Source organism: Babylonia areolata, chromosome 11, assembly GCF_041734735.1.
Source record: "Babylonia areolata isolate BAREFJ2019XMU chromosome 11, ASM4173473v1, whole genome shotgun sequence".
NCBI lineage: Eukaryota > Metazoa > Mollusca > Gastropoda > Neogastropoda > Buccinidae > Babylonia > Babylonia areolata.
Window position 1 is genome coordinate 50,001 of NC_134886.1, and position 115,000 is coordinate 165,000.

Below are 115,000 nucleotides of genomic sequence, written 5' to 3' on the forward strand. Positions count from 1 at the left end.
AGGACTATGCCGAGCTCTAGACACTGGGTAGGACTGCACTGCAACGGTGGGCGAACAGGCCCATGGGACCTTTAATCTTTGACCTAAGCTTTATTTGGTCAAACGATTGAGTTGGTTGCAGTATCTTTGACCTACGTTTATGTGGTCAAACGATTGAGTTGGCTGCAGTATCTTTGACCTAAGATTTATGTGGTCAAACGATTGAGTTGGTTGCAGTATCTTTGACCTAAGATTTATGTGGTCAAGCGATTGAGTTGGTTGCAGTATCTTAACTCTCTCCATACGAACGGCGAAAGAGAGGACGTTAACAGCGTTTCTCCCCATTTACCACCATCAAAATATTACATGCGGAAGGCTCTTATACTGAAGAGATGAATGTTGACGAAGAATACCACAATTCTGACGACGGAAGCTAAAGGTTGGGTCATTCAGACACCCACTGGACATCCGAGGTGTCTGTGTAGAGGAGAAGAGAGGACTGGCCGTACTGAGTGAGTTAATAATAATAATAATAATAATGGATACTTATATAGCACACTATCCAGAAATCTGCTCTAGGTGCTTTACAAAAACGCTTTTGATAACATAAAACATTATATCTATGTTACATACACACACCAAAATGTGACCACACACACACACACACACACGCACGCACGCACGCACGCGCACACACACACGCACGCACGCACACACACACACACACTGCATACATACATTTTAACATACACGTGTATCTAACAGCTACCCTAACAAATACGCACACATAGGCAGGCACAAACTTACATAAACACACGCACACACAATACACATTCATATACATGCATGTAGTTGTGGACCTGCCACAATTGAACTTATTGCTGAGGGAAAAGGTGAGTTTTGAGACGAGATTTAAAAGATGCGAGGGAATCAGAATGACGGAGGTTATCAGGGAGCTTGTTCCACGTCTTTGGCGATTGAAAAGAAAACGATCTGTGTCCATAGGTCTTACTTCTGACGTGAGGTATCCTGAGAAGTCGAGTATCAGAGGAAGAACGGAGCTGGCGAGACGGGGTATAGATATGGATGAGTTCAGAAAGATACTTGGGGCCAGATCCGTTGACTGCAGAAAAGGTCAGAGTGGATAGCTATAGTCTATTCGATCAGAAACAGGCAACCAGTGGAGAGACTGAAGGAGAGGAGAAACATGGTCAAATTTAGAAGCTCTGCAAATGAGTCTGGCAGCGTTATTCTGAATTCGTTGGAGTCTGTCTAACAGGTATTTGGGAAGGCCGGCCAAAAGAGAGTTGCAGTAATCCAATCTTGAGAGAACCAGAGAGCATACAAGTGTCTTTGTTGCATCGGTTGAGAGATAGTGGCGGATAGAGCTGATTCTACGCAGTTCCAAATAGGCAACTTTACAGATATTCGAAATGTGCTGTTGGAAGGAAAGAGACTGGTCCAGGATTACACCAAGACTGCGAACAGAGGGAGAAAGTGAAACAGGTGTGCTATTGATCAGAACAGAGTCAGGAAAGGAAGGATGTTGACGAAACTTCTTTGTACAGGTTATCATCAATTCAGTCTTATCATCATTTAATTGCAGCTTGTTGAGAGTCATCCAGTCCTTTAGGCCAGCAATGCACTCCTGTGTTTGAGTCACCAGTGCATCAAATTCAGCTATGGAAGCCGACTGATAAAGTTGTGTGTCATCAGCAAAGCTCTCATGCGACATCGCATGATGACTGATGACATCCGACACAGGAGCCGCATACAGCACGAAAAGAACAGGACCTAGGACGGACCCTTGTGGGACACCATATTTCAAGGCAGATACTCTAGAGTATGTACCATTTACACACACTTTCTGTGTACGATCTGACAGGTAAGACGTGATCCATGCTAGTGCAGTGTCACGAATACCAAAGGAAGTTTTAAGTCTGTTCAAGAGGATAGAGTGGTCGATAGTGTCAAAAGCTGCTGACAAATCTAAGAGAGCGAGAACAGATATCTTATCCTCATCAAATCCCGAAAGCAAATCATTCACTATTCTAAGAAGGGCTGTTTCGCAACTATGACCACGTCTATAAGCTGACTGGTGGGAATTAAGTAAGCCATTCTGCTCCAGATGAGCTAAGAGCTGAGACAATATGATCTTTTCTAGCAGTTTTGATAAAAATGACAGATTAGAGACAGGTCGATAATTTTTCAAGCAATTATGATCCAAAGATGGTTTCTTGATGAGTGGACGTACAATAGCAGACTTGAAGCTTTCAGGGAAACAACCAGACAGCAAGGAAGAATTGATGACATGAGTAATATGTGGCAGTAGAACATCAATACATTCAACCAACAAAGAAGACGGGACAGGGTCAAGCTCACAGGATTTCGGACAAGCGCTCAGACACACTTTCTTCACAAAATCTTCAGTAACCGGTTGGAAACAATGTAAAACAGGACCACTGTACACGCGTTCTTGAACGGGTGAAGAAGGAGACACAACAGAGTCAAGCTTCTCACGAATGCATGATATTTTGCCGGTGAAGAAGTCAGAAAACTTTTGAGGGAGTTCCTGCGCTTTGACCTAAGATTTATGTGGTCAAACGATTGAGTTGGTTGCAGTATCTTTGACCTAAGATTTATGTGGTCAAGCGATTGAGTTGGTTGCAGTATCTTTGACCTAAGATTTATGTGGTCAAACGATTGAGTTGGTTGCAGTATCTTTGACCGAAGATTTATGTGGTCAAACGATTGAGTTGGTTGCAGTATCTTTGACCTAAGATTTATGTGGTCATGATCTCTTTTAGGCCCAGTTCTCTTCACACTGTACACTGCTCCTCTCTGAAATTATCAAGCACCACAATGTTAGTCATCATTCCTATGCTGATGACACTCAACTTCAGAAGAGTGATACCCCTGAAAAATTGTCCTCGCTCTTGCAAGAAACAGCTGAATGCTTCCTGGACATTCAAAACTGGATGACTCTAAATAAGTTACAACTGAAAGCAGACAAAACCGAAGCAATGATCATAGGAACTAAACAAAAACTCTCTTCCATCACAACTGACAAAATCAAACTTGGAAGTACATCCATCCCTCTTTCCAGCTCAGTCAGGAACCTCGGCGTTGTCTTTGACAACACACTGTCCATACAAAAATTTATCAGTCAGATATGTCAATCCTGCTGCTGTCAGTTGCGACGCATCAGTTCCATTCGGAAATATCTGTCCATTGACGTAACATCTAGACCTTGTTTCTCTCATTCTCTTTCGCCTTGACTACTGTAACTCTCTATTGTCTGGTTTGCCTGCTTTATCCATTCAGTCACTTCAGTGCATACAAAACTCTGCTGCCCGACTCGTCCTCAGAAACAAAAGATCTAAGCACATCACTCCTCTTTTGCAACATCTCCATTGGATCCCTGTCTCACACAGAATAAAGTACAAGATCAGCACTCTATGTTATCAATGTATTCGCAAATCTGCCCCTTCCTATCTTTGTGGCTGCCTTCACCTCTACACTCCATCTCGCTCTCTACGATCGGCTTCGGATCCACTCTGTTTACGCATACCCAGATTCAAACACTCCACTGTCGGACGCTGTTCTTTCACTGTCTCTGGACTTTGCATTTGGAATGAACTTTCTCTTTCGCTTTGTCAGGTCTCCACACTCAGCTCTTTCAAGTCTGGCATTAAAACCCACCTCTTCCCAAGATAGCCTCCCTTCCCTGCCTCTTCCTTGTCTTCAGTTTTAGAGTTATGCATGTGTGTGAATGACTGGTGTGAAAGCGCTTAGATTTGTCTCAGCACAAGATTCAGCGCTATATAACTACTGTAAAACGACTGAGTTTGTTGCAGTATCTTTGACCTAAGCGTTATTTGGTCAAACGATTGAGTTGATTGCACTATCTTTGACCTAAGCATTATTTGGTCAAACAATTAAGTTGATTGCAGTATCTTTGACCTAAGCTATATTTCATCAAACGATTGAGTTGATTGCATTATCTTTGTCCTAAGCTACATTTGGTCAAACGATTGAATTGACTGCATTATCTTTTACCTTACCTTTATTTTGTCAAACGATTGAGTTGATTGCATTATCTTTGACCTAAGTTATATTTGATCAAACGATTGAATTGATTGCATTATCTTACAAGGCATTATTTAGTCAAGCGATTGCGTTGATTGCATTATCTTTAAACTAAGCTTTATTTGGTCAGATGATTTGAGTTGATTGCATTATCTTACCAGGCTTCATTTGGTCAAGGGATTGAATTGATTGCAGTATCTTTAAACCAATCTTTATTCGGTCAAACGATTGAGTTGATTTCATCACGCGGATGAGGGTCAGGGTGAACGCAATGATAATAAATTTTCTGGACCCTATTATGCGTTTGGATTTTCTAGTTAAGTGAAAACAACAGAGAGAGGAAGCAGATAGCTGTACACCGTTCATAACCTCTTCTATCTACCCCCTGTACCCCGTTCATAGCATCTTCTACACCCTGTACCCCGTTCATAGCATCTTGTACACCCTGTACCCCGTTTGTAGCATCCTGTACACCCTGTACCCCGTTTGTAGCATCCTGTACACCCTGTACCCCGTTTGTAGCCTCTTCTGTCCCCTGTACCCCGTTCATAGCCTCTTCTACACCCTGTTCCCCGTTCGTAGCATCTTCTACCCCCTGTACCCCGTTCAAAGCCTCTTCTACACCCTGTACCCCGTTCATAGCCTCTTCTACACCCTGTTCCCCGTTCATAGCCTCTTCTACACTCTGTACACCGTTCAGTCTTGTATCTCCCCCTGTACCCCGTTCATAGCCTCTTCTATCTACCCCCTGTTCCCCGTTCATAGCCTCTTCTGTCCCCTGTACCTCGTTCATAGCCTCTTCTATCTCCCCCTGTACCCCGTTCATAGCCTCTTCTATCTCCTCCTGTACCCCGTTCATAGCCTCTTCTATCTCCCCCTGTACCCCGTTCATAGCCTCTTCTATCCCCTGTACCCCGTTCATAGCCTCTTCTATCCCCTGTACCCCGTTCATAGCCTCTTCTATCTCCCCCTGTACCCCGTTCATAGCCTCTTCTATCTCCCCCTGTACCCCGTTCATAGCCTCTTCTATCTCCCCCTGTACCCCGTTCATAGCCTCTTCTGTCCCCTGTACCCCGTTCATAGCCTCTTCTGTCCCCTGTACCCCGTTCAAAGCCTCTTCTATCTCCCTCTGTACCCCGTTCATAGCCTCTTCTATCTCCCCCTGTACCCCGTTCATAGCCTCTTCTATCCCCTGTACCCCGTTCATAGCCTCTTCTATCCCCTGTACCCCGTTCATAGCCTCTTCTATCTCCCCCTGTACCCCGTTCAAAGCCTCTTCTATCTCCTCCTGTACCCCGTTCATAGCCTCTTCTGTCCCCTGTACCCCGTTCATAGCCTCTTCTACCCCCTGTACCCCGTTCATAGCCTCTTCTATCTCCCCCTGTACCCCGTTCATAGCCTCTTCTGTCCCCTGTACCCCGTTCATAGGCTCTTCTATCTCCCTCTGTACCCCGTTCATAGTCTTTTTTTTTATTTCATGTACCCCGTTCATAGCCTCTTCTATCTCTCCCAACCATATCACCTACCCACCACCCCCACCATCACACTCTCTGTCTCTGCACGCGTGCACGCACACACACACACACACACATTCACACACACACACACACACACACACACATTCACACACACACACACACACACACACACACACACATTCACACACACACACACACACACACACACACACATTCACACACACCACGCGTCCCAGGCCGCTTTTCCTTTGTCTCTCCCTCTCTCTCAACACGCAACAGTCAGACAGACAGACCTTCAGTAATAAAAAGGTGCTGTTTGTTCTGATTTACCCACCGACCCTACTCCCACTCTCTCACCACCTTCACCCACCCTCTCTCCCTCCCATCCCGCTGGCTAAAAATCCCTCCACGACTGTGGGTAGCACCACCCCTACTAACATCACACCACCACCATCATTCAGCCACAAACACTGCCCCCCACACCACACCGCACCGCACCACACCGTTCAAGCGGTAGGAGCAGTAGGGAGCAAGCAGAGGAACACTAATGAAAAAAGGTGAGAAATCTGGCGCCTCGTGGTATAAATTCACTGGTGCTGCCGGCGCCAGGACCAGCGGGCATCCAGCAACAAGCGGCGAGTATCGGACACAGATCGTTCGACGACCACGAGCCGGGAAGCAAGAAGTGAGGTCTAGGTTTCGGTGCTTCGTCGTCTGATACCACAGAGCGTTCACACTCCACAGCGGCTCTTCGCTAGCGACGTGAGAAGGTTTGATGCGTCTGTTGAGTTGTGTGTGTGATAGAGCTGTGTGTGTGTGACAGAGTTGTGTGTGTGTGTGTGTGTGTGTGTGTGTGTGTGATAGAGTTGTGTGTGTGTGTGTGTGTGTGTGATAGAGGTGTCTGTGTATGTGATTTAGTTGTGTCTGTGATAGTTATAGAGTTGTGTGATTGATAGAGATGTGTCTGATACTGTTGTATGTATGAGTTATATGGTTGTGTGTCTGATAGAGTTATAGAATTGTATGAATGGTAGAGTTGTGTGTGTGTGTGTGATAAAGTTATAGAGTTGTGTGTGATAGAATTATAATGTTGTGTGTGTGATAGAGTTATAGAGCTGTGTGTGATAGAATTATAATGTTGTGTGTGTGATAGAGTTATAGAGCTGTGTGTGTGATTGATGCCTGTTAGCAGAGCGGATTAGGGGGACTTCTGATCCAGTGTTCACCAGTCATCAGGGTGGACTATCCAGTGTTCACCAGTCATCAGGGTGGACTATCCAGTGTTCACCAGTCATCAGGGTGGACTATCCAGTGTTCACCAGTCATCAGGGTGGACTATCCAGTGTTCACCAGTCATCAGGGTGGACTATCCAGTGTTCACCAGTCATCAGGGTGGACTATCCAGTGTTCACCAGTGATCAGGGTGGACTATCCAGTGTTCACCAGTCATCAGGGTGGACTATCCAGTGTTCACCAGTGATCAGGGTGGACTATCCAGTTGTCACCAGTGATCAGGGTGGACTATCCAGTGTTCACCAGTGATCAGGGTGGACTATCCAGTGTTCACCAGTGATCAGGGTGGACTATCCAGTGTTCACCAGTGATCAGGGTGGACTATCCAGTGTTCACCAGTCATCAGGGTGGACTATCCAGTGTTCACCAGTGATCAGGGTGGACTATCCAGTGTTCACCAGTGATCAGGGTGGACTATCCAGTGTTCACCAGTGATCAGGGTGGACTATCCAGTTGTCACCAGTGTTCAGGGTGGACTATCCAGTGTTCACCAGTGATCAGGGTGGACTATCCAGTGTTCACCAGTGATCAGGGTGGACTATCCAGTTGTCACCAGCGATCAGGGTGGACTATCCAGTGTTCACCAGTCATCAGGGTGGACTATCCAGTGTTCACCAGTGATCAGGGTGGACTATCCAGTTGTCACCAGTGATCAGGGTGGACTATCCAGTGTTCACCAGTCATCAGGGTGGACTATCCAGTGTTCACCAGTCATCAGGGTTCGAAGCCCAGTTTCAGCGAGGCGTTCTGTCCTGGGGAAAGGCATGTCACTCCGATTTCCCTCACTCGACCCATGTGTGAACGGGTACCTGACTTCGGTTGGTGAAATTCAAAACGGCAGGAGAGGACTGGGCCCCGCATTCCTGTGCCAAGCCCTGGACACAATGGATATGAATACACTGCCTCCCTTTGCCAAGCCCTGCACACAGTGGATATGGATACACTGCCTTCCTATGCCGAGCCCTGCACACAGTGGATATGAATACACTGCCTTCCTATACCGAGCCCTGGACACAGTGGATATGAATACACTGCCTTCCTGTACTGAGCCCATGACACAGTGGATATGAATACACTGCCTTCCTATGCCGATCTCTGGGCACAGTGGATATGAATACACTGCCTTCCTATACCGAGCCCATGACACAGTGGATATGAATACACTGCCTTCCTATGCCGAGCCCTGCACACAGTGGATATGAATACACTGCCTTCCTATGCAGAGCTCTGGACACAGTGGAAGTGAATTCACTGCCTTCCTATGCCGAGCCCTGCACAGAGTGGATATGAATACACTGTCTTCCTATGCCGAGCCCTGCACACAGTGGATATGAATACACTGCCTTCCTATGCTGAGCCCTGCACACAGTGGATATGAATACACTGCCTTCCTATGCTGAGCCCTGAACACAGTGGATATGAATACACTGCCTTCCTATACTGAGCCCTGAACACAGTGGATATAAATACACTGCCTTCCTATGTTGAGCCCTGAACACAGTGGATATGAATACACTGCCTTCCTATGCTGAGCCCTGCACACAGTGGATATGAATACACTGCCTTCCTATACCGAGCCCTGCACACAGTGGATATGAATACACTGCCTTCCTATGCTGAGCCCTGGACATAGTGGATATGAATACACAGCCTTCCTATGCTGAGCCCTGCACACAGTTGATATGAATACACTGCCTTCCTATGCTGAGCCCTGCACACAGTGGATATGAATACACTGCCTTCCTATGCTGAGCCCTGGACACAGTGGATATGAATACACTGCCTTCCTATGCTGAGCCCTGCACACAGTGGATATGAATACACTGCCTTCCTATGCTGAGCCCTGAACACAGTGGATATGAATACACTGCCTTCCTATGCCGAGCCCTGGACACAGTGGATATGAATACACTGCCTTCCTATGCTGAGCACTAAACACAGTGGATATGAATACACTGCCTTCCTATGCTGAGCCCTGAACACAGTGGATATGAATACACTGCCTTCCTATGCTGAGCCCTGAACACAGTGGATATGAATACACTGCCTTCCTGTGCTGAGCCCTGCACACAGTGGATATGAATACACTGCCTTCCTATGCTGAGCCCTGAACACAGTGGATATGAATACACTGCCACAATGGCAGGCTATGGGACCTTTAACCTTTTTATTTGTTAAGTAAAAAAAAAAATTAAGATACTTATATCGATACGTGATTTTGGCTCCTTTTTTATATTTGTGATGTGTTGTCTTAATGCGAAGAGGATGCACTTTATTTATGTGCATTGAAAAGGTGCATTGTCTCTTTCTCTCTCCACTTTCAGAATAAATAATCTATTTCTACACATTCATAAAACAATATTTTTGTAAGGTTTACTCTGAGAACATCAGTGGATGATTGTTTAGCAGATTCACACGCATTCTATCCTTCACTTGAGTTCTGTGGTTCTTCATACCCATTCTACCCACCACTGTCCTACCTGACGAGTTCTGTGGTTCTACACACCCATTCTATCCACCACTGTCCTACCCAGAAGTTCTGTGGTTCTACATACCCATTCTACCCACCACTGTCCTACCCGAGTTCTGTGGTTCTACACACCCATTCTACCCACCACTGTCCTACCCGAGGAGTTCTGTGGTTCTACACACCCATTCTATCCACCACTGTCCTACCCGAGTTCTGTGGTTCTTCATACCCATTCTATCCACCACTGTCCTACCCGAGGAGTTCTGTGGTTCTACACACCCATTCTACCCACCACTGTCCTACCTGAAGAGTTCTGTGGTTCTACACACCCATTCTATCCACCACTGTCCTACCCAGAAGTTCTGTGGTTCTACATACCCATTCTATCCACCACTGTCCTACCCAGAAGTTCTGTGGTTCTACATACCCATTCTATCCACCACTGTCCTACCTGAAGAGTTCTGTGGTTCTACACACCCATTCTATCCACCACTGTCCTACCTGAAGAGTTCTGTGGTTCTACATACCCATTCTATCCACCACTGTCCTACCCGAGTTCTGTGGTTCTTCATACCCATTCTACCCACCACTGTCCTACCTGAAGAGTTCTGTGGTTCTACACACCCATTCTATCCACCACTGTCCTACCCGAGGAGTTCTGTGGTTCTACATACCCATTCTATCCACCACTGTCCTACCCAGAAGTTCTGTGGTTCTACACACCCATTCTACCCACCACTGTCCTACCCGAGGAGTTCTGTGGTTCTACATACCCATTCTACCCACCACTGTCCTACCTGAAGAGTTCTGTGGTTCTACACACCCATTCTATCCACCACTGTCCTACCCAGAAGTTCTGTGGTTCTACACACCCATTCTACCCACCACTGTCCTACCTGACGAGTTCTGTGGTTCTACACACCCATTCTATCCACCACTGTCCTACCCGAGTTCTGTGGTTCTACATACCCATTCTATCCACCACTGTCCTACCTGAAGAGTTCTGTGGTTCTACACACCCATTCTACCCACCACTGTCCTACCTGACGAGTTCTGTGGTTCTACACACCCATTCTATCCACCACTGTCCTACCTGACGAGTTCTGTGGTTCTACACACCCATTCTACCCACCACTGTCCTACCCGAGTTCTGTGGTTCTACACACCCATTCTACCCACCACTGTCCTACCTGACGAGTTCTGTGGTTCTACATACCCATTCTACCCATCACTGTCCTACCCGAGGAGTTCTGTGGTTCTACACACCCATTCTACCCATCACTGTCCTGCCCGAGTTCTGTGGTTCTACACACCCATTCTACCCATCACTGTCCTACCTGACGAGTTCTGTGGTTCTACACACCCATTCTATCCACCACTGTCCTACCTGACGAGTTCTGTGGTTCTACACACCCATTCTACCCATCACTGTCCTACCTGACGAGTTCTGTGGTTCTACACACCCATTCTATCCACCACTGTCCTACCCGAGTTCTGTCGTTCTAGACACCCATTCTATCCACCACTGTCCTACCCGAGGAGTTCTGTCGTTCTAGACACCCATTCTATCCATCACTGTCCTGCCCGAGTTCTGTGGCTCTGCACACCCATTCTACCCATCACTGTCCTACCTGAGTTCTGTGGCTCTGCACACCCATTCTATCCATCACTGTTCTGCCCGAGGAGTTCTGTGGTTCTACACACCCATTCTACCCACCACTGTCCTACCTGAGTTCTGTGGCTCTGCACACCCATTCTACCCATCACTGTTCTGCCCGAGGAGTTATGTAGTTCTACACACCCATTCTATCCACCACTGTCCTATCTGAGTTCAGTGGTTCTATATACCCATTCTACTCATCACTGTCCAACCTGACGAGTTCTGTGGTTCTAGACACGGCATTCTATCCACCACACTTCTACCTGACGAGTTCTGTGGTTCTATACACCCATTCTATCCACCACTGTCCTACCTGACGAGTTCTGTGGTTCTAGACACGGCATTCTATCCACCACACTTCTACCTGACGAGTTCTGTGGTTCTATACACCCATTCTACCCATCACTGTCCTACCTGAGTTCTGTGGTTCTAGACACGGCATTCTATCCACCACACTTCTACCTGACGAGTTCTGTGGTTCTAGACACGGCATTCTATCCACCACACTTCTACCTGACGAGTTCTGTGGTTCTAGACACGGCATTCTATCCACCACACTTCTACCTGACGAGTTATGTGGTTCTAGACACCCATTCTACCCATCACTGTCCTACCTGAGTTCTGTGGTTCTACACACCCATTTTTCCAATCACTGTCCTACCTAAGGAGTTCTGTGGTTGCAGACACCCATTCTATCTACCAATGTCCTACCTGAGGAGTTCTGTGGTTGCAGACACCCATTCTATCCATCACTGTCCTACCTGAGGAGTTTTGTGGTTGCAGACACCCATTCTATCCATCACTGTCCTACCTAAGGAGTTCTGTGGTTGCAGACACCCATTCTATCCATCACTGTCCTACCTGAGGAGTTTTGTGGTTCTAGACACCCATTCTATCCATCACTGTCCTACCTAAGGAGTTTTGTGGTTCTAGACAACCATTCTATCCATCACTGCCCTACCTGAGTTCTGTGGTTCTAGACACGGCATCGTGAATTCATTTGTCAGTTGCAGCGCTCCCATACGGGTACCCAAATCATCAGCTGTGAGATCGTCGGTGATTGGAGCAGCTGTCACCAGCTGTGAGAACTGTCAGTGGCTGAAGCAGCTGGAAACACTAGCAGACCAGCGAATGATCAGGAAAGGTCTGGGACCTGGCACGGGAGACTCAATACACAGTTGCGGAAAAAAGAAAAAGCGTAATAAGTAAGGAGCGCCGAGATATAGGATAGCTTCACACAGAACAGAATGAAGAAATCAGCCAACAGCCAGCGTGGCGAGGTGTGCATTCCCCAGGCCAGAAAGACCTGAGCTCATTCCGCTGGTCAAAGTCTCTGTATCCAAAACTGTGTTATGTGTGTGTGGTTTGACAACAAACAAACACAACCAAATAGAATTTACACATCCAACAACGCCACGACGCCAGCGATGACGAGAAGGTATGACGTCACAGTTGGAGTGACGCTATTGGTGGTGGTGGTGTTGGTGGGCAACGTGACGTCATACCGTGATGACTTCCTGCCGTCCCAAGACGAGGACGTCATGGAAAATCTCAGCACCAACCAAGAGGTGGGTCGTTTCTGGGTTATGTCTGTTTATTTGCCTGTCTCTGTCTGTCTACCTGAACACAGTGGATATGAATACACTGCCTTCCTATGCTGTTGAACTCCCTTCCTTTGCACATACAAACGGGCGGTTCTCTATTTTCAAATCAAGTCTGCATAAATATCTTCGCCCCTTCCAACAGTAAACAACTCTGATCTTTGAATTACTGTAGGCAGTAACAAAGAGGTCAGTTATGTATCATTTATTGTATCAGTTATTGTTGCTAGTGTTGTTGTTTCTTTCTCATTTTATCTTGTTTTGTTTTGCTTCTTTCGTTCTTATTTTTATTTTCTTCTTTTCTTTTTTTTTCGTTCTATTTTTTATGCATGTATAAATCTATTCATTTCGTTCTATCATAATCGTGATGGTGGTAGTCTATGTAGTATGTTGCACTATAGTAATGACATCTCTCTCTCTCTCTCTCGCTCGCTCGCTCTCTCTTTCTGACTCACTTTCCTATCCATCTGTCATCCATGTGTGTGTGTGTGTGTGTGTGTGTGTCAGTGTGTGTGCGCGCGCGTGTGTGTATGTGGGTGCGCGCGCTCGCGCGCGCGCGTGTATGTATGCATGTGTGTGGGGGCCGGGGGGTGGGGAGGGTTGTTTTCTTTATCATGTATGTCCTTCTGCATGAATACCTTTTACTTCATATATGTGTGTGCTGTTTGTAATAGATGTAGATTACCAAGGCCAGATTGGAAGAATAGGCTATGCCTAAAATCTTCCTTGAATAAAAACGTTTTTGAGTTCTGAGTTCTCTCTCTCTCCGTCTCTCTGTCTGTCTCTCTCTCTCTCTCCCTCTCCCTCCCTCCCCCTCTCTCTGTCACTCACTCTCTCTGTCTGTCTGTCTGTCTGTCTCCCTCGCTCCTTTCCTTTCTTCCTTCATTCCTTTTCTTTTTGTTTTCTTACTTGCCATGTGCACACGTGCTTGTACTTAACGTTACTTGTACGGTTTTGAATATAATTTAAAAAAATCTTTTTCTCTCTCCATCTCTCTCTCTCTCGTGTGTGTGTCTTTGTATTTGTCTCTGTCTCCTGTGTCCGTGTCTCTGTCTGTGTCTCTGTGTCAGCCAAGATTTTATTTCATGATGGTAAATTGAATAAGCAACAATTGCTGTTTTACATCAAGCCATCAATGAAAATAAAAGGGAAAAAAGAGAAAAAGTATAGGAGAGAGAGAGAGACAGAGAGAGAGAGAGAAGAAACAAGCAGATGAAAAGCAACAATAACAACAAAATGCATATATATATATATATACATATACATATATATATATATATATATATATATATATATATATATACATTGTGATAAAGATATACACAATTGCATTTCCGTTTCACACACACACACACACACACACACCACTTAACACAAATTCTCAGACACAATGACACCATGCTCATCCCACCCACATGCACATGTTCCCTCATATAGTGCAAAATCCTTGCCAATACAAGCATTTCACAATTAATGGTAGGAATATTAGAATATCTGATCAAAATTTGTATTACTGTTGATTATTTTCAATGAGGTGATTCTTCAGATTTTTCTTAAACATGATTTTATTCACGATACTTTTCAGAGTGGGAGATTATTCCATAAATTTCCACCAGAATTCAGAAAGCTGGATTTGAAAAGGTTGTTTCTTGGTCTGGTTATGCAGAGCATGTGGTTGTGTCTGTGTTCATTAGTTTTAAAAGTGTCTGCAATCTTTTTTGGAGCATTTCCATTCTTAACATTATGCATGCAAACAGCGTTGTTGAAGTACAGATAATATATCAAGTTGCTAATAGTCCATTAGGGTCAAGGAATTCGATTTTAACAATACTATTTTCGGTGCTCTTTTATACATATGGTGAATAAGCTTCATGTTTGAGAGGCTACAGCTGTCCCATAAAGTTGACGCATAGTCGATTTCTGGCAGAATATGTGCACAGAAGAAGAGCTTTCGTGAATGGACATTGAAGATCTTTTTGATTTTTGCTAGTTGAAGTATTCTATTAGAGAGACGTTTACTTAAGTACTTCGTATGATCAGTCCAAGATAGATCTTTATCAATAATGACACCCAGAATTTTATGTGAATCTACCTCTTCAATTTTATTGACGCCAAAGAATATTGGTTTGAAGTTATGTTTCATTTTTTGTCTTTTTTGTCGTGCACTTATATATGTACATGGTGTGTGTGTGTGTGTGTGTGTGTGTGTGTGTGTGTGTGTGTGTGTGTGTGTGTGCAGCACATGTAATCATATGAATACAGGTCTGTGACCCTACATTGTAGTTCCAAGTCTCTCTCTCTGTCTCTTACTGTCTGTCGGTGTGTGTGTGAGAGAGTGTGTGTGTGTGTGTGTGTGGGTGTGTCTGACTGTCTGTCTGTCTCTGTCTATCTCTCTGTCTCTCTGTCTGTCTCTCTGTCTGTCTGTCTGTCTGTCTCTCTCTCTCTCTCTCTCTCTCTCTCTCTCTCTCTCTCTGTACTCCTAAACGCATCATCATCCCTGTTGCTCTTCAGCATCAGATGTTATCTCCCCTGGATTACCACATGGCCTATTCAAAGATAGAGAAAGGAATGGGCAGATAATGAGGTTTCCTGTTCTCGTCGGCTGAGCAACAACAGTGCACGCGTTCTGACAGGGTGTTGTGTGGCAACAACAGTGTCCACAGGGTGTTGTGTGGCAACAACATTGTCCACATTCTGACAGGGTGTTGTGTGGCAACAACAGTGTCCACATTCTGACAGGGTGTTGTGTAGCAACAACAGTGTCCACATTCTGACAGGGTGTTGTGTGGCAACAACAGTGTCCACATTCTGACAGGGTGTTGTGTGGCAACAACAGTGTCCACAGGGTGTTGTGTGGCAACAACATTGTCCACATTCTGACAGGGTGTTGTGTAGCAACAACAGTGTCCACATTCTGACAGGGTGTTGTGTGGCAACAACAGTGTCCACAGGGTGTAGCAACAACAGTGTCCACATTCTGACAGGGTGTTGTGTAGCAACAACAGAGTCCACATTCTGACAGGGTGATGTGTGGCAACAACAGTGTCCACATTCTGACAGGGTGTTGTGTGGCAACAACAGTGTCCACATTCTGACAGGGTGTTGTGTAGCAACAACAGAGTCCACATTCTGACAGGGTGATGTGTGGCAACAACAGTGTCCACATTCTGACAGGGTGTTGTGTGGCAACAACAGAGTCCACATTCTGACAGGGTATTGTGTGGCAACAACAGTGTCCACATTCTGACAGGGTGTTGTGTGGCAACAACAGAGTCCACATTCTGACAGGGTGTTGTGTGGCAACAACAGTGTCCACATTCTGACAGGGTGTTGTGTGGCAACAACAGTGTCCACATTCTGACAGGGTGTTGTGCAGCAACAACAGTGTCCACGTTCAGACAGGGTGATGTGTGGCAACAACAGTGTCCACAGGGTGTAGCAACAACAGTGTCCACAGGGTGTAGCAACAACAGTGTCCACAGGGTGTAGCAACAACTGTGTGCACATTCTGACAGGGTGTTGTGTGGCAACAACAGTGTCCACAGGGTGTTGTGTGGCAACAACAGTGTCCACATTCTGACAGGGTGTTGTGTGGCAACAACAGTGTCCACAGGGTGTTGTGTGGCAACAACAGTGCCCACAGGGTGTTGTGTGGCAACAACAGTGTCCACATTCTGACAGGGTGTTGTGTGGCAACAACAGTGTCCACAGGGTGTTGTGTGGCAACAACAGTGTCCACATTCTGACAGGGTGTTGTGCAGCAACAACAGTGTCCACATTCTGACAGGGTGTTGTGTGGCAACAACAGTGTCCACATTCTGACAGGGTGTTGTGTGGCAACAACAGAGTCCACAGGGTGTAGCAACAACTGTGTGCACATTCTGACAGGGTGTTGTGTGGCAACAACAGTGTCCACATTCTGACAGGGTGTTGTGTGGCAACAACAGAGTCCACATTCTGACAGGGTGTTGTGCAGCAACAACAGTGCACACGTTCTGACAGGGTGTTGTGTAGTAACAACAGTGCCCACAGGGTGTAGCAACAACAGTGCCCACAGGGTGTAGCAACAACAGTGCCCACGTTCAGACAGGGTGTTGTGTAGCAACAACAGTGTCCTTAGGGTGTTATGTAGTACCAACAGTGCCCAAAGGGTGGTGTGTAGCAACAACAGTGCCCACGTTCTGACAGGGTGTTGTGTAGCTACAACAGTGTCTGCAGGGTGTTGTGTAGCAACAACAGTGCCCACAAGGTGCTGTATAGCAACAACAGTGCCCACGTTCTGACAGGGTGTTGTGTAGCAACAACAGTGCCCACAGGATGTTGTGTAGCAACAACAGTGCCCAAAGGGTGCTGTGTAGCACCAACAGTGCCCTTAGGGTGTTATGTAGTAACAACAGTGCCCAAAGGGTGCTGTGTAGCAACAACAGTGCCCATGTTCTGACAGGGTGTTGTGTAGCAACAATAGTGCCCACAGGATGTTGTGTAGCAACAACAGTGCCGACAGGATGTTGTGTAGCAACAACAGTGCCCACAGGGTGCTGTGTAGCAACAACAGTGCCCACAGGATGTTGTGTAGTAACAACAGTGCCGACAGGGTGTTGTGTAGCAACAACAGTGCCCACATGGTGCTGTGTAGCAACAACAGTGCCCACAGGATGTTGTGTAGCAACAACAGTGCCGACAGGGTGTTGTGTAGCAACAACAGTGCCCACATGGTGCTGTGTAGCAACAACAGTGCCCACAGGATGTTGTGTAGCAACAACAGTGCCCACAGGGTGCTGTGTAGCAACAACAGTGCCCACAGGATGTTGTGTAGTAACAACAGTGCCCAAAGGGTGCTGTGTAGCAACAACAGTGCCCACAGGATGCTGTGTAGCAACAACAGTGCCCACAGGGTGCTGTGTAGCAACAACAGTGCCCACAAGGTGCTGTGTAGCAACAACAGTGCCCACGTTCTGACAGGGTGTTGTGTAGCAACAACAGTGCCCACAGGATGTTGTGTAGCAACAACAGTGCCCAAAGGGTGCTGTGTAGCACCAACAGTGCCCTTAGGGTGTTATGTAGTAACAACAGTGCCCACAAGGTGCTGTGTAGCAGCAACAGTGCCCACGTTCTGACAGGGTGTTGTGTAGCAACAACAGTGTCCTTAGGGTGTTATGTAGTAACAACAGTGCCCAAAGGGTGCTGTGTAGCAACAACAGTGCCCACGTTCTGACAGGGTGTTGTGTAGCAACAACAGTGCCCACAGGGTGTTGTGTAGCAACAACAGTGCCCACAGGGTGCTGTGTAGCAACAACAGTGCCCACAGGGTGTTGTGTAGCAACAACAGTGCCCACAGGGTGCTGTGTAGCAACAACAGTGCCCACAAGGTGCTGTGTAGCAACAACAGTGCCCACGTTCTGACAGGGTGTTGTGTAGCAACAACAGTGCCCACAGATGTTGTGTAGCAACAACAGTGCCCAAAGGGTGCTGTGTAGCACCAACAGTGCCCTTAGGGTGTTATGTAGTAACAACAGTGCCCAAAGGGTGCTGTGTAGCAACAACAGTGCCCACGTTCTGACAGGATGTTGTGTGGCAACAACAGTGCCCACAGGGTGTTGTGTAGCAACAACAGTGCCCACAGGGTGTTGTGTAGCAACAATAGTGCCCACAGGGTGCTGTGTAGCAACAACAGTGCCCACAGGGTGCTGTGTAGCAACAACAGTGCCCACAGGGTGTTGTGTAGCAACAACAGTGCCCACAGGGTGCTGTGTAGCAACAACAGTGCCCAAAGGGTGCTGTGTAGCAACAACAGTGCTCACGTTCTGACAGGATGTTGTGTAGCAACAACAGTGCCCACAGGGTGTTGTGTAGCAACAACAGTGCCCACAGGGTGCTGTGTAGCAACAACAGTGTCCACATGGTGTTGTGTAGCATCACCAGTGTCCACGTTCTGACAGGGTGATGCGCCTGTATAAGTTGTTGCAGGATTGTGCTTCTGTCTTAACAACAGCAACAGCACCTTAACAAGTGAATTGAACAAACAGCAAATTAACTTTTTTTAAAGAAGAAAGAAACGCATACAAGACTTAAAGTTGCTGAAATCAACTTTCCCTAACAGCTGTGTTAAGTTTAAAGGTGAATGTAAAGGTCGCATTACCTTTTACGGCTATTGGGGTAGTAAAATCATACCCACCGTGGTTAGGGCTCGGTATTTCATTCTGTTCTCTATTCTGTCCTGTTCTGTTGTTCTGTCCTGTTCTGTTCTATCCTGCCCTGTTCTGTCCTGTCTTGTTCTGTCCTGTTCTATCCTGTCCTGTTCTGTTGGTATGCCCTGTCCTGTCATCTCTGTTGTCCTGTCCTGTCATCTCTGTTATCCTGTCCTGTCATCTCCTGTTGTCCTGTGCTGTCCTGCCCTGCCCTGCCCTGCCCTGCCCTGTTGTTCTTTTCTGTCCTCTGTTGTTCTGTCCTATCCTGTTGTGTCCTGTTCTGTCCTGTTCTGTTGTTTTGTTTTGTTCTGTTGTTCAGTTCTGTTCTGTTCTGTTCTGTTGTTCTGTCCTGTTCTGTTATGTTATGTTCTGTTGTTCTGTTCTGTTATGTTGTGGTGTTCTGTCCTGTCCTGTTATGTTATGTTCTGTTGTTCTGTTCTGTTATGTTATGTTCTGTTGTTCTGTTCTGTTCTGTTGTTCTGTCCTGTTCTGTTATGTTCTGTTGTTCTGTTCTGTTCTGTTGTGGTGTTCTGTTGCGGTGTTCTGCCCTGTCCTGTTGGTCTGTTCTGTTGTGTCGTTCTGTTCTGTTGTTCTGTCCTGTCCTAATCTTCTGTACTGTTATGTCTTGTCCCGTTCTGTTGTCCTCTTGTTCTGTCCTGTTCTGTTCTGTTCTGTCCTGTCCTGTTGTTCTGTTCTGTCCTGTCCTGTTCTTTACTGTTCTGTCTTGTCCTGTTCTGTTGTCCTGTTTTGTTGTCCTGTTCTGCTCTGTTGTTCTGTTCTGTTCTGTTCTGTCCTGTCCTGTTGTTCTGTTCTGTTCTGTCCTGTTCTTCTTTACTGTTCTGTCTTGTCCTGTTCTGTTGTCCTGTTTTGTTGTCCTGTTCTGCTCTGTTGTTCTGTTCTGTCCTGTTGTTCTGTTCTGTCCTGTCCTGTTCTTCTTTACTGTTCTGTCTTGTCCTGTTCTGTTGTCCTGTTCTGCTCTGTTGTTTTGTTCTGTTATGTTATTCTGTTCTGTTCTGTCCTGTTGGTCTGGTCTGTTCTGTCCTGTCCTGTTTTGTTCTGTCCTGTTCTATCCTGTCCTGTTGATCTGTCCTGTCGTGCTGTTCTGTCCTGTTGTTCTGTTGTCCTGTTCTGTCCTGTTGTTCTGTTCTGTCCTGTCCTGTCATGTCCTTTACTGTTGTTCTGTCCTGTTCTGTTGTTCCGTCCTGTTGTTCTGTTCTGTCCTGTTCTCTTCTGTCATATCCTGTTCTGTTGTTCCGTCCTTTTCTGTTGTTCTGTCCTGTACTGTTGTTCTGTCCTGTTCTGTTGTTCCGTCCTGTTGTTCTGTCCTGTCCTGTTCTCTTCTGTCATATCCTGTGCTGTTGTTCTGTAAATGTTGTTCTGTCCTGTACTGTTGTTCTGTTCTGTCATGTCCTGTTCTGTTGTTCTGTTCTGTTGTTTTTGTTGTTCTGTTCTGTCATGTTCTGTTGTTCTGTTCTGTTCCTCTGTTGTGTTATGTAATGTTATGTCGTGTTGTTCTGTTGTGCCCTGTCCTGAGGTCGGGGTTCCAGGCCCCATTTCGTCATGGTGTCATGCCCTTAGGAAAGACGCTTTACTCCTATTTTCCCACCAAAGTGTCAACGAGTACGTGACCTCGGCCAGGGAAAGTGAAAACGGCGGAAGCAGTGACCGTGCCCCGCCTTCCTGTGCCCAGCTGTAGGCACAGTGGATGTGGGTTCAGTCTTCCTGTGCCATCCTGTGTCTTCCTGTGCCATCCTGTGTCTTCCTGTGCCCAGCTGTCGACACAGTGGTTGTGGGTTCACTGTCTTCCTGTGCCATCCTTTGTCTTCATGTGCCGTCCCTGCCCAACTGTAGACACAGAGAGTGGGTTCAGTCTTCCTGTGCCATCCTGTGTCTTCCTGTGCCATCCTGTGTCTTCCTGTGCCCAGCTGTAGACACAGTGTTTGTGGGTTCACTGTCTTCCTATGCCATCATGTGTCTTCCTGTGCCATCCTGTGTCTTCCTATATCTCCATGTGCCATCCTGTGCCTTCCTGTATCTCCCTGTGCCATCCTGTGTCTTCCTGTGCCATCCAGTGTCTTCCTGTGCCCAGCTGTAGACACAGTGGATGTGGGTTCACTGTCTTCCTGTGTCTTTTTGTATCCCCCAGTGCTATCCTGTGTCTTCCTGTGCCATCCTATGTCTTCCTGTGCCATCCTGTGTCTTGCTGTGCCATCCTGTGTCTTCCTGTGCCATCCTGTGTCTTTTTGTCCCTCCCTGTGTCTTCCTGTGCTCAGCTGTAGACACAGTGGATGTGGATTCACTGTCCCGGTGCCTTATATGTAACTATGTCTGTCTGTCTTTGTTCTTCGTACATAATAACTTCAAAGATCTAGGCGACTTGCTGAAACATTTACAGCCAGCAATACGAATAACCTGGTTTACATGTCACGTGGATCGAGCGAGACATAAACATTTTGCAGCCAGCAATACGAATAACCTGGTTTACATGTCACGTGGACCGAGCGAGACGTAAACATTTTACAGCCAGCAATACGGATAACCTGGTTTACATGTCACGTGGATCGAGCGAGACATAAACATTTTACAGCCAGCAATACGAATAACCTGGTTTACATGTCACGTGGACCGAGCGAGACATAAACATTTTACAGCTAGCAATACGAATAACCTGGTTTACATGTCACGTGGACCGAGCGAGACATAAACATTTTACAGCCAGCAATACGAATAACCTGGTTTACATGCCGCGTGGACTGAGCGACACGAATATCTTTAACGTTTTTGTATTTTACGTGGAATAAGCGAAATGTGGCTGATTTGGGCTTTAAAACGTATGTTAATTGTACATTAAAATTGCTTTAAATTGACCACCCATATTTGATTGGCCATTTAACCTTGGCTATGTTACCTTACTTTAATTGACCATTAACATTATTCTAAATTGACCATTTACTAATCATTATTTGATTGACCATTTAACCTTATTTTAATAGAACAATAAAATTGGTTTGAATAGAACATTTACCATTGATTCGACTGACAATTCAACAGTTTTGATTGACCATTAATTTTTCACTGTCACAACCCGTAAGGGGTTGCCCTTGTACCCCCACCCTTCCCAGACTATCTAACGTCCCGACAACACAAACACAGACAGAAACGTTCAGCTCGGTTCTTTACTGACACATGATAAATCAAAGCACACCAAAAATTACCCCCAACCCTCCCCCACCATACTACAGCGCAATGCTCTGCTTCAGTCTCAACCTTCCATACTATACAGTCAAAATGTTTTGTAAGCTGCGGCACCAGTCCAGTTCAACACTTCTGAATTCACCTGATTCGAACCACCCGGCAACTGAAGACAGATGTCACTCACTCGCAGACTTAGGGTTTCAGGTTAGGGTTAGGGTTAGAAGATCGTCTGGAATCCGCCTCTCTGGACAACCAGAATGTGGAGTCTGACTGGAGGACACTGCGTGAGCTGATCTATAGCACCGCTTCAGAGACTCTGGGACCCATGACCAGAAAGCACAAAGACTGGTTTGATGAAAACTGTGATGAAATCAAGCAGCTTCTGGATGAGAAACGCCGTCTGCATCAAGCCTACCTGAGCAACCCAAAGTCCACATCAAAAAAGGATGCGTACAATGCCATCCGCAGGACTGTTCAGCAAAAGTAAGTGGCTGAGTGACAAAGCTGATGAGATCCAGGGATATGCTGACAGGCACGATATGAAGAGGTTCTGTGATGCCTTAAAAGAAGTCTACGGCCCCACATCCTCAGGATCATCCCCCCTCCTCAGTGCAGACCGGAATACCTTGATCACCGAGAAGGAGAAAATTCTCGAACGCTGGGCTGAGCACTTCAACAGTGTCTTAAATCGCCCTTCCTCCATAAATGATGAAGCCATAGACCGTCTCCCACAAGTCCCCATCAACGAAGCACTGGACGATCCGCCAACACTTCTTGAGACCCAGAAAGCAATCCGTCTGCTATCCAGTGGCAAAGCACCTGGCTCAGACTCCATACCAGCAGAGGTCTACAAGGATGGAGGCACTGTGCTGACTGAGAAGCTCCATCAGCTGTACTCACTCATGTGGAAAGAAGAGACGATTCCCCAGGATTTCAAAGATGCATCTATCATTCACTTGTACAAGCGAAAGGGGAACCGGCAAGCCTGTGATAACCATCGGGGCATTTCCTTGCTCTCCATTGCAGGCAAGATACTTGCCAGGGTCCTACTAAACCGCCTCACAGCACATCTTGACCAAGGTCATTTGCCTGAGAGCCAATGTGGATTCCGGAAAGAGCGAGGAACCACCAACATGGTGTTTGCTGCAAGGCAGCTGCAAGAGAAATGTCAGGAGCAAAATGCTGATCTGTTCGCCACCTATGTCGACCTCACTAAGGCCTTCGACACCGTGAGTAGAGAGGGACTGTGGAAGATCATGGCCAAGTACGGATGCCCTCGGAAATTTATTTCCTTGGTCAGCCAATTCCATGAAGGCATGCAGGCTCGAGTCCAGGACAGTGGCGAAACATCTGCTCCTTTTGCTGTCACAAATGGTGTCAAACAAGGCTGCGTCCTGGCTCCAACGCTGTTCAGCCTCATGTTCTCTGCAATGCTTACTGATGCCTTCAGAGATGGCGATGTTGGAATCAGCCTAAAGTACCGAACAGATGGTAAGTTGTTTAACCTCAGAAGGCTTCAAGCAAAAACGGTCATGACAGACATCATCAGAGACTTTTTGTTTGCTGATGATTGTGCCCTCAACGCTGGATCTGAAGCTGACATGCAACTCAGCGCCGACAAGTTTGCCACTGCCAGCAGGAACTTCGGCCTTACCATCAGCACGAGGAAAACTGAAGTTCTCCATCAGCCAGCCCCAGGGAAACCCTACGTTGAGCCCAACATCACAGTCAACGGTCAGAGACTCAGTGCGGTGGAGCGGTTCACATACCTTGGCAGCACACTGTCACGAAATGCGACCATCGACGATGAAGTGAACGTCAGGATTGCAAGAGCAAGCGCAAGTTTTGGTAGACTCAATGCAAATGTCTGGAACAGAAGAGGCATTAGTCTTGAGACCAAGCTAAAGGTCTACAGAGCAGTAGTTCTCCCCACACTACTGTACGCCTGCGAAACTTGGACAGTGTACCAACGACATGCTAAGAAGCTGAATCACTTCCACACAACATGCCTCAGGAAGCTACTGAACATCAAGTGGCAAGACAGGACCCCAGACACAGAGGTGCTCGCAAAAGCCACCCTTCCCAGCATCTTCATCATCCTGATGCAGTCCCAGCTTCGCTGGGCTGGACACGTGGCGCGCATGCCAGACCATTGGCTGCCCAAAAGGCTCTTCTATGGCGAGCTGCAACAAGGGAAGAAATCACACGGAGGTCAGAAGAAGCGCTTCAGAGATACTCTGAAAGTCTCTCTGAAAGCGTTTGATATCAACCCTGACTCCTGGGAGGAATCTGCAGTGGACCGTGACAAATGGCGCGCTGCTGTGCACAAAGGCGCCAAGTTGTGTGAGGCCAACAGGACTGCTGCAGCTGTTCAGAAGAGGCAGGCCAGAAAGTCACGGGCAAACAAGCTCCCTGACAATGGTATGCCTGTCTTTGTCTGCCCCAACTGTCAGCGAACATTTCGTGCGCAGATTGGACTATTCAGCCATCTGCGCATTCACAGATAGATTCATGAGCATCCTCCCCCCAACCCCACCACCACCCTCCCCCCATCCCCCAGCTGGATGACAACGATGGTCATCATCGATCTCGATGGACACACCACCACCAGGATGATATCAGTCAGCTCTTATCTCAGATGATCTCAGGATGATGCCAGTCAGCTGTTATCTCAGGATGATGTCAGTCAGCTCTTATCTCAGGATGATGTCAGTCAGCTATTATCTGAGGATAATGCTTTTCATTTCTTATCTCAGGATAATGCCAGTCAGCTCTGATCTCAAGATGATGTCAGTCAGCTCTTATCTCAGGATGATGTCAGTCAGCTATTATCTGAGGATAATGCTTTTCATTTCTTATCTCAGGATAATGCCAGTCAGCTCTGATCTCAAGATGATGTCAGTCAGCTCTTATCTCAGGATGATATCAGCCAGTTGTTATCTCAGGATGATATGAGTCAGCTGTTATCTCAGAATGATGTCAGTCAGCGATTATCTCAGGATGATGTCAGTCAGCTTTTATCTCAGGATGATGCCAGTCAGCTCTTATCTCAGGATGATGCCAGTCAGTTCTTATCTCAGGATGATGTCAGTCAGTTCTTATCTCAGGATGATGCCAGTCAGCTCTTATCTCAGGATGATGCCAGTCAGTTCTTATCTCAGGATGATGTCAGTCAGCTGTTATCTCAGGATGATGCCAGTCAGCTGTTATCTCAGGATGATGCCAGTCAGCTGTTATCTCAGGATGATGCCAGTCAGTTCTTATCTCAGGATGATGCCAGTCAGTTCTTATCTCAGGATGATGTCAGTCAGCTGTTATCTCAGGATGATGTCAGTCAGCTGTTATCTCAGGATGATGCCAGTCAGTTCTTATCTCAGGATGATGCCAGTCAGTTCTTATCTCAGGATGATGCCAGTCAGCTGTTATCTCAGGATGATGTCAGTCAGCTGTTATCTCAAGATGATGCCAGTCAGCTGTTATCTCAGGATGATGTCAGTCAGCTGTTATCTCAGGATGATGCTAGTCAGTTCTTATCTCAGGATGATGCCAGTCAGTTCTTATCTCAGGATGATGCCAGTCAGCTGTTATCTCAGGATGATGCCAGTCAGTTCTTATCTCAGGATGATGCCAGTCAGCTGTTATCTCAGGATGATGCCAGTCAGCTGTTATCTCAGGATGATGCCAGTCAGTTCTTATCTCAGGATGATATCAGTCAGCTGTTATCTCAGGATGATGCTAGTCAGTTCTTATCTCAGGATGATGCCAGTCAGCTGTTATCTCAGGATGATGCCAGTCAGCTGTTATCTCAGGATGATGCCAGTCAGTTCTTATCTCAGGATGATGTCAGTCAGCTGTTATCTCAGGATGATGCCAGTCAGTTCTTATCCCCCTGCTGGCGCCTGGTACTGTTCCGGCTGTTCTCCTCATAGAAGGTTAAATCCTTCTGTGGACAGGGTGTGTGTGTGGGAGGGGTGTTCCGGCTGTTCTCCTCATAGAAGGTTAAATCTTTCTGTGGACAGGGTGTGTGTGTGGGAGGGGTGTTCCGGCTGTTCTCCTCATAGAAGGTTAAATCTTTCTGTGGACAGGCTGTGTGTGTGGGAGGGGTGTTCCGGCTGTTCTCCTCATAGAAGGTTAAATCTTTCTGTGGACAGGGTGTGTGTGTGGGAGGGGTGTTCCGGCTGTTCTCCTCATAGAAGGTTAAATCTTTCTGTGGACAGGGTGTGTGTGTGGGAGGGGTGTTCCGGCTGTCCTCCTCCTCATAGAAGGTTAAATCCTTCTGTGGACAGGGTGTGTGTGTGGGAGGGGTGTTCCGGCTGTTCTCCTCCTCATAGAAGGTTAAATCTTTCTGTGGACAGGGTGTGTGTGTGGGAGGGGTGTTCCGGCTGTCCTCCTCCTCATAGAAGGTTAAATCTTTCTGTGGACAGGGTGTGTGTGTGGGAGGGGTGTTCCGGCTGTCCTCCTCATAGAAGGTTAAATCTTTCTGTGGACAGGGTGTGTGTGTGGGAGGGGTGTTCCGGCTGTTCTCCTCCTCATAGAAGGTTAAATCTTTCTGTGGACAGGGTGTGTGTGTGGGAGGGGTGTTCCGGCTGTTCTCATAGAAGGTTAAATCTTTCTGTGGACAGGGTGTGTGTGTGGGAGGGGTGTTCCGGCTGTTCTCCTCCTCATAGAAGGTTAAATATTTCTGTGGACAGGGTGTGTGTGTGGGAGGGGTGTTCCGGCTGTTCTCCTCCTCATAGAAGGTTAAATCCTTCTGTGGACAGGGTGTGTGTGTGGGAGGGGTGTTCCGGCTGTTCTCCTCATAGAAGGTTAAATATTTCTGTGGACAGGGTGTGTGTGTGGGAGGGGTGTTCCGGCTGTTCTCCTCCTCATAGAAGGTTAATTCTTTCTGTGGACAGGGTGTGTGTGTGGGAGGGGTGTTCCGGCTGTCCTTCTCCTCATAGAAGGTTAAATCCTTCTGTGGACAGGGTGTGTGTGTGGGAGGGGTGTTCCGGCTGTTCTCCTCATAGAAGGTTAAATCCTTCTGTGGACAGGGTGTGTGTGTGGGAGGGGTGTTCCGGCTGTTCTCCTCATAGAAGGTTAAATATTTCTGTGGACAGGGTGTGTGTGTGGGAGGGGTGTTCCGGCTGTTCTCCTCCTCATAGAAGGTTAAATCCTTCTGTGGACAGGGTGTGTGTGTGGGAGGGGTGTTCCGGCTGTTCTCCTCCTCATAGAAGGTTAAATCTTTCTGTGGACAGGCTGTGTGTGTGGGAGGGGTGGGGGGGGGCTGTGAGGGGAGAGTGGTGGTGTATGGGTTAAGACTGGGGTAGTTGTGGTGGTAGTGATTGTCATTCTTGTTCTTTTTTCTGTATTCTTTTCAATTCAATCTTTGGGTAAGAATATTTTGCCATAGCATTACGAGAAATCACTCCCTTATTGATTCCATACCACATTCCGCTTGTGATTCCATGACACGTTATCACATAATCATATTAAAGTAATGTACAAGAACAGGTTTAGATGTTTCTTTTAATATCAGACGTGTACACAGATAAGCTAAATCAAGACATACGTATACATACATCACTTACACACTTGTTCCTGTTCTTGTTCTCCCTTTTTCTTGTTCTTCTTCATTGCCATTTATGTAAAGATTTAACAGTCTATTGATACATGGAAATGTTTTACAATAGCTTGTGGATAATCGTCATAGTTTGTGGATATGATGCAGATGACAAAACAGGAAGCCCTTAAATCTAGATAAAAAAAATACGACGATCATTATGCAATATGTTTATACCTCAGCTCATCATATATTAAGGATAGATCACGAAATATATTTTGCTCTTTCTTTCTTTCTTTCTTTTTTTTTCGCGTTTCAACACAATTGCAGTTCTTAGTTTGTGCAATACGGAAACAGGAATGCAAGAACCGGATGTGTCCAGATTAATTGAATGTTATCTGTGACTGGTTTGCTTTTTGGTTAATCCGTTGATGTTCTAAATCTGCTGTCTTCAAAATAAAATATGAAGCCAATCGTTAATTAAATCCCTGAAATGATTTTGAGCAAGAGATTTACGAAACCAAATTTCTCATTTCATTCTTTTCTTGACATTTTTTTTTCAACCCAGTGTGTGCGAATGTATATATATAATAAGACATTGTTGTTTGATGTAATTCCGAGGTTGAGGTTGATGCATTGCAATGTGTGTATATATAATAGAATGTTGTTTGATGTAATTCCGAGGTTGAGGTTGATGCATTGCAATGTGTGTATATATAATAGAACGTTGTTTGATGTAATTCCAAGGTTGAGGTTGATGCATTGCAATGTGTGTATATATAATAGAACGTTCATTCATTCATTTTGCCCATCGCTCCTGGTGGAACATAGGCCATCGACGACCCCTCGCCATCATACTCTGTTCTGGGCTGTTCTGGCCATTCCAGTCCAGTTGGTCCCTTGCTGCTTCAGCTCTGCCTCGGTATCTCGCCTCCAGCTGTTTGCCCTGTGGGTTGGGCACTGATAGAATAGACCCACTGCCCTGCTATGCATGTCGTAAGAGGCGACTAAGGCAGGATCACCTCGCCCTGATAAAGGGGTTTGCGTAGGGCTAACTACCCTGCCTGTAAAAAAGACCAGTTACAGAAGCATCGACGACAAAGAACCATAATAGAACGTTGTTTGATGTAATTCCAAGGTTGAGGTTGATGCATTGCAATGTGTGCATATATAATAGAACGTTGTTTGATGTAATTCCAAGGTTGAGGTTGATGCATTGCGATGATGCCTCTTGTGTCATGTGCTTTTTCACTCTGGCCGCGCTTTCTGGCAACGGTACGCTTGCAGCACGCTTTCTGGCAACAGTACGCTTTCTGGCAACAGTACGCTTGCAGTACGCTTTCTGGCAACGGTACGCTTGCAGCACGCTTTCTGGCAAAAGTACGCTTGCAGTACGCTTTCTGGCAACAGTACGCTTGCAGTACGCTTTCTGGCAAAGTGCGAAAAGGAGAACCTCAGAAAGTGTGGAATTCCCTCCCTCCCAATGCCCGGGACCTGCAGCGTCCACCGACATCAGGAAAGGAACGAACTGAGCTACGAACCGATCTGCACCCCCTCCCTCCACACACACACACACACACACACACACACTCTATCCACCACCTTCCCCATCCACCATCTCCTCGGCAAGGGTTGGCAGGGGAGCACTGTTTGGTGAGACATTCCAACCAATCGGATTTCCACGGGACAGCCAGGCTAGGGGAGAGAACCTCTGTTTGCGTACAATCCACATGCTGCTTCTCGCCTTCATCCGCCGCCAAATCGAACAATTTCCGACCAGTGGATTCTTCTCGCTTCAATCCCCCACCCCACCCCCGCCATGCCCCCTCCACTCCCCTCTCCCACCCCTTCCCCAACCAGTAGTGAGGAGTGTTTTCATAAAGGAAATGGCTAGCCAGGTCAGGCACTGCTGTACTGTTTCCTCCCGTCAGCTCAGCGTCATTACACAACAGTGGTCGGTCGGTCGTCGGTCGTGGCGTAGGAATGGTTTTCCCGACCGCTTGAAGTGTCATTACCAAAACAACGCCAGGAGTAGAGAAAGAAAAGACTTCTCCGCTACCGTTCAAGTCATCTAGTGACGGTAATGACCTGGCGCTCTTTACTTGGGGGTGGGGGGGAAATAGAGGTGTTGATGAGTAAGAAATGTTCACATTCCGATTCGAAGAGGGAGAGGTTTGAGCCTTGGGAGGGGATGGGTGGGTGGGGAGGAGGGTGAAGGACAATTGGCGTCCCAGCAGGGAAGGTAGGTAGGCAAACAGACAGAGCCTCGGTCAGCGCTGTGTCCAAACAGGGTTGGGGGCCACTCATTTTCCGCTTCATTGACAACGTATTGCTTGCACACTGTGTTTGCTCCCTTGCGGGGCCGGCCCACACTGGTCCATGTCAATGGACAGCATTTCACCTGACAATGAAGACAGGTAGGAGTCAAATGTTTTTACAATATTCCACCCGTCAGTTAAGAGAGGGAGTAAGGAGTGGGTTTTTACAGCATTCCACCTGACGGTGAAGACAGGGAGTAGTAAAGTGTTTTTACGGTATTCCACCCGTCAGTTAAGAGAGGGAGGAAGGGGGTGGCTTTTTTAACACCTGTCAATGAAGGAAGGGAGTAGTAAAGTGTTTTTACGGTATTCCACCCGTCAGTTAAGAGAGGGAGGAAGGGGGTGGCTTTTTTAACACGTGTCAATGAAGGAAGGGAGTAGTAAAGTGTTTTTACGGTATTCCACCCGTCAGTTAAGAGAGGGAGGAAGGGGGTGGCTTTTTTAACACCTGTCAATGAAGGAAGGGAGTAGTAAAGTGTTTTTACGGTATTCCACCCGTCAGTTAAGAGAGGGAGGAAGGGGGTGGCTTTTTTAACACCTGTCAATGAAGGAAGGGAGTAGTAAAGTGTTTTTACGGTATTCCACCCGTCAATTAAGAGAGAGAGGAAAGAGGTGGGTTTTTTCAGCATTCCACCCATCAGTGAAGACAAGGAGGAAGGGGGTGGCTTTTTTAACACCCGTCAATGAAGGAAGGGAGGAGTAAAGTGTTTTTACGGTAATAATAATAATAATGATAATGGGTATTTATGGCGTTTAATCTTACCAAAGCCCTAAGCGCTTACAAAAACAAGAATATATATAGGACAAGTATACTGGGACGAAACAGCACAGGCATCAAGGGACAGTCACCACGTGCACCACGATTTTGCCATTCTCTTATCACGCACACAACAGACACACACACAGAAGGGACACACAAACTGGAGAGGAATGAAATAGAGATGCCAATCAGGATGTGAAAAGAATAGTTTTAAGAGAAGATTTGAAGTTGACAGAGAAACCGAACTGCAGAGGGAAATGGGGATCTTATTCCACGAGGACGGGGCCTGGAAAGAGAATGAACGTTGGCCCGCGGTCTTGGTATTAAAGCGCAGGATACAGAGAGGGTGAGTGTCAGATGAGGAGCGCAACTGTCGCCATGGAGTGTACAGATGTAGAAGATCTGTAAGATAGGAAGGAGTGAGACTGTTCAGAAATTTAAAGCACAGCAGAGACCGTTTATATTCAATTCGTTTCTCGACAGGGAGCCAATGAAGAGAACAAAGGGAGTGATATGGGTAGATTTAGAGCGTCTCATGACTAGACGAGCAGCATTGTTCTGCACCTTTTGAAGTCGAAAGAGAAGATTCTAAGGACAGCCAGCAAGGAGAGAATTACAATAATCCAGTCTTGAGAGAACAAAAGCAGAAACAAGAGTTTCGGTGGCCTCTTCAGAAAGAAGATGACGAACAGAACCAATGCAGCGGAGCTCCAAGCAGCACGCACGACATACAGAGGAAACATGATGGTGAAACGACAGTGTCTGATCAAGTGTGACACCCAGGTTGTGCACGGTCGTAGACGTCTGAATGAGGCAGTTATCCAATTTAACCAAAGTGGGAACAGAATCAATGGACAGAAGTCTTTTGGGCGCAGTGAAAATCATTTCCGTTTTGTCATTGTTCAGCTTAAGTTTGTTGTTTGCCATCCATGTTTAATGTCTGAAATATATAGTTGTGTATGATGGATAACAGCAGGAAGCTGAGAAATGTCAGAGACAGGATGTGTATAAAAGACAAAGAGAATGGGGCTCAACACGGATCCTTGAAGGACACGATATTGTAGGGCACCTGGATGAGAAGAGAAACCATTGACAGAAACAACTTGTGTGCAACCGGAGAGATAAGATTGAAACCATGACAGCGTTTTGCCAGATATGCCAAAAGTAAAGTGAAGACGAGACAGAAGAGAACAGTGATCCATGGTGTCAAAAGCGGCAGACAAGTCCAGGAGAGACAGTTGGGAAATTCGACCGTCGTCAAGGGCAGTGAGAAGATCGTTAACTATCTTAAAAAGAGCAGTTTCAGGACTGTGAGTAGTACGGTATGCAGACTGCAGAGAGTAGAGTATGTTGTAGCGGTTTAGGTGGTCGCGGAATTGGAGGGGAATAATTTTTTCGATAATCTTAGAAAGAAAGGATAAGTTTGAAACAGGTCTGTAGTTTTTCAAGTTTTCAGCATCCAGGGAGGGTTTCTTCAGCAGGGGCCTGACAATTGCAGTTTGAACAGCAAAGGGAAAGAACCTGAGATCAGGAATTCATTTACAACTGATGTCATGTATGGCAACATATCATCAATGACGGCAGACAGCAAAGAGGATGGTAGTGTGTCCAGTTCGCATGTCTTTATAGCGATTTTTTTTAATGACTTCTTTCACAACACTGTCTGTCACAGGCTCAAAGCCAGAGAAAGGAATACCAGAGAAAGATTCATGGTGGACATCCGGCAAAGGTACTGACTGTGAATCTAGATTGTCACGGATGGTTCTAATTTTGCCGATGAAAAAGTCACTAAATTTCTGTGGTAGGTCAGGTGGGTGGACAGCTGATGGAAGTGGAGATGACTTCATTCTTCCCATTACAGTGTCTGTAACACTGAATAGCTGTTTTGAACTGGAGCATGCTAGAATTTTGGCATTGAAAAATACAGATTTTGCTTGCTGCACGATTGTATTTACAGACTTATTAGCAGACTGCAAAATTTGCTTGTGGATATGTAGACCAGTCTTCAGCCACTGTCTCTCCTCTCTCCTCATCTCCCGCTTGACCTCAAGAAGCCAGGAACCAACTGCTGGGAACCAGGGTGAGGGTGGGCGACTGGATATCTTGCATGAGTCGCAGGGACGTGGTGGTTGAGCGTTTCCAGGAGAACTTGATGGAAGTGTTCAGCAGAAGGAGAGGCTGATGACAGAAGACCAGACAGCAGATCAGCTTTGAAGCTTTGTGTGTTGATGAAGGCAATGTTCCTTCACAACATATCGAGGAGTAGGCGGAGCGCAGATGTTCAATTTGGTCAGAACAGAGTAGTGGTCAGAGGTGAGTCGGTCGAGGCAGAAAACATGAAAGGAAGACTGGGGCAAGGACATGGCAAGGTGTGTCAGTTCAAACGAGGAATGAGGAAAGGAAAAATCAAAGGTTGTTGAGATCGACGGGGAGAGAGTGTTGGAGACCACAAATGCAATGCCGCCACCACGTGATGACCTTAACTTGGGAAGCTGAGGGTTTTATACCCGGGTGCAGCCAGATCACTACACTTGGCCTCCTCACCACTGGGCTGAAGCCACGTCTCGGTGAGAGAGGGAGGAAGGAGCTGGGTTTTTACAGCGTTCCACCCGTCAGTGAAGACAGGGAGGAAAGGGGTGGCTTTTTTAATACCTGTCAGTAAAGGAAGGGAGGAAAGGGGTGGCTTTTTTAATACCTGTCAGTGAAGGAAGGGGGGAAAGGGGTGGCTTTACAATACCTGTCAGTGAAGACAGGGAGGAAAGGGGTGGCTTTTTTAATACCTGTCAGTGAAGGAAGGGAGGAAAGGGGTGGCTTTTTTAATACCTGTCAGTGAAGACAGGGAGGAAAGGGGTGGCTTTTTTTTAATACCTGTCAGTGAAGACAGGGAGGAAAGGGGTGGCTTTTTTTAATACCTGTCAGTGAAGACAGGGAGGAAAGGGGTGGCTTTTTTTAATACCTGTCAGTGAAGACAGGGAGGAAAGGGGTGGCTTTTTTAATACCTGTCAGTGAAGACAGGGAGGAAAGGGGTGGCTTTTTTTAATACCTGTCAGTGAAGACAGGGAGGAAAGGGGTGGCTTTTTTAATACCTGTCAGTGAAGACAGGGAGGAAAGGGGTGGCTTTTTTTAATACCTGTCAGTGAAGGAAGGGGGGAAAGGGGTGGCTTTTTTAATACCTGTCAGTGAAGACAGGGAGGAAAGGGGTGGCTTTTTTTAATACCTGTCAGTGAAGGAAGGGGGGAAAGGGGTGGCTTTTTTAATACCTGTCAGTGAAGACAGGGAGGAAAGGGGTGGCTTTTTTAATACCTGTCAGTGAAGGAAGGGGGGGAGTGAACTGTTTTTTACAGCATTCCACCCGTCAGTGAAGGAACACAGGGGGGTAGGTTGTTTTGTTGTTGTTTTTCATTATTCCACCCGTGAGTGAAGGAACACAGGGGGGTAGGTTGTTTTGTTGTTTTTCATTATTCCACCCGTCAGTGAAGGAACACAGGGGGGTAGGTTGTTTTGTTGTTTTTCATTATTCCACCCGTCAGTGAAGGAACACAGGGGGGTAGGTTGTTTTGTTGTTGTTATTCATTATTCCACCCGTCAGTGAAGGAACACAGGGGGGTAGGTTGTTTTGTTGTTTTTCATTATTCCACCCGTCAGTGAAGGAACACAGGGGGGTAGGTTGTTTTGTTGTTTTTCATTATTCCACCCGTCAGTGAAGGAATAGAGGGGGGTAGGTTGTTTTGTTGTTGTTTTTCATTATTCCACCCGTCAGTGAAGGAAGAGAGGGGAGTAGGTTGTTTTGTTGTTGTTTTTCATTATTCTACCCGTCAATGAAGGAATAGAGTGGAGTAGGTTGTTTAGTTGTTGTTTTTCATTATTCCACCCGTCAGTGAAGGAAGAGAGGGGGGTAGGCAGTTTTGTTGTTGTTTTTCATTATTCCACTGTCAGTGAAGGAAGAGAGGGGGGTAGGCTGTTTTGTTGTTGTTTTTCATTATTCCACTGTCAGTGAAGGAAGAGAGGGGGGTAGGCAGTTTTGTTGTTGTTTTTCATTATTCCACTGTCAGTGAAGGAAGAGAGGGGGGTAGGCAGTTTTGTTGTTGTTTTTCATTATTCCACCCGTCAGTGAAGGAATAGAGGGGGGTAGGTTGTTTTGTTGTTGTTTTTCATTATTCCACCCGTCAGTGAAGGAATAGAGGGGGGTAGGTTGTTTTGTTGTTGTTCTTCATTATTCCACCCGTCAGTGAAGGAATAGAGGGGGGTAGGTTGTTTTGTTGTTGTTTTTCATTATTCTACCCGTCAATGGAGGAATCGAGGGGGGTAGGTTGTTTTGTTGTTGTTTTTCATTATTCCACCCGTCAGTGAAGGAATAGAGGGGGGTAGGTTGTTTTGTTGTTGTTTTTCATTATTCCACCCGTCAGTGAATAGATGGGGGGAGAAGTGATAGTGAAGTGAGTTCTAATGGTATGTCGTTGGTGGTTAAAGAAAAAAAACACAGGACTACAGGCATCTCCTTGTTTCATACAGTTTATGTGATCAATTTAGCACCACATCTGACTCATGCTTTGACACACGTGCTATGAATGCACCCATAAGCTTACCTTTGACACCATTCTTCCAGAGTACAGGCACAGTCATTTTCTATCTACAGAATTGAAAGCCTTTTCCAAATTAATCAATGCAACATAAAATTTATGATTCAGACAAAACTGCTTCTGCTAGCAGTGTGAACATGATAACAGCAGATAGCCCTTTTACACCCTGCCTGGTGCCCACCTGTCAAATTGAATTATTTTCCCCATTCTAGAAGCCTGTTGATTATAACTGTACTGTATATATGTTATTTGTCACGAACAACAGTCACACCAACTATTTTGCTAAGTACCCTTGTAAAAAAGAAAAAACCGCATTGAAACCTTTTTTTTAAATCATCCACTTTGTCCTTTGCCTATTTTGCCATTTCCCCAATGACGTCACCGGGAGTGGCAGCTTTACCATTCTCTATCCCTCTTACAGCAAGCAACACTTCTTTTGATATCGGACTGTTCTTGGGACTATTCTCCTCTAGACCAGCGTCATTGTTATATATAACATTATCATCGTCGGCTGTACTATTTACTTGTGTTGTTGCTCCTGATTCAAGCAGACCTTTAAAATACTTAAACCAGTTATCAACTAGTTGTTCATCTCTTTTAAACTTGCCTTCTTTTAAAGAATACCAGATTGATAGTTTTCCAGAATTCTCTTTGATTATTTACTGAAGGGGTAAGTTTTTTTACAACAACATATCATTACAAGGTTTTTCTTTTCTTTGTAACATTTTTTAACATATTCTCTCCTTGCTACACAATAAGTATCACTGTCATCATTTACCCTTTTTTTCTCTGAAAGTAATCTTTTTGCCGTTGCCTTACCTAATTTGCATTCTTTTTCATACCAGTAAATTTCATCATGTTTGATCAAATATATTATCTTTTTCCATACAATCAGCATGTTTTCAAAGACATTAAATAATGTTCAAAGCACCATTGCAATCATAATCAATGAAACAAATAGCACGGTCACGTGATGATAATGTTTCTTCAGAGTGTAGTGCATGAATATATTCATGCTGAAATCCATCACGCACGGGCAGAAACATACCGTGAATATAATTATGCTGAAAACCATCACGCACGGGCAGAAACATACCGTGAATATAATCATACTGAAATCCATCACGCACGGGCAGAAACACACCGTGATTATAATTATGCTGAAATCCATCACGCACGGGCAGAAACACACCGTGAAGACACACTCAGCTTGTGTGTGTGTGTTTGTATGTTTGTGAAAAATTGAGTGATAACTCTATTATGAAAAATGGACGTATCACATTTCTGACACCTGTTTGAAAAGTTGTAAGCTGCTGTATTCCTTGTTCACCATGGATTGATCGGTCAGAGGGAAAGGTGCCATTGATGGTCAGAGGGAAAGATACCATGGATGGTCAGAGGGAAAGATGCAATTGATGGTCAGAGGGAAACATGCCATGGATGGTCAGAGGGAAAGGTGCCATTGATGGTCAGAGGGAAAGATACCATGGATGGTCAGAGGGAAAGGTGCCATTGATGGTCAGAGGGAAAGGTGCCATGGATGGTCAGAGGGAAAGATACCATGGATGGTCAGAGGAAAAGATGTCATTGATGGTCAGAGGGAAAGATGCCATTGATGGTCAGAGGGAAAGATACCATGGATGGTCAGAAGGAAAGATGCAATTGATGGTCAGAGGGAAAGATGCCATGGATGGTCAGAAGGAAAGATACCATGGATGGTCAGAGGGAAAGATGCCATGGATGGTCAGAGGGAAAGATGCCATGGATGGTCAGAGGGAAAGATGCCATTGGTGGTCAGAGGAAAAGATGCCATTGATGGTCAGAGGAAAAGATGTCATGGATGGTCAGAGGGAAACATGCCATGGATGGTCAGAGGAAAATATGTCATTGATGGTCAGAGGAAAAGATGTCATGGATGGTCTGAGGGAAAGATGTCATGGATGGTCAGAGGGAAAGGTGCCATTGATGGTCAGAGGGAAAGATACCATGGATGGTCAGAGGGAAAGATGCAATTGATGGTCAGAGGGAAACATGCCATGGATGGTCAGAGGGAAAGGTGCCATTGATGGTCAGAGGGAAAGATACCATGGATGGTCAGAGGGAAAGGTGCCATTGATGGTCAGAGGGAAAGGTGCCATGGATGGTCAGAGGGAAAGATACCATGGATGGTCAGAGGAAAAGATGTCATTGATGGTCAGAGGGAAAGATGCCATTGATGGTCAGAGGGAAAGATACCATGGATGGTCAGAAGGAAAGATGCAATTGATGGTCAGAGGGAAAGATGCCATGGATGGTCAGAAGGAAAGATACCATGGATGGTCAGAGGGAAAGATGCCATGGATGGTCAGAGGGAAAGATGCCATTGGTGGTCAGAGGAAAAGATGCCATTGATGGTCAGAGGGAAAGATGTCATGGATGGTCAGAGGGAAACATGCCATGGATGGTCAGAGGAAAATATGTCATTGATGGTCAGAGGAAAAGATGTCATGGATGGTCTGAGGGAAAGATGTCATGGATGGTCAGAGGGAAAGGTGCCATTGATGGTCAGAGGGAAAGATGCCATGGATGGTCAGAGGGAAAGATGTCATGGATGGTCAGAGGGAAAGGTGGCATTGATGGTCAGAGGGAAAGATGCCATTGATGGTCAGAGGGAAAGATGCCATGGATGGTCAGAGGAAAAGATGTCATGGATGGTCAGAGGGAAAGATGTCATGGATGGTCAGAGGGAGAGGTGCCATTGATGGTCAGAGGGAAAGATGTCATTGATGGTCAGAGGGAAAGGTGCCATTGATAGTCAGAGGGGAATGCAGGGTGAAGGAGGTCTGGGAAACACAGACATGAAGGACAGAGGTACACAGTGTGGAGAATGCAGGGTGAAGGAGGTCTGGGAAACACAGACATGAAGGACAGAGGTACACAGTGTGGAGAATGCAGGGTGAAGGAGGTCTGGGAAACAGACAGTGACATGAAGGACAGAGGTACACAGTGTGGAGAATGCAGGGTGAAGGAGGTCTGGGAAACAGACAGTGACATGAAGGACAGAGGTACACAGTGTGGAGAATGCAGGGTGAAGGAGGTCTAGGAAACACAGACATTAAGGACAGAGGTACACAGTGTGGAGAATGCAGGGTGAAGGAGGTCTAGGAAACACAGACATTAAGGACAGAGGTACACAGTGTGGAGAATGCAGGGTGAAGGAGGTCTAGGAAACACAGACATGAAGGACAGAGGTACACAGTGTGGAGAATGCAGGATGAAGGAGGTCTGGGAAACAGAGACATTAAGGACAGAGGTACACAGTGTGGAGAATGCAGGGTGAAGGAGGTCTGGGAAACACAGACATTAAGGACAGAGGTACACAGTGTGGAGAATGCAGGATGAAGGAGGTCTGGGAAACAGACAGTGACATGAAGGACAGAGGTACACAGTGTGGAGAATGCAGGGTGAAGGAGGTCTGGGAAACAGACAGTGACATGAAGGACAGAGGTACACAGTGTGGGGAATGCAGGGTGAAGGAGGTCTGGGAAACACAGACATTAAGGACAGAGGTACACAGTGTGGAGAATGCAGGATGAAGGAGGTCTGGGAAACAGAGACATTAAGGACAGAGGTACACAGTGTACGGAATGCAGGATGAAGGAGGTCTAGGAAACACAGACATTAAGGACAGAGGTACACAGTGTGGGGAATGCAGGGTGAAGGAGGTCTGGGAAACAGACAGTGACATGAAGGACAGAGGTACACAGTGTGGAGAATGCAGGATGAAGGAGGTCTAGGAAACACAGACATTAAGGACAGAGGTACACAGTGTACGGAATGCAGGGTGAAGGAGGTCTGGGAAACAGACAGTGACATGAAGGACAGAGGTACACAGTGTACGGAATGCAGGGTGAAGGAGGTCTGGGAAACAGACAGTGACATGAAGGACAGAGGTACACAGTGTACGGAATGCAGGGTGAAGGAGGTCTGGGAAACACAGACATGAAGGACAGAGGTACACAGTGTGGGGAATGCAGGATGAAGGAGGTCTGGGAAACAGACAGTGACATGAAGGACAGAGGTACACAGTGTACGGAATGCAGGATGAAGGAGGTCTGGGAAACACAGACATTAAGGACAGAGGTACACAGTGTGGGGAATGCAGGGTGAAGGAGGTCTGGGAAACACAGACATTAAGGACAGAGGTACACAGTGTACGGAATGCAGGGTGAAGGAGGTCTGGGAAACAGACAGTGACATGAAGGACAGAGGTACACAGTGTACGGAATGCAGGGTGAAGGAGGTCTAGGAAACACAGACATGAAGGACAGAGGTACACAGTGTACGGAATGCAGGGTGAAGGAGGTCTGTGAAACACAGACATTAAGGACAGAGGTACACAGTGTACGGAATGCAGGATGAAGGAGGTCTGTGAAACACAGACATTAAGGACAGAGGTACACAGTGTACGGAATGCAGGGTGAAGGAGGTCTGTGAAACACAGACATTAAGGACAGAGGTACACAGTGTACGGAATGCAGGGTGAAGGAGGTCTGTGAAACACAGACATTAAGGACAGAGGTACACAGTGTGGAGAATGCAGGGTGAAGGAGGTCTGTGAAACACAGACATTAAGGACAGAGGTACACAGTGTGGAGAATGCAGGATGAAGGAGGTCTAGGAAACACAGACATTAAGGACAGAGGTACACAGTGTGGAGAATGCAGGGTGAAGGAGGTCTGGGAAACAGACAGTGACATGAAGGACAGAGGTACACAGTGTGGGGAATGCAGGGTGAAGGAGGTCTGGGAAACAGACAGTGACATGAAGGACAGAGGTACACAGTGTGGGGAATGCAGGGTGAAGGAGGTCTGGGAAACAGACAGTGACATGAAGGACAGAGGTACACAGTGTGGAGAATGCAGGATGAAGGAGGTCTGGGAAACAGACAGTGACATGAAGGACAGAGGTACACAGTGTGGAGAATGCAGGATGAAGGAGGTCTGGGAAACAGACAGTGACATGAAGGACAGAGGTACACAGTGTGGAGAATGCAGGATGAAGGAGGTCTGGGAAACACAGACATTAAGGACAGAGGTACACAGTGTACGGAATGCAGGGTGAAGGAGGTCTGGGAAACAGACAGTGACATGAAGGACAGAGGTACACAGTGTACGGAATGCAGGGTGAAGGAGGTCTGGGAAACAGACAGTGACATGAAGGACAGAGGTACACAGTGTACGGAATGCAGGGTGAAGGAGGTCTGGGAAACAGACAGTGACATGAAGGACAGAGGTACACAGTGTACGGAATGCAGGGTGAAGGAGGTCTAGGACTTGTTCTCGCCAAAAAGAAATCTGATCATGTTGCACCTCTGCTGAACCGATTGAGTCCCGCATTCACTATAAGTTAGCAACACTCGCCTTCAAACATTTTGACAAGTCTCTTCCATTGTATCTCTCCTCTGTATTGGAAACATATGAACCGCACAGAACATTAAGATCCAGTTCTGAAAAGCTGCTTAAAGTTCCAAGGACCAATCTGAAATGTACTGGAAATAGGTCTTTCAGAGCTCAGGTTCCCCAAGTAATAATAATAATAATAATAATACTGTACATTTATATAGCGCCCTTTCTCACTAAGAGCTCAGGGCACTTTACATGAAAGAAAAATATTACCAGTAACATAAAACATTCATGGCCACTCTTTCTCAAAAAACCTCAACCCACTCACACTCTCCCTTTCCCACTCTGCATACATCCAAAGTGAGCTGACATGGGTGGTGTTGGAGAAAAGGAGGCTGAGGTTACTTATAGATAGGTTTTTAAAAAATGAGTCTTTAGTGATGAGCGAAAAGCAGAAATAGAATCAGATGCACGGATATGATAAGAAATGTTATTCCAGATGTGAGGAGCAGCAAAGAAGAAAGAATGTTCACCATAGGTTCTTGTATTGACGCGAGGAAGTTTCAAAAGGTAACCGTCAGAGGAAGAGCGGAGATTTCTTGTGGGAGTGTAAACACCGATAAGGTCAGAAAGATAAGTAGGTCCTGCGAAGTGGAAAGCAGAATAGCAGAGACACGCAACTTTGTATTTAATTCTTGCCTCAATGGGGAGCCAATGTAGAGTGCGGAGGTGAGGAAAAATGTGATCAGTACGTGGGACTCTGAGAGTCAGACGGGCAGCATTGTTTTGAAGTTTTTGAATTCGCTGAAGAATATTTTGTGAAAAGCCTATGAGAAGAGAATTACAGTAGTCAATTCGTGACAGCACAAAAGCAGAAATAAGAGTTTCAGTAGTTTCAACAGAAAGATACTGACGGATAGAGTTGATGCGACGAAGTTCACAATTGACTATGCGTATCAGATTTACTACCTGAGCATGTATGCTGAGGTTTGAGTCAAGAATGACTCCAAGGTTCCTTGCTGAACTGTGGTATCACCAACCACAATAGAGGCAGGAAAAGAAGTAGATGTGGAAATTCTTGCAGAGGAAATAATCATAGCTTCAGTTTTGTCATCATTCAACTTTAGTTTGTTGAATGTCATCCAGGATTTAACATCGAAAATACAACCCTGCATTGACAGAATCAGACTGTGTACTTGGTTTGGTTCTGCAGACTTTTGTAGCTGAGTATCATCAGCAAAAGAGTGATGAAGAACAGAATGGCCAGAAATGACATCAGAAAGAGGAGCAGTGTACAGAGCGAACAGAACGGGGCCCAGGACAGAGCCTTTGTGCACACCATAGATCAGGGCTGGATCAGACTTAAAGTTACTAGCAAAGACAATCTGGAAGCGGTTGGATAGGTATGAAGAAAACCAACTCAGAACTGTTGAGTGAATCCGAAAAACATGTGTGGAACTCTCTACCTTCATCTCTTCGAAATGCCTCTGATCTACATTCTTTCAGATCTGAAGACTTACCTTTTCCGTAAGCATTTTTGTTCAGGGCGGAACGGTTAAACCAAGGTATGCATGTTAATAAGTATCGATGTACTAGTATTTTTGTAGTCCTGTTTTAATGCATTGTGTATTTTGTGTAGTTTTGGTCTTAGATGTGATGGCATTTTTTCTATCTGGTTATTTTTAATGGGCGTGTGTGGGTGTGAGTGTGTGTGTGTGTGCGTGCGTGCGCACGTGCGTGCATGTGATTGTGAGGGTACAGTGCTCTGGTACGCGTGTGTAAGTGTGTAGGCATGTTAGTATGTCCGAACAGAATTCTATGTTAGAAAATAAGAAATATCTTTATGCTTATGCAATTTTGTTTTTAGTGCAGTTGATATTTAATGTCAGCGTGTGTGTGTCTGTGTGTCTGTGTATGAGTGTGTGTATATGTGTGTGTGTGTGTGTGTGTGTGTGTGTGTGTAATGGAGGGACATATATATATATATATATATATATATATATATATATATATATGTGTGTGTGTGTGTGTGTGTGTGTGTGCGTGTGCGTGTGAGAGAGAGACAGAGAGTGTGTGTGTGTGTGTTCTATGAAATGCATTTTGTTTTAATCTAAGCCTTATTTACTTCATAGCTTTTCTAATCTGATTCATCTCTTAAGTGTGCTTTTTCATTCATATGAACACACTGAATGTTTTCCATTGTCAGATGGCGGTTGATGTGTTTTTTAAGGCATGTTTATAGTCAACTGGATGATGTAAGGTGCTTTGAGCTGCATTGGTGCTGGGTATCACGCCATAGAAAAATTATGAATCATTATTATTAGGAAACAGACAGTGACATGAAGGACAGAGGTACACAGTGTGGGGAATGCAGGATGAAGGAGGTCTGGGAAACAGAGACATTAAGGACAATCAAGGAAACAGAGACATTAAGGACAATCAAGGAAACAGAGACATTAAGGACAGAGGTACACAGTGTGGGGAATGCAGAGTGAAGGAGGTCTAGGAAACAGAGACATTAAGGACAATCAAGGAAACAGAGACATTAAGGACAGAGGTACACAGTGTGGGGAATGCAGAGTGAAGGAGGTCTGGGAAACAGAGACATTAAGGACAATCAAGGAAACAGAGACATTAAGGACAGAGGTACACAGTGTGGGGAATGCAGAGTGAAGGAGGTCTAGGAAACAGAGACATTAAGGACAGAGGTACACAGTGTGGGGAATGCAGAGTGAAGGAGGTCTAGGAAACAGAGACATGAAGGACAAAGTACAGACAGTGTAGGGGTGGGGGATGGGGGGAGGGGCTGTGAGGGGGAGGGCGCAGGGTGAAGGGAGACAGGGCCCTGAAGGAACACATTCACCTTCCCCAATTGGGTGGGCTGGCGTCCCGGGTCCAATTGGACAATCACTGCCACCTGCCTTCCCAGCCCTCACCCTAATTCAAGGCACACCACTCTGCCAGCAGCTGGCCTCCAGCCCTCGGATTTCTCTCCCATGTAAACGGCGTGAACGGAAACAGTTTACACGTTTGTTGACGAAGCCGTTCGGAACGCCCTTCCCTCTCCATCACTTCCACCCCCACTCCCGTCTGTCTGTATGCCTGCATGTCTGTGTCTCTGTCGGTCCGTCAGCGGCTCTCTCTCTCTCTCTCTCTCTCTCTCTCTCTCTCTCTCTCGGGCTGGATGTAAAGAAGCAGCTATGCTTACTCCACTACCCTGGTGAAATAAAAATTCGTTTCGTCTCGTCTCGTCTCGTCTCTCTCTCTCTCTCTGTTTGTCTCGGTCTGTCTGTCTGTCCGTCTCTCTCGCTCGCTTTCTCTGTCGCTCTTTCTCTCTGTATTTAACTTTCTCTCTCTTTCTCTATGTCTATCCCACACTCTCTATCTCTCCCCCTCTCTCTCGATCTATCACTATATCTCTGTCTCTCTTTCTCCATCTCTCTCACATTCTGTCTCTGTCTGTCTGTCTCTCTCTCCTTCTCTTTCAGCCTTCTTTCTATCTCCATATCTCCCCCCTCCCTCTCTCTCTCTCCTGCTGTTGATTTTGAGCTTCTCTCTTTGCCTTCATCCAAACTCCACATTATGAACTTCCTTCACCCACAAATGCGCGTGTCATGGAAACGCATATGTGTGTTTTAGGGATGATGAGACAAAGAACTGAAATGAATTGAATGAATTTTATTTTCTGGGTGTAATAGAGTAAGCAAGACAATGCTTAGTTTTTCATCTAGCCTCCGAAGGGGAATGAGTAAATAGAACAAAGGGGGGAATCTTGACATCCATACAGCATGCACACTATAATCACGCTGACATAATCGCAATTCGGCATTCACAAGGCTACACAGGTAGAGGAGAAAGAGAGCAGAAAATTTAAGAGGGGAAGGGGGGGGGGAGGGGGTAGAGCGTGAGAGAGTGTGTGAAAATGAGAGAGAGAGAGAGAGATTACTAGACATGAAATTTGATTTATGTTGAGGTAACGATCAAGCAATAAAAAATTAAACAGGAATAGGCATGCACATGTAACAAAGACAGTGGTAAAAAAACAACAACAAAAACACCAATTAAACCATAGTAGGAGCAGTAAAGAGTTTGAGAGAGATGGAGAGAAACAGAGAGAGAGAGAGAGATAGAGAGACAAAGACAGAGATGGCGTTATATAACATTGAAACAGAGAGAAGGGTGAGAAGTGTGTGTGTGTGTGTGTGTTCTCAACAACAAAAATAAAATAAACACTTATTGTAGTGTTGTCAGTGTACATATAGTCACATACCCCATCCCTCCATCCCTATCTCCTTGGAGGTTTGTGGTGTTGTCAGTGTACATATAGAGTCAGATATGTGTAGAGGTCAGAAAGAGAGCGAGGGAGAGAAAGAATGTGTGTAGAGGTCAGAAAGAGAGAGAGGGAGAGAAAGAATGTGTGTATAGGTCAGAAAGAGAGAGAGGGAGAGAAAGAAGTGTGTGTGTAGAGGTCAGAAAGAGAGAGAGGGAGAGAAAGAAGTGTGTGTGTAGAGGTCAGAAAGAGAGAGAGGGACAGAAAGAAGTGTGTGTGTAGAGGTCAGAAAGAGAGAGAGGGAGAGAAAGAAGTGTGTGTGTAGAGGTCAGAAAGAGAGAGAGAAAGAAGTGTGTGTGTGGAAGTCAGAAAGAGAGAGGGAGAGAAAGAAGTGTGTGTGTAGAGGTCAGAAAGAGAGAGAGGGAGAGAAAGAAGTGTGTGTGTAGAGGTCAGAAAGAGAGAGAGGGACAGAAAGAAGTGTGTGTGTAGAGGTCAGAAAGAGAGAGAGAAAGAAGTGTGTGTGTAGAGGTCAGAAAGAGAGAGAGAAAGAATGTGTGTGTGTGGAAGTCAGAAAGAGAGAGGGAGAGAAAGAAGTGTGTGTAGAGGTCAGAAAGAGAGAGGGAAAGAAGTGTGTGTGTAGAGGTCGGAAAGAGAGAGAGAAAGAATGTGTGTGTGTAGAGGTCAGAAAGAGAGAGAGAAAGAAGTGTGTGTGTAGAGGTCAGAAAGAGAGAGGGAGAGAAAGAAGTGTGTGTGTAGAGGTCAGAAAGAGAGAGAGAAAGAATGTGTGTGTGTAGAGGTCAGAAAGAGAGAGGGAGAGAAAGAAGTGTGTGTAGAGGTCAGAAAGAGAGAGGGAGAGAAAGAAGTGTGTGTGTAGAGGTCGGAAAGAGAGAGGGAAAGAAGTGTGTGTGTAGAGGTCAGAAAGAGAGAGGGAAAGAATGTGTGTGTGTGGAAGTCAGAAAGAGAGAGGGAGAGAAAGAAGTGTGTGTGTAGAGGTCAGAAAGAGAGAGGGAAAGAAGTGTGTGTGTAGAGGTCAGAAAGAGAGAGGGAAAGAATGTGTGTGTGTGGAAGTCAGAAAGAGAGAGGGAGAGAAAGAAGTGTGTGTGTAGAGGTCAGAAAGAGAGAGGGAAAGAATGTGTGTGTGTGGAAGTCAGAAAGAGAGAGGGAGAGAAAGAAGTGTGTGTGTAGAGGTCGGAAAGAGAGAGGGAAAGAAGTGTGTGTAGAGGTCAGAAATAGAGAGAGGGAGAGAAAGAAGTGTGTGTGTAGAGGTCAGAAAGAGAGAGAGAAAGAAGTGTGTGTAGAGGTCAGAAAGAGAGAGGGAAAGAAGTGTGTGTAGAGGTCAGAAAGAGAGAGAGAAAGAAGTGTGTGTAGAGGTCAGAAAGAGAGAGAGAAAGAATGTGTGTGTGTGGAAGTCAGAAAGAGAGAGGGAGAGAAAGAAGTGTGTGTAGAGGTCGGAAAGAGAGAGGGAAAGAAGTGTGTGTAGAGGTCGGAAAGAGAGAGGGAAAGAAGTGTGTGTGTAGAGGTCAGAAAGAGAGAGAGAAAGAATGTGTGTGTGTGGAAGTCAGAAAGAGAGAGGGAGAGAAAGAAGTGTGTGTAGAGGTCGGAAAGAGAGAGGGAAAGAAGTGTGTGTAGAGGTCGGAAAGAGAGAGGGAGAGAAAGAAGTGTGTGTAGAGGTCAGAAAGAGAGAGGGAAAGAAGTGTGTGTAGAGGTCAGAAAGAGAGAGGGAAAGAAGTGTGTGTAGAGGTCGGAAAGAGAGAGAGAAAGAAGTGTGTGTAGAGGTCAGAAAGAGAGAGGGAGAGAAAGAAGTGTGTGTAGAGGTCAGAAAGAGAGAGGGAAAGAAGTGTGTGTAGAGGTCGGAAAGAGAGAGAGAAAGAAGTGTGTGTAGAGGTCAGAAAGAGAGAGGGAGAGAAAGAAGTGTGTGTAGAGGTCAGAAAGAGAGAGGGAAAGAAGTGTGTGTAGAGGTCAGAAAGAGAGAGGGAAAGAAGTGTGTGTAGAGGTCGGAAAGAGAGAGAGAGGGGGGGGGGGGTGAGAAAGAAGTGTGTGTGTGTTGGGGGTACAGAGAGAGGGGGGTCAAAGGGAGGGGTCAGAAAGAGAGAGCAGTAAACGAGAGAAGAAAAAAAGACAGGAATAAAAGAAATGAAGATACGTTGTGTGTGTGCGTGTGTCTATGTCTGTGTCTGTGTGATAGACATACAGAAAAGCAGGCAGGCAGACAGACAGATAAACAGTGGGACCTGAAGCAGAGAGTGATTACCTTCAACACTTTATTATCTTTCAACACGCCCGTTGAGTGTTCATATTTCATCTGGTTAATCTGGCAGCCTCTGCCTTCCACACACGTAATGCGTTCTGATACGGAGAGTGTACATCTGTGATTTTTCTTTCAGCCAACATCATGTGTGTGTGTGTGTGTGTGTGTGTGTGTGAGAGAGAGAGAGAGAGAGAGAGTCTGTCGGCGTGTATCTCTGTGTGTGTGTGTGTGTGTGTGTGTGTGTGTGTGTGTTTGCAAGGGGAATTAATCAACTAACCGTCCCCCGTTCAGAACGTGAAGAAAGCAGATGTACTGACAAGCAGAAAGCTGTCTTTATTCTGTGCTGATAGAGGATCCTTGACCAAACAGCCAAAGTAGTTGGCGGTCACTTTAAGTCATACAGTTGAGCTAAGTTATACAGTTGAGCTAAGTTCACTGGGTAATAGCCGAATGGTTAAAGCGTTGGACTTCCAATCTGAGGGTCCCGGGTTCGAATCTCGGTGACGGTGCCTGGTGGGTAAACGGTGGAGATTTTTTCGATCTCCTAGGTCAACATATGTGGAGACCTGCCAGTGCCTAAACCCCCTTCGTGTGTATATGCAAGCAGAATATCAAATACGCACGTTAAAGATCCTGTAATCCATGTCGGCGTTCGGTGGATTATGGAAACAAGAACATACCCACCATACACACCCCTGAAAACGGAGTATGGCTGCCTACATGGTGGGGTAAATCAACAAAACGGTCATACACGTAAAATGTTACATGTTTGAGTGTGTATGTCTTAAATCTGATTGAACGACACAGGAAACGAATGATGAGTGCCCAATGGCAGCCGTCAGTCGGCTCTACCCGGGTAGGCAGCCTGTTGTGCAAATGAGCCCGCGTTTGCTAAGCGCTTAGAGCTTGGTCTTCAACCGAGGATAGGCGCTATATAAGTATTTGTATCAATCAATCAATCAGTCAATCAATCAGTTAATGTCAGTCATAGCGGTAGAGCTATGTTCATTGGGTATTGTGTAAGTCATAGCGGTAGAGCTATGTTCATTGGGTATTGTGTAAGTCATAGCGGTAGAGCTATGTCCCTGTAGGTATTGTGTAAGTCATAGCGGTAGAGCTATGTTCATTGGGTATTGTGTAAGTCATAGCGGTAGAGCTATGTTCATTGGGTATTGTGTAAGTCATAGCGGTAGAGCTATGTTCAATGGGTAATGTCCAAGTCATAGCGGTACAGCTATGTTCACTGGGTATTGTCTAAGTCATAGCGGTAGAGCTATGTTCATTGGGTAATGTCTAAGAGCGGTAGAACTACCTTGTCTCTGTCTCTCTCGCTTTCTCTCCCATTCTCTGTCTCTCTCTGAGAAAGAGATGGCGCGGAAATTGGGGTGATGATGGGAGAGGAGAGAGGTTGAACTGAGTGATACACGTCTTTTCGTTAAGTTTTTAACTTTTTTGCTTGTGTTTACAAATTGCTTCTTTGTATAAAACTTTTTTTTTTGCCCAGCCGAATTCTTGTGTGTGTGTGTGTGTGTGTGTGTGTGTGTGAAGTGATGTTCTGATCAGAAAGTAACACTGTTTGTGTGGTGCTTGATGACACAGAACAGTGTTTCACCCAACAGGAGAGGCCGGCACGGCTGTCCATTGACCCCAAAGGGAGCTGGCTCAGCTTTGTGGAACACTCAGAGCGGACCAACACCAGAAGACAGCCCAAGAGAAAGAAGAAGAGGAGGAATAAAGAGGCCATGCTGGTAAGACTTGAACACCCCTTTTCTGTCTTTCTGTCTGTCTCTGTCTCTCTCTCTCTCTGTCTATCTGTCTGTTTCTCTCTGTCTTTGTATGTCTACGTCTCATTCTATTCATGTCTCTATCTCTCTATTTGTATCTATCTTTGTTTCTCTTTGTTCATGTGAAAAAGTGGAAAAGAGAAAAGAGGGAGAAGGGTAGAAAAATATCAGGACTACAATCTCTCTTCATACTGTTAGCAGGGCCACGTGGAGTGGTTTACATAAAGCGTTTAATAGAGCCCTACAATAGCAGCACTACGCAGACTTCAGCAGAACTAAGCTGCACGCACTACACTAAGCAGTTCTATCTTCAAGCAACACACAGCACACACTACATTAAGCAGTTCTATCTTCAAGCAACACACAGCACGCACTACACTGAGCAGTTCCATCTTCAAGCAACACACAGCACAGTTCCATCTTCAAGCAACACACAGCACACACTACACTGAACAGTTCCATCTTCAAGCAACACACAGCACACACTACACTGAGCAGTTCCATCTTCAAGTAACACACAGCACACACTGCATTAAGCAGTTCCATCTTCAAGCAACACACAGCACACACTACATTAAGCAGTTCCATCTTCAAGCAACACACAGCACACACTGCATTAAGCAGTTCCATCTTCAAGCAACACACAGCACGCACTACACTGAGCAGTTCCATCTTCAAGCAACACACAGCACACACTGCATTAAGCAGTTCCATCTTCAAGCAACACACAGCACACACTGCATTAAGCAGTTCCATCTTCAAGCAACACACAGCACACACAACAATGGGCAGTTCCATCTTCAAGCAACACACAGCACACACTACGTTAAGCAGTTCCATCTTCAAGCAACACACAGCACACACTACACTGAGCAGTTCCATCTTCAAGCAACACACAGCACAGTTCCATCTTCAAGCAACATACAGCACACACTACACTGAGCAGTTCCATCATCAAGCAACACACAGCACAGTTCCATCTTCAAGCAACATACAGCACACACTACACTGAGCAGTTCCATCTTCAAGCAACATACAGCACACACTACACTGAGCAGTTCCATCTTCAAGCAACACACAGCACACACTACACTGAGCAGTTCCATCTTCAAGCAACACACAGCACACACTACACTAAGCAGTTCCATCTTCAAGCAACACACAGCACACACTACACTGAGCAGTTCCATCTTCAAGCAACACACAGCACGCACTACACTAAGCAGTTCTATCTTCAAGCAACACACAGCACACACTGCATTAAGCAGTTCCATCTTCAAGCAACACACAGCACACACTACACTAAGCAGTTCTATCTTCAAGCAACACACAGCACACACTACACTAAGCAGTTCCATCTTCAAGCAACACACAGCACGCACTACTCTAAGCAGTTCTATCTTCAAGTAACACACAGCACACACTGCATTAAGCAGTTCCATCTTCAAGCAACACACAGCACACACTGCATTAAGCAGTTCCATCTTCAAGCAACACACAGCACGCACTACACTGAGCAGTTCCATCTTCAAGCAACACACAGCACGCACTACACTGAGCAGTTCCATCTTCAAGCAACACAAAGCACACACTACACTGAGCAGTTCTATCTTCAAGCAACACACAGCACACACTGCATTAAGCAGTTCCATCTTCAAGCAACACACAGCACGCACTACACTGAGCAGTTCCATCTTCAAGCAACACACAGCACACACTACACTGAGCAGTTCCATCTTCAAGCAACACACAGCACAGTTCCATCTTCAAGCAACACACAGCACGCACTACACTGAGCAGTTCCATCTTCAAGCAACACACAGCACAGTTCCATCTTCAAGCAACACACAGCACACACTACACTGAGCAGTTCTATCTTCAAGCAACATACAGCACACACTACACTGAGCAGTTCCATCATCAAGCAACACACAGCACAGTTCCATCTTCAAGCAACACACAGCACACACTACACTGAGCAGTTCCATCTTCAAGCAACACACAGCACAGTTCCATCTTCAAGCAACACACAGCACACACTATACTGAGCAGTTCTATCTTCAAGCAACATACAGCACACACTACACTGAGCAGTTCCATCATCAAGCAACACACAGCACAGTTCCATCATCAAGCAACATACAGCACACACTACACTGAGCAGTTCCATCATCAAGCAACACACAGCACAGTTCCATCATCAAGCAACACACAGCACACACTACACTAAGCAGTTCTATCTTCAAGCAACACACAGCACACACTACACTAAGCAGTTCCATCTTCAAGCAACACACAGCACGCACTACACTGAGCAGTTCCATCTTCAAGCAACACACAGCACACACTACACTGAGCAGTTCCATCTTCAAGCAACATACAGCACACACTACACTGAGCAGTTCCATCATCAAGCAACACACAGCACACACTACACTAAGCAGTTCTATCTTCAAGCAACACACAGCACACACTACACTAAGCAGTTCCATCTTCAAGCAACACACAGCACAGTTCCATCTTCAAGCAACACACAGCACAGTTCCATCTTCAAGCAACACACAGCACACACTACACTGGGCAGTTCCATCTTCAAGCAACACACAGCACACACTACACTGAGCAGTTCCATCTTCAAGCAACACACAGCACACACTACATTAAGCAGTTCCATCTTCAAGCAACACACAGCACACACTGCATTAAGCAGTTCCATCTTCAAGCAACACACAGCACGCACTACACTGAGCAGTTCCATCTTCAAGCAACACACAGCACACACTACACTAAGCAGTTCTATCTTCAAGCAACACACAGCACAGTTCCATCCTCAAGCAACACACAGCACGCACTACACTGAGCAGTTCCATCTTCAAGCAACACACACCACACACTACACTGGGCAGTTCCATCTTCAAGCAACACACAGCACACATACACTGAGCAGTTCTATCTTCAAGTAACACACAGCACACACTACACTGAGCAGTTCTATCTTCAAGTAACACACAGCACACACTGCATTAAGCAGTTCCATCTTCAAGCAACACACAGCACACACTGCATTAAGCAGTTCCATCTTCAAGCAACACACAGGACACACTACACTAAGCAGTTCTATCTTCAAGCAACACACAGCACACACTGCATTAAGGAGTTCCATCTTCAAGCAACACACAGCACACACTACACTGAGCAGTTCCATCTTCAAGCAACACACAGCACACACTACACTAAGCAGTTCCATCTTCAAGCAACACACAGCACACACTGCATTAAGCAGTTCTATCTTCAAGCAACACACAGCACACACTGCATTAAGCAGTTCCATCTTCAAGCAACACACAGCACGCACTACACTGAGCAGTTCCATCTTCAAGCAACACACAGCACAGTTCCATCTTCAAGCAACACACAGCACACACTACACTGAGCAGTTCCATCTTCAAGCAACACACAGCACAGTTCCATCTTCAAGCAACATACAGCACACACTACACTGAGCAGTTCCATCTTCAAGCAACATACAGCACACACTACACTGAGCAGTTCCATCATCAAGCAACACACAGCACAGTTCCATCTTCAAGCAACACACAGCACACACTACACTGAGCAGTTCCATCTTCAAGCAACACACAGCACAGTTCCATCTTCAAGCAACACACAGCACACACTATACTGAGCAGTTCTATCTTCAAGCAACATACAGCACACACTACACTGAGCAGTTCCATCATCAAGCAACACACAGCACAGTTCCATCATCAAGCAACATACAGCACACACTACACTGAGCAGTTCCATCATCAAGCAACACACAGCACAGTTCCATCATCAAGCAACACACAGCACACACTACACTAAGCAGTTCTATCTTCAAGCAACACACAGCACACACTACACTAAGCAGTTCCATCTTCAAGCAACACACAGCACGCACTACACTGAGCAGTTCCATCTTCAAGCAACACACAGCACACACTACACTGAGCAGTTCCATCTTCAAGCAACATACAGCACACACTACACTGAGCAGTTCCATCATCAAGCAACACACAGCACACACTACACTAAGCAGTTCTATCTTCAAGCAACACACAGCACACACTACACTAAGCAGTTCCATCTTCAAGCAACACACAGCACAGTTCCATCTTCAAGCAACACACAGCACAGTTCCATCTTCAAGCAACACACAGCACACACTACACTGGGCAGTTCCATCTTCAAGCAACACACAGCACACACTACACTGAGCAGTTCCATCTTCAAGCAACACACAGCACACACTACATTAAGCAGTTCCATCTTCAAGCAACACACAGCACACACTGCATTAAGCAGTTCCATCTTCAAGCAACACACAGCACGCACTACACTGAGCAGTTCCATCTTCAAGCAACACACAGCACACACTACACTAAGCAGTTCTATCTTCAAGCAACACACAGCACAGTTCCATCCTCAAGCAACACACAGCACGCACTACACTGAGCAGTTCCATCTTCAAGCAACACACACCACACACTACACTGGGCAGTTCCATCTTCAAGCAACACACAGCACACATACACTGAGCAGTTCTATCTTCAAGTAACACACAGCACACACTACACTGAGCAGTTCTATCTTCAAGTAACACACAGCACACACTGCATTAAGCAGTTCCATCTTCAAGCAACACACAGCACACACTGCATTAAGCAGTTCCATCTTCAAGCAACACACAGGACACACTACACTAAGCAGTTCTATCTTCAAGCAACACACAGCACACACTGCATTAAGGAGTTCCATCTTCAAGCAACACACAGCACACACTACACTGAGCAGTTCCATCTTCAAGCAACACACAGCACACACTACACTAAGCAGTTCCATCTTCAAGCAACACACAGCACACACTGCATTAAGCAGTTCTATCTTCAAGCAACACACAGCACACACTGCATTAAGCAGTTCCATCTTCAAGCAACACACAGCACGCACTACACTGAGCAGTTCCATCTTCAAGCAACACACAGCACAGTTCCATCTTCAAGCAACACACAGCACACACTACACTGAGCAGTTCCATCTTCAAGCAACACACAGCACAGTTCCATCTTCAAGCAACATACAGCACACACTACACTGAGCAGTTCCATCTTCAAGCAACATACAGCACACACTACACTGAGCAGTTCCATCTTCAAGCAACACACAGCACACACTACACTGAGCAGTTCCATCTTCAAGCAACACACAGCACACACTACACTGAGCAGTTCCATCTTCAAGCAACACACAGCACACACTACATTAAGCAGTTCTATCTTCAAGCAACACACAGCACACACTACACTGAGCAGTTCCATCTTCAAGCAACACACAGCACACACTACACTGAGCAGTTCCATCTTCAAGCAACACACAGCACACACTACACTGAGCAGTTCCATCTTCAAGCAACACACAGCACACACTACACTGAGCAGTTCCATCTTCAAGCAACACACAGCGCTGAATAAGGCAGCACGCCTGGGACATACACTCAAAACCAAACCCCAGGTCAGAAACAACACATCAAATCTACACTCAAAACCAAACCCCAGGTCAGAAACAATAACAACATATCAAATCTACACTCAAAAGCAAACCCCAGGTCCGAAACAATAACAACATATCAAATCTACACTCAAAAGCAAACCCCAGGTCCGAAACAATAACAACATATCAAATCTACACTCAAAACCAAACCCCAGGTCAGAAACAATAACAACATATCAAATCCTTAACCAATGATAACTATCCAATGATAGCTATTTCCATTTTGATCAAGCAAGTCCCCATTTTGTCTATACAAAGTATCTCGCTGGCACAGTTACATCCACTACACATGAGATCAAATCTACTGAAAAATCAGCTATGTGTCCCATAACAATTTGCTGTTACACCCGTGTGCATACACACACACGAAAACTCCTCAGCTGACAGTTGTAGACTGTAGATGTGTTCAGTTTAAACGTACCTGTCACTGTCACAGGTCGGTAATACTTCAAAACCAACTGCAGGAGTAGCACAACCAAAACACTCTACATACCTACTGCACACATAGCATTTCTGTACTTCCTCATTACTCTGTGAGGGTGTGTGTGGGGAGGAGATGGCGGGCTTGGGGGGGGGGGGGGGGTTGGTCAAAGACATAGACCTTCACAACACCAAGAACCCAGCACTGAACAACGAAACTTTCACAGCACCAAGAACCCAGCACTGAACAACGAAACCTTCGCAACACCAAGAACCCAGCACTGAACAACGAAACCTTTACAACACCAAGAACCCAGCACTGAACAACGAAACCTTTACAACACCAAGAACCCAGCACTGAACAACGAAACCTTTACAACACCAAGAACCCAGCACTGAACAACGAAACCTTTACAACATCAAGAACCCAGCACTGAACAACGAAACCTTTACAACACCAAGAACCCAGCACTGAACAACGAAATCTTTACAACACCAAGAACCCAGCACTGAACAACGAAACCTTTACAACACCAAGAACCCAGCAATGAACAACGAAATCTTTACAACATCAAGAACCCAGCACTGAACAACGAAACCTTTACAACACCAAGAACCCAGCACTGAACAACGAAATCTTTACAACACCAAGAACCCAGCACTGAACAACGAAACCTTTACAACACCAAGAACCCAGCACTGAACAACGGAATCTTTACAACAAAAAGACCCCAGTATAGACATAATACATTTCCCTCTGAGTAGCTGATGTTTTCCATCATCCACTGCAGATCAGTCTTCACCCTCGCTGGCTGTACACTGACACAAACCATAGTTCCTGAATTAAACACGCGTTGCCTACAACTAGCTACAGTACCACATCAGCTAAAAGGCTATCTCAGTGCTCTTGTGAATCAACACTACAGCTATCTCTTATGAATCAACACCACAACTACCTCTTGTGAATCAACACCACAACTATCTCAGTGTTCTTGTGAATCAACATCACAGCTATCTCAATGCTCTTGTGAATCAACATCACAGCTGTCTCAGTGCTCTTGTGAATCAACATCACAGCTATCTCAATCCTTGTGAATCAACACCACAACTATCTGAATGCTTGTGAATCAACATCACAGCTATCTCAATGCTCTTGTGAATCAACATCACAGCTATCTCAATGCTCTTGTGAATCAACATCACAGCTATCTCAATGCTGTTGTGAAGCAACACCACAGCTATCTCAGTGCTCTTGTAAATCAACACCACAACTATCTCAATGCCTGTGAATCAACATCATAGCTATCTGAATGCTCTTGTGAATCAACACCACAGCTATCTCAGTGCTCTTATGAATCAACACCACAGCTATCTCAGTGCTCTTATGAATCAACACCACAACTATCTCAATGCTTGTGAATCAACATCACAGCTATTTTAATGCTCTTATGAATCAACACCACAACTATCTCAATGCTCTTGTGAATCAACATCACAGCTATATCAATGCTCTTATGAATCAACACCACAACTATCTCAATACTTGTGAATCAACATCACAGCTATCTAAATGCTCTTATGAATCAACACCACAGCTATCTCAATGCTTGTGAATCAACATCACAGCTATCTAAATGCTCTTATGAATCAACATCACAGCTATCTCAATGCCTGTGAATCAACACCACAACTATCTTAATGCACTTGTGAATCAACATCACAGCTATCTCAATGCTCTTGAGAATCAACATCAGAGCTATCTCAATACTCTTGTGAATCAACATCACAGCTGTCTCAATGCTCTTGTGAATCATCACAGCTATCTCAATGCTCTTGTGAATCAACACCACAGCTGTCTCAATGCTCTTGTGAATCATCACAGCTATCTCAGTGCTCTTGTGAATCAACACCACAACTATCTCAATGCTTGTGAATCAACATAACAGCTATCGCAATGCTCTTATGAATCAACATCACAGCTATCTCAATGCTCTTGTGAATCAACACCACAACTATCTCAATGCTTGTGAATCAACATCACAGCTATTTTAATGCTCTTATGAATCAACACCACAACTATCTCAATGCTCTTGTGAATCAACATCACAGCTACCTCAATGCTTCTGAATCAACATCACAGCTATCTAAATGCTCTTATGAATCAACATCACAGCTATCTCAATGCCTGTGAATCAACACCACAACTATCTTAATGCACTTGTGAATCAACATCACAGCTATCTCAATGCTCTTTAGAATCAACATCAGAGCTATCTCAATGCTCTTGTGAATCAACATCACAGCTGTCTCAATGCTCTTGTGAATCATCACAGCTATCTCAATGCTCTTTTGAATCAACATCACAGCTATCTCAATGCTCTTGTGAATCAACATCACAGCTGTCTCAATGCTCCTATGAATCAACACCACAACTATCTCAATGCTTGTGAATCAACACCACAACTATCTCAATGCTCTTGTGAATCAATATCACAGCTATCTCAATGCTCTTATGAATCAACACCACAACTATCTCAATGCTCTTGTGAATCAACACCACAACTATCTAAATGCTCTTATGAATCAACACCACAACTATCTCAATGCTTGTGAATCAACACCACAACTATCTCAATGCTCTTGTGAATCAACACTACAGCTATCTCAATGCTCATGTGAATCAATATCACAGCTATCTCAATGCTTGTGAATCAACATCACAGCTATCTCAATGCTCTTATGAATCAACATCACAGCTATCTAAATGCTCTTATGAATCAACATCACAGCTATCTCAATGCCTGTGAATCAACACCACAACTATCTTAATGCACTTGTGAATCAACATCACAGCTATCTCAATGCTCTTTAGAATCAACATCAGAGCTATCTCAATGCTCTTGTGAATCAACATCACAGCTGTCTCAATGCTCTTGTGAATCATCACAGCTATCTCAATGCTCTTTTGAATCAACATCACAGCTATCTCAATGCTCTTGTGAATCAACATCACAGCTGTCTCAATGCTCCTATGAATCAACACCACAACTATCTCAATGCTTGTGAATCAACACCACAACTATCTCAATGCTCTTGTGAATCAATATCACAGCTATCTCAATGCTCTTATGAATCAACACCACAACTATCTCAATGCTCTTGTGAATCAACACCACAACTATCTAAATGCTCTTATGAATCAACACCACAACTATCTCAATGCTTGTGAATCAACACCACAACTATCTCAATGCTCTTGTGAATCAACACTACAGCTATCTCAATGCTCATGTGAATCAATATCACAGCTATCTCAATGCTTGTGAATCAACATCACAGCTATCTCAATGCTCTTATGAATCAACATCACAGCTGTCTCAATGCCTGTGAATCCACACCAGAACTATCTCAATGCTCTTGTGAATCAACATCACAGCAATCTCAATGCTTGTGAATCAACACCACAACTATCTGAATGCTTGTGAATCAACATCACAGCTATCTCAATGCTCTTGTGAATCAACATCACACCTACCTCAATGCGCTTGTGAATCAACATCACACCTACCTCAATGCTCTTGTGAATCATCACAGCTATGTCAATGCTCTTGTGAATCATCACAGCTGTCTCAATGCTCTTGTGAATCATCACAGCTATCTCAATGCTCTTGTGAATCATCACAGCTGTCTCAATGCTCTTGTGAATCAACATCACAGGTATCTCAATGCTCTTGTGAATCAACATCACAGGTATCTCAATGCACTTGTGAATCAACATCACAGCTATCTCAATGCTCTGGTGAATCAACATCACAGCTAACTCAATGCTCTTGTGAATCAGCACCTCAACTATCTGAATACTCTTGTGAAGCAACACCACAACTGTCTCAATGCTCTTGGGAAGCAACATCACAGTTACACTGACAGAAAGATTTGATTTTGCACACTAGTTTTAGTCGATACTGGTGACAAACTACAACACCCCCAAATAGGCTGAACAAAAGTAACCAATCCTGGTTTCTCTGTGATGCTCAGTGACTGACTGACACATTAACTGCTCCATTCTGATTTGCTCATTTCAAAGTATGGTCGTAACCCGCTACTAACTGTGTGTTGAATGGAACTGACTAATTGCGTAGTTCGGTCAACGTAGGCATTTAGTCATGTGTAACTGTCAAAAAGTTAGAACCAAGCAATGCAACTGGCACCAGGAGAGTGGAGGAAGTGGAGGGGAAGGGGCAGGTATGGTGGGGTGGGATGGGGTAGAAAGACACAGTCGTGGGTATGATAGCCCGCCCCATCAAACATGGCATCTGCACAGATTTCCCCCAAGCCAAGACACTAAGATGCTGACACCTACCCCAGTTGTGTGTGTGAAAAGGAAGGGAGGGTGACAGCCCCACGGGAAATAGTCCGCACTGGGACAACATTTCTGACAACTTCATCAGACCTAACACACTATTAGCGTAAGTTGTGCCCAGTCCCTAGGACAGCCGCACTGCCTGATCTGTGAACAGACTGCACCAGCATGGGGATTACATCAACAGACTGCACCAACATGGGGATTACATCAACAGACTGCACCAACATGGGGATTACATCAACAGGCTGCACCAACATGGGGATTACATCAACAGACTGCACCAGCATGGGGATTACATCAACAGACTGCACCAGCATGGGGATTACATCAACAGACAACACCAACATGGGGATTACATCAACAGACTGCACCAGCATGGGGATTACATCAACAGACAACACCAACATGGGGATTACATCAACAGACAACACCAACATGGGGATTACATCAACAGACTGCACCAGCATGGGGATTACATCAACAGACTGCACCAACATGGGGATTACATCAACAGACTGCACCAACATGGGGATTACATCAACAGACAACACCAACATGGGGATTATATCAACAGACTGCACCAACATTGGGATTACATCAACAAACTGCACCAACATGGGGATTATATCAACAGACTGCACCAACATGGGGATTACATCAACAAACAACACCAACATGGGGATTACATCAACAGACAACACCAACATGGGGATTACATCAACAGACTGCACAAACATGGGGATTACATCAACAGATTGCACACTAACATGGGGATTACATCAACAGACAACACCAACATGGAGATTAGATCAACAGACAACATCAACATGGGGATTACATCAACAGACAACATCAACATGGGGATTACATCAACAGACTGCATCAGCATGGGGATTACATCAACAGACTGCATCAGCATGGGGATTACATCAACAGACTGCATCAACATGGGGATTACATCAACAGACAACACCAACATGGGGATTACATCAACAGACTGCACCAACATGGGGATTACATTAACAGACAACACCAACATGGGGATTACATCAACAGACTGCACCAACATGGGGATTACATTAACAGACAACACCAACATGGGGATTACATCAACAGACTGCACAAACATGGGGATTACATCAACAGATTGCACACTAACATGGGGATTACATCAAGATTACATCAACAGACAACACCAACATGGGGATTACATTAACAGACAACACCAACATGGGGATTACATCAACAGACTGCACCAACTTGGGGATTACATCAACAATCAACATCAACATGGGGATTACATTAACAGACTGCACCAACATGGGGATTACATCAACAGACTGCACACTAACATTGGGATTACATCAACAGACTGCATCAGCATGGGGATTACATCAACAGACTGCATCAACATGGGGATTACATCAACAGACAACACCAACATGGGGATTACATCAACAGACAACACCAACATGGGGATTACATCAACAGACTGCACCAACATGGGGATTACATCAACAGACTGCACACTAACATTGGGATTACATCAACAGACTGCATCAGCATGGGGATTACATTAACAGACTGCACCAACATGGGGATTACATCAACAGACTGCACACTAACATTGGGATTACATCAACAATCAACATCAACATGGGGATTACATTAACAGACTGCACCAACATGGGGATTACATCAACAGACTGCACACTAACATGGGGATTACATCAACAGACAACACCAACATGGGGATTGCATCAACAGACTGCAGCAGCATGGGGATTACATCAACAGATTGCACACTAACATGGGGATTACATCAACAGATTGCACACTAACATGGGGATTACATCAACAGACTGCATCAGCATGGGGATTACATCAACAGATTGCACACTAACATGGGGATTACATCAACAGATTGCACACTAACATGGGGATTACATCAACAGACTGCATCAGCATGGGGATTACATCAACAGATTGCACACTAACATGGGGATTACATCAACAGACTGCATCAGCATGGGGATTACATCAACAGACTGCACCAACATGGGGATTACATCAACAATCAACATGGGGATTACATCAACAGACTGCACCAACTTGGGGATTACATCAACAATCAACATCAACATGGGGATTACATTAACAGACTGCACCAACATGGGGATTACATCAACAGATTGCACACTAACATGGGGATTATATCAACAGACTGCACCAGCATGGGGATTACATCAACAGATTGCACACTAACATGGGGATTACATCAACAGACTGCACCAACATGAGGATTACATCAACAGATTGCACACTAACATGGGGATTATATCAACAGACTGCACCAGCATGGGGATTACATCAACAGATTGCACACTAACATGGGGATTACATCAACAGACTGCACCAACATGGGGATTACATCAACATAACCAGTGAACTACACCAACATGGGGATTACATCAACAGACAACACCAACATGGGGATTACATCAACAGACTGCACCAACATGGGGATTACATCAACATAACCAGTGAACAGACAACACCAACATGGGGATTACATCAACATATGATAGTCAGTCGTGTCACCACTCCATGATACTGACAGAACTGTCACCACTGACAGAACTGTCACCACTCCATGATCCTGACAGAACTGTCACCACGCCTTGATACTGACAGAACTGTCACCACTCCTTGATACTGACAGAACTGTCACCACGCCTTGATACTGACAGAACTGTCACCACTCCATGATCCTGACAGAACTGTCACCACGCCTTGATACTGACAGAACTGTCACCACTCCATGATACTGACAGAACTGTCACCACTCCTTGATACTGACATAACTGTCACCACCCCATGATAGTGACCCCATGATACTGATAGAACTAATAGAACTAATAGGACTGTCACGACTCCATGATACTGACAGAACTGTCACCACTCCTTGATACTGACAGAACTGTCACCACGCCTTGATACTGACAGAACTGTCACCACGCCTTGATACTGACAGAACTGTCACCACTGACAGAACTGTCACCACTCCATGATACTGACAGAACTGTCACCACTCCTTGATACTGACAGAACTGTCACCACTCCTTGATACTGACAGAACTGTCACCACTCCATGATACTGACAGAACTGTCACCACTCCTTGATACTGACAGAACTGTCACCACTCCATGATACTGACAGAACTGTCACCACTCCATGATACTGACAGAACTGTCACCACTGACAGAACTGTCACCACCCCATGATAGTGACCCCATGATACTGATAGAACTAATAGAACTAATAGGACTGTCACGACTCCATGATACTGACAGAACTGTCACCACTCCATGATACTGACAGAACTGTCACCACTCCTTGATACTGACATAACTGTCACCACCCCATGATAGTGACCCCATGATACTGATAGAACTAAAAGAACTAATAGGACTGTCACGACTCCATGATACTGACAGAACTGTCACCACTCCTTGATACTGACAGAACTGTCACCACTCCTTGATACTGACAGAACTGTCACCACTCCATGATACTGACAGAACTGTCACCACTCCTTGATACTGACAGAACTGTCACCACTGACAGAACTGTCACCACCCCATGATACTGACCCCATGATACTGATAGAACTAATAGAACTAATAGGACTGTCACCACTCCATGATACTGACAGGACTAATGATGTTCGTCCTTCGGATTCGAAGATGACCATGGCTTCACGAGTCAGATGGAAGATCGGTGGCTGTGGGTCCGGAGGTGACTGGTGAGGCCAATCGAGGCCCAGAAGGTTCGCCCACATGTGGGACACAAGTGGGTGGGTGCTGTCGTGGCAGTAGATGCTGCTCGGACCTCGCGCAGCACGCTTTCGTTGCGCCTCAATTGATATTGATGGATTTGTTGGTTGGATGGTTGATTGGTTGACTGATTGATTTGTTGATTGATTGATGGGCTGGTTGGTTGATTGAATGATTGATTGCAGCATGGCCCACCCGGTCCGCAAGGCCCGAGAGGTCCGCCTGGGCCCCGTGGTGCCCCTGGAGCCCAGATTACCAAGGAGGATTTGATGACAGAGTTCAAATCCCTTGTCAAAGGTACTGTATGGATAACATATTTAGTTATAACCAAAACTCTGCTCTTATCTTTTTGAAATGCCATCATTCAGGTTCAAATCGTCGATCACCGTGCGCCCACGTTCTGTGAAATGTATCTGCAGCACTCCTTTATTTAATCTTAGCGTGAATGGTTACGAAATCAAAGGTTAGATGTCCCATTGGCTTTTGCCACCAACGGGGCAGTGCGTTCCTGTTCACTGTGTTCAGAACTTGGCGTGGTCAGTATTCACTGTGTTCAGTTTTCACTGTGTTCAGAGCTTGGCGTGGTCACTGTTCACTGTGTTCAGATTTCACTGTATTCAGAGCTTGGCGTGGTCACTGTTCACTGTGTTCAGTTTTCACTGTATTCAGAGCTTGGCGTGGTCACTGTTCACTGTGTTCGGCGTTCACTGTATTCAGAGCTTGGCGTGGTCACTGTTCACTGTGTTCAGAGCTTGGCGTGGTCACTGTTCACTGTGTTCAGTTTTCACTGTATTCAGAGCTTGGCGTGGTCACTGTTCACTGTGTTCAGAGCTTGGCGTGGTCACTGTTCACTGTGTTCAGAGCTTGGCGTGGTCACTGTTCACTGTGTTCAGAGCTTGGTGTGGTCACTGTTCACTGTGTTCGGCGTTCACTGTGTTCAGAGCTTGGCGTGGTCAGTGTTCACTGTGTTCAGTTTTCACTGTATTCAGAGCTTGGCGTGGTCACTGTTCACTGTGTTCGGCGTTCACTGTATTCAGAGCTTGGCGTGGTCACTGTTCACTGTGTTCAGAGCTTGGCGTGGTCACTGTTCACTGTGTTCAGAGCTTGGCGTGGTCACTGTTCACTGTGTTCAGAGCTTGGCGTGGTCAGTGTTCACTGTGTTCAGTTTTCACTGTGTTCAGAGCTTAGCGTGGTCAGTGTTCACTGTGTTCAGTTTTCACTGTGTTCAGAGCTTAGCGTGGTCAGTGTTCACTGTCTTCAGAGCTTAGCGTGGTCAGTGTTCACTGTGTTCAGAGCTTGATGTGGTCAGTGTTCACTGTGTTCAGAGCTTGGCATGGTCAGTGTTCACTGTGTTCAGAGCTTAGCGTGGTCAGTGTTCACTGTGTTCAGAGCTTGGCGTGGTCAGTGTTCACTGTGTTCAAAGTTTAGCGTGGTCAATATTCACTGTGTTTAGAGCTTGGCGTGGTCAGTGTTCACTGTGTTCAAAGTTTAGCGTGGTCAATATTCACTGTGTTTAGAGCTTGGCGTGGTCAGTGTTCACTGTGTTTAGAGCTTGGCGTGGTCATTGTTCACTGTGTTCAAAGTTTAGCGTGGTCAATATTCACTGTGTTTAGAGCTTGGCGTGGTCAGTGTTCACTGTGTTCAAAGTTTAGCGTGGTCAATATTCACTGTGTTTAGAGCTTGGCGTGGTCATTGTTCACTGTGTTCAAAGTTTAGCGTGGTCAATATTCACTGTGTTTAGAGCTTGGCGTGGTCAGTGTTCACTGTGTTTAGAGTTTGGCGTGGTCAATATTCACTGTGTTTAGAGCTTGGCGTGGTCATTGTTCACTGTGTTTAGAGCTTGGCGTGGTCAATATTCACTGTGTTTAGAGCTTGGCGTGGTCAGTGTTCACTGTGTTCAAAGTTTAGCGTGGTCAATATTCACTGTGTTTAGAGCTTGGCGTGGTCAGTGTTCACTGTGTTCAAAGTTTAGCGTGGTCAATATTCACTGTGTTTAGAGCTTGGCGTGGTCAGTGTTCACTGTGTTCAAAGTTTAGCGTGATCAATATTCACTGTGTTTAGAGCTTGGCGTGGTCAGTGTTCACTGTGTTCAAAGTTTAGCGTGGTGGGATGGCGGGCACAGCATCACAAGCACAAGTGCCTTGGCGCACTGAGGGATAGCCCACTCCATCACCAAACCAAAAGAAAACAACAAAAGACCCTCTCCCAAGATCAAAAGGAAGCAGTTTCAGTTTCAGTTTCAGTAGCTCAAGGAGGCGTCACTGCGTTCGGACAAATCCATATACGCTACACCACATCTGCCAAGCAGATGCCTGACCAGCAGCGTAACCCAACGCGCTTAGTCAGGCCTTTAGAAAAAAAAGGTGAATAAATAATAGATAAGCGTACATAAATAAGCAAATAAATAAATAAATAATTACAATATAAAAAAGGTAGTAGTAATAATAATAATAATAATAATAATAATAATAATAATTAATAAATAAATAAGACAACAATGATGATAAATAAGCAAATAAATGTAAAACATGAAGACACACATTCACACATACACCCACACATGCATAACAGATATGCACCAAACATGCAGTTTCACAGATATGAAAGCACAGTCAAATACACATAAACGTACATGAGCCCTAACACACACACACACACACACCACAACACCACACACACATTACCATACACCTCCTCTACCCCCTCCTCCACACACTCGTTTCTAGGCTACGTATCGCACCTTCCACCACACACACACACACACACACACACACACACAGATGAACACTTACTTGTACAAGCACACACACATACGCCCATATCCCCCACCCCCACACACATATATATACAAAGATATATATATATATATACACACACCCGCACATTCCAATATCCTGTTGCTCCCACAATGTAGGCATGCATACACTCACATACCTCATCCTCTACACCCCCTCCCCTCCGCACTCCCACCTCCCCCTCACACACACACACACACACACACACACATACACACGTGCACAGAACTCTCCTGACACTTGTGTACACTTACACCCTCGCGCATGCACAAACGCACTCAAACACACAGACCCATATATACACACAAACACACACATACACACACGCACAGAGGCTGCCACTGATTGGCTGCAAGAGGGATGGGAAAAGATCTCTGATGCCAAGAGCGTGGCGTCTAGTGTGTTGCTCAGTCTATTGTATTTGGAAAAGCCCACAGAGACTGTGTTTCGTTTTGAAGAAATTTGCGCAATGTTGGTTTGGAAATGATGCCGATATTTGTTTGATTTGCAAAGCATCGTGCTCTACCTTTCATGTTAGACTTACGGCCACTCACTCTCTTTGCTTTTATTTCTTTGAGGCGATGGATGGTGTGATGGCCTTGTACCTGTTCTTTTTGTTATTCTTTGACTTTTCTGAGGATTTCAGATTTTCCTAGATGTAGGCCGTTCGTTGGTGTTGCGTTACCAGCAAGTCTGTCAGCTCGCTCATTTCCCTAACACCTGCATGTCCCGGGCAGTATGACCATGTGAGTTTTTTAATCTGAAAGTTGCGCATTGCCTTATGCCACTCTGGGCTTCCCATTCCGTTTTCAATTTTCTGTATGAGGTTCATTGAGTCGGTTAGAATCATGGCATGTTGGTTTCCGGGCGTATGGATGGACGATAGCCACTGGATGGCATGTGTCACAGCTTCAACTTCCATGGTTAGGCTGGAGGTTGTGACTTTGTGGGCAGCATTCTCTTCCCTAATTGTTTTTCCATTTTGTTTCGCAGTGAATCCCCAACCGGATTGGTCTTTGGTGACTGAGCCATCTGTGTGTATGATGATGTCCTCTTCCTTACTGTTTTCTTCTGTGAGTAGCTTCACTTCCACATCAGTTTTGCCCTCTGGACATTCCCAACAAAAGGAAGCAAAAAAAATCAAGATGGTCATGAAACATTTATCAGTATCGCTTGTCCCTTCTAAATTTCACAATTTTGTTTCTCAGTGCAGCCAGACATCTGTTAGAATTTCCACGGTGTGTCTGCTCACTTTCTTGACTGGCGCATCTCTTGGGTTGACGTCTAGTCACTGTGTGGGTGATCTTGAAACATATGGGCCCATCTCTTGGGTTGACGTCCTGTCTCTGTGTGGGTGATCTTGAAACATATGGGCCCATCTCTTGGTTGACGTCCTGTCTGTGTGGGTGATCTTGAAACATATGGGCCCATCTCTTGGTTGACGTCCTGTCTCTGTGTGGGTGATCTTTTGATAAGAAACTGTAGGGAGAGCTGGACAGTACAAGGTCTTCAGAGAAGAAGCCTCTCTCAGTCAAGTGTTTTCGGCCCTGAACTCCTTTCACTCTAAGGGGGACAGGCCGCACCCAGGTCATGGCTCCTGGATTCCCTTGTATTGCCGCCTTTTCTTTTTTCCTGGTCCTCAGCATGTTCGAACCCGTGCCTCCAGGGTGGTCGCCACCTCAGGACTGAGTCACCTTTTCTGGCAGACGTTTTAACCACTGAGCCATCGTACGCCTAGTTCGAGTACGGAAATTTAATCCTTATGAAGTTTACTTCCATTCCTCCTCGACTAGATCCATCTTGAACTCTTTTCTGCTGCTTCTGCCATTGCCTTGAGAGCCCATGTCCTCTCTCTGCCAGAAATCGATATCTTTTTCATGAGGCTGCAGGCAGATGCGCCCATAAACCCTCTTGCACCAGTCTCTACGGCGAGGACTTTGGCTTGGAAACCAAATTCTCTCAGGCTGCTGGCTAGACTAGCATACTTCTCAGTCTTGTAGATGCAGGCTTCCTCCATTTGGCTTTCGTATGGCACAGTCAGCTCAATCAGAATCGCTTGTTTCGTTGCCTTGGAGTGGAGTACTATGTCAGGTCTCATGCTGCTCTTGCTGATGATTTCCGGGTGTTTCTTCCCGTCTGGTAGGTCAACTGTGCATTCCCGATCTTCGGCAGCACTTGGTTGTGCCTCCATGTGTACCGTCCTTGGCTCAACGCCGCTTTGCTTGAGCTGAGGACATGTTCCACTGTTTGTTTGCCATGGCAGAGTGGGCACGCAGGTTCACCTGCTTTCCCCCTTTTCACCAAGTTTGTATTCGAGGGAAGGAGGTCGTACACAGATCTTAGGATGAAGCTGATCCTCAGAGGGGCCATGTTCCACATGTCGCTCCAGCTGAGGCTCCTTTGGAGTGCATTTTCCCATATTGTCCACTGCCCCTGCTGGCCTTGCTGAACTGCCTTCTGGACTCTTTTATCATCCTCTTCCTTCTCAATCTCATTTATGATCATGTCTCTTTTTGCTTTCCCCCTTGCCTTGGACCACCACTCCATCTTTGTCAATCCCATGCCTTGTCTGTTGGTTTGGGTGTGTCCTATTGTTTCCTTCGTCTTAAGACTTTTTTTCGTTCCACTGACTGCCTCCCTGACTTTCCATTTTCTGCCAGACTTCAGCTTGGGTTGGTTGGATCTCACAATACTGTCACCTGAGTCTTCGAGCAAGCTGAGAAGTCTTGCCTTTCCTACCTTATATTCTTCGACAAGGGACTTCAGAGGTAGCCTCAGCTTTGCTTGGCGACAGTAGAGTGCCACGCCAGTGAGACCAGGTGGGACACCAGGCCATTTTGTGTGTACTTGTTGATCTTTGCCTCAATCGACTCGACTGTGAGACTCGACTGATATCATATCAGGAGAGGCCACAGGAGCTTTGGTATCAGCATGGACTGTAGGCACCACACTTTGAATTTGCCAGGAAGGCCACACTGGTCTGTGATATGCAGGCCTTCTTCTGCTGTCTGGTTTTCTTTCCTCTTTTTGTTTCTTTCAGGGACTCATCATACCATCATCCAAGGCTCTTAACTGGTTCATCTGACACCGTTGGAATGGCTTGGTTGGCTACAGTGAATGTGACCGTTTCAGCTACCTTTCCTTTAGGCAGTGAGACGCTCCGTGATTTCTTTGGTTTGAAGTTCATTCTGGCTGAGGCAACTGGCTCGTTCAGCCGCTTCAATATTTCTTGAAACATGTTGGCCCATCTCTTGGGTTGACGTCCTGTCTCTGTATGTATCTTTTCAGATTGTATTATTCTCGTTTTGATTTTCTTCATCATCATCATCATCATCATCATCACCATCATCATCATCAGCATCATCATCATCATCATCATCATTTCCATCACCACCATCATCATCATCTCCCCTCGTCTTCATCTTCTTCTCTTTCTCCCAATTTTTATTCTACTCCTCAAGCCACAGTCCATACAGAATACTTCCTCCTTCTCCGCTCTCCAGCACTTCATGTTTTCATACCAACTACCGCCACCACCACTACCACCACCACCACTGCCACCACTACCACCACCATCACTACCACCAGCTCCACTGCCACCACTACCACCACCACCACTACCACCACCTCCACTGCCACCACTACCACCATCACAACTACCACCACCTTCAGCACCACTTCCACTGTCACCACTACCACCACCTCCACCACCACTATCATCATCATAATCATCATCAGCACCACCACCACCACCACCACTATCATCATTGTCATCATCATCATCAAAACCGCTACTGTAATGTGTATTTAGGTTTTAGAGAAGAAAGGAACTAAGTGTTGGTGTATGTTTGTGTTGACACAGACATGGCGAAGAATAGAACAAAGTGTTGGTGTATGTTTGTGTTGACACAGACATGGCGGAGAATAGAACAAAGTGTTGGTGTATGTTTGTGTTGACACAGACATGGCGGAGAATAGAACTAAGTGTTGGTGTATGTTTGTGTTGACACACAAATGGCGGAGAATAGAACTAAGTGTTGGTGTATGTTTGTGTTGACACAGACATGGCGGAGAAGCGAGCGGAACGCCTGGTTACTGAAAGGGTGAGTCAGTAGTCAGTGACAACACAACACAACACAACACAACACAAGACGTGTATATTTCAGTCAGCAGCCACTGCGACAACACAACACAACACAACACAACACAACACAAGACGTGTATATTTCAGTCAGCAGCCACTGCGACAACACAACACAACACAACACAAGACAAGACGTGTATATTTCAGTCAGCAGCCACTGCGACAATACAAGACAACACATGACAAGACGTGACAAGACAAGACAAGACAAGACGTGTATATTTCAGTCAGCAGCCACTGCGACAAGACAAGACAAGACAAGACAAGACATGTATATTTCAGTCAGCAGCAACTGGGGCAGGGTGGTAACTGGCAGCACACTGGTTCAAGCCTCATCACAGGTGCTACTGGTTTGTTTCTTCAATAGCGTACCGTGGCCGAACGGTATGTACTGGTTTGTTTCTTCAATAGCGTACCGTGGCCGAACGGTATGTACTGGTTTGTTTCTTCAATAGTGTACCGTGGCCGAACTATTTACTGGTTTGTTTCTTCAATAGTGTACCGTGGCCGAACTATTTACTGGTTTGTTTGTTCTATAATGTACCGTGGCCGAACTATTTACTGGTTTGTTTGTTCTATAATGTACCGTGGCCGAATCATTACTGGTTTGTTTCTTCAATAATATTCCGTGGCCGAACTATTTACTGGTTTGTTTGTTCTATAATGTACCGTGGCCGAACTATTTACTGGTTTGTTTGTTCTATAATGTACCGTGGCCGAACTATTTACTGGTTTGTTTGTTCTATAATGTACCGTGGCCGAATCATTACTGGTTTGTTTCTTCAATAATATTCCGTGGCCGAACTATTTACTGGTTTGTTTGTTCTATAATGTACCGTGGCCGAACTATTTACTGGTTTGTTTGTTCTATAATGTACCGTGGCCGAACTATTTACTGGTTTGTTTGTTCTATAATGTACCGTGGCCGAACTATTTGTTGGTATGGTTTCTTCTATTGTGTACTGTCGTCGAACTATTTGCTGGTTTGTTTGTTCTATAGTGTACCATGACCAAACTATTTGTTGTTTTGTTATCGTGTAGTGAGGTCTATGGTCGAACTATTTATTGGTTGATTTGTTCTATATTGTACAGTTGCCGAACTGTTTGTTGGCTTGTTTGTTCTATAATGTACCGTGGCCAAACTATTTGTTGGTTTGTTTGTTCTGTAGTGTACCGTGGCCGAACTATTTCTTGGTTTGTTTGTTCTATAATGTACCGTGGCCGAACTATTGGTTGGTTGGTTTGTTCTGTAATGTACCGTGACCAAACTATCTGTTGGTTTGTTTATTCTATAATGTACCATGACCGAACTATTGGTTGGTTTGGTTTGTTCTATAATGTACCGTGGCCGAACTACTGGTTGGTTTGGTTTGTTCTATTATGTACCGTGACCGAACTATTAGTTGGTTTGTTTGTTCTATAATGTACCGTGACCGAACTATCTGTTGGTTTGTTCTATAACGTACCGTGACCGAACTATTGGTTGGTTGGTTTGTTCTATAATGTACCGTGGCCGAACTATTGGTTGGTTTGGTTTGTTCTATTATGTACCGTGACCGAACTATCTGTTGGTTTATTTGTTCTATAACGTACCGTGACCGAACTATTGGTTGGTTTGGTTTGTTCTATTATGTACCGTCGCCGAACTATTAGTTGGTTTGGTTTGTTCTTTAATGTTCCGTGGCCGAACTATTGGTTGGTTTGGTTTGTTCTATAATGTACCGTGACCGAATTATTTGTTGGTTTGGTTTGTTCTATAATGTACCATGGCCGAACTGTTTGTTGGTTTGATTTGTTCTATATTGTGGTCCATAGCCGAACTATTTGTTGGTTTAGTTTGTTCTATAATGTACCGTGACCGAATTACTTGTTGGTTTGGTTTGTTCTATAATGTACCATGGCCGAACTGTTGGTTTGATTTGTTCTATATTGTGGTCCATAGCCGAACTATTTGTTGGTTTAGTTTGTTCTATAATGTACCGTGACCAAATTATTTGTTGGTATGGTTTGTTCTATAATGTGTCGTTGCCGAACTATTTGTTGGTATGGTTTGTTCTGTAGTGTGGTCCGTGGCCGAACTACTGGTTTGTTTGTTTGTTCTGTAGTGTGGTCCGTGGCCGAACTACTGGTTTGTTTGTTTGTTCTGTAGTGTGGTCCGTGGCCGAACTACTGGTTTGTTTGTTTGTTCTGTAGTGTGGTCCGTGGCCGAACTACTGGTTTGTTTGTTTGTTCTGTAGTGTGGTCCGTGGCCGAACTACTGGTTTGTTTGTTTGTTCTGTAGTGTGGTCCGTGGCCGGCTCCTACAGAGAGCTGAGCAAACTAAGGCCTCAAAAGTAAAGACGGGGACTGTGCAGTGGAGAGAAGTCTGCTTCACAGAAGTAGCGTTGACCCTAGGGTTGGCAGTCACGTGGAAATATCCAATCTGATCGTCATATATTCAATCAGAATCAAATTAAAATCAAAAACACTTTATTAATCCACATGGAAATTAAGTTGTGCAATCACAGGCTCGTTGTAAACACTAGCATAAAATCATCATGCGCAACAAAAGAAGAGATTAAAACTAGTCAAATAAGAATTCCCAATAGCTGACGATAGACTAACCCTCCCCCCCTCCTCCCCACACACACATACTCATGTTAAGACAATAGGTTATTGCACAACAATATTTACAAATGAAAACATCCAACCAAAAAAAGGTATATATTACTAAAAGTGGCATGCGCGCACACACGCACACGCACCCCCCCCCCCCCCCCCGCTCCCACACACACACACATGCACACACGTTTATACAATAAGGTATTGTACAACAATACATTTATAAAAACATCCAGGGAATATATCGTATATGTAAGTAAAATGCACTCTCTCTCTCTCTCTCTCTCTCTCTCTCTCTCTCACATACACATGGATGTAGGCACATATGCACGCACATAACATATGTCACGCCAATGAAATTAGTACATTAACATTAACATACATGAAATCCAAGTAAAATAAGAAAATATTTAAAAATCACTTCCGATCACACACACACATAAACGCTTGCCCGTGCTCACCCGCTCAGTCCCACATGCACGCATGTCTGCTCCCATGCACTCGTCTGCTGGTGAAGTTCAGGTGTTGCTGTGGCGAGAAGGCTTGAGGGGTGGGAGGGTTCACTCATGAGTTAGTGTATTGGATGTTTTGATTGTGGGCGCGAATGGCTGTACGAATGAATGAATTAATGTAGCGAGATGTTCTTGCGCGTGGAGCTCTGAACCTACCACTTATGTCTGACCTTCTGCTATTAATGTCATCATGTAGTGGGTGTCTTTCGTCTGTCAAACTTGTTATTAGTCTGTCAGTCAGTTTTCTATTGTACATGTCGCTAAAGGTGTCTTTGTCTTATACCCACCACCCCACCCGCTTTCCTAATGACTTTTTCCAACCAGTCTTTGTCATGTTTGGTCAAGTTTCCCACGCCCCCCAGCACACGGCTCCATATGTTAAAACGCTGCAGACAACAGATGTGTAAAACATTGGGAGCATCTGCTTGCATACATTAAAAGATTTCATTTTTCTAAGACAGTACATGCGACTGCTGCTCTTTTTAATGAGTGCAGTTGAGTTTTCATTCCAAGACAGCTTACTGTCGATTATCACACCAAGATATTCGTATGAGTTGTTCGACCACTTCATTTTTTGTGATGATTTTACTTAAACTTGATTTCTTTTTTCTGAAGTCGTTTACAAGCTCTTTCGTTTTGCCAGCATTCAGTTCAAGGTAATTTTCTTCACACCAGTTCACAAACCTGTCAATTTCTCTTCGGTAGTCAGCGTCATCGTCATCAGTAATAAGTCCTGTCAGTGCGGAATCATCTGCAAACTTAACGAGTGGACACGAATTGGTCAGACATCTGCATTCAGCCGTATACAAGGTAAAAAGAAAAGATGAGAGCACTGTGCCTTGTGGTGCATCTGTGTTTGTGAAAGAAACAGTAGACATAAAATCATTTCATTTTACAAACTGAGGCCTTTTGGTATGATAGTCTAAAACCCAAAAATCGTCGGAAAAGCAAGTCCCATGTGCTAAGAGGTGAGGTTGAATAGTATCAAAAGCACTAGAAAAATCAAAGAACATCAAGCGGACACAGGTATTTGATTTGTCTAAGTGTTCATAGATTTTGTTCAAGACAAAAAGTATTGCATCATCCGTACATCTGTTCCTCCTGTATGCAAATTGCAAGGGATCTAAAATGGTTTGACAGACTCCTGCAAGTAGACAAGTATCACTCTCTCAAAGACTTTCATCACAGCAGATGTCAATGCTACTGGACGGAGATCATTCATACATAAAGCATGTGTTTTCTTGCAGGAAGTTTTCCAGATAGATGGTATATTGCCATTTTGACTAAGAGACTGATTAAAAGTGATAGTTAAAATCTGGTAGAGTTGAGCTGCATTGTATTTCAGTGTATTTGTTCGGATCATATCAGGACCAGGTGCTTTGTTTGGTTTCACTCTTTTTAATTGTGAAAACACTTCTTCTTCAGAGACAACAATGCATTCGTCCTTCTTAACATTTAAAATATCACTTAAATCTTGTCTTTCTGTGCTAAAATCGTGACAATCAAAGCGAACATAAAGTTATTCAGTTTGTTTGCTTCTTCCGATGATGATAAAACCGTTTCTTCCCCCCCCCCCCCTCCCTTGTACCTTTGTATCGACTCATTAGTTTCATCCCTTCCTACACCCTTTCATGCTGCTGCTGAGTAATTTGTTTTCTATCTTCCGCTTATAGTTTTCTCTGCCCTCTTGCAAGTCTTTCTTAACCTGTCTTTGTGCTTCCCTATTCTCTTCTTTTATCCCTCCCTTAAAAACACTTTTCTTAGCATTAAGAGTACCTTTGATCTGTTTCAAAATCCAGGGTTTGTTATTGGCAAACATTTTAACATCTCTAGCTGGAACAACACAATCTTCACAAAACTTAATGTATTCTGTAACTGTATCTGCTAATTCACACACACTGTCCGTGGCCTCAACAAACACATTCCAGTCTGTGCACTCAAAACAGCCTCTTAAGGTGTCAATGGAGTCAGCTGACCAGTCACGCACTGACACTTTCACAGACGGCTGACGTTAACTAAAGGTCTGTAAGTGGCAACAGATAGGTTAGGCTGTGGTCAGAACGTCCAAGGGGTGGCAGCTGCACAGAAGAATAGGAATCCGGTACGTTAGAATAAAACAAATCAATTGTCCTGTTCTCGCGGGTTGGGACAGTAACAATGCTCATAAAAATTTGGAAGCGTCTTTTAAAGAGAGCAGTGATTAAAATCCAAGGACAAAAGTTTCAAAGAGTCAGGTGCCTTTGCCTCAAGATCGTGTATGTGGCTGGCGATTGCGTTCTCTGCTTCACTCGCACTGGCTTTGAGGTGAATGTACACAACTGTCAGATGCGCGTGAAAAAATTCCCGTGGCAAGTAGTATGGCCTGATTCCAAGGGTCCTGAACTCTACCACAGGTGAGCATTGCTTGTGTGTGACAGTGATATTGTTTGGGTGACAGCATTGCTTGTGTGTGACAGTGATATTGTTTGGGTGACACCACTGTTTGTGTGTGACAGTGATATTGTTTGGGTGACACCACTGTTTGTGTGTGACAGTGATATTGTTTGGGTGACATCATTGTTTGTGTGTGACAGTGATACTGTTTGGGTGACAGCATTGTTTGTGTGTGACAGTGATATTGTTTGGGTGACAGCATTGTTTGTGTGTGACAGTGATATTGTTTGGGTGACACCATTGTTTGTGTGTGACAGTGATATTGTTTGGGTGACAGTGATATTGTTTGGGTGACACCACTGTTTGTGTGTGACAGTGATATTGTTTGGGTGACAGCATTGTTTGTGTGTGACAGTGATATTGTTTGGGTGACACCATTGTTTGTGTGTGACAGTGATATTGTTTGGGTGACACCACTGTTTGTGTGTGACAGTGATATTGTTTGGGTGACACCATTGTTTGTTGATAAAAATACCCCCCAACTCCCCCCCCCCCCCCTCTTCCCCGCATCCTCAGTCCTGTCCCCCCTGAATAAAGTAAAACCATCTAAAGACACTTGTTCATCAGCAATAAAACTGTTTCGCCACGTTTCTGTAAAACACATTAAACTACACGTTTTAAAATCGGAAGAGGATAAAAAAAAAGAAAAAAAAACATAATAAAACCCATATATTCACACTTTGGCACAGTCATGTGAAAATATCCAATCTGATCGTCATATATTCACACTTTGGCACAGTCATGTGAAGATATCCAATCTGATCGTCATATATTCACACTTTGGCACAGTCATGTGGAGACATCCAATCTGATCGTCATATATTCACACTTTGGCACAGTCATGTGAAGATATCCAATCTGATCGTCATATATTCACTTTGGCACAGTCATGTGAAGACATCCAATCTGATCGTCATATATTCACTTTGGCACAGTCATGTGGAGACATCCAATCTGATCGTCATATATTCACTTTGGCACAGTCATGTGGAGATATCCAATCTGATCGTCATATATTCACTTTGGCACAGTCATGTGGAGACATCCAATCTGATCATCATATATTCACACTTTGGCACAGTCATGTGGAGATATCCAATCTGATCATCATATATTCACACTTTGGCACAGTCATGTGGAGATATCCAATCTGATCGTCATATATTCACACTTTGGCACAGTCATGTGAAGATATCCAATCTGATCGTCATATATTCACACTTTGGTACAGTCATGTGGAGACATCCAATCTGATCGTCATATATTCACACTTTGGCACAGTCATGTGGAGACATCCAATCTGATCGTCATATATTCACACGTTCAGACGGGACAAAAAGAAGAGAAGGTGTCGGAGGACTGTGACGACGCGATCCTTTCGGGAGAAATCATGAGCTCCGGGCCTGGGAGAGTCTCTTGGCGAGTATCTCTGCCAGCATCATGATCTCTGCCTTCGTAGGATGGCAAACGAGGCATGGTACCGCGCGTAAGCACCCAGCGAACAATACGATTCCCAACAGAGAAAGGAAAGACAGGATCGACTCAGAGGTAGAAAAATACGAAGAAATCGAGGGGACCGAGTCGAAACGAGTACACAGAATGTAAGCACAATACACATGCAAGCCGCATATAACAAAATAAGGCCAAATGAAAACGCTTAATAGCCAAAAAAAGCGTTAGACGAGACAGAGCGAAAACCTGACAAGATGGCGTGGAGAGCCTTGGCCAAAGGAATGATTCAGCGCTTATAGCTGTTAGAGGCGTTTGATTGGCTAAGAGCGGGCCAGACTAAGAGGGGCGTCTTTTCACTGTTAGCCGCGCGAAATTTGGCCAAACAGAGCAAACCATAGGCCTAGTTTGCATCAGTTTGACATGGTACAGTATATGACACCAAAAAATTTTTTGGCGACAAACAATACAGTGCAATACAATACAGAACAACACAACACAACACACTATACTCACGCCCACGTTTTTATCGGACCAAGTGGACATTATCAAGGTCATTATCAAGGTCATTTTCCTCAGCCTTTGATTTCTGGTCGTGTGATGTGACGCGACATTCATCGTCGATCCCTCGCTGGGAAAAAGCCGAACTCATCAACGCCGGCTCACATGTTTAGGGAACTATAGCCAGCAAGCATGTTCCTTTGGGGCTGTTGCTTGCAGTGTTCTAACCATTGGTGCAGTCTGCAGTCACAAGCTCGCTGCTCTAGCCAAGCCGATAGCCATAACGACGGGCAGGATGCATCATCCATCCTCAGCCTTGACCGAGGGAGACCTCAGGCGATGGTAGATTGGACCGTTTACATTTAGTATGCATTGCGTTGACAGTGGAGACCTTTAGACAGTAAATACGGAAATGGCGAAAGGTGTGGGAGGGTTGTGAATGTCGGTATTAGCTACGGCTTGCAATCACCACGCCATGGTTTAATGATACTTTTGGTCATTCCTATTGGCAGGCTATGCATTCAGTTAACAGTGGTGGGCAGAACAGAAAGAGCGGGAAAGGGCAAAGAAAGTCGCGGTCACGCGCACACACACACAAACTCACGTACATAATACACATAAATACGTACACACACAACGCGCGCGCATACAAAGACACACATATACGCACTTACATACACACTATACACAGATATCAACACACACACACACACACACACACACACACAATCTCGTGTTTGGCTGTAGATCTGAACATTTCTTCAGCAGCGATTTTTGTTGTGTTGTTTTTTTTTAGGAGGGAGGTATGGGGGTGGGGGTTCGGGAGTAACACGGTAAGAAACGGTGAAATTACTTTTCTGTAAAATATGACACAGCCTTTGACTGTGTTTATGCCTCGGCAAAAGCAAAATCCAACTCAACGTTATTGTTTTTTCCTGAAAAAATATTGAAAAAGCAGTTGTCACAATATGGCAAACCCTTGACACCCAACGACAAGCATTATTTTCTGCATGCTAAACACACTGATTCTCTCAAATATAGGAATGGTAACGAGGAAATAATTATAATTATATGAATACACCACAAAATCAAACCACACACAATACATACAAAAAAATAAAATAAAATAAATAAATAAAAAAATAAATAAAAAATATGTTCTTCACTCACACCACCCACACTCACAACCACCGAAAAAAATTAAAGTAGAGTTCAGTTCAGCACAGTCAACACCATCCCAGTGTTTTCAAATTTAACAATCACACACTGAGATCCACTTAACAGTGTTATCAAAGTTCACAGCCACACACTGAGATCCACTTAACAGTGTTATCAAAGTTCACAGCCACACACTGAGATCCACTTAACAGTGTTATCAAAGTTCACAGCCACACACTGAGATCCACTTAACAGTGTTATCAAAGTTCACAGCCACACACTGAGATCCACTTAACAGTGTTATCAAAGTTCACAGCCACACACTGAGATCCACTTAACAGTGTTATCAAAGTTCACAGCCACACACTGAGATCCACTTAACAGTGTTATCAAAGTTCACAGCCACACACTGAGATCCACTTAACAGTGTTATCAAAGTTCACAGCCACACACTGAGATCCACTTAACAGTGTTATCAAAGTTCACAGCCACACACTGAGATCCACTTAACAGTGTTATCAAAGTTCACAGCCACACACTGAGATCCACTTAACAGTGTTATCAAAGTTCACAGCCACACACACAAGTCCACTTTACAGTGTTATCAAAGTTTACAGTCACACACTCAAGTCCAGTTAAAAGTGTTATCAAAGTTCACAGTCACACACTCAAATTCATTTAACAGTGTTATCAAATTCACAGTCACACACTGATGTCTACTTAACAGTGTTATCAAATTCACAGTCACACACTGACGTCTACTTAACAGTGTTATCAAATTCACAGTCACACACTGACGTCTACTTGATAGTGTTATCAAAGTTCACCGTCACACACTGATGTCTACTTAACAGTGTTATCAAATTCACAGTCACACACTGACATCTACTTGATAGTGTTATCAAAGATCACAGTCACACACTGAGGTCTACTTAACAGTGTTATCAAAGTTCACCATCACACTCTGATGTCTACTTAACAGTGTTATCAAAGTTCACAGTCACACACAGAGGTCTACTTGATAGTATTATCAAAGTTCACCATCACACTCTGATGTCTACTTAACAGTGTTATCAAAGTTCACAGTCACACACAGAGGTCTACTTGATAGTATTATCAAAGTTCACAATCACACTTTGATGTCTACTTAACAGTGTTATCAAAGTTCACATCACACACTGAGGTCTACTTGATAGTGTCATCAAAGTTCACATCACACACTGAGGTCTACTTGATAGTGTCATCAAAGTTCACAGCCACACACTGATGTCCACTTAACAGTGTTATCAAAGTTCACAGTCACACACTGAGGTCTACTTAACAATGTTATCAAAGTTCACAGTCACACACACAAGTCCACTTAACAGTGTTATCAAAGTTCACAGTCACACACACAAGTCCACTTAACAGTGTTATCAAAGTTCACAGCTACACACACAAGTCCACTTAATAGTGTTATCAAAGTTCACAGCCACACACTGAGGTCTACTTAACAATGTTATCAAAGTTCACAGCTACACACACAAGTCCACCTTAACAGTGTTATCAAAGTTCACAGCCACACACTGAGGTCTACTTAACAGTGTCATCAAATTTCACAGTCACACATTGAGGTCTACTTAACAGTGTCATCAAAGTTGACAGTCACACACACAAGTCCACCTTAACAGTGTTATCAAAGTTCACAGCCACACACACAAGTCCACTTAACAGTGTTATCAAAGTTCACAGCCACACACACAAGTCTACTTAACAGTGTCATCAAAGTTCACAGCCACACACTGATGTCCACTTAACAGTATTATCAAAGTTCACAGCTACACACACAAGTCCACTTAACAGTGTTATCAAAGTTCACAGCCACACACACAAGTCCACTTAACAGTGTTATCAAAGTTCACAGCCACACACAGATGTCCACTTAACAGTGTTATCAAAGTTCACAGTCCACACACTGATGTCCACTTAACAGTGTTATCAAAGTTCACAGTCACACACACAAGTCCACTTAACAGTGTTATCAAAGTTCACAGTCACACATTGAGGTCCACTTAACAGTGTTATCAAAGTTCACAGCTACACACACAAGTCCACTTAACAGTGTTATCAAAGTTCACAGCCACACACTGATGTCCACTTAACAGTGTTATCAAAGTTCACAGTCACACACACAAGTCCACTTAACAGTGTTATCAAAGTTCACAGTCACACATTGAGGTCTACTTAACAGTGTCATCAAAGTTCACAGTCACACACTGATGTCCACTTAACAGTGTCATCAAAGTTCACAGTCACACATTGAGGTCCACTTAACAGTGTTATCAAAGTTCACAGTCACACATTGAGGTCCACTTAACAATGTTATCAAAGTTCACAGTCACACATTGAGGTCCACTTAACAATGTTATCAAAGTTCACAGCCACACACACAAGTCCACTTAACAGTGTTATCAAAGTTCACAGCCACACACACAAGTCCACTTAACAGTGTTATCAAAGTTCACAGCCACACACTGATGTCCACTTAACAGTGTTATCAAAGTTCACAGTCACACACACAAGTCCACTTAACAGTGTTATCAAAGTTCACAGTCACACATTGAGGTCTACTTAACAGTGTCATCAAAGTTCACAGTCACACACTGATGTCCACTTAACAGTGTCATCAAAGTTCACAGTCACACATTGAGGTCCACTTAACAGTGTTATCAAAGTTCACAGTCACACATTGAGGTCCACTTAACAATGTTATCAAAGTTCACAGCCACACACACAAGTCCACTTAACAGTGTTATCAAAGTTCACAGCCACACACACAAGTCCACCTTAATAGTGTTATCAAAGTTCACAGTCACACATTGAGGTCCACTTAACAGTGTTATCAAAGTTCACAGCCACACACACAAGTCCACTTAACAGTGTTATCAAAGTTCACAGCCACACACACAAGTCCACCTTAATAGTGTTATCAAAGTTCACAGTCACACAGTGAGGTCCACTTAACAGTGTTATCAAAGTTCACAGCCACACACACAAGTCCACTTAACAGTGTTATCAAAGTTCACAGTCACACATTGAGGTCCACTTAACAATGTTATCAAAGTTCACAGTCACACATTGAGGTCCACTTAACAATGTTATCAAAGTTCACAGCCACACACACAAGTCCACTTAACAGTGTTATCAAAGTTCACAGCCACACACACAAGTCCACCTTAATAGTGTTATCAAAGTTCACAGTCACACAGTGAGGTCCACTTAACAGTGTTATCAAAGTTCACAGCCACACACACAAGTCCACTTAACAGTGTTATCAAAGTTCACAGCCACACATTGAGGTCCACTTAACAGTGTTATCAAAGTTCACAGCCACACACACAAGTCTACTTAACAGTGTTATCAAAGTTCACAGTCACACACTGATGTCCACTTAACAGTGTTATCAAAGTTCACAGCCACACACATAAGTCCACCTTAACAATGTTATCAAAGTTCACAGCCACACACACAAGTCCACTTAACAGTGTTATCAAAGTTCACAGCCACACACACAAGTCCACTTAACAGTGTTATCAAAGTTCACAGCCACACATTGAGGTCTACTTAACAATGTTATCAAAGTTCACAGTCACACATTGAGGTCTACTTAACAATGTTACCAAAGTTCACAGCCACACACTGATGTCCACTTAACAGTGTTATCAAAGTTCACAGCCACACACACAAGTCCACTTAACAGTGTTATCAAAGTTCACAGCCACACACTGATGTCCACTTAACAGTGTTATCAAAGTTCACAGCCACACACTGATGTCCACTTAACAGTGTTATCAAAGTTCACAGCCACACACTGATGTCCACTTAACAGTGTTATCAAAGTTCACAGCCACACACTGATGTCCACTTTACAGTGTTATCATAGTTCACAGCTGCACTCACAAGTCCACCTTAATAGTGTTATCAAAGTTCACAGCTGCACACACAAGTCCACCTTAATAGTGTTATCAAAGTTCACAGCCACACACTGATGTCCACTTAATAGTGTTGTAGCCATGTTATGAACCGAGTGGTGTATTATCATATAGAATGGGACAGTAAAAAAGAATTACTGATGATTTACTGAATTAAAGAATAGAAAAAATCCATCCACGTGCAGGCCAGGGGCATATAGCAGGCCAGTCACAAAAAGGTTTTCTATTGTTTTATTACAATATTAAGTAAAGAAGAAGAGATAAGAGAAGATGAGAAGATAAAGAGAAAACAGTGCAAGCGATATGGCGATGGTGCTAGCCGTTGCGGGAACACACACAACACACACTGCTTGCGACACAGCAAGAAAGAGAGAGAGAGCAGGTTCTCGCCAGTGACTGGCCAGGTGGAAAAGTGACCAGTGATCACCCACTCTGTCTATTTATGCAAGTTAAGTGAACTGCAATGACACTCGGCTAGCGTGGTCCGTGAAGCAAATCGGCTCAAATCTGCCTAAATTTGATTAGCATTGTGTTTGTTACAAGGTGTTCAATAATAGATTTCTAAATGATTCCTGAACTGATATACATCTGATAGGTCGCAAAAGAAACAGCTCCACACCTACTTTCTAATGAGTATAAAATGGAGTGTTGATTATTTAAGATGAATTTAGAATCTTAATTTAAGTCACCTGAACTCATCAGTTTAATGAGCTCATTGCGGAAAATTACAAACTGTGTTAAATCAGTTTAACGTAGGCAAACACAAATGGAATAGATTTAACCCCTTCACTGCTAGTACGTTTTGCTATGGCCTATGCTGAGAAAATTTTCAGAAAAACAAGAAAAACACGCCAATGATTTTAATTTGCTTGTATTTCAAAAAGTACTGAAGATAAGTGCATAAAAGTATAATCAAATGAAAGGAAAATGAACCAAGATTTTGTTTTTTTATACTCACATGTTCAAATAATGAGTCAATCTGACAGAAAAATTCCATAAAATGCATAAATAAAAAAATTGGGACTGTCATTCCATCATGTAGGTGCTACAATATCAACCAGGTTGTCAACCTGTCTTTCTTGTGACTGTTGTGATCAACCACACACACTATCAAGGCTGAGCAACAGTGTCCAGGTACATAAAACTCCAACACAGTCCACACAAAGAATGAAAAGGGTGTACTCACCCAGGATCTATCGCCAGCAAAAACGCTGTGTGTGGTACTTGCAGAAACAGTCTTCAAGACATAGTGCTGGTTTGCTGGGGCAGTCTGGGCAGTAGAACCCCACATCCTTTCTTTGTCATTTCTTCCAGCAGACTCTGCACCTCCTTTGTGGCCAGGCCTTCTGTGGGGTAGGTGGGATGAAGTGTCGTCCACACAAGACAAACAGCGTGGTCATCTTTAGCAGTGTCTTGGTCACAAAAAATCATGGCACTAATTACATCATTCTGAAGTCCAGGAGTGTACTGCTGTTGCCTGCTTTTTTGTAGAGGATGTGTGCATTCAGCATGGCAATTTGTAGAAAATGCACACACAGCTATCTGTACCACTTCAGGGTTTTCCTTGTGGCATCGCAGGGCTGCAGCTGTTGGTCATGATGGTCCATGGCACCCATGTTTTTTGTTGTAATCCAGAATTGCTGGAGGCTTGTTTACTGCCCTTTGGTCTTGCTGCTGCTGGTCTTCAGCTGTAGGTTTGTGGCAAGTTGTCAACTCCAGATGGTCCAGGATGAACATCATGATCATCACCATGCTGCATACCTGAAACACATTGCATAAAAGACTAAGTTTGTTGGGGTTTTTTTTAACATATAAAAAGATCATGAAATGATACCATTTTATTTCTGTTTTCAGAAGCTGAAATACAAACACACACACACACCTACCCCATTCCCCCCACCCCAAACCCCCAAAACACACACACACTGCAACTGGTTCATGGTATGCCACACTCCCTTCATTCTCTCTTTCTCATACAAAACAAAATGACAACACACACACACACACACACACACACTTCTACAAGTGTTGCATTTACAAAGTAATTTAGGCATACAATTCTGTATATCATTCTCTGATTTCAGTTTTATAAACATCATCTCTTCCCCCCCCCCCCCTCCCCCTCTCTCTCTCACTCACACACACAAACAACAATAACAACAACAACAACAAACCAAAAAAGTAATATACACTCGGGAACGCACACACAGAAAGCTGCAGGCGAGCGACACACGCTGTCATCAACAATCAGCCAGCCAGCAAGCCACGCCCCCTTGGGCTGCGATGGTCAGACACAGTACCCACATGACTGACTGACTCTCACTCACACACACTGATCAGTGACTGACGAAGCCACTTACCACAGCTAACACATTCAAAACACACACAATACAGTCATATTCATTGTTACAACAAACGGAAAGCAAATAATAAATTGACAAACCTCGTAAACACCCACCTGCATCTTGAATCAGCTGAGCTTGTCTGTCTTCAGTTTCGTCAATAACTCCACCTCCCTCCACCCTCCACTGTCAAAATCAGCGTCTTCGGCATCAGCTTCACGAAGTTCTGTCTCATTCAGTCCACAATCTTCATCTCTACTGTTTGCATCGCGAAAGAATTCTTTCAGTGCAAGTGTTGGAGTTTGTATGCGTTCAGCCATAGCTTTGCAAACACAACTTGAGCTTCGTACAAACTTGCAAAACTTTCGCCATAAATATGACAATACAATGAATAAATTTAGCTTATGGAACTCAGGAGATAAAGAGCTCTCAGGGGAGCTAATTTAATGGTTAGCAGACTGTATTTTCTGTAATGCGGGACTCGAAACATAGAACGTTGTAACATGACGTACGGCGCACGTCAATACAACATTGGTGAGCGACATTTCATGACGTACGCCGTACGTCAACAGCGCAGTCAAGAGGTTGAAGATGGAATTGCGACGGTTCTGACTGTATATAGTACTTGCAGTTTACTGATCCAACAGAAGAGGTATTTAATTAAATACAGTTTGTCAGAAGCACAGATTTCACCTCACCCAATGGCATACAGTGACACTAGTTGTGGAGTGGTAGTGTGGCGAGGACAAAATGACGTAAGCTTATCGTCAGTTGAAATCTTTAGACTGACGAACGATTAAACTGAAATCAAGCATACTTCTGATTAAAGTGTGTGTCAGTGTAAGCACAACAAATATGATATTACAGTGAACAATACAGAGACTTGATTTAACAAATGGTTAGGAGCAGTTGTTTAAAAGGGGCTTTTGCAATCCAACCATAAACAAGGCTGACCCTAGCAGCTAGCCCCCACTGCTGACTGACCATAGTGGCTAGCCCTCACTGCTGACTGACCCTAGCAGCTAGCCCCCCACCCCCCACCCCCCTGCTGACTGACCCTAGCGGCTAGCCCTCACTGCTGACTGACCCTAGCGGCTAGCTCCCGCAGCTGACTAGCAGCTAGCCCCCCCCACCCCCCCCCTGCTGACTGACCCTAGCGGCTAGCCCCCGCAGCTGACTAGCAGCTAGCCCCCCCCCCCCCCCCCCCTCCCTGCTGACTGACCCTAGCGGCTAGACCCCACTGATCAGTTAGGTGCACACACACCGACCTTCACTCAGAGACAGCAGAACCATCCAACAGGATTAGGTGCACACACACCGACCTTCACTCAGAGACAGCAGAACCGTCCAACAGGATTAGGTGCACACACACTGGCCTTCACTGAGAGACCGCAGAACCATCCAACAGGATTAGGTGCACACACACCGACCTTCACTGAGAGACAGCAGAACCAGCCAACAGGATTAGGTGCACACACACTGACCTTCACTGAGAGACAGCAGAACCAGCCAACAGGATTAGGTGCACACACACCGACCTTCACTCAGAGACAGCAGAACCATCAAACAGGATTACTGGTGCACACACACTGGCCTAATCCTCACTGGCATTCAACACTGCCCCCTTTTGATCCATAACTCAGTAAACTGACAGTAAAACCACCAGCATATCAGTTTAACACTACTGATTCTCTGTTTTCGTCAATCCATTAATTCTTCTTCTTATCTCCTCACTTTGACGCGGTTGGAATTTAGATTTGCTTTCACTACTCCGTTCAAGCCAACACTGAAACAGTAAGGACATGGCTTCCAACACTGAAACAGTAAGGACAAACACTGAAACAGAAAGGACATGGCTTCCAACACTGAAACAGTAAGGAAAAAACACTGAAACAGTAAGGACATGGCTTCCAACACTGAAACAGTAAGGACAAACACTGAAACAGAAAGGACATGGCTTCCAACACTGAAACAGTAAGGAAAAAACACTGAAACAGTAAGGACATGGCTTCCAACACTGAAACAGTAAGGACAAACACTGAAACAGAAAGGACATGGCTTCCAACACTGAAACAGTAAGGACATGGCTTCCAACACTGAAACAGTAAGGACATGGCTTCAAAAAGACCGATTACGTGTAGCAACTGAACAGGGGAGATAGCCGACTTGTGAACATTGATCAGCGCTAACCCCTGGCATTGCCCCACGTTGACACCCCTTCACCGCAACAGTCAATATAAATAGAAGCTCGCAACAACGGTTTGGACCGAATCCTGATCTCGCCGTCAGTGGCCTTCACCTTTACTCAAGAGTTGCCTGACCCTGGCTTTAAAACACATTTTGACAGGCTCACAGTACACAAGAATAAGAGTTGTCTAACCCTGGCTTTAAAACACATGTTGACAGGCCCACAGTACATGAACAAGAGTTGTCTAACCCTTGCTTTAAAACACATGTTGACAGGCCCACAGTACATGAACAAAAGGGTTGGGGGCAGGGGTAACTTTGTCTGACCTGGCTCATTGATGGCTCTATCGTTAGCAGACGACAATTTTCCCAGGCCGTGACAGGTAGCTGGTAAACAGATAACGACACAGGCTCTGATCACTCAGCTGACGAAGTGGAATGTCTTGGAGCGGACAACAAATGTCACGTGAGCAGCAGCATCTTTCAGTCTGTTCCCAGTGACACAAGTGACTGTGTTCTTTCTTGAGGAACTGCAATTTTCAACTCCAATGTTTCCACAGATAAAAAGTGTTATCAATTCTTTTCCTTCTATCCTTTTTGTTCCTTTTTCAGTGCGAGGCTTGTACTTCATTGCTGAATGGCAGTTACTCACTTCCGCCGGAAGTGGATCAAATGCTGCTCATCCCACGTGTGTCTGCAGCATTCCACATGCGCCTGAGCAGAAATTTCAACGTTGCTCCCAGTTCCTTTGTGGAACTCAAAAATTTTTACCAGGTAAGTATCTCGTTGTAGCAGTAATAGCAATAGCAGCAGCAGATGGAAGCAGCAACAGTAGCAGCAGCAGCGTAGTAGTAGTAGTAGTAGTAACAGCAACCGCAGCATCTGTAGAGATGGATTGGAAAACTTAGTCTAATTTTCATCCTAACTCCCTTCAACTGGGCAACGAAATGAGATCTAATTGGTGGCAGAAGCTTTCGGTAGCACATGGTCAACACGACGAGAAGCAAACAAAGAAATATGGCGGCTGATAGTATCAACTAATCAACCAGAAGAACCAGCCGAAGTAGTTTGCATCGCGGACTGACAGCTGGGAGGACGCGATTCTCAGGTAGGTTTTTTCGACCTGCGGCCAGCTCCTACCCAGAGTTGAGTGTGCAATGGGCTTAAAGCCTGAACCGGACTATAAATGGCGGGCGATTTGAATCAAGCCAGTTTCTCACCAGAGTCTGACACTGTGACGTCGGTGAAGGTTTATTCAAAATAAAAGCCTAATAAAGCTACGGTTTGGCTTCATTTATGGCAGAGAGCGACATTTGCCTAGCAGCTTCCAATCTAGACCTGAATTGACTTTGGAAAGTACAAAATGTGTCAGCTACACGTAATACAAAATTTGAATGCAGAGAAAAGGGGCGGAGCTAGAGCCGTTTGTGTTTGCGCTAGACGTGTCTGTCAGATAAAAATAGCACCAGCACGTGGTACTGTCCGGTGAGAATTGGAAAGCATGCAGACAGCCCCTCGACGTTGGCAACCGTAAACGACCACATTGTGTGGCAGGAGTACACGGATATCTTTCTCGGCTAACAGTGAGTCGGTCTTTGTTTTGCTTTCACCTCCCACATGTTTACATTTCTACCGGACACGTGCTCGCGCTTTTTATAGATGAACTCCGCCCCTTTCCCTTTTTCTAGTGCGCATGCGCAACCGAAACCTTGCTCTCGGGAGTTAAGACTTTAGCCTATCCATAAAAGGGAAAGGGGCGGAGTTCATCTATAAAAAGCGCGAGCACGTGTCCGGTAGAAATGTAAACATGTGGGAGGTGAAAGCAAAACAAAGACCGACTCACTGTTAGCCGAGAAAGATATCCGTGTACTCCTGCCACACAATGTGGTCGTTTATGGTTGCCAACGTCGAGGGGCTGTCTGCATGCTTTCCAATTCTCACCGGACAGTACCACGTGCTGGTGCTATTTTTATCTGACAGACACGTCTAGCGCAAACACAAACGGCTCTAGCTCCGCCCCTTTTCTCTGCATTCAAATTTTGTATTACGTGTAGCTGACACATTTTGTACTTTCCAAAGTCAATTCAGGTCTAGATTGGAAGCTGCTAGGCAAATGTCGCTCTCTGCCATAAATGAAGCCAAACCGTAGCTTTATTAGGCTTTTATTTTGAATAAACCTTCACCGACGTCACAGTGTCAGACTCTGGTGAGAAACTGGCTTGATTCAAATCGCCCGCCATTTATAGTCCAGTTCAGGCTTTAAGTGGGAAGACTGGGACCACACAGTCGAATATCATCCACTTCACGGATGCGTCTTTGGGTGTGTTGCTCAAATTACCTGACCAACACTGCAAGTGTCTGTATCTCTAGACACTGGTTAACTCCGGGATATCATTTTGAAAGGAAGCGTAGAGTAGTCTTCTTACGTAGTCCCAAACCTAAAGTGGACCTCCATAACATCGTCATCATCATCCTCCACCTTCATCATTAAAATTTTATATATTGGAAAAATTGTCCCATCTTCTTTGGCCTTTCATGGCCTGCTGTCATGGTGACCTCAGTTTCGATACCCCCCCCCCCCCCCACACACACACACACACACATACCCCACCCACCCACCCCCACCCCTCTTCCTTGCATTTGGTGAGTCTGTCAAGGTCTTGGCAGACTCTTTGGCAGCAGAGTGCAGTGTCCCCTCTGGTGTGTGGCCTCCTGGCGACCTAACAGTGTTGGTTCCCTGTGCACTTCCTATGCTGGGAGTGTAGACAGATGACCCTGGGTATGGCTATGTGTGGGGAACTCGGAATGAGCGGTGTGGGAGTAATGCCAATGAAACATACAGATGACGAGGCAAAATGAAAAACAACGAGAAAAGCAGTACTGCTGCAAACATTATTTCGCACCTGTGTGTACTTTGACGTTTTTGATTTTTTGTCCCCATTCAGCCTTTTGGCGGGGGTGCCTTCCAGAGGGGTCACCTGTTCAAGTCACGTGACGGACGATTCCTGGCGCCTCGGGACGGCCTCTACCAGTTCACGGCTCATTTGCATATCAAGTTACGTCACAAGGGAGCGCGCGGAAGTCCGCACAAACGATTGCGCAAGCGTGACTACGTCAAGGTGCAGATCTGCATAGATTCCCTGTGTGAGAAAAATATGTGAGTACATCTTGCGGTTTACTCTTCTTCTTGTATTGTTGCTGTTATTGTTAATTCACCTCATGTTTTGTTATGTTTGGTTATTTTTGTTTTCTTCATTGTTCTGTTGTTGTTGTTTTTTGTTGTTTTTGTGTGTGTGTGTTGTTGTTGTTTTTTAAGCATAATGGATCCGTTGAAATAAGATGTTTAACCCTCTGTATCCTTCGTTCACAAACATGGAAAAGAAAAAGACTAAAAGCCACGTAATATTTTTATGGCCGTCGGGACAGTCAATTCTCTACTATTTCATGGACTCGGCATGGGAAGGCGGGGCCCAAACCTGCCCTTCCACCGATTTGACCGTTCCCGACCGAAGTGGGTACCCACTCACACCTGGATGCAGTGAGGACAGATTGGAGTACAGTACCTTTCCCAGGACACAGCACCACTCACACCTGGATGCAGTGAGGACAGATTGGAGTACAGTACCTTTCCCAGGACACAACACCACCCACACCTGGGTGCAGTGAGGACAGAATGGAGTACAGTACCTTTCCCAGGACACAGCACCACTCACACCTGGGTGCAGTGAGGACAGATCAGAGTACAGTACCTTTCCCAGGACACAACACCATTATCACCTGGGTGCAGTGAGGACAGATTGGAGTACAGTACCTTTCCCAGGACACAACACCACTCACACCTGGGTGCAGTGAGGATAAATTGGAGTACAGTACCTTTCCCAGGACACAGCACCACTCACACCTGGGTGCAGTGAGGACAGATCAGAGTACAGTACCTTTCCCAGGACACAACACCACCCACACCTGGGTGCAGTGAGGATAAATTGGAGTACAGTACCTTTCCCAGGACACAGCACCATTCCGTAACGGCGGCCTTGAACCCTGATCACTGGTGAACATTGGATCAAAGTCCAAGGCTTGACCCACTCTGCCACGGCGCCTCCTGAACAGAGATCAGATGTTAAAAATCAATATATATATAAATTATTGAAGGCCTTGCTTCTCTTGCTTTTCATTTCGATTTTTGACACACACACACACACACACACACACACACACACACACACACACATATATATATATATATATAGAGAGAGAGAGAGAGAGAGAGAGGGAAAGAGAGAGAGAGAGAAATTATTGAAGGCCTTGCTTCTCTTGCTTTTCATTTCGATTTTTGACATCTGATCTCTGTTCATATATATATATATATATATATATAGAGAGAGAGAGAGAGAGAGAGAGGTCATGTCAGGTTCAGGTCAGGTGAGGTCAGGGGCATAACCCTTGCTACTGGTACCATGTAACCCAGTACTACCTGCCGCATGTGAAGTCTCCCAACGACGGACCAGGCGGAGGAGGAAGCCTTTCCCAACGGCTGTGAAGGCGGAAGAGAATGACCAAAGGGCAGGGGGAGCTCTTATCCTTGGCTGGAAGTCCTCCTAGGAGGCAGAGCGCCAAAGCCGAGGCCGTCCTACACGTGGCAGTATCTGCACCTGTGGGACTGTGAGCATCGGTAGGCGAGAGAGTGGGAAAGGGGTTGCACAACTCCTCCTAAAAAAAAAAAAATAATAAAAAATAAATAAATAAAAGTCACCTGTGCCGGTCAGGCAACCAGGCTAATGTCAGTATGACGAGCTAGCCCTTCAACACCCAGCTTTCCCAAGCCCTGCGGCGATGGAGAAGTGGTAATGGGGACAGGCAGAGGATGCTGCTGGCAGTTCCTAGTCACGACTCTGCACGCAGGCGGCTGTGGGGTGATGGTCGTCCGCCGTAGAGTGGGGCAGATGCGGCGCTCGTATCCTCCCACAGTGTCAGAGCACCCCTTTTTAGGGACAGCACTGCTCTCCCCACATGGGGAAGGGGAGATAAAAGGATCCCTAAACAAAGCCTGCCTCGCCTAGTACCTAGTAGGAAACTGCACCTACTTGGACATCCAACACTAGCGGTCGAAAACAACAGAAGAAAAGAACCAGGAGTCATGCCCTGACTCTGGGTGCCTAGAACGTTCGCACCCTTTTAGACAGAGACAACATACCAGAAAGGCACACAGCGCTCATTGCTAGAATGTTTGATCGCTACCGGGTGGACATAGCAGCCCTGAGTGAAACCAGGTTTGCCGGTGAAACCCAGCTGGAGGAAGTTGGAGGGGGCTACACCTTCTACTGCATTGGGAAGCCAGATGGCACCCCAAGAACCTCAGGCGTGGGCTTTGCCATACGAACCAAACTTGCACGACAGCTTGACAGCCTTCCACGTAGGAAAAACGATAGGCTGATGAACCTGCGTCTGAAGCTGTCCAAGGATCGCTTCTCCACAGTCATCAGCTGCTATGCCCCGACGATGACCAACCCTGATGACATCAAAGAAGCCTTCTACGAGTAGCTCAGCCACTCCATTTCAGCGGTAGACAGAAAGGACATGCGCGGGCGCGCGCGCGCGCGCACACACACACACACACACACACACACACACACACACACACACACACACACACACACACACACACACACACACACACACACACACACACACACACACAGCTCTCCTTACACATGTGTACTCTTACACACTCACGCACACGCACACAAACACAAACACACACACGCGCGCGCGCACACATGCACACACGCACGCACATGTGTGTTTGAGTATGTGGGTGTGAATGTGTACGTATATCTATGTTTGCTTGTTTTAGTGTGTGTGTGTGTGTGTGTGTGAGCGAGCGCGCGTGCGTGCGTACATACATACGTGATAATATAACAGTTGGTCTTTCCATTGCTGTGTCATTGTCCATGGACTGTTCCAGTTAATGTTCTCATCCGTCGTTATTATTTTGTCTTTTTTTCATTTTATCTTCTTCTTTTTTTTTAATGTGTTAAATGGGCAGAATTGTAAAAAGGCTTTTACTGTGCCAAAGTTTTTACCCATTAAAGATTCAATCAATCAACCAATTATCATCATCATCATCATCATGAATTGTTGTGTAGTTATTCTCAATAGTTCAACCTTTGAAGCCCTTGTGGAACCAGACGAACTACATCAGTTCTATGATGAAGCATTGTACACTGTTCCCATAGCTACATCAGTTCTATGATGAAGCATTGTACACTGTTCCCATAGCTACATCAGTTCTATGATGAAGCATTGTACACTGTTCCCATAGCTACATCAGTTCTATGATGAAGTATTGTTCCATGTTAATAATAATAATAATGGATACTTTTATAGCACACTATCCAGAGATCTGCTCTAGGTGCTTTACAAAAACGCTTTTGTTAACATAAAACATCATATCTATGTTACATACACACACCAAAATGTGACTACACACACACACACACACACACACACACACACATACACACACGCACGCACACACACACACACACACACACACACACACACACACACACACACACACACACGCTGCATACATACATTTTAACATACATGTGTATCTAACAGCTACCCTAACACATACGCAAACATAGGCAGGCACAAACTTACATAAACACACGCACACGCACACACAATGCACATTCATATACATGCATGTAGTTATGTACACATACATATGTATACACACATAGTCAAGCACAGCTAACGCAAAGGAAGTGGACCTGCCACGATTGAACTTAATGCTGAGGGAAAAGGTGAGTTTTGAGACGAGATTTAAAAGATACGAGGGAATCCGAATGACGGAGGTTATCAGGGAGCTTGTTCCACGTCTTTGGCGATTGAAAAGAAAACGATCTGTGTCCATAGGTCTTACTTCTGACGTGAGGTATCCTGAGAAGTCGAGTATCAGAGGAAGAACGGAGCTGGCGAGACGGGGTATAGATATGGATCAGTTCAGAAAGATACTTGGGGCCAGATCCGTTGACTGCAGAAAAGGTCAGAGTGGATAGCTTATAGTCTATTCGATCAGAAACAGGCAACCAGTGGAGAGACTGAAGGAGAGGAGAAACATGGTCAAATTTAGAAGCTCTGCAAATGAGTCTGGCAGCGTTATTCTGAATTCGTTGGAGTCTGTCTAACAGATATTTCGGAAGGCCGGCCAAAAGAGAGTTGCAGTAATCTTATCTTGAGAGAACCAGACAGCATACAAGTGTCTTGGTTGCATCGGTTGAGAGATAGTGGCGGATAAAGCTGATTCTACGCAGTTCCAAATAGGCAACTTTACAGATATTCGAAATGTGCTGTTGGAAGGAAAGAGACTGGTCTAGGATTACACCAAGACTGCGAACAGAGGGAGAAAGTGAAACAGGTGTGCTATTGATCAGAACAGAGTCAGGAAAGGAAGGATGTTGACGAAACTTCTTTGGACACGTTATCATCAATTCAGTCTTATCATCATTTAATTGCAGCTTGTTGAGAGTCATCCAGTCCTTTAGGTCAGCAATGCACTCCTGTGTTTGAGTCACCAGTGCATCAAATTCAGCTATGGAAGCCGACTGATAAAGTTGTGTGTCATCAACAAAGCTCTCATGCGACATCGCATGATGACTGATGACATCCGACACAGGAGCCGCATACAGCACGAAAAGAACAGAACCTAGGACGGACCCCTGTGGGACACCATATTTCAAGGCAGATACTCTAGAGTATCTACCATTTACACACACTTTCTGTGTACGATCTGACAGGTAAGACGTGATCCATGCTAGTGCAGTGTCACGAATACCAAAGGAAGTTTTAAGTCTATTCAAGAGGATAGAGTGGTTGATAGTGTCAAAAGCTGCTGACAGATCTAAGAGAGCGATAACAGATATCTTATTCTCATCAAATCCCGAAAGCACATCATTCACTATTCTAAGAAAGGCTGTTTCGCAACTATGACCACGTCTATAAGCTGACTGGTGGGAATTAAGTAAACCATTTTGTTCCAGATGAGCTAAGAGCTGAGACAATATGATCTTTTCTAGCAGTTTTGATAAAAATGACAGATTAGAGACAGGTCGATAATTTTTCAAACAGTTATGATCCAAAGATGGTTTCTTAATGAGTGGACGTACAACAGCAGATTTGAAGCTTTCAGGGAAACAACCAGACAGTAAGGAAGAATTGATGACATGAGTAATATGTGGCAGTAGAACATCAATACATTCAACCAACAAAGAAGACGGGACAGGGTCAAGCTCACAGGATTTCGGACAAGCGCTCAGACACACTTTCTTCACAAAATCTTCAGTAACCGGTTGGAAACAATGTAAAACAGGACCACTGTACACGCGTTCTTGAACGGGTGAAGAAGGAGACACAACAGAGTCAAGCTTCTCACGAATGCATGATACTTTGCCGGCCGGTGAAGAAGTCAGAAAACTTTTGAGGGAGTTCCGGCACCGAAAATGTTGTAGGGAGAGGAGAGTTTTTCATTTTACCTAGTAGATTGTTCGTAGCGTTGAAAAGCTGTTTGGCTGTGGTGCATGCAAGGATTTTAGAAGAGTAGAACTTTGCCTTTGCCCTGTCAACAATGTTTGTTACACTATTCCTGGCTGTCTGAAAAATGTCCATACTGATGGTCAAACAAGTGGCGCGCCAGTGCCTCTCAGCTCTCCTTCTCTCCCGCTTGGCCTCCAACAGCTCTGGTCCCACGGTGTTGTACCAAGGCGACGGGGGACGATTGGAGATCAGGCACCGAGTCGACGGGGCGTGCCTGTCGAGTACAGCGCGCAGGACAGTGGATAGCTGGTCAGCAGTCGGCTCAAAAGGGATATTAGTCAGCAGGTCAGCTTTAAATAAGTCTAAGTCAGTTGAGGTCAGTGTGCGCACCTCCCTATACACACGGGGCGTGGGAGGTTTGGTGAGGTTCAGATGACACGTCACACTGTGATGGTCGGAGGACAGGGTGTGATCGACGGTGGTAGACTTCAGGAGGCAGTCCTCATTTCTGTGCAACACCCAATCGACGATGTGACCACGATTGTGTGTAGGCTCGGTTACAGACTGGTTAAGATCGAACAAACTGACAATTTCAAGTAATTTAGAGGTATAAAACTGTGTGGGTGAATCAAAATGAAAATTAAAGTCACCGACAATAAGTAGGGAGCCTGGTAAACTGTTAGCGTTTCTAAGAAGTCCGGAAACTGTTCTATGAACATCGTATCAGAAAGTTTATTTTTCTTGTTTGGTGGCGGACGGTAGAGGCAGAACACATTGAGGTGGGAATGTGGCAGCGACAGTGAAAGCTGGGCCAGTTCAAAGGAGGCATGGTTGAAGGGGAAGGCAGTTGTGTACGTTGTGTGTGGGAGCAGTGTGTCTGATACAACGAAGGCGATTCCTCCCCCGCAAGTTGTTGTAACACGAGGGAAGGAGGTGGTAGTGTAGCCAGGGGGAGCGAGATCTCGACACTTAGCTTCATCCCCAGTACTGCGAAGCCAAGTTTCTGTGATACACAGGATGTCGAGGCTGATTGAAAGCAGATGTTCGTTGATCGCTGAGCGTTTGAGGCGACTGAGGACCAACTGACTGGGCGTTGAACAGACCTAGAGAAATGTGAGTTGAGCGGTGGGAGGGAAAGCAGGACAGAGGTACACGAATATGGTTATTAAAGTTATATGTTCTCATAGCTACATCAGTTCTATGATGAAGTTTTCCTTGCTGTTCTCTCGGGTCCTTCAGCTACATCAGTTCTGCGATGTAGCATCGTTCACTGTTCTAATAGCTACATCAGTTCCATGATGAAGCATTGTTCACTGTTCTCATAGCTACATCAGTTCTATGATGACGTATTGTACACTGTTCTCATAGCTACATTAGTTCTATGATGAAGCATTAGCATTGTTCACTGTTCTCATAGCTACATTAGTTCTATGATGAAGCATTAGCATTGTTCACTGTTCTCTCAGGTCTCTCAACTACATCAGCGGACTGGAGACCAACAGCCGAGTGTTCACCGTCAGTGTTGGTGGACTGCTGGAGCTGAAGGTACGTAACTCTGTTTTGACTCTCCGACCTGTTCACATGCAGAGTTGCTTCCCTTAAAGATCTTGGGTCATTTACCTCTCTGTTTCTATCCCTGTGTACTGTCTGTCTGTCTCTTTCTCTCTGATTTACATGTAAGTCAACATGCCCACCACACACACACACACACACACACACACGCACGCACGCACGCACGCACGCACGCACACACACAAGAAGAAACAACCAGCCCATTGTCGCTACGTTTCAGAACACCCAGACTTATGTGTTTCTCTGTGTCAGAACAAACACCCAGCCCTATGTGTCTCTATGTCAGAACAAACACCCAGCCCTATGTGTCTCTATGTCAGAACAAACACCCAGCCCTATGTGTCTCTCTGTGTCAGAACAAACACCCAGCACTGTGTCTCTCTGTGTCAGAACAAACACCCAGCCCTATGTGTCTCTCTGTGTCAGAACAAACACCCAGCACTATGTGTCTCTCTGTGTCAGAACAAACACCCAGCCCTATGTGTCTCTGTGTCAGAACAAACACCCAGCCCTATGTGTCTCTGTGTCAGAACAGTTTCAGTAGCTCAAGGAGGTGTCACTGCATTCGGACAAATCCATATACGCTACACCACATCTGCCAAGCAGATGCCTGACCAGCAGCGTAACCCAACGCGCTAGTCAGGCCTTGAGAAAAAAAGGTGAATAAATAATAGATAAGCGTACATAAATAAATAAATAAATAAATAATTATAATATAAAAAGGTAGTAGTAATAATAATAATAATAATAAAATAAATAAATAAATAAGACAACAATGATGATAAATAAGCAAATAAATGTAAAACATGAAGACACACATTCACACATACACCCACACATGCATAACAGATATGCACCAAACATGCAGTTTCACAGATATGAAAGCACAGTCAAATACACATAAACGTACATGAGCCCCAACACACACACACACACACACCACACACATTACCCTGCACCTCCTCTACCCCCCTCCTCCACACACTCATTTCTAGGCTGCGTATCGCAGCTCCCACGGCACACGCGGGTACACACACACACACACACACACAGATATGAACACTTACTTGTACAAGCACACACATATACGTCCATATCCCCCACCCCCAACCCCACACACACATATATATATATACAAAGATATATATATACACACCCGCACGTTCCAATATCCTGTTGCTCCCACAGTGTAAGCATGCATACACTCACATACCTCATCCTCGATTTTAGGACATTTGCCACCCGGACATTTGCCACCCGGACTTCTGCCACCGGATTTTTACCACCCTAGGACATTTGCCACCCGGATGTTTACCACCCGGACTTTTGCCAACATAGGACATGTGCCACCCCAGGACATTTGCCACCCGGATGTTTACCACCCGGACTTTTGCCAACATAGGACATGTGCCACCCCAGGACATTTGCCACCCGGATGTTTACCACCCGGACTTTTGCCAACCTAGGACAAGTGCCACCCCAGGACATTTGCCGCCTGGACGTCTTATGCCAAAAGCTGTTTTGTTTGGTAGACAATGATACTGGTGTCTTTGGCTGAGCAATTGAATTATACTCTGGATCCTTCTGTAAGGGATCGAAAGTGTTCACCCCCTCAATCCATTACAGAATGAGTTGACAAAATGGTCCTTTTATATGAAACAGACAATATTTTGGTGGTTGGCCCACTCACTTAGCGGTCTTTTTTATTTCACTAATAGGCTTTGGCTTTTCTTGCTCTCTTACAGAAGCATCATGATCTTTATGAAAACTGCCAGTTTTACCAGGTCCGTTTCATTACAGTATGATGCCGGCTACCGTAATGTCTTGATTCAAATTGTTACTGATGTTCAGTTTTACAATAAATCCATGTTTGAAAAATTTATTCATCTAACTGTTGTGAATTTTTCAACCGAGTTTAAGACAGATTCTGACCAACACTGTCCAAATGAAGATTTAATTAAGTCGCCCATCCAGGTCTTGAAAGTTTGCTGATGATGACTCGGCGAAATATCAGTTAGCCTTTGTAGGCGATTGATTAACGCTGGCAAATGTACAGGTGTCGGATTTTTATTCATCGGCAAAACCTAGTGGAAAGGCCCGGGTGGCAGATGTCCTAGGGTGGCAAATGTCCTATGTTGGTAAAAGTCCGGGTGGTAAAAATCCGGGTGGCAGATGTCCTAGGGTGGCAAATGTCCTATGTTGGTAAAAGTCCGGGTGGTAAAAATCCGGGTGGCAAATGTCCTAGGGTGGCAGATGTCCTATGTTGGCAAATGTCCGGGTGGTAAAAATCCGGTGGCAGAAGTCCGGGTGGTTATTGTCCGGGTGGCAAATGTCCTGTTAGGCTCATCCTCTACCCCCCCACCCCCCTCCCCTCCGCACCCCCACCTCCCCCTCACACACACACACACACACACACACACATACGCACGTGCACAGAACTCTCCTGACACTTGTGTACACTTACACCCTCGCGCATGCACAAACGCACTCAAAAACACAGACCCACACATACACACGCACAGAGGCTGCCACTGATTGGCCGCAAGAGGGATGGGAAAAGATCTCTGATACCAAGAACGTGGCGTCTAGTGTGTTGTTCAGTCTATTGTATTTGGAAAAGCCCACAGAGACTCTGTTCCGTTTTGAAGAAATTTGCGCAATGTTGGTTTGGAAATGATGTCGATATTTGTTTGATTTGCAAAGCATCGTGCTCTACCTTTCATGTTAGACTTACGGCCGCTCCATCTCTCTGCTTTTATTTCTTTGAGGCGATCGATGGTGTGATGGCCTTGTACCTGTTCTTTTCGATATTCTTTGACTTTTCTGAGGATTTCCGATTTTCCTAGATGTAGGCCGCTCGCTGGTGTTGAGTTACCGGCAAGTCTGTCAGCTCGCTCATTTCCCTTAACACCTGCATGTCCAGGGCGGTATGACCATGTGAGTTTTTTAATCTGAAAGTTGCGCATTGCCTTATGCCACTCTGGGCTTCCCATTCCGTTTTCAATTTTCTGTATGAGGTTCATTGAATCAGTTAGAATCATGGCATGTTGGTTTCCGGGCGAATGGATGGACGATAGCCACTGGAGGGCATGTGTCACAGCTTCAACTTCCATCATTAGGCTGGAGGTTGTGACTTTGTAGGCAGCATTCTCTTCCCTAATTGTTTTTCCATTTTGTTTCGCAGTGAATCCCCAACCGGATTGGTCTTTGGTGACTGAGCCATCTGTGTATATGATGATGTCCTCTTCTTTACTGTTTTCTTCTATGAGTAGCTTCACTTCCGCATCAGTTTTTCCCTCTGGCCATTCCCGACAATGTCTTCCTAGAGTGGGTGAAATGGCTGTGTTGAATAGATGGTTGACTTTTTCGGGGTTTTTCTCCCATTCTTTTGTTTCTTTCAGGTCTTGTAGTCGGCATACTAGCTGGATTGTGTCTTCTGCTTGCCCCATCCATGATCTTCCTCGTCCTAGACGACTGCCTTTTGGTTCTTTGACTGCGTCATGCAGTGGGTTTTGAGGGTTTTCTAATGCTTTGAAGTAGGTCTTGACCTGTTCTAACTTGTTTCTGGCCTGCACTGAAGGACGGTCAAGCAGGTATCGCATGGTTTCTGTGGGCGTGTCTTTTGTTGTTCCAAGGATCAGCCTCATAGCTTCATTTTGAACTCTTTCTAATTTTAGGAGGTTGCTTTGAGATGGTGTTGTTAGCCCAAGTCCGTAGTCGATCACACTGAGGACGAGTGATTGGTATAGCAGAAAGAGGTGGCGTTGTTCAATACCTTTGGTTGCCATTGCTTTTAAGACTGAAAGGCCCTTTTTGCAGTATTTTCCGTATGTTTTCTGAAGGTCAGCATCCTGTCGAAGTGTATTCCTAGGTAGCGTAGGCATTCAGTTTTCTCGATCTGAATCCCGTCGAATGACACAGGTGGTGGTGATTTGCTCGCGGTTCTGTTGTTGAGGGTGCACAGCAACGTTTGGGCTTTCGCTGGATTGATGGAAGATCCTGTGTCTTTGCACCATTGAGCAATATTGTTTAGTTGTTTCTGGACGGCTTTAGTTCTTTCCTGAGCATCTTTCGAAATTTTGAAGACCAGGCCATCATCCGCAAGAAAAGAAGAAACAACCAGCCCAGTGTCGCTACGTTTCAGAACAAACACCCAGACTTATGTGTTTCTCTGTGTCAGAACAAACACCCAACCCTATGTCTCTCTGTGTCAGAACAAACACCCAGCCCTATGTGTCTCTCTGTGTCAGAACAAACACTCAGCCCAATGTGTCTCTCTGTGTCAGAACAAACACCCAACCCTGTGTGTCTCTGTGTCAGAACAAACACCCAGCACTATGTGTCTCTCTGTGTCAGAACAAACACCCAGCACTATGTATCTCTCTGTGTCAGAACAAACACCCAGCCCTATGTGTCTCTGTGTCAGAACAAACACCCAGCCCTATGTGTCTCTCTGTGTCAGAACAAACCCCCAGCCCTATGTGTCTCTGTGTCAGAACAAACACCCAGCCCTATGTGTCTCTCTGTGTCAGAACGAACACCCAGCCCTATGTGTCTCTCTGTGTCAGAACAAACACTGAGCCCTATGTGTCTCTCTGTGTCAGAACAAACACCCAGGCCTATGTGTCACTATGTGTCAGAACAAACACTCAGCCCTGTCTGTCTCTCTGTGTCAGAACAAACACTCAGCCCTATGTGTCTCTGTGTCAGAACAAACACCCAGCCCAATGTGTCTCTCTGTGTCAGAACAAACACCCAACACTATGTGTCTCTCTGTGTCAGAACAAACACCCAACACTATGTGTCTCTCTGTGTCAGAACAAACACCCAACACTATGTGTCTCTCTGTGTCAGAACAAACACCCAGCCCTATGTGTCTCTCTGTGTCAGAACAAACACCCAGCCCTATGTGTCTCTGTGTCAGAACAAACACCCAGCCCTATGTGTCTCTCTGTGTCAGAACAAACACTCAGCCCTATGTGTCTCTCTGTGTCAGAACAAACACCCAGCCCTATGTGTCTCTCTGTGTCAGAACAAACACTCAGCCCTATGTGTCTCTCTGTGTCAGAACAAACACCCAGTCCTGTCTGTCTCCCTGTGTCAGAACAAACACTCAGCCCTATGTGTCTCTCTGTGTCAGAACAAACACCCAGTCCTGTCTGTCTCCCTGTGTGTCGCTATGTTTCAGAAGAAACAGTACGCTTCAGTGTACATGGACAATGCCTCCAGAATGACCGTCAAGGTCATGAATGGATCAGATTTCACTGGAATTCTCTTCGGCGTGTGAATCAGGAGCCAAACAGACTGCACAGCTGACAGGACGCTTGGCTCGTTTATTGCACACTGACTTCCCTGCGGCCTGTCGGGAGTGGAGCAAGCGTGTGTGTCAACATGCAGTCTGCTGCACAGTGAAGCCCAGGAGGACAGGGGGACAGAAGACAGCTTCAATCATGTCACGAGAAAGGGAGCGAATCACTTCTTCGGCTTGGGCCATCGTTATGGACGTCAGTTGTCTGCCCTTCGTTGTTGCTGTTGTTGCTGGTGTTATTTTTCTTACGGATCTGCTTCGTCTTCAGTTTTTAATGGCCAGAGAAGATGAATGACCTGACAGCCATGATCTTGGATCGTCGTGACTGTGTTCTGTTTGTAGTCACTATCATCATGGACTGTTGTGTTCTGTTTGTAGTCACTATCATCACGGACTGTTGTGTTCTGTTTGTAGTCACTATCATCATGGACTGTTGTGTTCTGTTTGTAGTCACTATCATCATGGACTGTTGTGTTCTGTTTGTAGTCACTATCATCATGGACTGTTGTGTTCTGTTTGTAGTCACTATCGTCATGGACTGTTGTGATTATGTTCTGTTTGTAGTCACTATCATCATGGACTGTTGTGATTGTGTTCTGTTTGTAGTCACTATCATCATGGACTGTTGTGTTCTGTTTGTAGTCACTATCATCATGGACTGTCATGTTCTGTTTGTAGTCACTATCATCATGGACTGTTGTGACTGTGTTCTGTTTGTAGTCACTATCATCATGGACTGTTGTGACTGTGTTCTGTTTGTAGTCACTATCATCATGGACTGTTGTGTTCTGTTTGTAGTCACTATCATCATGGACTGTTGTGTTCTGTTTGTAGTCACTATCATCATGGACTGTTGTGTTCTGTTTGTAGTCACTATCATCATGGACTGTTGTGTTCTGTTTGTAGTCATTATCATCATGGACTGTTGTGTTCTGTTTGTAGTCACTATCATCATGGACTGTTGTGTTCTGTTTGTAGTCACTATTATCATAGACTGTTGTGTTCTGTTTGTAGTCACTATCATCATGGACTGTTGTGATTATGTTCTGTTTGTAGTCACTATCATCATGGACTGTTGTGTTCTGTTTGTAGTCACTATCATCATGGACTGTTGTGTTCTGTTTGTAGTCACTATCATCATGGACTGTTGTGTTCTGTTTGTAGTCACTATCATCATGGACTGTCATGTTCTGTTTGTAGTCATTATCATCATGGACTGTTGTGATTATGTTCTGTTTGTAGTCACTATCATCATGGACTGTTGTGTTCTGTTTGTAGTCACTATCATCATGGTTAAAATGGTAAAAAAAAAAAATGGTTTAAAATCAAAGGTACCTTAAGATGAAGATGAAAACGACGTGTCGAGTCATCAACTCTTTGTCAAGTGGAGAGGTGAAGAAGTGTTGGCAGGTCTCAGCAGCCTGTATTGAAGAGGTGAGTACATCTCAATAGCTGGAAACTTCTGCTCTGCTCGCTGTGTTGTTGGAGGAGAGGGTGGTGGTGGGAGGAAGATGAGGGTGGGGCACAAGGAGAGGAGGGCGGATGGGAAGGAGGGGGTGGGGGTGGGGGGGTGTTGTCTGTGGGGAGGGGGGAATGGGAGGGAAGCGGAACGGGAGGGAGAAGAAGGGACTACAACTTGTGTCAGTCTCTGACATTGATTCCATGGGGTTGCACTGTGCCAAGGCGGGAGATGATCTGGATTTCCATAAATTTCCTGTGTGGGCAGTCACCACGGCTGTTGCACCAAAGTGCTGCCACTGATATATGTGAAAGGTTGTGTTGCCTGGAGTTGAAGTGGTTTCCTACTGGGGTGTCTTTCTAGCAAGTATGTTGTCCCTGTGTTCTTTGAAGTGGTTGTTGAGGGTTCTGAAAGTCTCACCTATATATATTTTGAGGCAGAGGTTGCAGAAAAGGGCATAAACGACATTTGGGGTTTGGCAATTAAAGTGTGATTTGATGTGGAATTTATTACCTGAAGGGCCCTGAACCACTGTGGTTGGGTTGATGAATGTACAAGTTTTGCATTTGGGTTTATTGCATATGGAGTTGCCTGGTGGGGATGAAGGGTATGTAGGATGGAAGGCAGATCGTACTAAATGGTCTCCAAGGTTCTTGTCTCTTTTATACGCAGCCATTGGGGGTTGTCTGAAGATCTTTTTAAGTGCTGGGTCATCTTGTAGGATATTGAAGTTTTGGTATAGAATGTCTCGAACCGGAAGGTTGTGTGGATGGTAGGTCAGGGTGAAGACGCAACGGTTATCCGCATCAGAGGTACTTTGGGGGTAAGGGCTAGGGGTCTAGGGATGGACTGTGCTCGCCGGAGGGCTTGTTGTAACAGGTCTGCTGGATATCCTTTTGCTCTGAAGTAAGTGTTCAAAGTAGTTGCCTCTCTGATGAAGTCATTATCACTACTGCAAAGTCGACGGAGCCGTAGATATTGGGAGTGGGGTATGCTATTTTTCATAGTGGGGGTGTGGCTGGAAGAGTACAGTAAGTAGGAATAAGAGTCTGTGGGTTTGTAATATACTGTGGTATGCAGGGACCGGAAGTCAGGCTGGATACTAATGTTGATATCTAAGAAAGGGAGAGACGTGTCTGATATCTCGTAAGTGAATTTGAGGGATGGGTGGAAGTTGGTGACATAATTCAGCAGTTCAGGTTTAGGGAGGGTGGAGATTCCAAAACAGTCATCGATGAATCTCTTGTACATAATTATATCTGAGGGAGGGTGGAGATTCCAAAACAGTCATCGATGAATCTCTTGTACATAATTATATCTGAGGGAGGGTGGAGATTCCAAAACAGTCATCGATGAATCTCTTGTACATAATTATAATTATATCTGAGGGAGGGTGGAGATTCCAAAACAGTCATCGATGAATCTCTTGTACATATGTGTGCAATGTCATTAGGAGCACTGGGGGTCCTTGGTAGGGAGTTAACTGCAAAGAAGGCTGCTAGGCGAAGGCGTCTAAAGAAGCGATAGCAGTCGAACATCATGTCTGTTTTATGGGCTTTAGGTTATAGGGGAACAAATTTCAAACCCCTTGAGAGTAGTTGCCGCTGAGCATATGTGAGGTGTAGCGATTCAGGAATTGTGACAACTAGGTTATCGTCCATCGGAGTTGTGTTAAGGGAGCTGGGATTGGGGGACTGCTGCTTAGGTAGGAGGTGTGTAGCTGGCGGTTGGCATGTTGAGTCTTTAGAATAATCAACAAGGAAGGAGACTTATTGCATAGAGTGTTGAGTTGATGTTTGAGATGGTATTTAAGATGGTCTAGACGTCTAGGGGCCACGTAGTAGTTGTGTATGATGGAAGACATCAACTTGAAGCTAGTGGAGTGAAGGATGCTGGATGTATGGCGCTGCATAGAGGTGTAGTCACTATCATCATGGACTGTTGTGTTCTGTTTGTAGTCACTATCATCATGGACTGTTGTGTTCTGTTTGTAGTCACTATCATCATGGACTGTTGTGATTGTGTTCTGTTTGTAGTCACTATCATCATGGACTGTTGTAACTGTTCTGTTTGTAGTCACTATCATCATGGACTGTTGTGACTGTTCTGTTTGTAGTCACTATCATCATGGACTGTTGTGACTGTTCTGTTTGTAGTCACTATCATCATGGACTGTTGTGTTCTGTTTGTAGTCACTATCATCATGGACTGTTGTATTCTGTTTGTAGCCACTATCATCATGGACTGTTGTGTTCTGTTTGTTCTGTTTGTAGTCACTAGCATCATGGATGTTTGTGTTCTGTTTGTAGTCATTATCATTATGGACTGTTGTTTGCGTACGTGCGCGTGTGCACTCGCGCGCGCGTATGTGTGTGTTTGTGTGTACGTGTGTGTCTGTGTCTGTATCTGTGTGAGGTTAACTTCTTTTTGGTTTTTGCTGTTCATTCTGAATGAAATTTATATAAATTGTCTTTCTTGTACATCTTTGTTCATTTCCCCAGCTGGAAGCAGGAAACTGCTGGTGTTTGCAATATTCGTTTGGTTACTGTGAACTCTGTGTGTGTGTGTGTGCGTATGTGCCTGTGTGCGCGCCCACGCTCGCGTGTGTGTATTTATATTTGTATTCCTTTTTATCACAACAGATTTCTCTGTGTTAAATTCGGGCTGCTCTCCCCAGGGAGAGTGCGTCGCTACACCACAGCGCCACCCATTTTTTGTATTTTTTCCTGCGTGCAGTTTTATTTGTTCTTTCTATCGAAGGGGATTTTTCTGCATAATTTTGCCAGGAACAACCCTTTCGTTGCCGTGGGTTCTTTTACGTGCGCTAATTGCATGCTGCACACGGGACCTCGGTTTATCGTCTCATCCGAATGACTAGCGTCCAGACCACCACTCAAGGTCTAATGGAGGGGGAGAAAATATCGGCGGCTGAGCCGTGATTCGAACCAACGCCCTTAGATTCTCTTGCTTCCTAGGCGGACGCGTTACCTCCAGGCCATCACTCCACTGTGTGCGTGCGTGTGTGTGAGAGTGTATATTGTGTGTGTGTGGGGGGGGGGAGTGCTGTTGTGTGTGTGTGTGTGTGTGTGTGTGTGTGTGTGTGAGTGATACCCCTTTCTGGTCTGTCATCTCTTTCTAAAAGGGTGCGAACATTCCAGGCACCCAGAGTCAGGGCATGATTCCTGATTTTTTTCTTCCGTTGTTTTCGAACGTTGGATGTCCAAGTGGTGCGATTTCCTACTAGGTACTAGGCGAGGCAGGCTTTGTTTAGGGATCCTTTTATCTCCCCTTCCCCATGTGGGGAGAGCATGCTGTCCCTAAATAGGGCTGCTCTGACGCTGTGGGAGGATACGGGCGCCGCATCTGCCCCAGTTTACGGCGGACGACCATCACCCCATAGCCGCCTGCGTGCAGAGTCGTGACTAGGAACTGCCAGCAGCATTCTCTGCTGTCGTCGTTACCACTTCTCCATCGCCGCAGGGCTTGGGAAAGCTGGGTGTTTAAGGGCTAGCTCCTCGTTCCGACATTAGCCTGGTTGCCTGACCAGCACAGGTGACTTTTTTTTTCTTTTTTTAGTGAGGAGTTGTGCAGCCTCTTCCCCACTCTCTCGCCTACCGACACTCACAGTCCCACAGGTGCAGATACTGCCACGTGTAGGACGGCCTCGGCAGGTGCAGGTTTTTTCTTCAGAGCTCCGTCTCCTTGGAGGGCTTTCAGCCAAGGATAAGAGGCCCCCACCCCCACACACCACGCCCCCCTGCCCTTTGGTCATCCTCTTCCGCCTTCACAGCCGTTGGGAAAGGTTTCCTCCTCCGCCTGGTCCGTCGTTGGGAGGCTTCACATGCGGCAGGTAGTACTGGGTTTCATGGTACCAGTAGCAAGGGCTATGCCCCTGACCTGACCTGACCTGATATATATATATATACACACACACACACACACACACACACACACACACACACACACATATATATATATATATATATATATATATATATATATATATTACACACACACATATGTATGTATATATATATATATATGTGTGTGTGTGTGTGTGTGTAAGAACATACATGCATACACATGCACGCACGCACGCACGCACACACACACACACACGCGCGCGCGCACGCACGTACACACACACACACACACACACACACACAGTGTGTTTGACCAATGAATGTTCTCTTGTGTCCAGTCAAGTACCATTCACGATCTGGTATTTCCAATCTCCGTTCTTAAAACATGGGGCTTAGGCAGCATTTATTGATGTGACCAAAGCCTTCGATACGGTTAGCCGAAACGGGCTCTGGAAGATTGTCAGGACTGGGCTGTTCCCCATAGGTCCTTTCCATGCTGCAGCAGATCCATGAAGGCCAGACGGGGCACGTGAAACACAGCGGCGTTCTGTCTGATCCATTCCGATTGACAATGGGGCGAAACAAGGCTGCGTCCGTGCTCCAACACTCTTTGCGATCCTCTTCAGGATGATGCTTAGAGAGGCTGGAGGATCTCACTGAGGGGTCCCCGAGTCTACGGAGGATCTCACTGAAGGGTCCCCTAGTTTAGAGAGGATCTCACTGAAGGGTCCCCTAGTTTAGAGAGGATCTCACTGAAGGGTTCCCTAGTTTAGAGAGGATCTCACTGAGGGGTCCCCGAGTCTAGGGAGGATCTCACTGAAGGGTCCCCTAGTTTAGAGAGGATCTCACTGAAGGGTGCCCTAGTTTAGAGAGGATCTCACTGAAGGGTCCCCTAGTTTAGAGAGGATCTCACTGAAGGGTCCACGAGTCTAGGGAGGATCTCACTGAAGGGTCCCCTAGTTTAGAGAGGATCTCACTGAAGGGTCCCCTAGTTTAGAGAGGATCTCACTGAAGGGTCCCCTAGTTTAGAGTGGATCTCACTGAAGGGTCCACGAGTCTAGAGTGGATCTCACTGAAGGGTCCACGAGTCTAGAGTGGATCTCACTGAAGGGTCCACGAGTCTAGAGTGGATCTCACTGAAGGGTTCCCTAGTTTAGAGTGGATCTCACTGAAGGGTCCACGAGTCTAGAGAGGATCTCACTGAAGGGTCCCCTAGTTTAGAGTGGATCTCACTGAAGGGTCCACGAGTCTAGAGAGGATCTCACTGAAGGGTTCCCTAGTTTAGAGAGGATCTCACTGAAGGGTCCACGAGTCTAGAGAGGATCTCACTAAAGGGTCCCCTAGTTTAGAGTGGATCTCACTGAAGGGTCCACGAGTCTAGAGAGGATCTCACTGAAGGGTCCCCTAGTTTAGAGTGGATCTCACTGAAGGGTCCACGAGTCTAGAGTGGATCTCACTGAAGGGTCCACGAGTCTAGAGTGGATCTCACTGAAGGGTCCACGAGTCTAGGGAGGATCTCACTGAAGGGTCCCCGAGTTTAGAGGATCTCACTGAAGGGTCCACGAGTCTAGAGTGGATCTCACTGAAGGGTCCACGAGTCTAGGGAGGATCTCACTGAAGGGTCCACGAGTCTAGAGTGGATCTCACTGAAGGGTCCCCGAGTTTAGAGGATCTCACTGAAGGGTCCACGAGTCTAGAGTGGATCTCACTGAAGGGTCCACGAGTCTAGAGTGGATCTCACTGAAGGGTCCACGAGTCTAGGGAGGATCTCACTGAAGGGTCCACGAGTCTAGAGTGGATCTCACTGAAGGGTCCACGAGTCTAGAGTGGATCTCTCTGAAGGGTCCACGAATCTAGGGAGGATCTCACTGAAGGGTCCCCTAGTTTAGAGTGGATCTCACTGAAGGGTCCACGAGTCTAGAGTGGATCTCACTGAAGGGTCCACGAGTCTAGGGAGGATCTCACTGAAGGGTCCACGAGTCTAGGGAGGATCTCACTGAAGGGTCGCCGAGTTTAGAGGATCTCACTGAAGGGTCCCCTAGTTTAGAGAGGATATCACTAAAGGGTTCCCTAGTTTAGAGAGGATCTCACTGAAGGGTGCCCTAGTTTAGAGAGGATCTCACTGAAGGGTCCCCTAGTTTAGAGAGGATCTCACTGAAGGGTCCACGAATCTAGGGAGGATCTCACTGAAGGGTCCCCGAGTTTAGAGGATCTCACTGAAGGGAACCAAATACGGCCCCGGACTGATGGCAACGTCTTGAATCTACTTGGACTTTCAGCCTGCACGAAGACACTAGAAGAGCTGATTCTATAACTGCTTTTTGCAGATACCTGCACACTCCTTGCTCACAGCGAAGAATCTCTCCAAGCAGTCGTCAGTCACTTTGCTGATGCAGCAGAGTCCTTTGGTCTCACAGTCAGCCTGAAGAAACCAGAGGTCTTCAATCAGAAACCACCACACGGTTCCTACAGCCCTCCACGCAGCAGCATTGATGTATCAATGCTCAGCACAGTTGAGCACTTCACCTTCACATACATTGGGACTGTCATCTGACGTGACGCCACAGCATTCAAGGATGTCGACAAAGCCAGTAGATCCTTTGGCCGTCTGCTGGAGCACGTCTGGAACAAACACTCGCTGTGCTTGTCAACAACATTCCTTGTGCACAGAGCTGTAGTTCTCACTGCTGTCCTACGGATCTCAAACCTGGGTTTTCATACCAAAAACAAGTGAAACTCCTGAAGCGCTTTCACCAACGATGCCTCCGTACCACGTGGGCATCAAATGGCAAGACTATGTGACAAACATCACAGTCCTAGGGCGAGCATACATCACCAGAACGAAGGCCATGCCACTCACCAGACAACTTCGATGAACAGGACATCTACCACGCGTGGAGGACACACTGATTCCCAAAGTCGTTTCTTACAGTGAGTGAGTTTTGCGAAGAGCCCCATGAACGCGCTAAACAGACCAGCTGAAGAGTCAATTCAGTGCAACTGGCATTCCAGAAAAGTGCTAATAAAACATTGCTGGAGACAGAGACAGCTGGATATACACCACCAAGCTAGTCACTGAGACCTTGGGAGCTGCAAGGAGGAAAGTTGTGGAGGAATAACGGAAACGGAGGAAGGTTCGGCTGCCCAGAGCCCTCCTCCCCAGATTTCCTTGCCCTATGTGTGCCAGGTTGTGCCGCTCAAATCTCTACCTGCACAGCCACCAGAGGGCGTGTCGCCAAGGACCTTCTTCTCAACAACCCCTGCATCCGAGAACCTGCAATCATCATCATCATCTTCTTGTAGTGTGGTTTGAAAAAAAAAAAAAAAGACTTCTATCACAAAAGATTCTGTGCGAAGGAAACATCTGCTTTATTTGTAATTCGTTTCTTTCCTTTAAACTCGCCATTGCACCATTCACCGCTCTGATGTTGGCGTGGCATTCTTGTTTGAACGTGTCGTTTTCTGCACAGTGAATAGACTGATTATTTGAACGTGTCGTTTTCTGCACAGTGAATACACTGATTGTTTGAACGTATCGTTTTCCACACAGTGAATAGACTGATTGTTTGAACGTGTCGTTTCCACACAGTGAATAGACTGATTGTTTGAACGTATCGTTTTCTGCACAGTGAATAGACTGATTGTTTGAACGTATCGTTTTCCACACAGTGAATAGACTGATTGTTTGAACGTGTCGTTTCCACACAGTGAATAGACTGATTGTTTGAACGTGTTGTTTCCACACAGTGAATAGACTGATTGTTTGAACGTGTCGTTTTCCACACAGTGAATAGACTGTTTGAACGTGTCATTTTCCACACAGTGAATAGACTGTTTCAACGTGTCATTTTCCACACAGTGAATAGACTGATTATTTGAACGTGTCGTTTTCCATACAGTGAATAGATTGTTTGTTTGAACGTATCGTTTTCCATACAGTGAATATACTGCTTGTTTGAACGTGACGTTTTCCATACAGTGAATAGACTGTTCGTTTGAACGTGTCGTTTTCCATACAGTGAATAGATTTTTTAACGTTTGTTTTCCATACAGTAAATAGATTGTTTGAACGTGTCGTTTTCCACCAGTGAATAGACTGTTTGAACGTGTCGTTTTCCATACAGTGAATAGATTGTTTGAACGTGTCGTTTTCCATACAGTGAACAGTGAATAGATTATTTGAACGTGTCGTTTTCCACCAGTGAATAGACTGTTTGAACGTGTCGTTTTCCACCAGTGAATAGACTTTGAACGTGTCGTTTTCCATACAGTGAACAGTGAATAGATTATTTGAACGTGTCGTTTTCCATACAGTGAATAGATTGTTTCTTTTAACGTGTCGTTTTCCATATAGTGAATAGATTGTTTGTTTGAACGTGTCGTTTTCCATACAGTGAATATACTGTTTCTTTGAACGTGTCGTTTTCCACACAGTGAATAGACTGTTTCTTTGAACGTGTCGTTTTCCATACAGTGAATAGACTGTTTCTTTGAACGTGTCGTTTTCCATACAGTGAATAGACTGTTTCTTTGAACGTGTCGTTTTCCACACAGTGAATAGACTGTTTCTTTGAACGTGTAGTTTTCCATATAGTAAATGGATTGTTTGAACATGTCGTCTTCCATACAATAAAGAGATTGTTTGAACGTGTCGTTTTCCATACAGTAAATTGTTTTCTTGAAAGTGTCGTTTTCCTTACAGTAAATAGACTGATAGTTTGAACGTGTCGTTTCCCAGTTTGAACGTGTTGTTTGCCACACAGTGAATAGACTGTTGGTTTGAACATGTCGTTTTCCATACAGTGAATAGACTGTTTGTTTGAACGTATCGTTTCCCATACAGCAAATAGACTGTTCGTTTGAACGTATCGTTTCCCATACAGCGAATAGACTGTTCGTTTGAACGTATCGTTTCCCATACAGCGAATAGACTGTTCGTTTGAACGTGTCGTTTCCCATACAGCGAATAGACTGTTCGTTTGAACGTGTCATTTTCCATACAGTAAATAGGTTGTGGGTCGCCATGGCAGAGTTGATCAGGCGTTGTACACTTGATCCAGTGTTCACCAGCGATCAGGGTTCGAGGCCCAGTTTGGCATGATGTTGTGTTCTTGGGAAAGGCACTCCGCTCCGGTATTCCTCACTCTGCCCAGCTGTAAATATGTATGCCCAGCTGTAAATATGTATGCCCCCGGGCAACGGCTTTGACAGGCTGGCTAAACTAGGTGAGGGTAGCCGACGGGTCTCAAACCCTCGGTGAGTTAGGGCTTGTTTACCCAAGCATGTGAAGACTGGATCCGGCGGACTTTGTGGGAGAAACCTTCATGGTTCAACGGAGAGGAAGGCGGTTGCAGCAGAGTACTGTGGAGTGCTGAGGGCAGGATGAGGCACATAGGACATCCTGGTCATCCACTGCATCCGTTTCCATCTCCAGTCGTCTTGACCATGTCTTGCCACTGGATACAGACGGCTCGGACAAGAGAGTGAGGTCGACGGTGCGCAACTCCTCCTCACAATAAACACAGTCATCGCGCAAGTCATCAGTCATCCTTCATCCCATACCATCATTTTCCCCAAGCCCTGTGGCGAGCGACGAAGCGACAGGTGTGGGTACACTAGCAGTCGTAGTCGCGGACCTGCACACAGGCGGCTCAGGCCATAGGGTCGTTTTCACTGACTGGAGCAGCGGTGGAGATCGGCAGCCCCCTGAGCGACTGAGCAGCCCTCTTCAGGACAGCACTGCTCACCTCCATGGTATGAGGAAGGGGCTAGAAAAGGTGCCCTAAACATTGCCTGCTCCACACCACCCTAGTCAGCATACCGCGGCTGACGGGTACCCTACTCAAGTGGTCCACACACAAAGGAAAGAAAGAAGAAAACAAGGAGCACCCCATTGACCATTGCCACATGGAACGTGCGTACGCTTCTGGACAGAGGCAACTCGGACAGACCACAGAGACGCACAGCACTCATTGCGAGTGAACTAGCCAGGTACAACATCGACATCACTGCCTTAAGTGAGACCAGACTGGCAGAAGAAGGCGAACTCTGTGAGCGAGGCGCAGGCTACACCTTCTTTTGGAGTGGTCGTGGACCTGAAGAGAGACGTGAGGCTGGAGTTGGCTTTGCAGTGAAGACAACCCTCGTTGGCAAGCTGGCTGGCCCCCCGAAAGGAGTGAACGATCGCCTGATGACGATGAAACTCCCTTTATGCAACGGGAAGAAGTTTAACACCATCGTCAGCGCCTACGCGCCCACCATGACCAACCCAGATGAGATCAAGGACAAGTTCTACAAGGACCTGAACGCTGTCATCACCACTGTTCCCAACGCAGACAAGTTCATCATTCTTGGTGACTTTAACGTGAGAGTTGGCTGTGACAGCATCTCCTGGGAAGGCGTGATTGGGAAGCATGGGGTTGGCAACTGTAACAGCAATGGCCAACTACTTCTCCAGACATGTGCCGAGCACGACCTTCTTATCACAAACACCGTCTTCTGCCTCCCTGCCCTTAACAGGACGTCATGGATGCATCCTCGCTCTGGGCGTTGGCATCTCATCGACTTGTCATTGTCAGGAAGAGGGACAGGCAGGACGTACGAGTCACGAGGGCCAAGTGCGGCGCCGAGTGCTGGACAGACCACCGCCTTATTGTCTCAAAACTCAACCTCCGCATCCAGCCTAAGTGACGGCCTCAGGGCATGAAAGTACCCAAACGCCTGAATGTCAATAAGCTGGAGCTAGGCAACATCAAGCAGGGCTTTGCTGACACCTTGGAGGAACGCCTTGAGTCCACCGTGCTGGACAACCAGAATGTGGAGGCAGCATGGGGCGCACTGCATGTACAACACTGCCATGGAGTGCCTGGGGCCTTCTGCCAGGAAGCACAAAGACTGTTTTGATGAGAACTACACTGAGATCAAGCAGCTGCTGGAAGACAAACGCCAAGCCTACAGAGCCCACATTGAAGATCCCAAGTCACAGTCAAAGAAAGACATACTGAAGAGCGCATGTAGCACCATCCAGCTGAAGCTGCGGCAGATGCAGGATTCCTGGTTGAGCAACAAAGCTGATGAGATCCAGGGCTTTGCAGACAGGAACGACATAAAGAACTT

General features: G+C 45.4%; 1 protein-coding gene across 1 annotated transcript; it reads left to right on the plus strand.

The window, feature by feature from the left end:
- The first annotated feature begins 6,106 nt into the window (after positions 1–6,106).
- Positions 6,107–103,023, plus strand: LOC143287263 (adipolin-like). The gene is made up of 9 exons (XM_076595210.1): positions 6,107–6,316; positions 11,977–12,537; positions 48,672–48,800; positions 63,234–63,345; positions 69,906–69,946; positions 87,754–87,915; positions 90,087–90,298; positions 97,149–97,227; positions 102,443–103,023. Exons 2-9 carry the CDS (start codon positions 12,322–12,324, stop codon positions 102,539–102,541), a joined length of 1,050 nt encoding a protein of 349 aa, XP_076451325.1. The 5' UTR covers positions 6,107–6,316; positions 11,977–12,321; the 3' UTR covers positions 102,542–103,023.
- The last annotated feature ends 11,977 nt before the right edge of the window (positions 103,024–115,000 follow it).

Bases quoted from the DNA above. Each gene is read 5' to 3' on its own strand.
- LOC143287263 (XM_076595210.1), top strand. From the start codon at position 12,322: ATGTGTGTGTGGTTTGACAACAAACAAACACAACCAAATAGAATTTAC. The intron at 87,916-90,086 runs GTAAGTATCTCG...GTCCCCATTCAG, and splicing joins AACTCAAAAATTTTTACCAG to CCTTTTGGCGGGGGTGCCTT. The intron at 97,228-102,442 runs GTACGTAACTCT...GCTATGTTTCAG, and splicing joins GTGGACTGCTGGAGCTGAAG to AAGAAACAGTACGCTTCAGT.